Source organism: Pinus tabuliformis, chromosome 7, assembly GCF_031772625.1.
Source record: "Pinus tabuliformis cultivar Carrire ecotype Pingquan chromosome 7, CPIR1, whole genome shotgun sequence".
Taxonomy (NCBI): domain Eukaryota; kingdom Viridiplantae; phylum Streptophyta; class Pinopsida; order Pinales; family Pinaceae; genus Pinus; species Pinus tabuliformis.
This window is the reverse complement of record NC_142293.1, coordinates 140,215,073-140,359,251: the sequence shown is the minus strand read 5'-3', so window position 1 is coordinate 140,359,251 and position 144,179 is coordinate 140,215,073.

The following is a 144,179-nucleotide window of genomic DNA, read 5'->3' as shown; positions in this document are numbered from 1 at the left end:
TTCAAGTTCTCCAAAGGTTGAAGCGCAACCTTGGTTTCCTTTGCCAAAGAATTTTAGAGCTATCCCTGCAAAAATCATCAGAAGAAATCATTATTTCAACCAATTTATTTTAAAAAGTGAAACCAGAAATCAAAGCCTATTAATTCAAAAAGTGTCAACACCCAAACCTTACAAAGTGGGTTTTTGGTTCAATTTAATTCAAATGAGATATTTTGTTTTCTTATAAAAGGGAAAATCAAGTCTATCTGTTCACCAACAATCAAGGCAAGAGCATGTTCAAGCATTGGAAGGTGAAAGACCAAGTTTATATACCCGTGGACAGTCTTACAGGTGCGCGCTGCGTGTAGAAAGAGCACGCTGCGCGTTGGGTGGAGCGCTGTGCGTTGGGCAACTGGAGCCAGTGTAAATTTACACAGGCGCTGCGTGTTGGGAGGTGCGTTGCGCGTTGGGTGGCACACTGCGCGTTGAATCACAGTCACAGGAAAAGTGCCCAAATCGTGTCTAATTGCCTCCAAATTTGCAAGTAGGTGTTCTATCATCGATTCAATCAATTTCATATCATTTATGGTGTGTTTGAAGAGAGGTGTGATGTGTTGGATGTGAGAAACAAATGAAACCCTAGGTCATCAAATGAAACCCTAGGCCTCACCAAAATCTGCCTTAAGGGTGTTTATGGATGATTGATGAAGATTAGCTCCATGGTGAAACATAACTTCATGCCCATTTGAAAGCTTTGAGCCAGCAACACATCACATTTTGGTCCATTTGTCCAACTGCCCTTATGGTTGTTTTATGCTCAATACACTAAAACAGAATGTCTATTATTGCATAACTCTCATGATATTTCGATTGGTTTTTGAGCATGTATTGAAAAAGTAATTTCACTATACCTACAACCTACCATTGCAGACAACATACATTTTGCAGACATTGTATTTTCAGAGCTATGTCGGACACAAATTCATCTTATGAGCAGGGGTATGACAGTGATTCTACAACAGAGGGTAGTGTGCCACGAAGTTCTTACAAAGGTGGCAAAGGTGGTAAGCCTCGCAGGGAAGAGCCTACTTCTTTGGAGCAATTGCAGGCTTGCCCGCTTGCAATGGATTGTTTTCATCGACAGTCATGCTATCACTATTGTGAGCTAATTTCACAAATTCAGCATCATCGTGAATTAGCTTGCTTGTTCATTCTACATTTACATGATGGCCATGTAAATCTCGCCGGAGTGGATTTCATTTTGTCACCAGAGACTATTGCGGAGGCCACTGGGATACCAAATATTGGAGAGCAATGGAATAAACGTCAGCAGTTAGAGAAATCTTACTATCAACCATACATCAAACCTGGTTATATGAGGCACTTGAGCAGCATTTTTCCTTTTCAATACCTCAAAGATTAGTTTGCACCTTTGATGAAACTCATCATTCGGTATTTCAGTTGTGAGGGCAGATTCTCCCGTCTTTATGCGTACCATGTCCGTTTGTTGATGCATTTTACAAGGGTACGTATGATGAACATTCCATACTTCATGTTTCGCAACATAGAAAAGATGGTGCCTCTTGTACAAAGGAAGACCCCAGCACAACAGCATAATAGTATTTATCATTACGCGTTGATCAAGATTTTAGTGGTTCATCAGTTGGCACAGCAGGGCATCACTTGGGAGGATTTTATTTCTCGTGACCTTTTCACAGCGCCTCAGCCAGCTCCAAAGATAGTTCATGATGAGGCAGGGCCTTCACATCAGTTTGACATTCCTGAGACAGAGCATGTTAGTGCTCCAGCATGTGTAACATATCAGCGAGGACACAGGGCCTTATTTGCATCTGCACGACGAGTACTATCTTCACCCGGGGTGGAAGGGGTCTCATTGACTTTATCAGCACAGTGAGTGTTATCTCCACCTCGTGTGGAAGGGGCCTCGCTTTCGACAGCAACACCACAGGTACAGGATAAGGGCAAGAAGCCCAAGCATGAGGAGAGGCCTTCAGGTGAGCCATCGAGTTTTATTACTAGTCATGATGAGACAACTTCATATATCAGGTATCTAGAGCAACGCAATAAACAGTTAGAGGATGAGCACACACTTATAGAGCTGCAACGAATCCGTGAAGACTGTAGGTTGGCCCGTAAAAGACCGGGTGATTTGACACCTGTTGCGCGGAAATCTGTGCTTGAGAAGGTCAACCGACACTTGGAGGGGTTGCTGGCGAAGGCCAATAGAGACAAAGACTTGCTTCGTCACATGAAAAATCATTACTGGGCCTGCATGCATGTTTGCAAAGCGAAGATGAAGATCCTTAAGAGGCGATTGAGCAAGGCACTGAAACGGCAGAAAAAGCCCGACCCACTCCAAATTTTGGTCGAGGCTTCATTGGTGGGGCAACATACATGATAAAGGGTCATTACTCCAAATTTGGGCAAATTTGGAGAAATTTTTGTCATTTTTGAAAATTTTGTCCTAAAAACAGGTTTTTTGGTTCAACGCGCAGCGCGCTGCCCGTAAGATTGGGAGGTCCAAATCACAAACGGTTTGAATTTTTGGATTTGCCATGATGAAATATGCCTGCTCAGGTATTTCTGAAGCATTTCATCGAGATCTGGACGGTCAAAAGGCTCAAAAACACCATAAAAACCACCTTGCTGCCACCTTTTTCCACATCAGGAAGTACCTCTGGGAGAATGCATTTTTGAGGGGGAAAATGAGCTCCAAATTGAGAAATTCCACTTGGGTTGGAAAGTAGACATCCAGGGATTTCCAACGAGCTATCTTGAGCTCAATTTGGATGCCAAGGAGTGCCTCAAAATGAATCTGAAAGGTGCGCTGTGCGTTGAGATCAGAGCGCTGCGCGTTGAGGTTTTTGGTCCAATTTTCATCCTCCAGCTCAGGAAATCGGCCAGTTTTCACCAGTTTTTCTCCTTGATGTGATTTTTGACTCACCATGATGTAAATTGATATATTTAAGGTAACATAGCACTTTTATCACCTTCTAGATGGTTCATTCACAAAATTACCAAGAAATTAATGTAATGAAATAAGTTTCCTTCTTTTTAGAGGTAGGTTGTTTTGGTCAACTAGATTCCTGCTCCATGTTTAGAATTGGTTGAAACAACTCCTAGAAGGAGGAGCTCGACCCCTAGAGGGTAGGGAATGAGGTTAACTTGGTCTATATATGTAAATTTTCATTCAGTAGCAGACGTGGGACTCTTGGGGGATAAGCTTAGACTGTATTACACATTGTATCTCTGCAATTTTGGCAAAGGAAAGACCAGGGTTTTGCAGCACTATTTGGGATTCCTGTGGTTATTTGTGTTGATGGTGTGTTTCTCTCATGTACTTGTAAGTTTGTTATGTGTATCATTTTCCTACTATTCTCTTCTGCAAATTAAACAAATGAAGTGTTAAGGTAGAATTCATAATCTTGTATGCTCTGCCTTTAAGTTTGTTTAATATCTATGTTTTCATCTGTTTAAGGAGAACTCCTGAAAGTTTCTCGCTCTCCTTAGCTCCTCACTAGTCATTTCTATCCATTCAATTCCTTTAAATACATCAGGATGATTGCCTACCTTGCCCCAAAAAGACCTCTGCAAAAACTGTGTCACATCCCCGCACCCAAAATTGCCTTTCCCTGTTTTCCAACAAAACCCTAAAAATCTTAAATCAAACTATCTTATCAATTTACTAGCCTAAAATCAGTATTCATATCGGTCATCTCAGCCCCTTTGAAGACCTTTTGCCGAGATAGACCCGGAGAGAGCCCTCTCCTGTCCTCGTAGGGCTAGCTATGAGGCTGAGCTTGGTTTGATGTTGCCTTGAATTTCGCCTTCCTCAGCCTGAGGCAAATTCGAGCGCTAACAGTTTCCATGTAAAATCTTGTGTCCCCATGTGTTTATGTGAAAATGGCTTCTTGATGCATGGTTCCATTTAATGTTATGATGAAAATTGTTATGGTACACTATTGCATGGTTAGTTACTGATGAAATGTTTTTAAATGTTAATTTTTACACTACACGGATTCACCCCACCCCTCCCCCTCTCCACCCACCCCTCTTAGTGTGATATTTGGTCTAACAAGTGGTATCACAGTGGGTTCCTTCAAGAATAGTGAACTAGTGGAAGGTGGATCTGAGGAGTCTTGGCAACATGGATCCATATGAAAATGCAGTCATGATTTTGGAAATTGATTTGGAAGAGTTCAAAGGAGGTATGGAATCTTTTCAAAGAACCTAAGAGAAAATGAAAAGTGTCTAGAAGAAAAGTAAAAGTAGCTAAGAGAAATGGATGATGAAATTGTCCTACTAAAAAAGGAGATAGATGCAACAAGACAATCATCAAAGGAAAATCAAGAAGGAATCCAGACCAAAATAAGCAGTAAGGAACAACCATCTAAGTACCACACATCCTTTCATGGCCATTGTTACATATGCTATAGAAGCATGTTTGGTAAAATTGGAAGATACCCTTTTCAAAACAAAATCGAATGTTTTATATGTGACAAGTTTGGACACGAGGCCAAAGACTATAAGATTAATCAAAGAAATGAGAGGTTCCCCCCTTAAGATGTGGAAGAAGAAATATGAAAGGTATCATCTCGTGCTATATGCTCAAAAGAAGGAAAATAAATGGCATGTTGATAGCGGTTTCTCAAGGCACATGACAGGGGATCAAAACAAGTTTATCAACCTCAAGGAGATAGATGGGTGTAAGGTAATCATTGGAAATAATGCATTTGCAAGAATCACAAGAAAAGGAACTATCAACATTGATAATGGAAGGACCAAATCTCAAGAGGTCCTATCTATGGAAGGATCGAAACACAACATTTTAAGGATTAGTATGATGTATGGTCAAGGGTTTGATGTAAAATTAAACTCCAAACGAAGTGAGATTAGGAACTCAGTTATTGATAAATTTGTGGAAAAATATAACAAGACTAATGGAAATGTGTACATCCTTGACAAACCAAAGATTTAAAAATGTTGTATTAGAAAGAGATATGAAAGTTGGTTATGACAAAAAGGTTGGGACACATCATTTTTTACAACTTAGTAAAACTCAAAAGAACAAAAGCTGTCAGGGACATGCCGAAAATTTCAAAGTGTCGCAATGATTTTTCCAAATAATGTCAATTTGGGAAGAAAACAAGAGTCTTCTTCAAGAAAAAATAATATTCAACATCTCGAAAATTGGAAATTATTCACAAATATCTCTGTGGGCCAGCAAGGACAAATGATTTAAAACGAGAAAGATATTTCATGTTGTTTGTAGATGATTTCACAAGAATGACTTGGGTTAGTTTTCTCAATGAAAAATATGAAGCTTTTGAGAACTTGAATATTTTCAAGACCCTCATTGAAAATGAAATGGATTTAAAAATTAAATGTCTAAGGACTTATTGAGGAGGAGAATTCCCATGAATTCAGTTAATTCTATAAACATCATGGAATTAGGAAGAACTTCAATATTGAATGAAAATCTCAGTAAAATGGTGTGGCTAAGAGGAAGAGCACAATAGTTTAAGACATGGAAAGATCTCTTCATTTTGAATCTCAGCTACTGGGTTATTTTTTGGGAGAAGTAATAGATATAGATGTATACATATTAAATAGGGATCAAATTAGAAAACAAAGCACTAAAAATCCTTACAAGCTATGGAAAGAAATACCAACTGCAATTAAGCATTTCAAAGTTTTTGGAAGAGAATGTTACATCAAAGTGAATGAAGAAAAACTTGGGAAATTTGAAGTCAAAGCCGATGAAGAAATCTTCTTAGGATACTGGAATCCATTGAAAAAATTGATTAGTAGATGAAGTGTTGCATGATAATGAAGTTCTTCCTCAATCTCAACCTAATTTTGCTATCTTCCAAGAAACTGCATTAGAAGAACAAGAAGATGAATAATCTAAACAATATCAAAGAGAGCAAGATGAGAATTTGCACACAAAAATCCATATAGGTATGTACAAAAAAATCATACAGATAATCAAATACTAAGTAACAAAGATTCTGGAGTTCAGACCATAAGGAAGCTTGTAAATACATCATCTCATGAAAGCATATCCTTTTTGTCTCTTATGGAGCCCCAAAATTTTTCACATGTCAGCAAGGATGAGAATTGGGTTAAAGCCATGAACGAGGAGTTGGATCAGATTGAAAATAACTAGACTTGGGAATGTGTTCCAAGTCCCAAAGGTAAAAATGTAATTGGAACCAAATGGGTTTATAGAAACAAGCTCAATGAAGATGGACATGTTGTGAGGAATAAGGAAAGACTTGTATCCAAAGTGTATCTACATGTTGAAGGCATTGATTTTGATTAAAAATTTGCTCGAGTGGCTGAGCTGGAATCTATTAGAATGTTTATAGAATTTACATGTTTCAAAGGATTCAAGGTCTATCAAATGGACGTAAATTCAGCATTCCTAAATTGGGAACTCAAGGATGAATCCTATGTTGAGAAGCCAGATGGATTTCAATTAACAAAAGACAAATTTTATGTATGTAGACTAAAGCAAGCATTGTATGGTTTGAAGCAAGCTCCCAAGGCATGGTACTTTAGATTGGATGGTTATCTTGATTAACAAGGTTTCAAAAGAGGCACCACTGATAATAATCTTTATATCAAGATTAAAACGGGTAACATATTGATTATTATTGTCTATGTGGATGATATTATTTTGGTAGTGATGATGTTTCCATGAGAAGGATCTTTGTAGTTAGTAAGAAGAAATAATTTGAGATGTCCATGCTAGGATAATTATATTTCTTCCTAGGATTACAAGTTAATCAATCTAAAAAAAAACATTTTCCTATCTCAATCTAATTACCTGAAAGAAATTTTGAAAAACTCCAGAGTGGAAACTTGTGCCTTTAATAAGAACCCCCATGATTATAGGTTGTAAACACAAGAAATATGATGAGTCTCCTAGGGTAGACAAAACTATGTACAAGAAAATGATTGACAATTTTTTGTATTTAACAACATCAAGGCCAGATATCATGCAAGTCATGACATTGGTTGGAATGTTTCAATCATGTTCAAAAGAATTTAATTTGAATGTTGATAGAATAATATTCAGGTATTTGCAAGGCACCATGGATTATTAGTTATGGTATCCCATGGGACAAAACCTTAGTAATAAGGAGTATATAGATGCAAATTGGGTTGGAAGCATGGATGAAAAAAATAGCACTAGTGGAGGAGCATTATTTCTAGGAAAGCGCATGATTTCATGGTTCAACAAAAACCAAACTTTAATATTTCTATCCACCATTGAAGCATAGTATATTACGATAGTTTCTTTTTGCACTTAGGTGATATGGATGAAGAAAAATGTGAAAGACCTTCATGAAAGTAGTGATCAACCTATTTTTTTCATGTGTGACAACAACAACACAATTAATATCTCAAAAAATCTTGTCATGCACTTGAAAAAAAAGCATATTCCCATCAAGCATCACTTTCTATGAGAAGAAGTTGGTGATAAGTCATTCAAATTGGAATACATTCTAACCAAAGGATATATTTTTGATATATTTATCAAGCCATTGCCAAAGGAGAGCTTTGAATATATTAAACATTGGACAGGAGGGGTTTCTTCCGCATAAGAAGTGACTATCTCACTAAATTCATCCAATATTAAAAAATACCTATCCTCCAACCTTTAATAGGAGGAAGATGTATATTAGGAAGTCTTTGCATGAATATGGGAGCATATTGAAATGGGGAAATTTCTTTGATCAGGTCCATAGGATAGTCTAAGAATAGTTGGAGAGCATTGGACAGTTCTTATAGATGAAGAGCTTAAGCATAAATGAAGCATGGACTTAGGGGGAGACTCCATTTACAACAAGATTAGGTTCACACACAGTCATGGAAGAATTGGTAGGCAACCATGCCCCTTTTCCATGATGTCAAAGGGGGAGAGAATGCCAACATTGATAAGAAAGGAATTGGGCAGATAATGCGCACAATGAAAATGAATCCATTGAAGGAGAAAGAAGGAAGAATTTTCAAAATTGGTTAAGGGGAGTCCCCAGTAGCATGTATAGGAAATTTTGGTTCATTTCCATAAATGAACATCATTGTTTGGTTGTATTTCCATCAATGACAAAGGGGGATAGTGTTACACATAATGTTGTCATTGATGAAAATCAATATCATTGATGTAAAAGGGGATGACTAAGGAAGAAAAAAGTATCTCAAAGAAAGTGGCAAGATGGAATGATATTTTGCATGTCCTCTTCAAGTGAAGTCAAAGAGGCTTGAATTATATTGAGTTTTTTCAAAGTTATGATGTCCTAATGAGTCTATGGATGGTATGGTTAGGTATTCTTCTCTAATACCTTTCCAACAATATACCCCACTCTCAAAAACTCCTCTCGGATGGGAAGTCATGGCCATTTGAATATCAACATTAGAAAAGGGTTTAAACTATGTGGAAAAAACCCACAAAACTCAAATTTGTTAAACATTGCACATGTTTCATATTGGATCTGTGTTCTTGGATATATCAAGGAAGATAGCGACCCAACCTGCATAAACTTTAAAAAATCTAAAGTTCGAGTTGTTTTCTCAGATTTGATGGATCCAATGATCAGATGAAGAATTGAACAATAGACAGTGTGTCAACCTGTCTGAGGCTTAACTAGGGCCAACTCCCCATGCTAGCCCAAATCCTATAGTGACACATGGAAAATTTTGGTTGGTCAACAGAGACGACTTGGAAATTATGAGGTCCTCCTGCATAATCAGAGGTGACATGGTAGATCATACACATGGGAAATTTTTGTTAGTCAGAGGAGGTGACGCGGTAAATATTTGGCTTAACATGTCATTGTTGCACACTTTTATCTTCTACGAATATGTGATTGCAAGGAGGCTTCAAACCATGTAAATATCTTAGATGCTTCCTTAAAAGATGATATGAAACAAATAGAATAAATTCAAAGTTGGGGGCTTGTTATGAAGACTTCTCTTCCATGATTCAATAAACTCAAATTGATTTAGTAGTTACAAGTACCAATACTAGGACATGCCAAGTTTTTTATATTCCTAATATCATTAGAGAAATCTATTATTGTACGGAATATAGGAAAATATTCCATTAAATAATGAAACTTGTGAATGGATTGATGCAATCTTTGTACTCACAAGACTTGAGCAAGAAAACGATGTTTTAAAATGAAGACATTATAACATGTATAATGAAGCTATTATTGATGATCCATATTTTCTGAAGAAACAACAAATGGCCATAGTCACGAAGAAAACTTCTTTACAACCTCAACAAAACACTTCAGCTAAGATTCTCATGAACTTGCATCAACACCTATTGAAGTCAATGGAAAGGAAAAAGGACATATTGTTGTTGATGCCATCAAATTTAAGTTCGGGAAGTAGTTATACAATGAAACAAATGATGTTCAATGCTCATAAAATTGAGTGGACCCCCAAAAGGTGGTTTGTGGTTTCCTGTAACAACACGTCAATTTTGTTGACGAGTGGATGAAAAGTCTAGGCCTGCAACAACCTTTACATTGGGTTCATATATTCTTTTTTTATTCTAAAGTTAAAGACCAACATATTCGACATCCATTTATTTACATTCATTAAAAATCTCGTGAAATACTGAAAAAATATGATATATATATATATATATATATATATATATATATATATATATATATATATCATAATGTGCAAGTTTTAATTTTGCTTACAGTAAAAAATAAATATTATATATATATATGTGTGTGTGTGTGTGTGTGTGTTAAAAATCATATTTCTATTGTAAATATTTTTAAAAAGAAGAGAGTTTTATGACTGTTGAAGGGTCAGTTTCATAATTGATTCAATAGTTAGTATGGGAGCAAGAATAAAAGTCTAAAACAAAGATTTTGTAAGGGTCCAGAGTATGAGATTATGTAATGAATGAAATCTCTCATAAACTAAAAAATAAAAAGCCACTTTGATTCCAACACCTGCTACTTTGCAGTATTGTGTTTCTTTTAAGTTTGTTATCATTCAATGATTTTTTTATTCTAATAGTATGAGTGTAATATAGTGACATGGATTTTAAGTTTGATTATGATTTACTCATGTTTATGATTTAAATCTCTTAATGGTTGTTCCACCATGCTAAAAATTCCTTCATATTTCTAGTCATTTCACCATTCTTTTAGTAGAGTGTAGCTTCAGATTCTTAAATTCTTGAGCTATAAAACACTATCCATCTTCATATTTCTTCTAGTCATCTCTTTACTTTAAACATTAAAACTCTCATTTGTCTCGGCCAATCTAGTTTTAAAAGATAGGTTTTTGAACTAGATTATTCATTGCAGCTATGATGGTCTCTCCCTTCGGCCATATATTTAAAATTTTAAGCAATTTGGAGATGTCCTAGGCATTAGCACCCTTGCAACCAGGAAGTTTATCTAGGGAGAGAACATTAATTGGCGTCATTGTTGGGGAAGAAGTTGAAAATATTCCTTAGGAATTGGAAGATTCAAGAGAATAATTTTGAAGGTGCAAAAATCTGTGTCTGGCTATAAAACTTCACCAACTCTTTTTGTCTTTAGGAATTTGGTTTTCAAGGTTTTAAAATGTTAGTTCCTTCTTTCTTAGCCAACAATTTTTCCCTGCTATATTTTGTTGAGATACCTATTTATCCTCATTGTGTGCCTTCTTTCTATAAGTGGAATGTCTATTTTCCAAGGTTCAGTGGAAATGAAGATGAATGTCTAACCCAACACCTGAAAGACTTCCACAGTTGTATGAAGAAACAAGGGATCATTCATGAAAACACTCATGAATTTTTTTTCTATTCCTTAGAGCAAGATGCCTAGGATTGGTATAAAACCATGCCTTGTTCCAATATTTCTTCCTTGAATATTTTTCATGCTACTTTTATCTGTCATTGTAAAACAATGTATCCTTTTGAGTTTTTGTTTGAGGGTTGATGTGATCATGTTTAATTTACAAACTGTTTTGAAATTCAAGACAATTGTTCCTTCTAAAACTGATAAAATCATCAATGGAGTTGATGAGGGCATTGATGAAATTAAAGGAAATATTTCTCAAGAAACGAAACATAGAAATATATATATTGGTCTCCAATCAAATCCTGTTGAAAGTGAGGAGGATGGTCAAGAAAGTTGCAAAAATGATTTTCAAGAAGATATATGTGAATACCTTGGTACAACTCCACATAATTTATGTGATATTAAAAACCAATTCAACCATTCTTCCTCAAGATGAATTTTTGGAAATGAAAAGCAAAAACTTAATAATAATGGGGAATTTTCTAAACAAAAATATCTCCAATATTGTCTCGAAGATGATAGCAAAGTGTTCCTTGTGAAAAATTGGAAACCCGATTCCTATTGCAGCAACTGGAAATAATTCTCCTATTTGTTAAATTATTTTTTAACAATTTATTTATTGTTTGCTACAACAAATACTGAATCAATCACATTGCAACCTACACAAATAAATTGTGGAAGAAATAAACACTAGAAGAGACATAGTTATTTTGGACAACTGTCCCCGGAAAAAACCCAACTTGGGAAAATTGGTTCAACAGATGAGGGTTTTATTATTAATGTTCAGAAGCAATTCTGAGTACAATAGTTTAGATGCCTAGTTGGCAATCTAATCTGAAGAAAATAATGGAAAAAGTAATGTGAGAATTTTCTCTCATCCCATAGCTATTTTATGCCTCTGAAATACCTTCCCCAACCTCTGGTTGAGATGCCTGCGTCAGCCTCTACGCAGTCCCTATGCTGGTTTTATGAAGCTTTCTACCTTCCTTCATTCAACTCTTCTGGGAACTAAAAAATTTCACCCAGAATGTTATTTCTCTCCTCTTCCACCTATTACTCACCCTCTGATTCTACCTTCTCTGCTGCTACTGAGAAAATCAAAATTTTGAGCAACTGAGTATCTGCACTGGATGATCTCCATCACCACATAAAATTTCTTTAAACAATGACTAGGATCATTTCTGGGTCAATCCAAGTGAGTTTCTAAGTGGTTCATGCCTTATCTTAATTAATATTGATTAATTTATCATATTCCCTAAGTTTAGACTTAGGAAATATTTAAAAATTTGGTTAATAATCTAATTGAGACACTTCTAGGTGGAATTTCCAAAAACCATGTTTGGGTTTTGGAGATCTCATGCAGTCTAGCCTCTCTAAAAAATTTAGTGGCTAGAACACATCCAATGCTACAAAAACTAACACTCCCTCTTAGCGAGGAATGTGTTATGGCTTTGCTACCTCTTATAGCAACACTCTGTCTCTGCATCATACCCTGTTACACAGTTGATGTCTGGCTACTGCTGCCCACCAAATATTATGCAACTTTGATATATGTTGCATCTGTGTTGTTGCTAACCCTACCATACTACTGCCAACACTGCATCTGCATTGCAACTCCCTCTCATTTGTTGTTGCTGCAACATATAAAATTAATTGTCCCTACTACAGAAATGGTTTCTCCACCATACCAATTTGTTCTCTGAAATAGATGAACTTATCTCTCCCTAGAGCTTTCGTGAGTATATCTACAACCTACTCTTTTGTTGGAATATAATTTAGCTGGATTTCTCCTTTTTTTATTGGAGTCACTAATCTGGGCAATTCATTTTTCCTTCCTCCTTCCAATTGAAAAATCGAACAACTTCTCTAGAAACTCGAACTGCCTGTTCTGGCCTCTACAACCTCTCTGGGAATTTCAATCTGTTGCTCCCTCTGAACAACGAAATTCCTTTTCTTTGCTTCCAAGCTTCCCAGCTGATCAATTAAGCTATGATACCATGTGACAAATTGGAAACCCAATTCCTATTGCAACAACTAGAAATAATTCTTCTAATTGTTAAATTAATTTCTAACAATTTATTTACTATTTTCTACAACAAATAATGAATCAACAACACTACAACTTACACAAATAAATTTGCGGAAGAAATAAACATTAGAAGAAATACTAGCACACACACACATAAAATGACACAGTTATTTTAGGCAATTGTCCTTGGAAAAACCCAACTTGGGAAAACTGGTGCAATATATGAGGGATTTATTATTAATGTTCACCGGCAATTCTGAGTACAATAATTTCAATGCCTAGCTGGCAATCTAATTTGAAGAAAATACAAGAAAAAATATTGTGATAATTTTCTCTCACCTCACAACTATTTTGTGCCTCCAAAATAGGTTTCCCAACCTCTGCATTGAGGTGCCTGCATTAGCCTCTGTGCAATCCCTACACCGGCTTTCTGAAGATTTTGGCCTTCCTTCCTTTGAATTTCGAGAACTAAAAACTTTCTCCTGGAATGATGCTACTCTCCTCTTCCACCTGATACTCACCCTTTATCTTTATCTTCTCTGCTGAGCTGCTGCTACTTGTTGAGAATTCAATAGGGCAATGTATATGTTAATTATGTTAACTTGATAACTCTTTGTGTTACCTTTTTACTTATTATATTTGATCTTTCTTATTCCAATATGCAATACATCAAACAATTATTAAAACAGTAAGAACAATGATAGTATATAGGTTGTAAGCCAGGGAAAGACCCCTCCTCTTGAGGAGAAAACTCGTAAAATATCATCTTATCTCTAAGATATTTCAATTAATGAATACAATGACCTATACTTAGAAAAATACCCTATAAGATCAAGTCTTCCTTGGCCTCCTCCTAAAATATCTTCGACCTCCCAGTAGATCAAAAATTCTGCTCCCCAGCAACTACTGTAACTATTGTTGCTTCTCTAGGATACTTTGATCTCCCTCTAACTGCCTTCCCCTTGACTTCACTTGCCTTGACTTGCATTTTAGAGCTAGCTAGATGCCCTAAGAGACCTTCACTTTCCTTCCTTCTCTCTTTCTTCCAAAATCGAACCTTAGACTAGCCCAACATAGAAACCCTAACTTCGCACTTCTAGAAGAATGGAGAGACCCCCAAACACTTCGATGTTTTCATCCTTCTATTCTTTACACTTCCTTCTTCAACTTTCTTCTTCTGCCTTCTTTGCATAAGGGATGAGTGAATGAATGATCCAAGTGGAGGACGAGTCCCTCTTATATATAGGCTTCTTCAAGGGTGGATGTGGCTCTTCATGTAGGCTGACTTGACAGCACATTAGGCCGACTTGATCTTGGAGGTATTTTGACACTTTCAAGATGAAATAATTTTTCTTTTATAATTTATAATGTGCCCATAGGGTCTTCCATATATGACAATGACTCTTATACCTAAGACAAACTCTAGAAGCACTTAATGGGTGCTTGACCTATAAAATAAAATAACTTGAGCATGAAACCCATGCTCCAATAATAATAATAATAATTTATTTTTAATTCTATATATACAATAATACATTTCATACTAATGAAGATCAAACATAGTTACACATTTTTTAACACTCCCTCTTAACTAGGGAGGTGTTCGTAAGAGCTACATGGTCATTCCCAATATGAAGAGATCTTATAAGAATAGTTGGATTGGTAACCCTTCTATCTAGCATCATATTAACCAACATTCTCACATAGAAAGTCCTTGACTAACAACTCTATCTCTCCACAATATTAGAGAACAATGCTGGTACATACCCCACCTAGGTGTTCACTTAATATAACCTCCCATTAGACTACTTTTATCTTGGGTAGCTAATCCTCAATGAATATTGGTCCACGACTACTATTATCTTGAATTCCCTACCACATTCTCAGAGAGTATCGAATGCCATATGGTTACCCAATCCTCCATTATTTCTTCCAAAGTGAAGACAAGAATTTTGTGTCTATGTCTCCCTCTCAATTAGGGAGGAAAAATCCGCAGAAACAAGCTTGTCCCTTAAGTATACAAGCTTCTTGTTTGGAAGTGATTTCGTCAATATGTCAGCTACCTCCTCATCAATGGAGATATATTGTAGCTACACCACACCATTTTGTACTAGCTCTCGTATATAGTGATACTTGCTGTTGATATTATTTGTCTTCCCATGAAACAGTGGGTCCTTAGACGAATGAACACAACTGGTTGTATCACAATGTATCACTGTAGGGTTCATTGGTCCTTCAAACAAGTAAGATAGCAGCTTCCTTAAAAAAACTGCTTCCCTGCTAACTTTGCATGCTGCAACATATTCAACTTCAGCACTACCCAAAGCAATAGTGTTTTTCTTTCTACTCATCCATGAGACCATAGAGGATCCTAGACTAAAATATTGTCCCGTAGTGCTTCTTCCATCCTATTCAATGCCTCCCTAGTCAGAACATGTGTAACCAATCAATTGAACATCATTCCTTTTATCATATTTTGGGTAGTATTTGATGGTTCCTCGCAAATATATCAGAATATGTTTTGGTACTATCTAATGATCATGCTTCAATTCCACTTGGAATTCACTGAGTACATTTACTGCAAAACATATGTCTGATTGAGTATTCACCAAGTACATTAATGAGTCAATAAGTTTTCTATATCTGGAGGGATCCACATGGCTTTATTCATAACTCCCTAGTCTTTTCAAGTTTGTGATCATCAGAGTGGTCATAGTTTTACAGTCCATCATGTCAAACTTCTTCAGTATCTCGAGAACATATTTTCCTTGACCTAAATAGATTTCATTAGGTTCCTACCAGACTTCTAGTCCCATATAGTAGTGACCCAACCCTAGATCCTTCATGTCAAACTCTGTTTCCAATTGCTTATTACATTCCTCAATTAGACCTTCTACACCTGTCAAGATAAGATCACCTACATACAAAAGAATTATTACATGTGTTAGAAAATGATATACTATAGAGAAATGGAACACATAAAATATTGCAAAAGCACAAACACAGAAAATTCATAAAACAAGAGAGAAAAAGATATATGTGGTTCACCCAATTTGGGCTACCTCCATGGAGAAACAACCAGTCCTTCCTTTTATATTATCCAACAAAATGAAGAGATACAACCTACAACAGATCCATTGTAATTTCCTCTTCGCTCTCACACAATCTCCTCTCTCTTTCTCACTCAGAATACACATATACACAGCCGTAATAAAATTCCATCATATATAGCAAGGGGTTTCCTTCTAGGGAAAAACAAACTCTAAATTAAACATAACTTAACCCGTCAGGTCATCTTCCTAATGAACGACTCAAATTGACTACGAAATTACAACATTTTGTAAGGAAATCTTACATCTCTTTTTTTAGCTTCGAGGGTGTTTCCTCTAAACCCTTGTTGGGGGCCCACTGGCCCCCATACCCCTGTGACAGGGACAAACCCCCCCGCCCACTCACGTGGAGTGGTGTACAGGCTTCCTAGGGTATACATCCAGATGAAACAAAAACCTCTAAATAAAGAAGATAATCAAGCTCCAGACTCAACAATCTCCCATTTTGAGACTCATTATAGCAACTCCACCGCTGCTTTATTTGCTGAACAATGACTCCACTTTGGACCTAGTTGTTTCTCATATACATCATCATAATTGAAGACCAACTGAAACCAAGAAGAATCTTAGTTTCTCCCCAGTTACAACTTTTGTTAACATATATGTAGGATTCTTGCTAGTGTGTATCTTTTCCAGCTCCAATTGTCCATCTTCCAACACTATCCATATGAAGTGGTACCTAAGATGTCTATGTTTATTCTTGGAATGAAATTTTGAGTTCTTTTCAAGATGAATGGAACTCTAGTTGTCACTATATAACCTGCCCAAATCCTACTTCTTACCCAATTCATCCAAACACCTTTGTAACCAAATCATTTCTTCACTAGCCTTTGTAGCAGCAACATACTATGCTTTTGTCATTGAGAGTGCAAAAACACTGCAATTTTGAAACCCAACTGACAGCTATTCCACCTACATTAAACACATATCCTGTGCTGCTCCTCTTGTTATCTCTTTCACCTGCCACATCTACATCAACATATACTTGTAGATCAATGTTTGAACCACCAAATCATAATGCTTGATGTGTGGTACCTCACAAATACCTGGGAATCCACTTCACTACCATCTAATGTTCTTTTCCTAGATTTTTCATGTACCTGCTTACAACTCCCACTATAGGTGCAATATCAAGCCTTGTGCATATCATTGCATACATTAAGCTTCCAATTGTTGATGCATATGGAACTTTAGAGATATAATCCATCTCTTCCTGAGTCTTGGGACACATCTCCTTACCTAGTTTGAAATGGCTAGCCAAAAGAGTACTATCTAGTTTTGCATTCTACATATTAAATATTTTCAACACCTTTTGTATGTACTCACTTTGAAACAATGTTAATTTGCTATTTTTCCTGTCTCTACTTATTCTCATACCAAGGATTTGCTTTGCAACACCCAAATCCTTCATTGCAAATGCATTTGCCAATTTTCTTTTGAGCACATTTATTTCTTGCATGTTAGAAGCTGCAACAAGCATGTCATCTACATACAATAACAATATAATATAGTCATTGTTGTACCTTGGTAGACAATTCCTGGATGAGTAGAAATTAGTTCCCAAGACATTCATTAAAATTTATAGATATTTTATTTGTTTGTCTCATCATTTTTCAAACCCCGTAATATTAAATTTTAAACCCTCTAACCTTCAATACATGTAATACAACTTTGAATGGCCTTTAACTGTTGGATACAAATGGATTGAAATTTGTGAGAAGTGTTGGTGAAAGCTTCAGAATAAAATGTTGTCTCTATAGAATCTTTTATCATAAACTTAGAGGAAAGTGTGTTTGATAATAAATGAAACTTTGAACGAAGAACATTGTTTTTAAGGATTTTTAACCTCTAAATATACAAAGAATTATAGTCATTAACTGTAAATAAAGAACAGACTGAATCAATTATTTCAATGAAGAAATACATACATAATATGACACAAGGAGAACAAATCATACGAAACAATTTCTAGAATCACTAAAAGATTTCTTTATCATTAGAGTGAATATAAAAGCACAAAGTGGTCCTCTTTGAGGTGTTGCCAAAATCTGGAACCTCTTTTCATCTTACTGAAGTACATTTATACAAGCTTTTCAAAAAGAAAGTTATCAAAACTTTCAACCTCCTAACTACCTAACTATTTGAACATTACTTTGAAACATAAAAATTACATGGCTTGAAAATATAACAACTTCTAAAATTAAACATTTCATCTCAAATCAACCTGAGATTGTGGAGCAATAGAGGTTTCTACTTTTGTAGCAGCAGCCTGTGGTGACATCCATTCCCTAGTCTTCCTCCAAATCTTTGTACTTGTACTTGGGGAATTTATAAACTTAACATGTGCTATCCTGAAGTCTATGATTATGTTGTATGCAGGCTTCTCAATAAATATAGCCTTCATCATCGAGACAAGTAAAAAATATTTCTGAAGATAGTTGACGATTGTAGCTCCCTTTAAGACTATAGTGTTTTCATGTGTAGGTTTGATTTTACTTTTTCTTCCACCAGTAATGTTTCATACACTTCCCAGGATAACAAATTGTTTTTTTGATCTAAACAGGATGGCAAACCAGCCCTTGTTCTTTTATCAAAATTGATATCAAAACTCATCAATGATTCCTTGATCTCCATCAATTTCTTCTATGTTGCTTCCTTGTTGGAATTTTTCAATATCATTTTATTTATCTCCATCACATGCTTTGTCATGTCTTCTATTCCAAACTCTTTCATTTCTTGTGTAGACTTTGAGTTTAAGAAGTTAATTAAATTCTTAGCAAACTGGGCTTTATTATGCAATTTTCTATTTATTAGTGAGGATGAGTTCTACTAAGTCTCTAACAATAATCTCCTCCTCCTCAATAATAACTGGGAATTCCTAGACACTCTTTACAGTATTGATTATGTCATTCCACAAGATATCTCTTGCTTGTACTAGGGGCATATTTCCTTTCACATTTTCCTTCAATTCTTTAATTTCTTACTAAGAAAGCTGGAAATCCCTTCTATATTTTTCTGGAGTCTCCTTGGCAATACACAACTCTTGCTTAGTTGCTTTGATGATTTTCACAACATTGTCCATATCTGTCTGATTTTTCTTTAACTCACTTTCAGAAGTGTGTAGCTTAGTCCTAGCTTGAGTCAACTTCTTAGCAGGAGCATCTGAATCTGTTGCAACCACAATTGTGCATACATGTGAATAAATATTTTGTTGTAAAGAAAGATTCATTTCCTTCAAATTCATTATCTCCTCATCCCTTTGTAAAAGTTCTTGGACCAGTAATTCTTTTTCTTTCTCAACCCCTACTACCTCTGAATCCATGGGATGTTCTGCTAAGGGAAAATTCAACTTATTTTTCAGTGCTTGAATCTGAGCACTCTGTGGTAACTTCTGAACTGCAAACCTATCTTCTGAATCTACACCAATCTTAACAATTATCTTTTTTAGCTCTTCATTTTAGGTATTAAGAGCTCTGGAGTTTTCTTTCTCCAACTTCAGTTTGTTTACCACTTTCTCTAACTTATTTTCATCTTGGGAAGCATCTGAAGCATATTTATATAAATCATGAAAAATTAATTGCCCAATTTGTATATGTAGATTAATCTTATCAGGCAATGGAATCTTCTTTGCATCCACTATTAAATTAATAGTCTTGAACCCTGCTACAGATGTTAGTGACATTGCTGACTGATGAGATAGAACAAATTTTAGCTGATTCTTCTCTAAATCCATAGCTGATAGCAGCCTTGTTTGATATTCAGAAGATACCTAAGCTTCTGATTGGGATTCAATGTTTTCCTTAATTTTCTTGTTTCTTTCCTCCACCTTCAAAAACATTTGTTTAATCATGGAAACTAAATCTTGAGAAGACTCCCCTGAAACTAAAGAAGGAGTACAAAAAGTTTTCCGTAACTGTAATTTTATACTAGGAGTTGTTGATGCACCAAACTCTCTAGCCATCTTTTCCCTTTCTATTTCTCTATCTTCCTCTTCCTTTATATCAACGACCTCTGACTTGCCTCTCTTCAGGTTCTTTTTAGTAGCAAGAGGGGTCTCAATCTCTATATTTCCCAAGGGAGATGACTTCCCTCCATTTTCTAGTTTCTCAATTTCTAGTTTTGATTCATGCACAAAAGGGGCATATCATTTTTCTATTCTTTTGTTGGAAATTATATGATATGGATCATAATCCCATTTATCTTCTAATAATAAATTCATCCCTTCTGACAATTTTTGAACTTCATCTGTTGCTTGCCTAGTATTCACAATGAATAGACCAACAATCCTAGGCAACTTGAAAAGGAGTCCCTTCTTGGCAAGTACAAAATGTACCTGATCCAAATTTAGACTCTGCCTAATTAATTCAAGGGAAAACATGCTCTTGGGAACAAAAGTTGGCAATCTGTAGGGCTCAACCTCAACTCCATACAACCTTATTCAACATGATCCTAGAAAGAAAACCAATCTCAAACATTTACATATTCACTCACTTGAAGGAAAGATTGGGCTTTAGGGAGTAACGCTGTTGTAGGTGAACTATTGATGATTGAATATACAATAGAAAGCAAACAAGATGCAAAATGGGACAAACACTCATTTCTAGGATCAATTCTTACTATATCAGTCCAGAAGAACGTTGATTGCTTATGCTTGAGGGTGTCAATAATATTCAACCCTAGATGCATGAATTTCTCAACATTAGAATACAAGAATAAATATGTCACAAGTGAAGGAAACCTAAATCAACTTGTAAGAGTGAAATTCATGAACTGGACATTAACTTCTTTTTCCCAATAGGTTTTTATATCTAATACAACTATGGGCTTCATCATTACATCAAAATTCCTTAAACTGCTTTGTAAACCACTATAATTTCCTCTTTCCCTAAAGTTTTGGCTAACACCTGAAGAACTGGTCTTACATATTCAGAAAAAATATCCAAGGGAAAGTGAGTGGAATCTACAGGGAATATTTTCTATTAGTCATAAATACAAGCGAATTACAATAGATTCTGGTTCGGATAATTCTTCAAAATAATAAAGCAATGATTCTTCAGAGAAAGAGAAGTAAGACACATCGGAAGGATAGCACAATACTTATTGAATCAAAAGAGAGGACACTTGAAAAACACTTTCTCCCAACATATTTATCATAAAACACCTTTGAGGATACATTGTTAAAACTAGCCAATGAATAAATTCAGGAAACATGTATGTTTGAGGGAAAAAGGATGCCAACACAACAAATTTTACCATTGCAGCATAAATTGGGGAATTGGATTGGTTTAACTGGACATTCTCATAAAATTCATGATGGTTGACAGGGAAGGAGACATCAAAGACATCTCTTTCAGTATCCATGAGCGGAGTGTGTGAGGATGAATCGGCTAAAACAATTTTCTTGGCCATTTTTAAAAGATAAGCGGTTGATTATGGAAAAATATCTGGTACTAGTGACTAGGCTGACTCAGGCGTGAGCTGGACTTTGAATTTCTTGGAAGCGAACAACAAGAAAACGTATTGAGAAAAAGCCAAGAAAATATTTTCATAGCAAAATGAGAAATTATAAGAGGGAAAACAACATTAAATTCCATCGTGGGAAATGGACGAATTAAATGGAGGATTTGACAGTTTGGAGGACAACTGGACAAGAAATGTGACATGGAGAATGAAATTAGAATGAAATGGTTCACTTGTTACCATCATTGCAGGGGGACTACCTTGTAGGGGACCAATTTTCGGGTGTCTTCCCCGTAGTAAATCTACAATGTTCATTTAAAAGTCAACAGGCATGAAAAAAGTCTTTGTAGGGTCAATGCTTGTGTTAATCTTTGATTTAGTTGTGCTCTTAGGCTTTCTCCATCAGCCAGGTCCCATCCTCTCTGTCTTTCGCGCAACACCAACCTGTTCACACTTTAACAACTTTGACTACCGCTGTAGGCTCCCACTGCCTGTCTCAATTATTACAATAAATTGTATGGGTACAAGATATTAGTAATGAAAAAGACTTTGATAAACCAACATAGCTTAGTTTAATCAAATAACAAAAAGTCTTTCACTTTTTTATTTTCCTCTTTCAATATTTGATTTTAATTTTTTCCCTTTACACTTATGTTTAACATGTATATCACATATAATTATGAAATGCGTTACAACATCTGGCTCCACCTAGGGATAGTGTTTTTAAGAAGAAAGAACACTAAGAACCATAGATTAGTGCCTTCACCTCGGGCATGGAGCCAAATTGTAACATCACACATTACCATTAATAACTCACTGGCATTATTACAATGGACACTCTAATATATACAATGATTGGAAAAACATCAGTCAGCATTGGAAATAGTGTTTAAGGTACTGCCCCTTCATTGGCAATTGTAGCAGTTCACCATCTATATTCTCCAAAATGAAGGCGTTGTTTTACTTTGACTCTGCAATTCTAAAAGGAACAAACCACAAAGGATCAAACCTACCATGTTTTCCTTTATCTTCCCTTCTTGTATATGATTTGAGGACTAGATCACGAGGTTGAAAAATGTTGGGTTGTGTTATATTCTTTCCATGACTAGCCCACATAGTTAACTAGGGGGTTAGAGCGGGGGCGAAGCCCCCCCTTCGTTGTGCCGATTGTGCAGCGGGGGGGTAACAAGCGGTTTTAGGGGGGCGGGTAGCCCCCCTCTATAGGGTCTGGGGTAGTGCCTCAGGGAAATTTTTTTTTGGACCCTATATTAGGTTGGGCGGACCTATCTATGGTTTTGTGCATGGTTTTCGCACATGGTTTTGGACGCGATGGTTTTCGGTCCATGGTTTTGGATGCGATGGTTTTCGGTCCATGGTATTGGATACTTCGGCATGTATAAATATGTATTGTAATATTGAAAGGAACATAATGAAAAATCAAGCTAGTAGTCCCGATTTTGGGATCCAGGGGAAAATCTCTGTGTATATGTGTTTTTATGTGTTATTCTCTCACATTGTTTATTTTTTGTGTTTTAGAATTCGTATGCAAGTAATTTCTGTATGGGGTTAAAACCTACATTTGGTATCAGAGTTGTTTTGGCTTCAAGGGGACGTCATTATTGCTAAGGGGTTTCTCTTGGGCCTGTGGTAGACAATATTTAGTGAGAGATCTGTGGGATCGATTCTGGTGGTGAAACAAGATCGCAAGCAGTGGAAAGATAGAGATCAAGAAATTTAATGGTCAAATTTTTGAGTTGTGGAACCTCAATATGGAGGATCTCTTGGTGGACAAAGATCAGTGGATCACGGTAGATCTGGGTACTAAACGAACGGGAGTGTTCGATGAAGAATGGAAAATGTTGGATCAGAAGGCAAGGAGCACAATATGATTGTGTTTCTGAGATTCAGTATTGTTGAATGTATCAAGGGAAGCTACGACGAAGGCTTTGTGGGACAAGTTAGGGAATTTGTACTAATTTAAGTCTCTAGTGAATAAAATGTTCTTGCGGAAAAAGTTGTATAACCTAAGAATGAAATATGGAGACTCGATGATAAAGCATCTGAATGCATTTAATATTGTGGTAAGTCAATTATTGTCTATTGATATTAAAATTTCAGATGAATATAAGTGCATTAGTTTATTGTGTTCTCTACCAGATTCGTGGATAGTCTGGTTATTGCAATAGGTAACAATGCAACTTCCTTGTAGTTTGATGAAATAGTCTCATCCTTGCTGACGGAGGAGATGAGATGGAAAAATATGGAGCCAGAATGGTGATGCCTTGTCTATACGAGGGCGGTCCCAGAAAAGAAACAAAAATAAGTCATCCAGTGGGAGATCTAAATATCTAGGAAAACCTGTAAAGGTGGTTTACTAGAAATGTAGGAAGGAAGGGCACTACAAAAGGGATTGTAAATCTAAATCTCTTGACAAAGGAAAGGAATTTGATGATGCTCCTTTTGCAGAGGTGAAAACCACCTCATACGAAGGTGGGGATGTGTAATTGGCTTCTTCAAGTACACATGTACATCATGAGGCATGGTTGATTGACTCAAGTGCATCCTTTCACTTCACTCCCCATAGAGAGTGGTTCTGTGAGTATGAGAAATATGATGGTGGTGATGTCTTCTTAGGGCATGATAGGAAGGCTAGAATCATTGGTCGCAGAAAAGTAAAGTTGAAGTTGCAAGGTGGAAGGTTTAGAACACTTCTGGGTTTTTTGCATATTCTTGCATTGGTTAGGGTTATAGACATTTTTGGGCACTGCAACCCCAATCATAAATGTCCATAAACCAAGGGTTCTTAAGTCCCTAAAAGTGTTGTTCCAACCTCTAAAAGAACAAGGTCAACTGATTATATCTTCTCCCAGAAGTTCTCCATGAAATACTGCTCAGAACTGGTCAAAATTGGACCATCTCACCTGCTCCATGGTCAAAGTGCGCTGCATCCCACCTAAATACACACAAGAGGTGCAATGCATCTTGAAAATCCCTTCTATGGGGTGCGATGGGCGAGAGTGGACAAATGACAGGGTCAATCTACAAGGTGGAGGATTATGGAATCTTCTAGAAACTTCTCCTGTGACACTTGCCTCTCTGCATTCGCCCAGGGATGAGTAAGAGATCATCAATCTCGAAGTGGAATCAAGAACTATCAGAGAGAGTACACTAATCAACTCTCAAAAGCTAACTCGTCCCCCTTGCAAACATCTATATATGGATCCCTCATCCCAGAGATCCGGAGGCTGGATTTTGTATCTTGTAAGGAAGTGTTGCCAGTTTCTTGGTGCAATATCATAGTGTTGGGTGATCTAAGCTTTTCACGAGGTGAAGAAGGGCTTTCTTGTTGAGAGGATGATGCTGGGTCAGAACAATTGGTTGTAATCCTCTTTTCTCTTTCTTGATTATCAATAAAGCTATTCAAGTTTTCCTCCACATTCTTGTATGATTGATGTTATATGCATTTGTGTGGTCAATATATATCTGGTCCTATATTGTTTATGATAATAGATCTATGTTCTTGGATAGTGTTATGTTGCTTTGATTCTACAGGTGCTCTTTGAAGCTGGGTAGGCGAGGAAGCAAGTGGAAAAGATCTATCAGAAGGGAGAGGAATCGAGCAAGGAACCAAGCGCAAGATAGAGGTTGGTCTCCTTATTCCCCTCTTATCTATTTCTCATAAAGGAAAACGAAAGTAGTTTTAGTTTGTTTGTTTCTAAGGTAGCTACCAGCCTTAGTGGGACTAGCAGCTCTGCATAGACACTAGTTTTCCCGATAACAAAATGGCAACTTCGGTGGAGAGTGAATAGATTGTTTGTTTATCTACATTTGTTTGCTTTATAAACTTACAGACGGAGCCTGAAGTCAAGCTAGCTAGCCTTCGAACTGCATTTGCTATGCAAGTGCAAAGTAGATCAATGATGCTTCAGTCTATCTCCAGGTTTTGTTTATGAACTGAACAATTGATTTACAAGCTCTCTAATTGCCCTTGTGGTGGCTCTAGTAACCTCTTTAGATCTACCCCTATAATTGATTTACTGATTACCACTTGCTCGACCCAAATCCCTGAACTGAGCTGCGAACTGTGACCCAGAACCCAGTTAAAGTCTCGTCCCTAGTCTAGCACACTGTCTCTTCTATGAATTCTGGATGAATCACACTTCCCGAGTGTAGTAGGTGCATTGCATCTCCTTTTCACTGTGTTATAGATGCGCTGATCAGACAAGGCCTTTCCTGCTCCTAGATTTGGTTTCTGTGTTCACTCTTTTCAGCTCTATTCAAGAATTTTGCTACCTGTAGTCAGTACAACTCTATTGGAACCCCCTTCCTTGCCATTATTCCACCTCCATTGTGCAAAGGACTGTAAATGTTTTTATGTATTTTGAGCCATTTTCAGTTCTCTTTTACAAAGAAGTAGCGTAATTGTACTGTCGTTTCTTGATTTGAAAGTGTCGCAAGTGTCGTTTTTAGTCATAGAAGAGAATCTGATTGTTCTTGATAGTCGATTACACTGTTACTCTTGTATTTTATTTGAATTAGTAGTTTTTCAAGTGTCGAAAGCAAGTTTTCAATTCCAAATCGCAAAGTGTCGTCATTGTCCTCATTTTGTCTTGAAAAGAAACTTGCTAGTAATGTTGCTTTGAAAAATAATTCAGATTTGTGCTTAGCTTTCTTTTTACCATTCACACATTAAGAAGGTTGAAAACAAATACATGCACGTGCATTTGCATTTAGATTTTTTGTTGGTTTGATTTAGTACAGTGCATATAGTGTGTGCTCTCTGCTCTATGTTGAAAGAACGCCATCTCTCTTTCCTTAGTAGCTAGGATTTTCATTGAAAAAAGAAGATTAAACGACTGTTTATCATCTTAGATTGCATTTTAGGAATTGTACATCTACATCACACGATGAACCTGAAAGGAATATTTCTTAAGCACGATTAACTGTAAAATAAATTTAATGAATCTAAAAACACTTTGGAACCTAACGCACAACATCTAGAAGTCTAGGCTAGATACATATTCCGGCATCGTAAAGCCTGGTAATTGTTGTTTTCATTGTTCGTTGGGTGATTCCTCCACTTTGAGACGATAAGTGCCAGTACGGACTTGTGCTCCCATGTACCGTTGAGTATATATTTGGAGACCATAATAGGCTTTATCCTTTATCCATAGGAAGCCGTGTCTGCCTCCCTATCGATCGCAATGCACTGAACACAACATTCGGGAAGATTGACTGTCGTACCGTAAAAAGTATTCTGCAATTTTGTGATTGGTTTGGTAATCCCTCTGTCTAGATTTCCAGAGCAGTCTCTTTCATTCCTTTTCAGACTCCTTAAAGGAAAAGGTCCATCTGATCACTTGTCACTTCAGGCTCATTAAAAATCGAAGGCGACTAGAGTCATCTTTTGTTTTTTCTCGACTCTTAAAAATTGAAAAAGCAAGTTGTGTAAAAGCATCTAAAATTTATTTTAATCGGAATAAATATCACCTTTCCTACGTTGGTCTTAGGTTGAGAAAACTGGAGTCCACCAACCAAGGGATTCCCCTTAGGGGAAATCCTAGTCCTTTCTCCTCTTGGGGAGATGTTGGTGCGCCCCATATGGCCACATTGTCTCTTCCAGGATTGACAATCGGCTTGCCTGTATGGCTCTTCTCAACTTCTATCATTCAGAACACCATGATTCCTGAACAATCAAGTCAACAACTAAACGATACTAGAGTTACCCCCCAACCTTCTACTTCGTCCAATTCTTCCTCTCCTCCTTCCTGTTCGCTTGATGAAGCAGGTAAAGCCAAAAATCAAGTAACCGAGAAGAAGAAGGAGAAGAAGAAGGAGCCAAAGGCGAAAAGGGGTGACCAGGCATCGTCTAGCGAAAATCCACACACTGCACCATCTATGCCTAAATCGCCATGTGTCATTTGCAAAGGAGACCACTATCATCGAGATTTTCCTTGCATCCCTCGGATCTTAAGGGACTAGTCTCCTAGTTTGCACAATCCGGTGTCATCAACCTCTGATGGTCATGTTGAAAGTACACTATCAAATAGTGAAAGTGAAGCCCCTGGACAAAAAAGAAGATGTAAATTTCCTTGTAAATTGTGTGAAGGCGATCACGCCATCCACAGTTGTCCCTTCTTAGACGAGGCTAAAAGAGTTTTGGACGACCTTCCGGTTTCACCATTACGACTTCCTCTTGGATATAAGAAGCTCTTGTCGAGTCCGTCACTAGTTGAAAATCCGGCTGGCACGCCCTTGTGGTCGGCTGAAGCGTTTATCATTGAAGATAAACCATTTGAATCCACACCAAACGAAAGTCAAAAGGTCGAGCCGGCAGTTGACCGGGTCTTGCCTTAAGAGGATCCATCTTCAGATGATACGGTCACCAAAGAGAACAAGGATGACACCGTCCAAATTCTTTTCATAAGCACAGACTTCGATGAACATGGGGGCAGTCTACCCATTCCTTTACCGCAGGAAGGAAGTTCGTCAGAGTCGTATTTGACCGTCTATTCGGTCCCACCTCCAAGAAACCTAGTTGTTTCCTTCGAGTGGAATCTACTAGGCAGACCCCGCTTACCAGCTAGTGTACCATTTCGAATCATTGCTCAAATATATATAATGGTCATGGCTGGTACCATCATAGATGAAGGGGCTTCTGTGAGTATCCTTTCCTCAACTGCTTGGAAAGCGCTTGGTTCGCCATCGCTTTTGCCTGAGATGAGAAATCTAACAGGCTTTGACAAAGGAACCAGTCGACCATTAGGGATCCTTCCTAATGTGCCGATAAAGTTGAGAAGGAAATCCATTCACATGAACGTAATGGTAGTCCGAGGACCCCTGGATTATAATCTACTCCTTGGACGAGACTATATTTATTGCATGGGAGCCATTGTCTCCTCACTCTTTAGAGTAATGTGTTTTCCACATGAAGGAAGAGTGGTCAAGCTCGTAGACCAGCTTTCATTCCCCAGTTCACACATAGCAAATAGTCATATACCAACCCTGAATGGTCTTTTCACGCAAGGAATGTCTCATCAATCCCCAGTCCATCCTCCTGATGAGCACGAGTGATTCGGAGGATATGACTGAAACCCAGGGGGCATGCACCCTGGCCTGTTTCGACAGGAGAACCTTGGGTATAGGGTAGGTTTCCACAAAGGATATATGACTGGCTGACACACCCGTCCATTTTGGAAAATGGGATTAGACCGGAATAAGATACTTCTGTTAAGGTAGGCCTTTCCCGATAGAACAAATGTTTTGTCTGCAAATTGAGGGGTAACCTGGAAAAGGTAGGCCTTTCTCGATAAAACAAGTGTTTTGTCTGCAAATTGAGGGGTAACCTGGAAACTCTACTTTGCTATACCTGGGGGCATGCAAACCTTTTGGCATGCAAGCGAAGAGCGACCATTTATTTTTTTAAATTTATAGGTCCTCTAACCCTTTAAACTCGTGGGATTGGTCATTTCCTAACTTGCATAAAGAAAGGATGCGGGGCAAAGCTTTGAAAAGATGTCGTTTTTATATGAGACATCCTTATTATACGACTGGATCGAGTAGTTTTAACGCGGAATTCAAGCTCGTTAAAAAATAAACATAAGCAGAGCAAATGTTCCCCCAAAGTTTAAGCTCATTAAAAAATGAACCATTTTTCGGTAAACAACCATTGTGAATGTATTACCATCAGCCTTTGAAGCCTTGGTCGTGTTCTCATCATCATCTCCACTCTGTATTGGCTGATCATTCACCTCCATTTGATTGTTTACCATTTTTGAGGAATAGCTGCAAAGAGTGATCCTGTTAGCCATCCTTGTAACACTGCCATGATTGGAAAATTCCAAACCTTACCTGGAATCAGCTGCTACCCGAATTTATCATTCGTTCCTCAAAAAACAAGTCTCCTTTAAGCTCTTTTCAACTGACTCGTAAAATATGAAAAGATTGCCGAGCCATTGGCCTCTCCAGCTCGTTAAAGGGACTAGAAGTGCTATCCCTCCTTTAGATTTTAATCTTTTTGGACTTGAGGGATTATTACACAAAAAGATCGAGCGCTTGTCTTGTTTGGCTCGTTAAAAGTACCGAAAATTCATCCCTTTTGTATTGTTTTATACTTTTTCGGGCTCAAGGGATTATATGACGAAAAAGGATTATTGGAGTTTTCTTTATGTCCCTTTTTCAAACTCTCTAAAATTGAAAAGGATCGAGTTATCCTTGTCGTTAAACTCGTTAAAACCGAAATAGCGACAAACTTGTCCATACAGACAAGAACGAGTTTCACTATCGCTAGGCTCGTTAAAACATAGCGATGGGTTTGCCCGAAGGGAAAATTATAGAACAAGCATATGTTATCCTCCTCAAGCTTGACAAAAATAAAGAGGTACTGGTCAACAATGACTGGGGAAAAATTGGGAAGAAAACTTGAAGAAACTTTATCGGTAGCAAGTCACTCTTGAACATGACACTTTCACTCCGCATCCGAGTCGGGTTGGGTTGTTCCATTCACTAGTCACATCACCATGGTTCCATCACACCATCCATATTTGGGGTTAATGTTACCGATCCATCATGTCACTGTCGCCGATATGTTCAAGAGAAGTCGCTCAGAGAATTCGCCTGTGTCTCACCCACTGCAATACATTTATGCTTCATTCTTTCATGACTGCCACCCTAAACCTTATATGACCAAATCGTTTTCACCTCCATTAAAATAATTTGCTCCATTCTCTCTCATTGATGTGGGATTCACTAAGGCCCTCCTATGATGGAACACTTCTTGTCGACATCAGCTCATTATCCAAGAAGTTGATCTAGGAACACCCCTTTCGGTACTTTGAAGCTTGCATGCCTCAATGGCAAGTTTCTCACTTCCGGCGAGAGGTTTACATCAATGGCCTTTGACCGAGAGATTTTTCGTGGTGTTTGATGCCAAGTCCCTTATTCACACCACGTGAATTGTACTGTAGTACCTTGAGGGTCATCATCATTATCGGTGATTCCTCTCGCGCCTGTTAACAACTTACATCATTGGTTGGTAATCAGGCGATGTCTTTCCATGTTCGACTCTAGAACACATCTCACATGGATCGACTTGTACTTTGAGTGAAGATCGAACGAGATTGAAGACCCCGGATCTAATTTCATCCATCCGGGTTGCGATATATATTCAGGAAAATAAAGACATCAAATGTACATCATTACTACACAGATAATCATCCAACCTAAGGGATGATGGCTCTACCAGAATCATCAGTCTACACTCAGATGGTTGTCTGTCTTATGTACATGAAAATGAATTTATAAAGTTGAGCATGGGAATGCCCGCCTCAGCTATATCATGAAAATATTATGAAGATAATGTATTGTATTGTATCTTATTATATGTCACCTTCCAGCTTGAAAGAACTTCAGATCATCATGATAAAGCATTTCACCCAACATCAACAGATTAACGACCTCATGCTTTAGGGGGAAACTGTTATAGACATTTTTGGGCACTGCAACCCCAATCATAAATGTCCATAAACCAAGGGCTCTTAAGTCCCTAAAAGTGTTGTTCCAACCTCTAAAAGAACAAGGTCAACTGATTACATCTTATCCTAGAATTTCTCCATGAAATACTGCTCAAAACTGGTCAAAACTGGACCATCTCACCTGCTCCATGGTCAAAGTGTGCTGCATCCCACCTAAATACACACAGGAGGTGCGATGCATCTTGAAAAGCCCTTCTATTGGGTGCGATGGGCGAGAGTGGACAAATGGTAGGGTCAATCTGCAAGGTGGAGGATCATGGAATCTTCTAGAAACTTCTCCTATGACACTTGCCTCTCTGCATTCGCCCAAGGATGAGTAAGAGATCATCAATCTCCAAGTGGAATCAAGAACTATCAGAGAGATGACACTAATCAACTCTCAAAAGTTGACTCACCCCCCTTGCAAACATCTATATATGGATCCCTCATCCCAGAGATCCGGAGGCTGGATTTTTGTATCTTGTAAGGAAGTGCTGCTGGTTTCTTGGTGCAATCTCATAGTGTTGGGTGATCTAAGCTTTTCATGAGGTGAAGAAGGGCTTTCTTGCTGAGAGGATGATGTTGGGTCAGAACAATTGGTTGTAATCCTCTTTTCTCTTTCTTGATTATCAATAAAGCTATTCAAGTTTTCCTCCACATTCTTGTATGATTGATGTTATATGCATTTGTGTGGTCAATATATATCTGGTCCTATATTGTTTATGATAATAGATCTATGTTCTTGGATAGTGTTATGCTGCTTTGATTCTACAGGTGCTCTTTGAATCTGGGTAGGCGAGGAAGCAAGTGGCAAAGATCTATCAGAAGGGAGAGGAATCGAGCAAGGAACCAAGCGCAAGACAGAGGTTGGTCTCCTTATTCCCCTCTTATCTATTTCTCATAAAGGAAAACGAAAGTAGTTTTAGTTTGTTTGTTTCTTAGGTAGCTACCAGCCTTAGTGGGACTAGCAGCTCTGCATAGACACTAGTTTTCCCGAAAACAGTTAGAAATATGATTTCTATAAGCAAGTTGGATGATGTAGGTGTAAAAACAGTGTTCGAGAAGGATACCTACAAGATGGTTCGGGGAGCACTAGTTTTGATGTGGGGAGTTTGGATTGGAACTCGGTACAAGTTGCAAGGTAGCACTGTTGTTGAAGGGTGCAATAGTTATGTGGTTCCTGAAAGTGGAGCAAAAAATCTAGTGGTCTCTAGAGAAAAGACCATGCTATGGCATCAAAGGCTTGGACATACTGGAGAGAAGGGTCTTCGAATACTTCATGGTAAAGGTATGGTAAAAGTTATGAATAATAGCTCTCTGGATTTTGATTTATGTCAAAATTGTGTATATGGGAATCAGAATCGGGCGAGTTTCCCCTCTGGTGGTAAGAGGGCGAAACAGATATTAGAGCTTGTGCATAGTGATGTGTTTGGACCTGTGAAGGTTCCATCACTGTGTAAGTCTATGTACTATGTATCATTTATAGATGACTTCTCAAGGAATACATGGATGTATTTCCTTAAGAAGAAATCTGAAGTCTTTGACAGGTTGCTCTGGTGGAAAACCAGACAGAGAGGAAGATAAAGGTGTTGAGGATAGATAAAAGTGGAGAGTTTTGCAACAAGGAATTCAAAGAATTCTGTAAGAAGTGTGGTATAGGACGACAAAAGAATACTCCATAAACACCTGAGAAAAATGGAGTTGCAGAAAGAATGAAAAAGACATTAATGGAAAGGGAAATAAGCATGCTCAGTGGTGTCGAGTTAGGACATGAATTCTAGGCAGAGGCGATGGAGACATGTTACCTGGTCAACAGATTGCCTTCATCAGCGTTGGAGGATAAGACTCCACAAGAGGCATGGACTGGTAAGAAGCCCTCTCTTTCACATCTGAGGGTATTTGGTTGTGATGAATATGTACATGTTCCAAAGGAGAAAAGAACAAAGTTGAATAGTAAATATGAAAAGTGCATCTTTATTGGGTATAAGGATGGTTTAAAGGGTTATAAACTTTGGAACCTGGTAACAAGGAAGGTTGTGTACATCCGAGATTTGGTGTTCAGAGAGGTTAAAAATTTTATTAAACATGAAGTCCCATCAAAGGAACTTGAGAAGATAGAGTTTGAGCTAAAGGAGTAAGAATCAGACTCTACAGTAGAAGAGGAATCAGAAGAAGAAGAGCCACAAACTATGGTTGTTAGAAGATCAGTTCGAGAAAGAAGGCAGCTAGAAAGGTATAGTCCATCCTCTTTCTGTTCAAATTTTGCTTTATCTATTACTAATGATGATCCCAGAATTGTGAAGGAAGCAATAGATTCAAAGGATGGAAAACTCTGGAAAGAGACCATGGTTGATGAAATGACATCTTTGCACAAAAATGAGGCTTGGGATCTGGTGGAGTTGTTAGCTGGAAGGAAACCCATTTGCAGAAAATGGGTGTTCAAGAAGAAGACAAATGCATAAGGAAAGATGGAGAAATACAAAGCTCGATTGGTAGCAAAAGGTTATTCCCAGGTGCCAGGAATTGATTTTGGTGATATTTTTTCTCTTGTAGCCAAGGTAGATTCTATTAGATTACTTTTATTTGTTGCTGCTACCTTTTATTTTGAGGTAGAACAAATGGATGTGAAGACAACATTTCTTCACGGGGATTTGGAAGAGGAGATCTACATGAAGCAACCTAAAGGCTTTATGGTGAAGGGTAAGAAAGAATGGATAGGAAAGTTAAAGAAGTCTCTGTGTGGGTTAAAATAGTCACCAAAGATGTGGTGTCATAAATTTGATACATTTATATGGGGACTTAGCTTCACCAGAAGCAAGGAAGATCACTGTGTGTATTTTAAATTAATTGGTGACTGTGTTATTTATCTAGTCTTGTATGAGGATGATATATTGCTGGTTGGAAATGACAAAGAAATTATCCAGGATTTGAAGACCCAATTGTCCTCAAAATTCGACATGAAAGATATAGGTGCTGCAAACTATATTTTGGGCATGGAAATTAAAATAGATCGGGCAAAGAGGAAGCTATGGTTAAACCAGAGGAAGTATGTCTAGACAATACTTCAGAGGTTTAATATGCAATATTGTAAACCGGTGAAGGTTCCTATTCCTGTAGGTGTAACGTTATCTGCTGAATAGTGTCCCAAGACACAAGAAGAGGAAGAGGATATGTCCCATGTTCCATATGCAAGTGCAGTTGGTAGCTTGATGTATGCGATTGTCCATACTAGACTAGACATTGCACATGCAATGGGAGTATTGAGCAAGTTTATGTCAAAACTAGGGAAGGAGCATTGGACAATTATGAATGGGGTTTTCAGGTATTTGCGTGGCACTAGTGATTATGGTTTGTGTTACCAAGGAAGACCAAATTGGACAGAGTTTTGGATATACATGGCTTTGATGTAGACTAGGTTGGAGATCTGGATCAGAGAAGATCTATAAGTGGGTATGTGTTTAACCTATTTGGAGGTGCAGTCAGTTGGATGAGTAAGAAACAATTTGTAGTGGCACTATCAATTATAGAGGCAGAATACATGGTAGCCACTTATGCAAGCAAGGAAGCAGTTTGGTTGTAGAGATTGTGTTCAAGTATGGGGTTAGTACAGGGAGCTATAAGGATAGATTGTGACAGCCAAAGTGCAATTTTCTTGGCAAAGAACCCTGCTTACCATTCAAAGACAAAGCACATTGATGTTCAGTATCACTTTGTGAGGGATATGATAGAAGACAAAAAGATGTTGCTGGTAAAGGTGGTCACTTTGAAGAATACTATAGATGCATTGAAAAAATCTGTGAGCTCTGAGAAGTTATCTTGGTGTAGAGAAACAATGGGCATTGCAGGGATGGATAAATGACTAAGCTCTGTTGTACCCCCCTATGGAAAGAAAACAACAAGTGGGAAAATGTTGGGTTGTGTTATATTCTTTCCATGACCAGCCCATATAGTTAACCGGGGGTTAGAGGGGGGCCAGAGCCCCCCTTCATTGCGACGATTGTGCAGCAGGGGGGTCACGGGGGGGGTGGGGTAGCAGCCCCCCTATCGAGGGGGTTTGAGGGGAAATCATCTTGATTTTCTATTGATAACCAATCAAATTTTCCATGACCTTTTCCTTGTTTTCATTAAGTTCAATCAAGTGATTCATCCTTCTCACCAGAGGGCTCAATTCTTCTTGAATATCTTGGATCAAGAATGCAACATGCTTTATCAACTGACTAGGAGATAATGTAGTTGTTCCATAAACAAGTTTAAATGGTGATTTTCCAGTAGACTACTTAGGGTTACTCGGCTTTCCCATAGAAAAAATTTCAATTTAGTATCCCAATTATTTTGATTTTCTATAATGGTCTTCATAAGTATCCTCACCAGTGTTTTATTTGATGATTCCGCTAACCCATTTCCCTGAGAGTGATAAGTAGTAGAATGAGACAACATCACATTATATTTTTGAAAAAAATATTGTAATCTAGCAGACCTAAAAACTTGAGCATTATCTATCACCAATCTTATAGGACATCCAAATCTACTAAAAGCATTTTCCTCCAAAAATTTAATCACCACCAAATCATTTGCTTTCCTTGCGCTTCTACCCATTTAATAAAATAATTTGTACGTGTCAAAATCCATTTATATTGCCCACTTGATGCTGGATTGATTTCTCCTACAAAATCTAACCCCCACTATCTGAAAGGTTCTTCTATAAAAATAGGAATTAAAGGCAATGGTGCTAACTTCTTTTTCTCAGCAAACATTTGACACTTTTGACATCCCCTTACCAACTTGTAAACATCTGAAAAAAGTGAAGCCTAGAAAAAACTAGCTTTCAAGATCTTATGGGTTGTCACTTCCCACCCATAATGACCACCACAGAAATAACCATGATACTCATCACTATTTCAACAATTTCCCTTTCTGTCAGAAAAAGTATAAGAACACCACCAAGATCCCTCCAATACAATTTTCCATTTCACATATTTTTGAGTTTAACTTTCAAAGATCGGTACTTTGATCTATTCAAATTTGGAGGACAAAAAAGAAAACATAAATAATGTACAATGTCCTTATACCAATCAGAACACAAGTATTTATACTGAACTTTATCCTTAGAATTTACTTTCTTACTTTCGTTTACCTCTTCATCTCTTACTGCATTGGTACAGTCTTTCTCAACTTCAATTAGAAAATTGATTCCCATAGCTGCGCAATTTGCTTTTGTTAACATCTTTGCCAAGCCCTGACCCTTTACTAACTCAGTTGGCTTTATATCCAAATCATATTTTTTAATCTTTGCTATCCATGTCCCTATTCTTCCTTCTACATCACCCTGAATCAAAAAATATTTTATAACAATGTTTGGAGCATATGCAGTTACCTAAGATTGAAGGATATAAAACCTGGAATCCTTAAGTGCCTTGACCAAAGAATATTCCTGCTTTTCAAAAATATTATGCTTTATTTCTACATCTCTCAACAGTCTGCAAAAGAAAGCCACTAGTTGTTCCCTTCCTTCTTCATTTCTCTGTAAAGTACTATTGCAATAGTAGAAGTAGAAGCAAAGGAAAACAATTGAAAAGGCTTTTTATAGTCCGGGCTTACTAATACAGGGGCTTATTGAAGTGCCTCTTTAATTATAGAAAAATATTCCTTAGATATTTAATTCCATTTCACTTCAACGCTATCCTTTAGCATATTAGTAATTCCTTTTACAATCTCTGCATAATTGGGAACAAATATCCTAAGAAAATTTATCCTCCCTAAGAAACTCTGAATTTCCTTCTTATTTCTAGGGAGTGGTATTTTCTTGATTTCTTATACTCTACTTGGATTTACCTTAACTCCTTCTTTTGACACAATATGGCCTAAAATATTTACTTCTTTTAAAACAAAATGGGATTTCTTAGGCTTCAACGTTAGACCATACTTCTGCATTTTACAAAAACCTGTTGTAGATGCTCCAAATGTTCTTCATCTTACTTTGAGAAGACAGTAATATCATCCAAATAAATGCCAACAAACTTACCTTTTTCTCCCAAGAACTCTATGTCCATATCCCTGTGAAATGTAGCCCCTACATTCATCAATCCAAAAGGAATTTTAGAATACATAAAAATTCCCCAAGGAGTTGTGAATATTGTTTTCTTCTAGTCCTCTTTATACATGGAAATCTAATTATAACCAAAAAAACCATCAATCATTGATAACCTGTAAGAACCAGGCACCTTATGTAAGATATGCTCTATCATGGGAAGAGGATAGTTATCTTTCAAAGATGCTTTGTTCAAATTTTGAAAATCAACACATAATTTAATTTCTCCATTCTTCTTCCTTACAGGAACCAAATTTTCTACCCAGTCTAAATACCTTAAAGGAACAATTATTTTTCATCTAATAACTTCTTAACTTCTTTCTCAATTGATGGAAGAAACAAATGATTAATTTTTCTCAATTTCTGTCTAAAATATTTCACTCCTGGTTTTAAAGGAATCTTATGCTGAATAATCTTGGTATCATAAGTCTTTAAATCTTCATAAGACCATGAAAAACATCCACAAATTTATTAAAAAGAATCACATATTGTTGTTTAAAATGTTTTGGAACATATTTGGCTAGCCTTACCATTTTGGGTTGTTGATTTGTTCCCAGATTACATTCTTCAAGATTCTCTTCCAAATCTTCTTTCTTTGGATGCATTGTAACATCATTTTCAGAGAAATGAGATTTCTGGAACAGGATTCAAACAAGTTTTCCCACGCGGTCTCCCACGGCGGCCATGGCTGAGCTCTGGGAGCTGTTTGCTGTGGGCCCGAAGGCGATAGAGTTCTGGAAAGTCGTTTTTTCTGTCTGGATTAAATGGAGCCGGGTTTAGGTGAAGCGCGGGAGTGGTTTCTACAAAAGGAGTCGCTAGATATTGATCCAACTCCCGAAGACCTCCTCGCCTGCTGGGGGCTGGAAGAATCTGAAGAGAACCTGCATCGTTTCTTTCCGAAGCAGGCAGTGAAGCCAGTAAGCGCGGAAATGGCAGTGGACGCAGGAGTAAAAGTCAAAGGTGCTATCGACCGGAGTTCTGGGGAAAATACAATGCGGGAAGGGCTGTTAACAAGCTCTGCTTGGCCCTCGATTGTAGAAGAGATGGGAAGAGATTCAAAAGCTTCAGGAAAAGAGGGGCAAAATCAAAGTTATCTGTCAGGATCGGCGGGTGGGAGTCCCAGGATGGCTGAGGAGCCAAATGAAGGCATCTATCTGCAGTCTGATAAGAATTCTGAGTCATTTGAGGCTGTAGAAGGAGAAGATAAGATGGAGGTAGTGGGTGCTAAGAGGAAGAAACCCAAAATTTGCAGAAAAAAGGCGGTAAGACCCAGTTGTGTTTTTGGAGTGGATATCCACATAGACAGGGCGCTGGAAGCATCGGAAACCCTTCTAGTTGGCAAAGTCCGTGGAAGGAAGCTCTCGGTGGCCTCCATTAAGCAATGGGTTCTGGCTGAATGGGAAGAAGCTCCGGGACAACCAGAAGAGGTCAAGACGCTTGACAGAGGCTGGTTCTGTCTTCGGTTTGGGCAAAAGGAGCATGCTGAATGGGTGTTGTCAAAGCACTGGAGCCTAGGGAAGAGGCCTATCTTATTCAGGAAATGGACGCCTCTCTTTGATGCACAGAAAGAAAAAACAGAGGAGTTTCCAGTCTGGGTTAAACTAATGGGCCTCCCTATCCATTTCTGGACTGATTCGGCTTTCTCCTCAATCGGAAACACTCTGGGCAAGTTTCTAGACTCAGATAAATCCTATTTACACACACATGACTGGAGCGCAGCCCGCCTTATGGTAAGCTTAAACCCCAAAGAAGGTCTGGCGGATGATATGATTTTGAAGTATCGTGGGCAAGAGTTCATCCAGTCCCTGGACTACGAAAACCTTCCTTTCAGATGTCATCGGTGCAAAGAATATGGTCATCTGGCTCGGGATTGCCCTCGCGGTCATCGTCGACGTCGAAGGCAGAGGAAAAATGGGATTAAGGCAGAGGAAAAGGAAAAAATGAAGATCTCTGCTCAGAAGGAAGAGGTTCAGTCCAAGGGGGCTGAAGTCTTGGTAAGTGTCCAGGATTTAGGTCCGGAGCCTATGGAGGGCATTGGAATATTTCAGTCTGAGGTGACAACGAGTGTTGTTGTTTCAACTCAGCTCTCTACAGCAGGTCTCTCAGCAGTCATTGCAACGGAAGATTCGAATCAGGCTGGTCCCCTTCCCCCTCATTACTCCTCCCCTCTCTTATCAAGCGCATTGCAGGTGTCGTGTAGTGGTGAGTTAGACCGTTTATGTCATCTCACAAACGATTTGACAAACTCGATTAAGGGATTAATCACAACCGACAGTGTTCTAATGTCGGTTCCATCTCCTCCTTCTCTCGGCTCTTCACAATCTGGAGATGGAGGGCGTGAACCTCATTACAATCTAAGGCCTTTAGCCACCAGAAAAGGAAAAGGGCCGGTAGTAGGCGGTTTGGAAAAGGATGAGGTGTCCATAGGTCCGAAGAAGTTAAGAGGGAGGAAGTCGGATTTATCGAAAGCAAAGCAAAAGGCTATCATTGATATTGCTGGAGGGAAGCAGTTGTCACTGCCAGGGGTGCTTAGAGCAAAGCAATCACCCACTGAGGTTTTTAAATGATCATTTTATCTTATAACTGTAGGGGGCTTGCTAGTATCCCCAAAAAACTAGCTCTGAAGGATCTGGTCAGGGCTAACAAACCTGATATTCTCTTCCTTCAGGAAACGCTTGGGAAAGGAGATGAAATTATAGGCTGTCTTCATAAGCTTTTGCCGGGTTGGAGTTTTCATGCAATGGATGCAAATGGGCATTCTGGAGGTGTGGTTTTGGGGTTTAATGTGAAGGTAGCGCGTGAAATCTCATCCTGGGGAGCAGAAAATGTTTTGGCGGTGGAACTCTACTCCAACGAACTCTGTTTGCCTTTTCTTTTTCTGAATATATATGGTCCTAATTCGGAGCGGGAGAAGTTCTGGAATTCTTTCTTTGCGAAGTCTTTTTTGGCGCATCCTAACCTCATTATTGGTGGAGATTTCAATTTCTCATTGGGCCTGACTGAATCCTGGGGGGTTAATGCTAGAGCGGATCCCCTCTCTGCTTTTTTTCATCAGAAATTGGCCTCGTCGCCTCTTGTTGATGTTAACCCAATAAAAATGCGTCCTACTTGGAGGAACCGCAGAATTGGCGATGACTGGATTGGGAAGAAACTAGATCGTTTCTTAATAAGCGATCTGTTGGCTGAGAGACTACAGGCGTTCAGGCATTGGGTTGGAGATGGTGGCCTCTCAGATCACTTACCGGTACTCCTGGAGGTGAAAGGTGATCTAACTAAGCCAGGTATCCCTTTTAAGTTTAACTCTTCTTGGCTTTTGGATGCATCTTACATTAGTCTTTTTCATAAAACTTGGAGGAATGCCGTGGTAAATGATAATGAGAATCGTAGTCAGCTGTTTATGGAAAACTTATTAAGGATGAAGGCAGCTTCAAAACGCTGGGCTTTACAAAATAAGCTGAAGGAAGAAGAATTAATGCAAGCGGTGAACTCAGAACTTGCCCTACTCGAGGATCCAGATAGTCAGGGCTATGGCTCAGGTGCATCTCGATCGAGAATCCATGAATTGGAAATGGAAAGAAGGAGAATTCTGCAGCTCAGGGAGCAAAGTTGGCGCCTTAAAAGTAGAGCGATCTGGTTACAGGCAGGGGATGAAAATTCCAAGTTTTTCCAGAATTACGCCAAAGGGAGAAAAAACACAAACACAATATGGGAAATGAAGAAGGCAAATGGAGATTTAGCGCTCTCTTTCAAAGAGTTGGCTTCTGAGGGGGTAAATTATTTTAAACACCTCTTTAAAGCTCCAGGCGAAGCTTCTATTGCAGAAGTTATAAGGGTTGCCCAGATTTTCCCACGGTTCATAGAGGAGGAAGACAATGATTTTCTCATGGCACCTATTTCTAAAGAGGAGGTTGCAAGCGTCCTCAAATCGATGCAAAAGGAAAAAAGCCCCGGCCCGGATGGCTGGACAGTTGAATTCTTCCAGCATTTCTTTGAATTCATTGGTGATGAGTTAGTGGAGGTAGTGGAAGAATCCAGACTTTCAGGTTATATTTATCAACCCTTTAATGCTCCATTTTTAACTCTCATTCCCAAGTCTGATCTCCCAGGCTCATTTTCCGATTTCAGGCCCATTTCATTGTGTACCTATGTTTACAAACTTATTGCTAAAATCATCGCTATCAGGCTTAAACCCTTCCTTTCTAAAAATGTTTCTCCGGAGCAGTTTGGCTTTTTAGATGGTAGGCAAATTCATGAATCTGTGGGAGTTGCTCAAGAAACGCTCCACAATATCAAAGTTGGAAAGGAAAAAGGAGTCGTTGTGAAAATAGATTTATCGAAGGCTTACGATAGAATCAGTTGGCTATACTTGAGACTTTTGTTAACTCATCTGGGCTTCAGGTTTGATCTTGTAAGATGGATTATGAGTTGTGTCACGTCTTCTTCCATAGTTGTTCTGATCAATGGAGCAGCATCCAGTTTCTTCAGCCCTGAACGTGGCCTTCGCCAAGGCTGTCCCCTCTCCCCCCTCTTGTTTTTGCTGGCAGCAGATGGAATCAGTCGTTTGATCCATGAAGCAAAAAGTCAAGGTTTGTTGAAAGGAATCGAAGTTGCTCCAAATTTATGGGTCACTCACCTTCTCTTCGTGGATGATATCATTCTCTTCAGTAATGGCAGCCTCGAAGACTGCAGGATGCTTAAGAGGATCTTGGACCTCTTTTTGAAAGCGACTGGCCTCTGTATAAATGAGAGAAAATCTACTATCACTTGCTCTGGTATGGCTAGAGAGGAGGTGCGTAGAGTGTCCCTGGTTCTGAATTTTGAAGTTAAATCGCTCGAGGATTCTTTCAAATATCTGGGGTTCTATTTGAAACCAGATAATTATAGGATAAAATATTGGCAGTGGATCCTTGTAAAATTGGATTCGAAACTGAAACATTGGAGCCATAAGTGGCTCTCTCGAGCAGGTAGGCTGGTTTTAATAAAATCTGTTCTGATGGCAATTCCAGTCTATTGGGCGAGCCTAACTTGGGTGCCCAAAGGTATTCTAAACTCTATTGAGAAACTTTGCAGCAGCTTTCTGTGGGCGGGGTCCAAGTTAGAGAGAGTTACCCCATGGATCGCATGGGACAAAATAGCTCGCCCTAAAGAGTGGGGAGGCTGGGGTATGTTAGAGTCGGTCTAGTAGCCCTCCATCAGCGATCAAAGCTCTTTGCATTTGCATAAATAGGTGTCTCATCAGTGTCATTCTTTGCATTCCGTTAGGCATGCCATAACCATGATGGAGGAGCTGGTGTCTTTGTCCCCATCTTGGCACCGCTGGATCAAGTTGTTTCAGTCATTAAACTGTTCAAGGTTACTTGTCTTTCTCTTTAGGTCAAAATTTTTAGGTCTAGGGTTGAGGTCAAATTTGTCTTCAAGGTCATGTCTCTGAAGGTCAATAAGTGCCCAGCAAGCCAGAGGGATGATTTTCAAAGTGTTTCTTCGAAAAATTTCATCTTGTACAGTTGATTTTCACCTTGGATTTAAAAACCCTGTTTTTAAAGCCAAGGTCATTTCTCAAAATTTTGTAAAAATTGTAAAAATTCAAAATGATTCAAAGGACAGCATGTAACCCTGGCTCCCTTGTCAAGATCCCTTAGATGCTATCCCTGCAAAAATTATCAAAGAAAAGCATCAAATCAATCAATTTCAGGACAAAAGGAAACCAAAAAAGTCAAGTTTATAAAGTGTCATGAAAAAACATTATAAAGTGGGTTATGACATGAAATTAATTCAAACAAGGCTATAAAAGCCCTAATCTCCCTCCATCAAGCCTCATTGTGCATTCAAGTGATAGAGCAATTGTTTCCAAGAGAGTTTGAGCGAATTGTGTGAGTTGGGAAGGCGCGCGACCCGTTGAACCAGGCGCGCGACCCGTTGGAGGCACGCGACCCGTCAGGCGCCCTGTGCCAGTGTTAAGTTATAACGCGCGACACCCGTTGAAGGCGCGTGACCTATCAACACTCTCTCTGCCAAAACCGCCAGCAAACTTGCCAAGGAACCACAAATTGCCAAATTTTGCAAGGTAGGCCCTCCATCATAAAAAATTATTGCTTGCTACAGTTCAAGAAGGTCATGATTGTATTTGTAAAAGTCTCCATTTGCAAGTGAAAGTCTCCATTGTGCTTTTGGTTTGAAGTTGTCAAATTGCTAGGGTTTTATATGTTGTTTTGAGGTATCCCATTGTTCTCATTTTTTTTTTCCATCTCCCATTTCATATTCCTTATCATTCTATGTAAATTTCCCTTCCAAATATGTGAAGAGCCTTAAACCCTACCCCTCTTCCCAAGAAATCAAAAAATTACACCCTAACCCTACCTCTCATAATATCCTTGTAAATCAAATTGTATAATGATGTATATGCAATAATTCTTCCCCTAAACTCCTTGTTTTATTATTATTCCCATTTTCCCTTTAAAGTATCCCTCCCCTAACATTTCCCTCGTGCTCCTTGTCCCCTTGAAACAGCATTCTAATCAGCAGTTTACAAAGCAGAAACAACAGTATATTTCAGCCACTTTGCTCCTAAAACAATGTCAGAAACCGAAACCAATTATGCGCAAAGTGATGACCATGCGTCAGCTTCAGAGTTTGAGGTACAGAGGAGGCCTCACAAGGGTGGAAAGGGCGGTCATCATAGGAGAGAGGAGCCCACCTCTTTGACCGATTTGCAGGCTTGTCCATTGGCAGTATCATGCTTCCGTTATATGTCTTGCTATGAGTTTTGCGAGAGGATCTCTCGGATTCAGCATCACAGGGAGTTGGCTCGCTTATTTGTTTTGCATTTGCATGATGGACATGTCAACCTTGCCGGGGTGGATTTTACATTAACACCCGAGATGATTGCTCAAGCCACAGGGATACCTAATGTCGGAGAGGTGTGGAATAAGCGCAAGATGTTGGACAGTGTTCAGTATGAGCCTTTCATTAGACCTGCATTCATGAGACACTTGACGGGTGTATTTCCCTTCAGATTTATGAGGAGTGAGTATGCCCCCATGATGAGGCTTATCATGCTCTATTTCACCTGTGAGGGCAGATTTTCACAGGTATATTCGTACCATATTCGCCTGTTGATGCATTTCACACGGGTACGGATGATGAACATCCCTATTTTCTTGTGCCGGAACATTGAGAGGATGGTGCCCTTGATGCAGAGGAAGAGCCCAGCACAGCAGTATAGGAGCCTCTATCATTATGGTTTGATTCAGCTTGTGGTCATACATCAGTTGGCTCAGCAGGGCATCCCATGGGAGGAGTTTATCTCTCGTGAGCTTTTCACATCACCACCACCACCACATCCTGAGGTTGTTCACGAGGAGGGAGGACCATCACAGCAGCATGACACCCCCGTGACTAGATATGTCAGCTCTTCTCCATTGGTCACTTATCAAAGAGGCCAAAGGGCCTTATTTGCAGCAGCTCGGCGAGTATTTTCTCCACAGCAGGTGGAAGGGGTCTCGCCTTCTTCATCAGCTCAGCGAGTGCTATCTCCACATCAGGTGGAAGGGGCCTTGCCTTCTTCAGTAGCACAGGCATCACAGAGGGGCAAGCAGCCCATGATCGAGGAGGGAATGACCGGTGATCCCGACATTGATATCATTGATCTTGATACCCGCTCTCCTACCATGGAGCTTCATGAGGTCATTCAGCAAAAGGAGGCCGAGAACCGCTTATTGCAGTAGAAGTTAGAGATGGCACAATGGAGGATCACCTATTTAGAGCAGCGCAACAAGCAGTTGGAGGATGAGCAAACTCTTGATGAGTTGTGGAGGATTCGTAGTGATCGCAACTTGAATCAAAGAAGACCCGGTGATTTAGTACCCATTGAGCGAGAATCTATGCTTATCCGGCTCAATGCTCATTTGGAGAGGCTATTGGCCAAGGCCAACCAAGATAAGAAATTTCTTAGAAACATGAAGAATCATTATTGGGCATGGATGCACGTGTGCAAGGCGAAGATGAAAGTGCTCCAAAGGCGGTTGGCCAAAGCACAAAAACGAAGAAAAAGGTCTGACCCCCTCCACATCTTGGCCTAGGCTTCCTTGAAGGAGCATGGCACTAAATAGCTCAGCCCCAGCACAAATTCCAAGAAATTTTGAGCATTTTGGGTCATTTTTGGTTTTTTCAGGCAAAAAACAGGGTTTGTCCCCTCAACAGGTCTCACCCCCCGCGTGACCCTTTCATTTGGCTACTCCGTTCCAGGAAAACTCAGCATTTCTGGATTTTTCATGAAATTTTACACATGCTCACCCATTGCCAAGAGATTTTATGAAGTTTTGGGCCTCCAGAAAGTCAAAAAACAAGCAAAAAATGACTTTCTGCCACATTTTTGACACACAGGAAGCAGTCTTGGGAGATTGCAATTTTGGAGGGGAAAATGAACACCAAATTCAGAAATTCAACTTGGGTTGGAAATTAGACATCTAGACCTTTCCAACAAGCCTACTCTTGCCCCATTTGGACACCTGGAAGTGCCCCAAAAGTGTTCTCAAAGGCGCGCGACCCGTTCAGTAATGGCGCGCGACCCATCAGGCAAATTGCTCAGGATTTCAGCCTACAGCTCAGCAAAACACAGCTTTGACTACGTTTGAAGTTTTGGAGTTGATTTTTATCCTCCTTGTTGTAAATTATGTAATTTTATGACACTTTTACACTTATGTATCTCTTCTAGAAGATTCATTCATGAGATAGGTGAAAATTAAATGAATGAATTGGTTTCCTAGCTTATAGAGGCAAGTTGTTTTGACTGCCTAGTTTTCAGTGCTTAGTTTAGAATTGGTTGAAACAGCTCCTAGGATAGTGAGATCGACCCCTAGAGGCAGGGAAAGATGTTAGATGATCTATATTATGTACACTCTTTCTCATTTTCATGGTTGGACTCTTGAGGGAGAAGCTACTATTGTATTACTCATTGTATCTCTGCAATTTTGGCAAAGGAAGAAAGACCAGGGTTTTGCAATCCTTTTTGGGATTCCTGTGGTTACATGTATTGATGGTGTGTTTCTCTTTGTACTTGTAAGTTTTCTATGTGATTCATCTTCTCACTTTTCCTTCTGCAAATTAGGAAAATGAAGTGTTAAAGTAGAATTCATGATTGCCATGCTCTGCTTTTAAGTTTGCTTAATATTTATGTTTTCATCTGTCTAAAGAGAACTCTTGAAGGTTTCTTGCTCTCTTTAGCCCCTCACCGGTCATTCCTATCCATTCACTTAATTCAAAGGCATCAATACAGTCTCCTACCTTGCCCCAAAGAACTCCCTGCGAAAATTGTGTCCAATCCCCGCACCCGAAATTGCCATTCCCCAATTTTCCACCAAAACTTTAAAAATCCCAAATTTAAACCTCTTGATCAGTTTACTAGCCTAAAATCAGTGTTTTCCTATTGGTCATCTCGCCCATTGAAGATCTTTACTGAGATAGACCAGAGAGAGCCCTCTCCTGCCCCGTAGGGCTAGCTACGAGGCTAAGTGGTTTGATGTTGCCTTGAAGTATACCTTTCTCAGCCTGAGGTGAAATTTCAAGCGCTAACATATTGGTGACCATACTGGGGAGAACAACTTGTCTGTTGATTGATGTGTTTGCTCCATAAGTCTTAGACGGAGCCTGAAGTTACGCCAGGTAGCCTTCGAAACGCTTTTGCTTTGCATAAGCGGAAGTAGATAAACGCTGCTTCAGTCAATCTCCGTGAGCTTGTGAATACAGTACTTCAATTGCATTTTACCCCAGTATATTTGTAAACTCTGAACTTGGATGATTAGTTAAGAGTTTTCACAGGCTGATTGGTTATTTGTTCCTTGATTTCCAAACTGGCTTCCAGTTCTGGCCGTATATTCAAATCTCATTCATGTCCAGCTGTTTTTGAGTATCTTGAAGACATTGATTTTGACGAGAGTTTCGAGTTATCCTTGTTCAAAACTAAATCTGAAAGTGCACTTGATTCTTTAGTTCCTAACCCTGATTTCGCAGCTGCTCTTGAAATTGAAAGACACAATAAATTGGTTGACAATTTCATCTTAAGATCTCTTCAGTCAGATATTCACGCTACAAATCTTGTTGAGTTCGTTGAAACTATATCTGGTCATATTGGATCTACTATCACGGCGCATGAGCAGTCCAGTCCTCCTTTTATTTCTATTTCTCCTATAGTCACTTATCCGGAATCTACAGTTGGTTCACCCTCTACATCCCATACCACTTCTCCTCCTCATACTCCTCATACTACAGCTACACTCACTCTGCCCGCTACTCCTAGACCCAATCTACCTAAAGCAATGGCTGCCCGGTTTTCCCCACTTGCTCTTCCTCAAAATTTGCATGATATGCCAGCTGACTATCAAAGTAAAATCCCTATGTTTGATGGCACTCCACAAAGTATCTCTGCTCAGCAACATATTGACAAAATGACAACTTTCTTCGATCTATATGAGATAGATGAAGAAGATGTTACCATGCGATTGTTCGTGCAAACATTTGGAGGAAAAGTTAGAAAGTGGTTCAGAGGATTGACAGCTAGAAGCATTCCCACCTTGGAAGCACTTCAGAACCAGTTTCTAGATCAATGGGAAATCAGAAAGGATCCGCTTCAGATTAATGCCGAATACAACAACCTCAAGCGTAATCATGGTGAGTCGGTCCAAGACTACATTATCAGATTTAATACAGTTTACAATGCTATTCCAGATGATTTGAGGCCATCAAGAAAGTCAGCTCTTCTTAAATTCCCGGATGGTTTTGATCCGGAGATGGCTTAATCATTGAGAGATAGAGATCCTCCTACCTTGGAGGATATGCAGAAAATTGCTGTTAGTGTTGAAGCGAATCTGAATGATAAAAGAGCAAGGATGAAGGCGGAAAGGCGAGTCACAATCAAAGAGGAAGCATCCACATCAGATCAGCTTCTTCGTGAAGTTGAAAAGATTAAAAGGGCACTTGAAAATGTTCGTATTGATAAGCCGGAGCCTCAGATTCGTAATCCTAATTTCCGAGGTGCACAGCAGCCACAATATAGAATCAAGCAGCGTGAAACAAAGGCACAAGAGGCAGCAGTTCAGCAGCAAATTAAACCTCCTTTTCAGCAGAATTTTGTTAGCCAAGAATCAGAGGATGAAGGTGATACGGTGGGAGAGGAAAATCACTTCTTCACTCCTGATGATCTGCCCACCTATGTTACAGAAGAAGAAGAGTTGATAAGTCACTCCATCATCCCTCAGGATGAACATTATATCTTGTCAAATGATGCAGCACTTGAAGAAGAAACAGAAGAGTATCAAAGAGGGTACCTAAATGCTTTATCCGCTCAGCAGAGACAATTAAGAAACCGAGCTGTTCCCATAAATCCCATTCAGAAAAGGAAAGATACTTCAGCAAAGAATGATTCAGTTTCCCTACACACAAAAGGAAAAGACATAATTGATCCTTCAACAAGTCAATCATCATCAGCAAGCAAGATAGATCAGCCATCAAATACACCAAGAGATAAAGTTGAAAAAAGAGACAATCCGGTCAAAGAAATTGAGAAGGTTTCAGTTTTCAGTTTGGAGAATGAAATTTCGAAGTTGAAAGTGTCCATTCCTTTGACGGAAATCATGAAGAACAGCGCTTACCGAGGCCAAATTTCCAAGATGCTGAATTTTGATCCAATGCTAGACACGGTGAATGTAGAAGATGATCAGCCGGAATTGATTTTTGGGCCCGCTTTAAATGGTGAGTCTCCCGAAAGTGATGTTCCTCCATTCTATATCAGTTTGCGATTGCATGAGTATGTGTTGCACAATGCCATGTTTGACTCGGGAGCTTCACATAATTTGATGCCGAAAGCAATTATGGAAAATCTGGGACTAGACATCACAAGGAAATATCATGATTTGTATTCATTTGATTCCAGCCGGGTAAAATGTATTGGTTTGATCAAGGACTTGGTGGTGAGCCTAGATCAAATTCCAGCGAAGAATGTTTTGATGGATGTGGTGGTGGCGGATATTCCTCCGCGGTTCGGCATGTCGCTTTCGAGATCTTGGGGAGCCAAGCTCAAAGGTACACTTCAGCTTGATTTTTCTTATGCTACAATCCCGGTCTTTGGTCAGATGAGGAAATTATATAGGGAGCAAAAGATGAAATACATGATCACTAGTAAAGAAAAGCCAGTTAATCATCCTGTAAATTATGTACATACAGATTTAGAGTCATTTGTTTTGTTTGCGGGGGATTTTAATGAGATAGATAGCCAGTTAGTTCAAGCAGAAGATATACCAGACATTTCAAAAAATTTCAGAGAAATTTTGAAAGAGGAAAGTGAAGAAAGGTTCGTTGTCATGAAGCCAACAACTGAGATCAATGGGTAGCAAATAGAAAATGCAGAGACATCACATTTTCAGCATTTAGAAGATGATGAGGATGGTCTTTGGACCATGGATTTTGATGGTGTTGTGGGCAGCGATGTTGCTGGTATAGGTGTGTGGATTCGAAGTCCATTTTCTGTCCGAAACAAAGTCCCAAGCAAGGTACGAGTATGCTCTTACAAATTGGCATTTGATTGCTCAAACAATGAGGCGGAATATGAGGCTCTCATTGATGGTCTGAAAATCCTTCGGAAGTTGAAGGCAAAGAAGATAGAGGTATATGGCAACTCCGAGTTGGTTATAAAGCAAGTGAAAGGTGAATTTCAGGCCAAACATCCTCGTATGCGGGCATATCGAAATGTTGTCCTAGATATCTTGAAACTGTTTTCTGAACATACTTTGACATGTGTGCCCCAGATTCAAAATGGTGTTGCGGATGCATTGGCTAAAGCAGCAAGCAATCTAAAAATCCCCATGAATTACAGCAATAAGTTTTAGATTTATGTGAAGCATCGGCCTACAGTTCCAGATAATCAACGGTGTTGGCAAGTTTTCCAAGATGACGAAGAAATCAAGGATTTTCTGCAAGTTGAAGGTGATTTCAAAGACATCTCCATAGACACGGAAGCTGAAGGAGTAAATCAGATGGATGTGTTGCAGCTTAAGGACAATTTTATTCCTAAGGGCTTGATTCCTTTGGAAGAGTTGTTTGATCAAGATGACGTGGCCCGCAAACCCACCTTAAGGCCCACAGAAGGATGTGTTGAAGAGGTGAATCTCGGGACAGCTGAGAATCCAAAGATGGTGAAGATATCGAGAGCATTGTCACCTAAGGTAAAGAAAGAATATATCATATTGTTGTCTTTGTTTTCTAATGTTTTTGCATGGGACTATTCAGATTTGAAAACTTATGATACAAGTATCATTCAGCACACCATTCCCATAAAGCCAAATCAAAAGCCTTTCCGACAAAAGTTGAGAAGAATTAATCCTAAGTTGCTACCATTGATTGAGAAGGAAGTCAACAGGTTGTATAAGTCTGGAATCATAGTGCCAATCAGATTTTCCGACTGGATTTCCAACTTGGTGCCCGTGAGAAAGAAGACCGGCGAGATCCGCTTGTGTATAGACTTTAGAAATCTGAACAAGGTGTCGCTAAAGGACAATTATCCGCTGCCCAAGATGGATCATATATTGCAGCGGGTAGTTGGGGCATCGAGGATGTTGTTACTTGATGGTTATTCCGGGTATAATCAGATTTTGGTACATGAAGATGACCGTGACAAAACAGCATTCACAACTCCATGGGGGACATTTCATTATGCCAAGATTCCATTTGGATTGAAAAACGCAGGTGCTACCTTTCAGCGGGCGATGGACATGGCCTTTGCTAATGAGAAGGATGTCTTTTTGGTCGTTTATCTTGATGATTTAACTGTGTTTTCTAAATCTGATGAAGATCATTTGTATCATTTAACAATGGTGTTTCAAAAGTGCAGAAAATATGGTATCTCATTGAATCCGAAGAAGAGCCTTTTCGCCATGAGCGAAGGCAAGCTGTTGGGCCATATCATTTCTAAAGATGGCATTCGTATAGATCCTGCACGTGTGGAAGCAATTCAGCAATTAGAGCAGCCCCGAAACAAGAAGGAGATTCAGTCCTTTAATTGCAAGCTAAATTTTCTGCGCTACTTCATTCCGAATCTTGCTGAACATCTCAGAGAAATAACCAACATGCTTAAAAAGGACAGCCAGCTCAAATGGACCGAAGAGGCGGTAAAGTCTTTCAATTTGGTAAAGTTAATTTTATCTTCAGCCCCAACTCTAATCAGCCCGGATTATACACAAGATTTTATTTTATTTTCATTTGCTTCTGAGCATACATTGGCAGTTGTGCTGATGCAAAAGAGAGATGGAGTTGAGAAGCCCATAGCTTTTTTCAGTCGTATCATAAGGGATGGAGCGCTGAAGTATAATATCATTGAAAAACAAGCATTGGCGTTGGTAAAAGCTTTGAAAGATTTCCGTGTATACATATTAAATTCTCATATTTTGGCATATGTTCCTAATGCGGCTGTTAAAGATGTATTGGTACAAGCAGAACCGGAAGGAAGGAGGGGTAAGTGGATCGCTGCACTATTAGAGTATGATGTGGAAATTAAGCCTACCAAGTTGATCAAGGGTCAAGGTCTTGCTAAGATGATGGCTGAAACAAATCTCCATGTCCTAGACATCAATTTGATTGCTGCCTTATCCGATGAAGATGAAGAAAATTCAGCTCTACAGGTATCCGATATCTTTGTTTCTTCTCCTTGGTATGCTGATATTGTATATGTGCTTCAAAATTTGTCTGCACCCCCTGAGATGCCTCGAAACAAAGCTAGGACATTGAAATTAAAAGCTGCCAAATTTTGCATCATCAAATCTGCACTTTATTGGAAAGACCCCGGTGGTATATTGCTGAATTGTTTAGTCGAGGAAGAAGCTAAGAGAGCTGTTGAGGATTTTCACAAAGGTGACTGCGGGGGCCACTTGTTTTGGAAGACCACGGCTAATAAAATCCTAAGGGCAGGTTTCTATTGGCCTTCATTGTTTTCTGATGTCTATAAAGCAATTAAGAGTTGTCATGAATGTCAAATTTTTCAAGGAAAGCAGAAATTACAGCCGTTACCTCTCAAGCCCATTGAAATCAGTGCACCATTTCAGCAGTGGGGATTGGATTTTATTGGCGAAATCCACCCAGCATCTTCCGGGCAGCATCGATGGATATTGACCGCCATTGATTACTTCACGAAGTGGATTGAAGCCATTCCCACCCGGCAGGCCACGGACTCGGTAATTATTTCTTTCCTTGAGAATAACATATTGTCACGTTTCGGCTGTCCACATAAGTTGATTACAGATAATGCAGCAGCGTTTAAATCAAAGAAGATGGTTGATTTTTGTTACAAATATAACATCAGCTTGGGGCATTCGACCGCCTACCATCCGCAAGGAAATGGGCTGGCCGAATCTTCGAATAAATCTCTAGTAAACATCATAAAGAAATTGCTGGAAATCAATAAGAAGAGCTGGCACAAAAAGTTAGTAAATGCATTATGGGCTGATCGGGTAAGTCAAAAGAATTCAATTCGTATGTCACCCTTTGAACTGGTTTACGGGACAGATGCAGTGTTTCCTACTTCTCTTAGTATTCCGGTAGCAAAGTTGCTTCAAGAAGCTGATGGTGAGGAGGATCCTATGCAACGGCGGATTAGTCAAATGATTCATTTACAGCAAACATGAGAGGAAGTTCTTCAAAATTCCCTTAAGTTGCAAGAGCGCATAAAGAAAATCTATGACAAAAAAGCCAAACTGGATGATTTTCAGATAGATGATGTTGTTTTGAGATGGGATGCCCGAAATGAAGATAAAGGGAAACATGGAAAATTCGACAACTTGTGGAAAGGTCCCTACAAAATTGCAGCATACCGTGGTCCAAATGCCTTTCTTCTCAAAGAAATGAACGGTGATGAATGTCTCGGTGGGTCGGTGAATGGCCGGCTGCTCAAAAGGTATCATGCTTGAGCAATTTCTGCTCTAATCACTCTCATTGTAATTACCATTTTACTTTCATTCTGCAGCAAGTGTGAACTGATCTTCCATCTTTAGTCTGGGGCCCGCGGTGAAGGCTATAATTCTGAAGATGGAGATTAGTTGGTGTGAGTTTTTCAGCTTGTTTTAATCAGTCCATTTTCTGCACAAAGTGAGTCGGTTTGCGTCAAAGTTAGTTCAAATTTTAGTAAATTGTCAAAGTCAATAAAGTTGTCCAAATTTGGGTCACATGTGTAAATAATGACTCCATTGCCCAATGATGATAAAGCACTAGTCTTCTCTCCCAGAGGTCTAAGGTTCTTGGTACCTCCAAGGAGCTACCATCCCCATTGGAGCCAATGTTAGAGTCGGTCTAGTAGCCCTCCATCAGCGATCAAAGCTCTTTGCATTTGCATAAATAGGTGTCTCATCAGTGGCATTCTTTGCATTCCATTAGGCATGCCATAACCATGATGGAGGAGCTGGTGTCTTTGTCCCCCTCTTGGCACCGTTGGATCAAGTTGTTTCAGTCATTAAACTGTTCAAGATTACTTGTCTTTGTCTTTAGGTCAAAATTTTTAGGTCTAGGGTTGAGGTCAAATTTTTCTTCAAGGTCATGTCTCTGAAGGTCAATAAGTGCCCAGCAAGCCAGAGGGATGATTTTCAAAGTGTTTCTTCGAAAAATTTCATCTTGTACAGTTAATTTTCACCTTGGATTTAAAAACCCTGTTTTTAAAGCCAAGGTCATTTCTCAAAATTTTGTAAAAATTGTAAAAATTCAAAATGATTCAAAGGACAGCATGTAACCCTGGCTCCCTTGTCAAGATCCCTCAGATGCTATCCCTGCAAAAATTATCAAAGAAAAGCATCAAATCAATCAATTTCAGGACAAAAGGAAACCAAAAAAGTCAAGTTTATAAAGTGTCATGAAAAAACATTATAAAGTGGGTTATGACATGAAATTAATTCAAACAAGGCTATAAAATCCCTAATCTCCCTCCATCAAGCCTCATTGTGCATTCAAGTGATAGAGCAATTGTTTCCAAGAGAGTTTGAGCGAATTGTATGAGTTGGGAAGGCGTGCGACCCGTTGAACCAGGCGCACGATCCGTTGGAGGCACGCGACCCGTCAGGTGCCCTGTGCCAGTGTTAAGTTATAACGCGCGAGACCCGTTGAAGGCGCGCGACCCGTTGGGTGAGGCGCGTGACCCATCAGCACTCTCTCTGCCAAAACCGCCAACAAACTTGCCAAGGAACCACAAATTGCCAAATTTTGCAAGGTAGGCCCTCCATCATAAAAAATTATTGCTTGCTACAGTTCAAGAAGGTCATGATTGTATTTGTAAAAGTCTCCATTTGCAAGTGAAAGTCTCCATTGTGATTTTGGTTTGAAGTTGTCAAATTGCTAGGGTTTTATATGCTGTTTTGAGGTATCCCATTGTTCTCATTTTTTTTTTCCATCTCCCATTTCATATTCCTTATCATCCTATGTAAATTTCCCTTCCAAATATGTGAAGAGCCTTAAACCCTACCCCTCTTCCCAAGAAATCAAAAAATTATACCCTAACCCTACCTCTCATAATATCCTTGTAAATCAAATTGTATAATGATGTATATGCAATAATTCTTCCCCTAAACTCCCTGTTTTATTATTATTCCCGTTTTCCCTTTAAAGTATCCCTCCCCTAACATTTCCCTCGTGCTCCTTGTCCCCTTGAAACAGCATTCTAATCAACAGTTTACAAAGCAGAAACAACAGTATATTTCAGCCACTTTGCTCCTAAAACAATGTCAGAAACCGAAACCAATTATGCGCAAAGTGATGACCATGCGTCAGCTTCAGAGTTTGAGGTACAGAGGAGGCCTCACAAGGGTGGAAAGGGCGGTCATCATAGGAGAGAGGAGCCCACCTCTTTGACCGATTTGCAGGCTTGTCCAATGGCAGTATCATGCTTCCGTTATATGTCTTGCTATGAGTTTTGCGAGAGGATCTCTCGGATTCAGCATCACAGGGAGTTGGCTCGCTTATTTGTTTTGCATTTGCATGATGGACATGTGAACCTTGCCGGGGTGGATTTTACATTGACACCCGAGATGATTGCTCAAGCCACAGGGATACCTAATGTCGGAGAGGTGTGGAATAAGCGCAAGATGTTGGACAGTGTTCAGTATGAGCCTTTCATTAGACCTGCATTCATGAGACACTTGACGGGTGTATTTCCCTTCAGATTTCTGAGGAGTGAGTATGCCCCCATGATGAGGCTTATCATGCTCTATTTCACCTGTGAGGCAGATTTTCACAGGTATATTCGTATCATATTCGCCTGTTGATGCATTTCACACGGGTACGGATGATGAACATCCCTGTTTTCTTGTGTCGGAACATTGAGAGGATGGTGCCCTTGATGCAGAGGAAGAGCCCAGCACAGCAGTATAGGAGCCTCTATCATTATGGTTTGATTCAGCTTGTGGTCATACATCAGTTGGCTCAGCAGGGCATCCCATGGGAGGAGTTTATCTCTCGTGAGCTTTTCACAACACCACCACCACCACATCCTGAGGTTGTTCACGAGGAGGGAGGACCATCACAGTAGCATGACACCCCCGTGACTAGATATGTTAGCTCTTCTCCATTGGTCACTTATCAGAGAGGCCAAAGGGCCTTATTTGCAGCAGGTTGGTGAGTATTTTCTCCACAGCAGGTGGAAGGGGTCTCACCTTCTTCATCAGCTCAGCGAGTGCTATCTCCACATCAGGTGGAAGGGGCCTCGCCTTCTTCAGCAGCACAGAGGGGCAAGCAGCCCATGATCGAGGAGGGAATGACCGGTGATCCCGACATTGATATCATTGATCTTGATACCCGCTCTCCTACCACGGAGCTTCATGAGGTCATTCAGCAAAAGGAGGCCGAGAACCGCTTGTTGCAGCAGAAGTTAGAGATGGCACAGTGGAGGATCACCTATTTAGATCAGTGCAACAAGCAGTTGGAGGATGAGCAAACTCTTGATGAGTTGTGGAGGATTTGTAGTGACCGCAACTTGAATCGAAGAAGACCCGGTGATTTAGTACCCGTTGAGCGAGAGTCTATGCTTATCCAGCTCAATGCTCATTTGGAGAGGCTGTTGGCCAAGGCCAACCAAGATAAGAAATTGCTTAAAAACATGAAGAATCATTATTGGGCACGGATGCATGTGTGCAAGGCGAAGATGAAAGTGCTCCAAAGGCGGTTGGCCAAAGCACAAAAACGAAGAAAAAGGTCCGACCCCCTACACATCTTGGCCGAGGCTTCCTTGAAGGAGCATGGCACTAAATAGCTCAGCCCCAGCACAAATTCCAAGAAATTTTGAGCATTTTGGGTCATTTTTGGTTTTTTCAGGCAAAAAACAGGTTTTGTCCCCTCAACGGGTCTCACCCCCCGCGCGACCCTTTCATTTGGCTACTCTGTTCCAGGAAAACTCAGCATTTCTAGATTTTTCATGAAAAGTTACACATGCTCACCCATTGCCAAGAGATTTTATGAAGTTTTGGGCCTCCAGAAAGTCAAAAAACAAGCAAAAAATGACTTTCTGCCACATTTTTGACACACAGGAAGCAGTCTTGGGAGATTGCAATTTTGGAGGGAAAAATGACCACCAAATTCAGAAATTCCACTTGGGTTGGAAAGTAGACATCCAGAACTTTCCAACAAGCCTACTCTTGCCCCATTTTGACACCTGGAAGTCCCCCAAAAGTGTTCTCAAAGGCGCGCGACCCATCAGGCAAATTGCTCAGGATTTCAGCCTACAGCTCAACAAAACGCAGTTTTGACTATGTTTGACTTTTTGGAGTTGATTTTTATCCTCCTTGTTGTAAATGATGCAATTTTATGACACTTTTACACTTATGTATCTCTTCTAGAAGATTCATTCATGAGATAGGTGAAAATTAAATGAATGAATTGGTTTCCTAGCTTATAGAGGCAAGTTGTTTTGACTGCCTAGTTTTCAGTGCTTAGTTTAGAATTGGTTGAAACAGCTCCTAGGATAGTGAGCTTGACCCCTAGAGGTAGGGAAAGATGTTAGATGATCTATATTATGTACACTCTTTCTCATTTTCATGGTTGGACTCTTGAGGGAGAAGCTACTATTGTATTACTCATTGTATCTCTACAATTTTGGCAAAGGAAGAAAGACCAGGGTTTTGCAGTCCTTTTTGGGATTCCTGTGGTTACATGTATTGATGGTGTGTTTCTCTTTGTACTTGTAAGTTTGTTATGTGATTCATATTCTCACTTTTCCTTCTGCAAATTAGGCAAATGAAGTGTTAAAATAGAATTCATGATTTCCATGCTCTGCTTTTAAGTTTGCTTAATATTTATGTTTTCATCTGTCTAAAGAGAACTCTTGAAGGTTTCTTGCTCTCTTTAGCCCCTCACCGGTCATTCCTATCCATTCACTTAATTCAAAGGCATCAATACAGTCTCCTACCTTGCCCCAAAGAACTCCCTGCAAAAACTGTGTCCAATCCCCGCACCCGAAATTGCCATTCCCCAATTTTCCACCAAAACTTTAAAAATCCCAAATTTAAACCTCTTGATCAGTTTACTAGCCTAAAATCAGTGTTTTCCTATTGGTCATCTAGCCCATTGAAGATTTTTACTGAGATAGACTGGAGAGAGCCCTCTCCTGCCCCGTAGGGCTAGCTATGAGGCTAAGTGATTTGATGTTGCCTTGAAGTTTACCTTTCTCAGCCTGAGGTGAACTTTCAAGCGATAACAGGGTATAAAAAACCTTGCTAGTTTCTCCCAATCCCTTGCAGCAAAGTTGGCTTGGAGGATCATTTCAACGGAAAATCTATGGACTGTTGTGACTAAAAGGAAATATATAGATCCATTATCAATGCTAGATTGGATCAGACTGCCGCAAAAGTCGTCCAAAAATTCCTCGGTGGTCTGGAAAGCAGTGGTTGCATCTGTTCACATCATTGAGAAGGGGTTGGCATGGTATGTGGGAGATGGAACTCAGATCCGCTTGGGGCGAGATCCTTGGATTGGTTGCTCTGAGGGGTTTACTCTATCTCAAGGTTTGGTTGAGGCTTTAAAAGACAGAGGTCTATATACTCTCAACCAGGTAGCTGATCCCCAGGCCTCTTCCATTTGGAACCAAGGGTGGCTTCAAGGACGAGACTTAGATCTGGCCGACGATAGGTTGGAGGAATGGGACAGGTACACAAGGGATCTCCTCAATTCCTCAGTGCGGTTATCTGACTCTCTGGACGAGCTAAAATGGGTTTTTGCTCAGAATGGCCTTTATTCCCCAAAGGCAGGTTACAAATGGATGATGTCACAATTTGGTTGGGAGAATCCAGACTGGTGGACTAAACCGTTATGGAAGTTAAAAGGACCAGCTAAAACAAAATTGTTCTTTTGGTGCGTCCTTTTCCAGAAAGTTCCTACGTGGGATTTCCTTCAAAGAAGAGGCAGAATTGGTCCTGGTAGATGTCCATTGTGTAAAGACAGTGCTGAAACAGTTCAGCATTTATTTCTCTTTTTCCCTTTCAATTCTAGCCTTTGGGCAGCAATGCTAAGCTTAATAAATGTTCCCCATAGATGGGAAGGGCAGGGGATCCTAGAGGCCTGGCAGAGTTGGTGGAACGTTTCTCTAAACGAAAGGGAACGAACCATTCCGTTACTCATTACTTGGGGGACTTGGCTTGCCAGAAATCAAGCTATTTTCAAGGACTCTGCATTTCCTATTGGAAGACTTGCCGCTGAAGGAGCTACCATCTACGAAAGAATTCCAATCCCTCAAGCTCTTAATTCCTCCAGAGCTGTTAGTCAAGAAGTCATTATACACTCTATGCCGTGGGCTTATTTTGACGGGCCTTCGGATATAAATGGTCGATGTGGGGCTGGCTTGATCATTCATTTTTCAGAAGAGAAGATTGTTAAAACCTCAATAGGCCTGGGACAGGGCACAAATAATTTTGCCGAATTGAAAGCCCTTCATCTCCTTCTCAGCTGGCTTATTCTTCGAAATGTGAGAGAAGCTCAGCTTTTCGGGGATTCCATGAATGTGGTGAAATGGTTCAACAAGGCAAATCACTATAGCAATCTTAGTCTGCTTCCTCTGTTTAGAGAATTTTCTCGGCTTTGAAAAGCTTCATGGAGATCTCTCTCTGTCATATCTTCCGGGAAAGGAATTCCGAAGCGGACCGTCTTTCTAAAGAAGGAGTTGATCTTGAGATGGGGTCGTGTGCTGTCTCGGAGGTTGATAATGGGGTTGCTCGACTTGTTGAACAACCCATCTTTTCTTAATTTTTCCGCTCGTTTCCTCTGTTCCTGTAAATAACTATGTGGTGTTTCTGTCTCTTTTTTCATGTTTTTCCTTCTCTCTGTTTTTTCCTCTGCCATTTTTCTTGGGTTGTTCTCCCTATTTTTGGATGCCCAGGCAGTGGTTCTGTCTCTTCTCTGTAGCAGCTTCAGAATCCTCAAGCTAATTGCGGATCTCTGAGACCACTTTCCTGATCGCGCACTCTCCAGCGTGGTCTTGATTTCATCGATTCGGTTGATTTGGAGGATCCGTTCCTCTTGCGGTGGCTTGCCTTTTATAGCTGCGGGCTTTTGGACTATGTTTCACTGATCTGTGATTTTTGGGAGGATTTTCTCCTTCCTGCGATGGCCTGTAATCTTAGCGAGCTGGTTTGGTAGCTGAGGCTCTCCCCGCTTGCTGGAGGTTACAGCCTTGGCGTTTTGCTTACATACTCTATGTAACCCCCTTTTTTTTCAAATAAAAAATGGACTTTTTCTGTGGAAAAAAAAATTGTAACATCATTTTCATTGAATAAATTTCCAGGGGTACCAAGCCTTTAGGTATTACATTATATTCAAGTTGAAGAATCTTGTGATTCCCAACTGAATCTTAAAAAATTTCATGTTTGAATGTTATTCTTCAACTTCTTCTTCTTGGTCAACCTCTAGACCTAAAAACTCTCCAATCAACTCAAGAAAGTGTTTAATCTGTTCCTCATCCTAAAACACTTTCCATTGTTTGACATTATCTGGGATTGATTTTCTATGCCTCATTTCAATTTCATACCTCAGTCTAGGATTTAAAGGTGGTTTAAAACTACTAGTTGCAACTGCTAAATAATCAACCATTATGTTTTATTCTCTAGGCACAAACTATATATTGAAAGAAACAAAGAAATTATCTACCAAATCCCATATTTCATTTATATATGTTCTTAACCTTGGATGTTTTGTTTGACATTGATTCTTTATTTGCTTTACTACCAAATCAGAATATCCAAAAATAGAAATGCATTAGACCCCTAAACCTTTAGCAGCTTGTAATCCCAGAACTAATGCTTCACATCCAGTGATATTATTTGTGGAGTCAAATTCAAAATTGTAAGAAAAATGAAATAAATGGCCTTTTGGAGAAATAAAAAATATACCTGCTCCACTTCCATCTCTTGAATAAGCACCATCAAAGTAAAGCTTCCACACTCCACTGACTACCAGCTCCTAATTTTTAATTGTTGAAGGGAGTTGCACTTTATTGTCTTCAACAATATCCTTTGCTTCTTGGAACATAAAATAAGAAAAATCACCCTTTTCCTTATTGTACATAAGAGAATTACTAGAACCCTCCTTTGCAATGGTTTTGATAAAACTGGTTTCTCTGTATAACCTCCCCTCTTCACCTCCAAAAATAGAGGTTATTGCATATGTAAAATTCAATTTTAGTACACCACCCAATTTTTCTCCCCATGACCTTGAAAGGAGCATTCCAAAACATGAAGGAATTTCTTCCACCACCACATCCATCACCAGACTTATAGCTGGAATCTAGGTCAGAGGAACAACTAAATCTTTGATCACTCCTATAAATTTAACCTTTTTGGAATCAAATGAATAAAGATCCCTATAAGATTTAGTGATCTAGAGTTTCAATTGTTTCATGACCGACAATGGAATCAAATTATGTGAATCTCCTGAATCCAACACACAATTATGCAACATAAAAGAATGAATCAAAAAAGATATGTAAAAAGGTGGAGTGGAAGAATCCACTTCTTCTACATGGGGTCCAAACATTACTACTGGTCTCTACTCCTTTAAGTTTACTGTATCTACCACACTATCATCTTGAGAGAGATTTATAAAAACAGAAATTTGTTTTTTGTACACAGGAGTTTTAGTCAATTCTAATAAAGGAACTAAATCTTAATCTTCTCTAATTCCTTAGTTAGGCTAAAAAAATTATTTTTCTTCCCAATATTTTCTTGTTTTTCATCATTCATCTTTGCTTTGAAACATCATTTGGATCATCTATCGATTCATGAATAGGTCTTTTTAGGATCCCCATACCTGATTTTTGCTTAGAACTTTCTCCTTGCTGAAAAGAATTTTTTGTGCTTGAATCAACCTGTTTCTTCCCCTTATCCTACTAATTTTGATTTTGTTGTGGAGTCGCCATATGTTGAGACACTGGATCCTGTTTTTCATCATTAACCTCCTGCATCCTTTACCTTTTTCTTGATCAAAAATCATATTTCCTGTACAATTCAACCTACATAAAATCAGTAAACTTTTTGCAATAATCATCAATTTCATTATCATCTAGAGAAAACTGAAATTCAGAATTCAAATCCTCTCTTCTAATCACATCTTCCTCCTCCCCATAAAATGATGATATTTGATTTTCATGCTCCTTAGAAGTTCCTTCTACTACATCCTCTTATTTATCCTCAATGTATAAGGGGGGTTGTAACTCATCTTGATCTTTCCTATCCCTCTGCAAAACCGCAATGGTGGCTTTCTAAATTAAGGGTTGAAATTTCTATTTTGCCTCTGCTAAAACTTTCTAGGTGTATTCTTATTTTCTAGCTCCAACTTCATTAGTTTATTGGACAAAATTTTAATAATCTTAGTCATTTCTTCTCATGTTTTCTCAATATAATTAGGTGTTTGACTAACAACTTTCATTTCTTCTTATTTTTTGTTCCCCTTATTTTGTTCAGTTTCTTTTGCTTTAAGCTTTCCTGCTGCAGACAAATTGGCTTCAGTTTCAAGAGCATCAGTTTGTATTTGGCCCAATGAAGGGGACCTCCTCCCCCTCAGAGTGAAACCAAAATCAGAATCAAATGCTCTTGCAAATACTACTTTTTCTCCTACAAGAGGAGGCTTAATTTCTCCATGCATTCTATTGTATAATTTATTGAACCTTTTTATGAATTCACCTACTTGCTCTTCAGGATTCCTTTTAATGGAATTAAATTCTGTTAGAAAATAGTCGTGATCTTTCTTTTCTCCCCACCTCTGTGTAAACACATTTTCCAATTCTTCCCATGTATTAATTGAATTTGTAGGAAGGGTTTTGAACCACTTCCTGGCCTCTCCATCTAATGACTGAACAAACAATCTCATCACCACATCTAAAAATTTGATGTTCAAATTTTTCAGCAAATGCACAAAATGTGTCATTATGATTCTCTGCAGTTACCTCATCTTCCCCTATGAAACGAGGTAACAATTTAAGGTAATCTCGAGGCATTGGATTCATAGGTTGAGGGAGATTCAAGGGAGCATATCTATTCAATAGAAAAGCAAGAATAGCCATATTTAAATTCAAATTAATTGTAGAAGGGTTACCTGCTTGAAGGACAAATGATTGTGGAGGAAAGTATGATATGGGAACTTCTTGATTCACAATAGAAATAGATGAACTTGTAGACAAAGGGTCAACTGCTTTGATTTCTTGAAACTCGGGGAAAGAAAATGAAACTGACTCGAAAGATTTTTCCTCCAAAGTTGGTTCAAAAAAATATGTCTGAGAAGGGGAAAGGGCTTCTTCAAAAAAATCAAAATTCCTTATTACTTCCTTTGAGTGAAAGACAGAAAACGGTTGTGTGGAACTAGTACCAGGAACAAATAAAGTGGGATCTATGGTTATTAGTGATTTTGGTTTCCAAACTCTCCTGCAAACCAACTTTTCTGGATTAGAAAGAGAAGGAGTTCTTTGTTGTGAGGTATCTGACCTCGTGTGTGGTCCTTTTGCAGCTAGGTTTGAAATTTTTTTATGAGAATCTCAGCCTAACCACTTTCCTCACTCATAAACTGAAGAAATGATCTTGTAGAACCCAGGGAAAAATAAATTTAGATTTAAATTCCCCAACAACGGCACCAAAAAATGTTATACCTTGGGAGACAAATCCTTGCTGAGTAGAAATTAGTGCCCAAGACATTCATTAAAATTTACAGATTTATTATTTGTTTGTCTCATCATTTTGCAAACCCCAAAATATTAAATTTTAAACCCTTTAACCTTCAATACATGGAATACAACTTTGAATGGCCTTTAACTATTGGATACAAATGGATTGAAATTTGTGAGAAGTGTTGGTGAAAGCTTCAAAATAAAAGGTTGTCTCTACAAAATCTTTTATCATAAACTTAGAGGAAAGTGTGTTTGATGAGAAATGAAAATTTGAAAGAAGAGCATTGTTTTTAAGGATTTTTAACCTCTAAATTTACAGAGAATTATAACCATTAACTATAAATAAAGAACATACTGCTTCAATTCTTTCAATGAAGAAATACATACATAATATGACACAGGGAAAACAAATCATACCCAACAATTTCTGGAATCACTGAAAGATTTATTTATCATTAAAGTGAAGATCAAAGTACAAAGTGGTCCTATCTGAGGTGTTTCCAAAATCTGGAACCTCTTTTCATCTTATTGAAGTACATTTATATAGACTTTTCAAAAAGACAATTATTAGAACTGTCAACCTCCTAACTATCTAACTATTCGAAAATTACATTGAAACATAAAAATTACATGGCTTGAAAATAAAACAACTTCTAAAAGTAAAAATTTCATCTCAAATCAATATGAGATTGTGGAGCAGTAGAGGGTTCTTCTTTTGTAGCAGCAGCTTGTGGTGACAGCTGTTCCCTGGTCTTCCCCCAGATATTTGTACTTGTACTTGAGGAATTTATAATTTAACTTAACATGTGCTATCCTGAAGTCTGTGATTTTGTTGTATGTAGGCTTCTCAATAAACAGAGTTTTCATCATCCAGAAAAATTGGAAATCTTTGTGAACGTTGACAATTGTGGATCCCTTTAAGACTGCAGTCTTTTCATGTGTAGAGTTTATTTTACTTTTTGCTTCCACTCTTAATGTTTCATATAGTTCCCAGGATAAAAAAAAAAATTGTTGATCCCAACAGGATGGCAAACCAACCCTTGTTCTTTTATCAAAATTGATATCAAAACTCAGCACTACTTCCTTAATCTCCATCAATTTATTCTTTGTTGCTTTCATGTTGCATTTTTCAATATCATTTTATTTATCTCCATTACATGCTTTTTCCTTTCCTATATTTCAAACTCTTTCATTTCCTTTGTATACTTTGAGTTTAATAAGTCAATTAACTTCTTAGAAAACTGGGAGTTATTATGCAAATTCTATTTATTACAGAGGATGACTTCTTCTAAGTCTCTAACAATAATCTTCTCCTGTTCAATAATAACTAGGAATTGTTAGACACTCTTTACAATATTTATTATTTAATTCCATAAGATTTCTCTTTCTTGTACCAGAGACATATTTCCTTTCAATTTTTCCTTCAATTCTTTAATTTATTGCTGAGCACCCTGGCAATCCCTTATGTATTTTTCTGCAGTCTCCTTGGTCATAAACAACTCTTGCTTAGTTGCTTTGATGATTTTCACATCATTGTCCAAATTTGTTTACTTTTTATTTAACTCGTTTTTAGAAATGTGTAACTCAGTCCTAACCTGAGTCAGCTTCTCAGCAGGATCATTTGAATATGTTGCAACCACAATTGTGCATACACGTGAATCAATCTTTTGTTGTAAAGAAATATTCATTTCCTTCAACTTCATTATCTCATCATCCCTTTGTAAAAGTTCCCGGACTAGTAGTTATTTTTCTTTCTCAACCCCTGCTACCTATGAAGCCATGGGATGTTCTGCTAAGGGAAACTTCAACTTATTTTTAGTGCTTGAATCTCTATATGAGCACTCTGTAGTAACTTCTGAATTACAGACCTTGTTGGGTTGTGTTATATTCTTTCCATGACTAGCCCACGTAATTAACCAGGGGGTTAGAAGTGAGGCGGAGCCCCCCCTTTGTTGCGCTAATTGCGTAGTGGGGGAAGTCACAGGGGGTTTGAGGGGTGTAGGTAACCCCACTCTATGGGGTCCAGGGCAACGCCTTGGAAAGTTTTGGTTTTGGACCGTATATTAGGTTGGGTGGACCTACCTATGGTTTTGTGCATGTTTTTTGCACATGGTTTTGAACGCGATGGTTTTCAATCCATGGTTTTGGACGTGGTGGTTTTCGGTCCATGGTATTGGATGCTTCATCATGTATAAATATGTATTGTAACATTGAAAGGAACATAATGGAAAATCAAGCTAATAGTCCAGGTTTTGGGATCCATGGGAAAATATCTGTGTATATGTGTTTTATGTGTTATGCTCTCACATTGTTTATTTTCTTTGTTTTAGAATTTGTATGCAGGTAATTTATGTATGGGGTTAAAACCTACATTTGGTATTTGAGTTGTTTTGGCTTCAAGGGGACGCCTTTGTTGCTGAGGGGTTTCGCTCGGGCCTATGGTAGACCCTGTTCAGTGGGAGATCTATGGGATCGATTATGGTAGTGAAAGAATATGATGAGCAGTGGAAAGATACATATCAAGAAATTTAATGGTAAGAGTTTTGAGTTGTGGAAACTCAAGATGGAGGATCTGTTGGTGGATAAAGATCAGCGGATCATGCTAGATCCGGGTACTAAACCAATGGGAGTGTCTGATGAAGAATGGAAGAAGTTGGATTGGAAGGCAAAGAGCACAATCCGATTGTGTGTCTCAGATTTAGTATTGTTGAATGTATCAGGGGAAGCTACGGTGAAGGCTTTGTGGGAAAAGTTAGGGACTTTGTACCAATCTAATTCTCTAGCGAATAAACTATTCCTACGAGAAAAGCTGTATAACCTGAGGATGAAAGATGGAGCCTCGCTGACAGAGCATATGAATGTGTTTAATACTGTGGTAAGTTAGTTATCGTCTGTTGATATCAAAATTTAAGATGAAGATAAGTGCATTAGTTTGTTGTGTTCTCTACTAGATTCGTGGGATAGTCTGGTTATTGCAATAGGTATCAATGCAACTGCCTTTTAATTTGATGAAATAGTCTCATCCTTACTGACGAAGGAGATGAAACAGAAAAATATGGAGAGCTAGAATGGTGATGCCTTGTCTGTACAAGGATGGTCCCAGAATAGAAACAAAAATAAGGCATCGAGTGGGAGATCTAAATCTAGAGGGAGATCTAAATCTCTTGGAAAACCTGTAAAGGTGGTGTGCTGGAAATGCAGAAAGGAAGGGCACTACAAAAGGGATTGTAAATCTAAAGCTCTTGACAAAAAAAGATCTGATGATGCTCCTATAGAGGCGAAAACCACCTCAGAAGAAGGTGGGGATGTGTACTTGGATTCTTCAAGTACACATGTAGATCACGAGGCATGGTTAATTGACTTAGGTGCATCCTTTTACTTCACTCCCCATAGAGAGTGGTTCTGCGAGTATGAGAAATATGATGGTGGTGATGTATTCTTAGGGGATGATATGAAGGCTAGAATTGTTTGTCGCAGAAAAGTAAAGTTGAAGTTGCAAGGTGGAAGGGTTATAACACTTACGGGTGTTCTACATATTCCTGCATTGGCTAGAAATATGATTTCTATAAGCAAGATGGATGATGCAGGTGTAAAAACAGTGTTCGAGAAGGATACCTACAAGATGGTTCAGGGAGCACTAGTATTCATGCAGGGAGTTCAGATTAGAACTTTGTACAAGCTACAAGGTAGCACTGTTGTTTATGGGTGCAACAGTTCTATGGTTCCTGAAAGTGGAGAAGAAAATCTAGTGGTCTCTGGAGAGAAGACCATGTTGTGGCATCAAAGGCTTGGAAATATTGGAGAGAAGGGCCTTCGAATACTTCATGTTAAAGGTATGGTAGAAGGTATGAGTAATAGCTCTCTGGATTTTGATTTCTGTGAAAATTGTGTATATGGGAAGCATAATCGGGTGAGTTTCCCCTCTGGTGGTAAGAGGGCAAAACAAATATTAGAGCTTGTGCACAGTGTTGTGTTTGGACCTGTGAAGGTTCCATCATTGGGTAAGTCTGTGTACTATGTATCATTTATAGATGACTTCTCAAGGAATACATGGATATATTTCCTTAAGAAGAAATATGAAGTCTTTGACAGGTTTAAAGAATTTAAGGCTCTGGTGGAAAACCAAACAAAGAAGAAGACAAAGGTGTTGACGATAGATAACGGTGGAGAGTTTTGCAGTAAGGAATGATCCAAATGGATCCTAGAATACTCTCTAAGTCTTCAAAATCTCTTAAAAATTCTTAAAAGATCAAAACCATCGCATAAGGGGAACCCTCCAAAAGGTGGAAAAACACTATCAGGAAGTGAAAACATAGAGAAAACAGTGAAAAATAAAGCAACGGAGGCTTGAAAAATGAATTCACAGTAGCCGTCAAATCTGGCCGATCAACAGTCCAGATCTGATCGACAAATCACAATCAGCACAGGCAGACGGAGGATATCATCGCATATCATATATGAGTTGCGATGGCGATCGGCAGAGTAAACAAGGACAGTCGATTAAGCACGCATATCGATGGCCCACATTGCATCACAACATCACAATCAGCAACCACAATAGAGCACTTACAATAGACTGGGTTATTGCAATATACGATTGTGATCAATCGCATCATGATATCACAATTATAGCTACACAGAGGAGTGGGACTTATACATATATATGTATGCGATGCGATCAGCCAGACCCGATGGATATATAAACATTATTGCATGAGATTTGAGATCTGCCGAAAGGCATTTTCAATGTATTTTTGCATATTTTGTTATTTGAAAAAATACAAAGAAACAACGTCGATGCGATGGAACCCGGGCCCGAAGGGGTTTGGGAATGAAAATTTATATCATTTCAAATCTGCCCAAAGCCATTTTTGCATTATTTTCACAGTTTTAACGTATTTTTAAAATACAAAGGAACAAGGCTGAAGTGATTTGCGATAATGATTGAGGACAGACCCAATAGGAAAACAAACTAGATTTAAGGACTTTTGAAATCTGAAAGATTGTGTTTTGGCGGATTTTCTCAGTTTTGAATGCATTTCTCTGTGTTAAGAGAAAGTGGTCGTTTCAGGGATTTCACAGGCCCAATGCACTCATCCATTGCGGAACAGGTGGCCACCTCCCCTAAAGGCATTATGCCATGCTTGCTAATGCTTAGCAGAGGGATTTGAGAAGACAGAGGCGAGGAGACAGAAAGCCGAGAAGCGGAAATGAACAGTCAGCGTAGATTGGCTTTAAAGCCACGGAAGATAGAAATAAAGACAGGTAGTACTGAAGGCAGTGCTCGAGACAGAGCCAAGACAAAGACAGAAAGTGATTGAGAGAGTCTGTGTACTCAGAGAGGCTTGAGAGGTTCAAGCAAACTCTTGTTGTTGTATCTGTTGCGTGTTGAGTCTCAAATGGAGCTCACACTGTTGTAAAACTCTGCTTGAAGGCATAATAGAGAGGCCACCACTGAAGGCTGGACTAGGAGATGTAGCCCAGGAGTATTGGGTGAACTCCTTGTTAAATTTTATGTGTTTATGTGTGTTGTCTATTATCCTTCTTTACTGCTTCATTTTCTGTGTATCTCGCAATCTTATCGATCCATTGCATAAAATAACATAGGCAAATCTATGCACATGAATCTACAATACCTTATTAATTGTTAAGATCTCATTTTCAGATCTCTAAGAAGTGTGGTATATCATGGTAGAAGGCTACTCCATACACACCTGAGAAAAATGGAGTTGCAAAAAGAATGAACAAGACATTGATGGAAAGGGTAAGAAGCATGCTCAGTGGTGCCGGGTTAGGATAGGAATTCTGGGTAGAGGCAGTGGAGACAGCATGTTACCTAGTCAACAGATCACCTTCATTAGCATTGGAGGATAAGACTCCACAAGAGGTATGGACTTGTAAGAAACCCTCTCTTTCACATCTGAGGGTATTTGGATATAATGCATATGTACATGTTCCAAAGGAGAAACGAACCAAGTTGGATAGTAAAACTGAAAAGTGCATCTTTATTGGGTATAAGGATGGTTTAAAGGGTTATAAGCTTTGGAACCCAGTAACAAGGAAGGTTGTGTACAACTGAGATGTGGTGTTCAGAGAGGTGAAAGATGTTATTAAACATGAATTCCAACCAAAGGAACCTAAGAAGATATAGTTTGAGCTAAAGGAGGAAGAATCAGACTCTACAACAGAGATGGAATCAGAAAATTAAGAGCCACAAACTCTGGGTGTGAGAAGATCAATTCGAGAAAGAAGGCAACCAGAAAGGTATAGTCCATCTACTTTCTGTTCAAATTTTGCTTTATCTATTACTGATGATGGTCCTAGAACTGTGAAGGAAGCAGTAGATTCAGATGATGGAAAACTCTGGAAAGAGGCCATGGTTGATGAAATGGCATCTTTGCACAAAAATGAGGCTTGGGATTTGGTGGAGTTGTCGGCTGGAAGGAAACCCATTGGCAGCAAATGGGTGTTCAAGAAGAAGACAAATGTAGAAGGAAAGGTGGAGAAATGCAAAGCTCGGTTGGTAGCAAAAGGTTATTCCCAGGTTCCGAGAATTGATCTTGGTGATATTTTTTCTCCTGTTACCAAGGTAACTTCTATTAGATTACTTTTATCTGTTGCTGCTGCTTTTGATCTTGAGGTAGAACAGATGGATGTGAAGACAAAATTTATTCACAGGGATCTGGAAGAGGAAATCTACATGAAACAACCTGAAGGCTTTGCAGTGAAGGGTAAGAAAGAACTGGTATGCAAGTTAAAGAAGTCTCTGTATGGGTTAAAATAGTCACCAAGGATGTGGTATCAGAAATTTGATACATTTATACAGGGACTTGGCTTCACCATAAGAAAAGCATATCACTGTGTGTATTTGAAATTAATTGGTGACCGTGTTATTTATATGGTCTTGTATGTGGATGATATGTTGCTGGTTGGAAATGACAAAGAAATTATCCAGGATTTGAAGACCCAATTGTCCTCCAAATTCAACATGAAATATCTTGGTGCTGCAAATTATATTTTGGGCATGGAAATTAAAGGAGATCGGGCAAAGAGGAAGCTTTGGTTAAACCAGAGGAAGTATGTTGAGACAATACAAATATGCAAGATAGTAAATCGGTGAAGGTTCCTATTCCTGTAGGTGTGAGATTATCTGTTGAATAGTGTCCCAAGACATAAGAAGTGGAAGAGGACATGTCCCATGTTCCATATGAAAGTGCAGTCAGTAGCTTGATGTATGCAATGGTCTATACTAGACCAGACATTGCACATGCAGTGGGAGTACTGAGTAGGTTTATGTCAAAACCAGGGAAGGAGCACTGGACAATAGTGAAGTAGGTTTTCAGGTATTTGTGTGGCACTAGTGATTATGGTTTGTGCTACAAAGGAAGACCAGAATTGGACAGAGTTTTGGATATCCATGGCTTTGTTGATGCAGACTAGGCTGGAGATCTAGATCAGAGAAGATCTATAAGTGGGTATGTGTTTAACCTATTTGGAGGTGTAGTCAGTTGGATGAGTAAGAAACAATTTGTAGTGGCACTATCAACTACAGAGGCAGAATACATAGCAGCCACTCATGCAAGCAAGGAAACAGTTTGGTTGGAGAGATTGTGTTCAAGTATGGGGTTAGTACAAGGAGCTATAAGGATAGACTGTGACAACCAAAGTACAATTTTCTTGGCAAAGAACCCTACATATCATTCAAAGACAAGCACATTGATGTTTAATATCACTTTGTGAGGGATATGATAGAAGACAAAAAGGTGTTGCTGGTAAAGGTGGACACTTTGAAGAATATTGCAGATGCATTGACAAAATCTGTGAGCTCTGAGAAGTTTTCTTGGTGTAGAGAAACAATGGGCATTGTAGGGCTGAATAAATGACTAAGCTCTGTTGTGGCCCCCTGTGGAAAGAAAACAACAAGTGGGAGAATGTTTGGTTGTGTTATATTGTTTCCATGACTATCCCACATAATTAACCGGGGGGTTAGAAGGGGGGTGGAGCACCCCCTTCGTTGCACCGATTGCATAGCAGGGGGAGTCACAGGGATTTTGAGGGGTGTAGGTAACCCCACTCTATGGGGTCTAGGGCAACACCCTTGAAAATTTTGGTTTTGGACCCTATATTAGGTTGGGCGGACCTACCTATGGTTTTGTGCATGTTTTTCGCACATGGTTTTGGACACGATGGTTTTTGGTCCATGGTTTTGGACGCGATGTTTTTCAGTCCATAGTATTGGATGCTTCGGCATGTATAAATATGTATTATAACATTGAAAGGAACATAATGGAAAATCAAGCTGGTAGTCCCGGCTTTGGGATCCAGGGGAAAATCTATGTGTATATGTGTTTTATGTGTTATGCTCTCGCATTGTTTATTTTCTGTGTTTTAGAATTCGTATGCAGGTAATTTCTGTACGGGGTTAAAACCTACAGAACTGTCTTCTAGCTTTACACCAATATTAACAATTATCTTTTTCAGTTCTTCATTTTTGTGTTAAGAGATCTAGAGTTTTCTTTCTCCAACTTTAGCTCGTTTACCAATTTCTCTAACATATTTTCAACTTTGGAAGTAGCTGAAGCATATTTATTTAAATCATGAAAATTTAATTGCTAAGTTTGCATATGCAAATTAATCTTATCAGGAAATGGAATCTTATTTGGATCCACGATTAAATTAATAGTCTTGAACCCTACTGAAGATGTTACTGACATTGCTGATGGATGAGATAGAGAAACTTTTAGCCGGGTCTTCTCTAAATCCATAGATGATAGCAGCATTGTTTGATATTCAGAAGATACCTGAGCTTCTGATTGGGGTTCCACGTTTTCTCTAATTTTCTTGTTTCTTGTCTCCACCTGCAAAAACATTTGTTTAATCATGGAAATTGAATCTTGAGAAGACTCCCCTGAAACTGGAGAAGAAGGAGTACAAAAATTCCCCCCCCAACTGCAATTGTATACTGGGAGTTGTCGGAACCAACCTCTTCAGACATCTTTTCCCTTTTTGTTTCTCTATCTTCCTCTTCCTCTAGATCAACTACCTTTGACCTGCCTCTCTTCAGGTTCTTTTCAGAAGTAAGAGGTGTCTCAATCTCTATATTTCCCAACGGAGGTGACTACTCTCCATTTTCCATTTTCTCAATTTCTGGTTTTGATTCATGCACAAGAGCATATCCATTTTCTATTCTTCTGTTGGAAATTATATGATATGGATCATAAGTCCATTTCTCTTCTAATAATAAATTCATTCCTTCCAACAATTTTTGAACTTCATCTATTGCTTGCCTAGTGTTCACAATGAATGGTCCCGCAGTCCTAGGCAACCTCAAAAGGAGTCCCTTCTTGGTAGGTAAAGAATTTACCTGATCCACATTTAGAATTTGTCTAATGAATTCAAGGGAAAACATACAAATGGGAACAGAATTTGGTAATATGTAGGGCTCAACATCAGCTCCATACAACCTTATTTCAACATGATCCTGGAAATAAAACCAATTTCCAACCTTTCCATCTTTACTCACTTGAAAGAAAGATCGAGCTTTAGGGAGTAAAGTTGGTGCAAGTAAACTATTGATGATTGAATATACAACATAAAGGAAAGAAGATGCAAATTAGGACAAACCCTCATTTCTAGGATCAATTCTTACTATATCAATTTAGAAGAACATTGATTGTTTATCCTTGAGGGTGTCCATAATATTCAACCCTAGAAGCATGACTTTCTCAACATTGGAATACAAGAATAAATATGTTACAAGTGAAGGAAACCTAAAACAACCTGTAAGAATGAAATTCATGAACTGGACATTAATTTCTTTTTCCAAATAGGTTGGTATATCTAATACAACTCCAGGTTTCATCATTACAACAAACATTCCTAAAACTGCTTTGTCAACCGCTGTAATGTCCTCTTTCCCTAAAATTCTAGCCAACACCTATAGAACTTCCCTTACATCTTCAACAAAAATATCCAAGGGAAAATGAGTGGAATCTAAAGGGAATTTTTTTCCATTAGTCATCAAATAAAAGTGAATTACAACGGATTTTAGTTCATATAATTCTTCAAAAAACACAGTCAATTATTCTTCAGAGAAAGAGAAGTAAGACTTTGTAGAAGGATAACACAATGTTTATTGAATAAAAAGAGAGGAGAATTGAAAAGTAATTTCTCCCAACCTATTTATCACAAAACGCCTTTGGGATACATTTTTGAATTAGCCAATGAATAAATTTAGGAAACATGTATGTTTGAGGGACAAACACTACCAACACACTAGATTTTACCATTGCAGCATAAATTGGGGTATTGGGCTAGTTTAACTAGACATGTTGGTATAATTCATGATGGTTGACAAGGAAGGAAACATCAAATCCATCTATTTCAATATCCATGAGTGGAATGTGAGAGGATGAAGTGGATAAAATCATTTTCTTAGCCATTTTTAAAAGATAAATGGTAGATTATGGAAAAATACATGGTACTGGTGAGGAGGCTGACTCAAACGTGAGCTAGATTTTGAATTTCTTGGCAGAAAACAACAAGACAATGTACTGACCAAAAGAAAGAAAATGTTTTTATAGCGGAATGAAAAATTATAAGAGGGAAAACGACATTAAATTCCATTGTGGGAAATGACCGAATTAAATGGAGGATTTGACAGTTTGAAGGACAGTTGGACAAAGGAATGTGACATGGAGAATGAAATTAGAATGAGCTAGCTTTCTTGCTTTCGTCACTATGGGGGGACTACTTTGTACGGAACCAATTTTCGGGTGGTGCCCTTGTAGTAAATCTACACCATTCATTTAAAATTCAATAGGCCCGACAAAAGTATTTGTGTGGGCACTACTTGTGTTAATCTTCAATTTAGTTGCACTATTGGGTTTTCTCCATCGGGCGAGTCCCATCCTCTTTACCATTTGTGCAACACCAACTTGTTCAAACTTTAACACCTCCGACTACTGCCATAGGGTCCCACTATCTGTCTCAATTTATTACAATAAACTTTATAGGTACAAGATATTAGTAATGCAAAAGACTTTGATAAACCAACATAACTTAGTTTAATCAAATAACAAAAAGTCTTTCACATTTTTCTTTTCCTCTTTCAATATTTTATTTTTTCTTTTTCTTTTTACACTTATGTTTAACATGTACATCACATATAATTTAAAATAGGTTACAACATCTGGCTCCACCTGGGGATAGTGTTTTTAAGAAGAAAGAACACTAAGAACCACAGATTAGTGCCTTCACCTCGGGCATGGAGTCAAACTGTAACATCACACATTACCATGAATAACTCACTGGAATTCTTACAATAGACACTTCGATATATACAATGATTGGAAAAACATTAGTTAGTGCTGGAAATAGTGTTTAAGGTGTCGCCATTCACTGGTAACTCTAGAATTTCACCATCTAAATTCTCTTAAATGAAGGTGTTGTTTTCCTTTGACTATACAATTCTAAAAGGACCAAACCACAAAGGATCAAACTTTCCAGGTTTTCCTTTGTCTTCCCTTCTTCTATCCCATCTGCAGACTAGATCACCAGGCTGAAAAATAATATCTTTAGCTTTTGTGTCAAAAATCATCTTCATTTTCTGTTGATAACCAACCAAAATTTCCATGACTTTTTCCCTGTTTTCATTAAGTTCAATCAACTGATTCATCCTTATCACCAGATGGCTCAATTCTTCTTGAATATATTGGACCAATAATGCAACAGGCTTTATCAAATGACTATGAAATAATGTAGTTGTTCAATAAACAAGTTCAAATAGTGATTTTCTAGTAGACCTTCTTGGGGTTACTCGGCTTGTCCATAGATAAAATTTCAATTTATTATCCCAATTCTTTTGATTTTCTGCAATGGTCTTCTTAAGTATCCTCCCCAGTGTTTTATTTGATGATTTTGCTAACCCATTTCCTTGAGGGTGATAAGTAGTAGAATGAGACAATATAACATTATATTTTTGGCAAATATATTACAATATAGTAGACCTAAAAACTTGAGAATTATCCACTACAAATCTTTTAGGACATCCAAATCTGCTAACAATATTTTCCTCCAAAAATTTAATCATCACCAAATCATTTTATTTCCTTATTAGAACTATTTATACCCATTTAGTAAAATAATCAGTACCTGTTAAAATCGATTTATACTACCCAATTGATGCTGGATTGATTTCTCCTACGAAATCTAACCCCCAATGTCTAGAAGGTTCTTCTATAAAAATAGGAATTAAATGAAATGGTGCTATATTCTTTTTCTCAGCAAACATTTGACACTTTTGACATACCCTTACCAACTTGTAAACATCTGAAGATAAAGAAGGCTAAAAAAAGCCAACTTTCAAGATCTTATGGGTTGTCACTTTCCACCCATAATGACCACCACAGAAACAACCATGATACTCATTCACTATTTCAATAATTTCCCCTTATGTCATACAAAGTAGAAGAACACCACCAAGATCCCTAAAATGTAATTCTCCATTAACTAACACATATTTATGAGTTTTAACTTTCAAAGCTCAGTATTTTGATCAATTCAAACTAGTAGGACAACAAAGAAAACATAAATAATGGACAATGTCCTTATACCAATTAGCACACAGGTATTTATACTGAAATTTACCCTTAGAATTTTCTTTCCTACCTTCATTTACCTTTTGATTTCTTTCTACATTGGTACTTCCCGTATCAACTTCAGTCAGCAAATTGATTACCATAGCTTGGCAATTTGTTTATGTTAAGATCTTTACTAAACCCTGCCCCTTTACCAACTTAGTTGGCTTTATATCCAAATCATATTTTTGTATCTTTGATGTCCATGTCCCTCTTCTTCCTTCTACATCACCCTGAATCAAAACATCTTTTATAGTAGCATTTGGAACATATGTAGTTACCTGAGATTGAAGGATATAAACCCTTAAAGCCTTAAGTGTGTTGACCAAAGCATAAGCCCGCTTTTCCAAAATATTATACTTTACTTTTGCATCTCTCAACACTCTGCTAAAGAAAGTCATTGGTTGTTCCCTTCCTTCTTCATTTCTCTGTAAAAACACCACTGCGATAATAGAAGTAGAAGCAAAGGAAAACAATTGAAAAGGCTTTTTATAGTCTGGGCTTATTAATACAGGGGCTTCTTGAAATGCCTCTTTAATTCTAGAAAAAGGTTTCTTAGACATTGAATTCCATTTCACTTCAACACCATCATTTAACATATCAGCAATGCCTTTTACAATCTCTGCATAATTGGGAACAAATCTCCTAAGAAAATTTATCCTCCCTAAGAAAATCTGAATTTCCTTTTTTTTTCCTAGTGAGTGGTATTTTCTTGATTGCTTCTACTCTACTTGGATCTATATTAACTCCTTATTTTGACACAATATGGCCTAAAAACGCTCCTTCTTTTAAAGAAAAATGGGATTTCTTAGGATTCAACGATAGACTATACCTTTTTCATTTTTCAAAAACATGTTTTACATGCTCCAAATGTTCTTCATCTAACTTTGAGAAAACAATAATATCATCCAAATAAATGACAAAAAACTTATATTTTTCTCCCACGAAAGCTATGTCCATAGCTCTCTGAAATGTATCCCTTGCATTCACCAATACAAAAGGCATTTTAGAATAAATAAAAGTTCCCCAAGGAGTTGTGAATGATGTTTTCTTCTAGTCCCCTTTATCCACTGAAATCTAATTATAACCAGAAAAAACATCAATCATTGATAACCTATAAGAACCAGTCACCTTCTGTACAATATGATCCATCTTGGGAAGAGGATAGTTATCTTTCAAAGATGCTCTATTCAAATTTCGAAAATCAACACATAATCTAATTTCTCCATTCTTCTTTCTTACGGGAACCAAATTTTCTACCGAGTCTGAGTACCTTAAAGGAACAATTATTTTTGCATCTAATAACTTCTTAACTTCTTTATCAATTGAAGGAAGCAACAAAGGATTAATTTGTCTCAACTTATGTCTAAAATATTTAACTCTTGGTTTTAATGGAATCTTAGTCCCCTTTATCCACTGAAATCTAATTATAACTAGAAAACACATCAATCATTGATAACCTGTAAGAACCAGTCACCTTCTGTACAATATGATCCATCTTGGGAAGAGGATAGTTATCTTTCAAAGATGCTCTATTCAAATTTCAAAAATCAACACATAATCTAATTTCTCCATTCTTCTTTCTTACGGGAACCAAATTTTCTACCGCGTCTGAGTACCTTAAAGGAAAAATTACTTTTGCATCTAATAACTTCTTAACTTCTTTATCAATTGAAGGAAGCAACAAAGGATTAATTTGTCTCAAATTATGTCTAAAATATTTAACTCTTGGTTTTAATGGAATCTTATGCTGAATAATCTTGGTATCATAAGTCTTTAAATATTCATAATACCATGCAAAAACATCCACAAATTTCTTAAAAAGACTCACATACCATTGTTTAAAATGTTTTGGAACATCTTTGGCCAACCTTACCATTTTGGGTTGCTGATTTGTTCCCAGATTACATTCTTCAAGATGCTCTTCCAAATCTACTTTCTTTGGATTCATTGCAACATCATTTGCATTGAACAACTTTCCTAGGGGTACTAAGCCTTTAGGTATTACATTATAATTAGGTTGAAGAATCTTGTGACTCCCAACTGAATCTTTAAAAAATGTCTTGGTTGAATGTTCTTCTTCAACTTCTTCTTGATCAACCTCTAGACCTACAAACTCTCCAATCAACTCAAGAAAGTCTTTAATATGTTCCTCTTCCTCAAACACTTTCCAATGTTTGACATTATCTGGTATTGATGGTCTATTCCTGATTTCAATTTCATTCCTTAATCTAGGATTAAAGGTGGTTTAAAAGTACTATCTACAACTGTTAAAGAATCAGTCATTCTTTTTTCTTCTCAAGGCACAAACTGTATATTGAAAGCAAAAAAGAAATTATCTACCAAATCCCATATTTCATTTCTATATGTTCTTAACCTTAGATGTTTTGTTTGACATTGATTCTTTATTCAATTGTGTTGTTGGTTTTTCTCCATCGGGAGGGTCCCATCCTCTCTGCCATTAGAGCACGACCAACATTTTTACACTTTAACACCTCTGACTGCCGCCGCAGGGTCCCACCGTCTGTCTCAATTTATTACAATAAGCTTTATAGGTACAAGATATTAGTAATGAAAAAGACTTTGATAAATCAAAATAACTTAGTTTAATCAAATAACAAAAAGTATTTCACATGCTTCTTTTCCTCTTTAAATATTTGTTTTTTCCTTTTTCTTTTTACACTTTTGTTTAACATGTATATCACATATAATTTAAAACAAGTTACAATAGTTTCCATCATTTTTCCTTTTGAGATAAACATAATGATCAAAGTTACATCTAGTATAACCATGTTTAGACATAAACTTGTCAAATTTTAGATACCACTACCCTGGAGCCTGTTTTAAGACATACAAACTCTTCTTGAACCTACATACTAGTTTTTCCTTCCCTTTGATCTCATATCCTTGTGGTTATTGCATATATATCCCTTCCTCCAAATCTAATGAGCCTCATCATTGGGTAACTATATGGTCCTTAATACTCCTCCAAGCTTATTTAAATCAACTCTTCTCATAATTTCTTACATATTTTTCTTATATTTTGCTTAATGAGATGAGTAAAAGTGAGATGTTATGCCTAGTGGACTAATGTGCATTGATTGTAGGATTTTGAGAGAAAATCATGCAATTTTGGCTAATTAAGGGGAGAAAATCGAATGAGACAAGGAGGAGAGATTGTAGGAGATAGATACTCCTCATTTACTCGGAGTTGCGAGCAGTCGAGTCATGAAGATCAAAAGGCAACCGAGCCAGTGACAGTTAAAGAACCAGTTCATCTTGAGTTTGGGAGCCAAGGCTCCCTAGATTTAAGGAAGTCATTGGAGACTTCAATTGTATAAATAAGGAGGACTAGAGCCTCATTAGGATTCAAATTTTTCATGTAAAATCACTAAGCATTTTTTGAGTTCAAGACTTGTGGAAGACATTGTTATGTAATTTTCTGATATGATAATGAGAATGAGCATTTCCTTTATTGAACACTGAGTTGACTCATAGGTTTGAAGCTCTTGGGTTAGGGCCCAACCCTAGTAGCAAAGGCTCCTCTTCTTGTATTTGTATGCTTAGTTGATTTCATAGATTAATGGTTGAATTGTCTTTAGCATTATTTCATTTCAAGTAGCTGTGGATTTGATTAGTTTTCTTCCATTTGTGCATTGCTTTAGTAGTAGATTAGAAAGATAAAGGAATATAAAAAAGTTGTTAGTAGGTTGATTTTGCCTCACACCACCCTTCAAGGACCATGGTTTGAGGAAAAAACTCCTATGTAGCCCCAAAAAGACAAAATTTTGATTTCTCATGGAATTTAGGGTTTTCTGTTACTTAGGCTAGCATTTTACTAGTTTTGAAGAATAGGATTTAATTGTAATTTCTGATGTCTTTAGCCTTGCATTAGATCTCACAAAGGTTTCACATTATTCTACAAGTTTTCCCATGCATGAAATAGGCATCTGTTTTCTATTTTCTTTAGTTAATTGAAAATATGTCTTGTTTAACTTGATTCATGGATAAATGTCAGTGATTGATGTAGTGCAGGAGTTTCAGCAGTGTAAAGGGATTTCATGACCAACAACCCCATCCTAGCCTCATCCATCCATGATTATCAGTTTTTCCGCTAAGTCCTTCACCAAATTCATCATTCCATATGAATACTTCTCCAAGTTTGTTGAGCAAATCCAACCATCTCACAAACTCTATTTTGAGCTTTGAAGGAGTCCTAGCTATTCCCTTGCCTCACTTCTCCCACCATTCACCTTCCCTAATCCTTACACTACCTTCCAAATCTCTCCTCTAGCTCTCGGCCTGATCCTGTAGGAATACAAGGGATCTTGTAGGAGCATTAGGACATCATGTAGGAGGCATTAGGACATCCTGTAGGTCAACCTATAGTGGCCTATTTTGAGGTCGAATAGTGGAAACAACACCTAGGAAGATAGGAGAAGACCCCTACTTGCCTCCCAAGCCATCTAACTATTCACCATCGTCTCTAATCCACCTGCCATGTCACCAAGAGAAGTTAGCATCCACATTTTCACACAAAAAAAGAGAAAAAGGAAAAAAGAGTTATTGAGCTCATTTACATACACAACAGTAGAATGTTTGGATGTTTCAAATTGCATGCCTAGGATAGTAGGATCACACACATGTTAACTTCACATTATTTTGAAGCAAAGCCTCTTAGAAGTTAGTTAGATTAACGATGTGTTTAAGCATTTGATTTCAGTATTTTCCTTACTACATTAGATAATATTTCATTTAATGTAAATTTCCCTTCTTTTCTCATTATTAGTCGAACTTCTTCTGAATTAATAGAAAGATGGTTTTAGAAACCATAAATGGTCTATTGCCAGCTTAGCAGTGGCAAAGAGTGAACCCATTGTATCTACTTGTGTATACAACACTATCACCTCCAAGTTTGTATGAACCCCAAGTTTATAAAGTAAATTTGGTAGCCCTAGGACTTGCAACATTATTGCTACAATACTGTTGCTCATCACTTTTTTGGCACCATTTCTGGGAGATGTCTGAGTAAGATGTGATTTCAGCTTTCTTTCTTCCATTTCTTATCTCTGACATTTTTCTATTAGCTTCATTTCTGCAAAATTAATTGTAAGTTAGTTTTCTTTCTTTTCCATTCTACAAGTGAGATTTCATTCAAGCAGTTAGTTTTCATTTAGTTTGTGATTTCAATTTTGCAACTAGTCTCAAATATTGAAAAAAAAACACAAAACAAAACAAAAACACTTCTTTCATGCCACGTAGGAATAGGGATAACTTAGGGAAATTTCTACGAAATACCCACACCACTTCAAACAGCCAACCTTTCCTCTTTTTCGGTGGCTGTGAATTGGAGGACCCCCTAGGTGAACAACTAGAGATATTTGAAGAGCCTACAAGGGGAGAAGAAGAAGGAGAACCCATTCCAATTGACCTAATGGGTGAAAATAGAAATGACAGAGGATAGAGAAAGAATTGAGGGTGCCTTTCCCATAAAAGAAACTAATTAGGATACCAAGATGAAAAACATAAGCCCCTCTGCTCTCCCTCATTTCCATGGCCTGACCTCAGAAGATATAGACACTTTCTTGTTTGAGTTCGTTGTCATATGCAGAACTTATGATTACACCACTGATGAGCAGAAGTTGAAACTATTCCCATCCACTCTCAAGGATGAAGCTATGGGTTGGTTCATGGGTTTACCTAGGGGTAGCATCACAATCTGGGCTCATATGCAGCAAGCATTCAACAACAAGTATCGAGACTACTACAGGTCCAAATACACTAAAGAGGAATTTTTTAGGATGACCTTAGGGCATGATGAATCCCTAGAGGATTATGAAGAAAGATTCCAGCTTAGCTACAAAAGGGCTAGGTTCACACTTGATCCTAAGTCACTAAAGCTAGTCTTGATCCGAAGGGTAAGGGAAGATCTTCTGGATACCCTAAACATGCTAGTAGGAGGGTACATCTACCAGCTACCCTATGAAGATATTAAGACTATCTTTAGGAATCATTCTAGGGAAACTAGGAAAAAGGGTAAGGGTAGTCAACCAATGGCTAACCCATCCTCTTCCAATACATCCATCAAAGGTGAAATTCAAAATATGTTGGAAGATTTCAAGAGTGAAATGCTGCAAACCCTTGCCCTATAGATGGACACAATTCAAATCAAGAGAAAGAAGGAGGAATAAGAGAGATCATTAGCCATTTTCTGCCCTAGATGCACAAGGATGCACCCTAGGAATGAATGTCCATTAAATCTGATTGAAATATGCTCATTGTGTGAAGAAAACCACTCCATAAACAAGTGCCCTTCTCTACTTGGACTAAAATCTATGTATCAGGGAACTGAAGGGGTGACTGAATAGATTTGTTACATAAATCAAAGGAGACCTCATGGGCCTTGGCCATACCAGCAGGGAATGTAAGGGTCATCCTATGCATATTACAACCCTAACCAAAACACATCCATTCCCTCTTAGGGGGGCCCTACTCATCCCTCCTAGTCTACACCTGCTCCTTGGTCTTTTGCACCTCAATATCGTTCCCAGCCAACTAGCTAATCATTTTAGCCATATACTTTGTCATAGCCTCAGTGGAATGCACCACCCCAGGGGTGAAGCCCCCCATACAACAATGCTCCAACTTTATTTCCTTCACCTCCTACTCAACCATAACTTTTACACCCTTCTCCACCTAAACAACCTCATATTCTTGCCCAACCAAATCCAAACCCGAACAATAGATAGGCAGAACAAGTATACACCGGAGAGACATCCTCCCCTGCTTATGCTGTGGAGACTCAGGAAATCAACTTGAGATATGGGAGAGTACTCTTGGACAACCAACCTCTACCTCCACCTAAGGAGAGTGGGGAGGAAGGAGAGGAAAGCATGTTTAGAGTGAATCCACCACCCTTTCCAGATAGATAAACTCATCTAGTCTAGCTTACCCAAGAAGACAACGAACTTCTGGGTGAATTGAGAAATCTATGTCTCAAAATTCCACTTCTCCAAACCATCAAGGATGTACCTATTTACAACAAGTTGATTAAATAGAAGTGTTCCAAACATCCAGGGAGGTGAAAAAGAGACACCCCTACCATTAATGTTATTGGACAACTATCCAACTTAATGCTAGAGCAGGTAATTTGCCCAAAGTATTTGGACCCTGGAAACCCTATAGTAGATGTGCAAATCAATGGCACCATTTTCGCACACACTTTTATTGATCTTAGGGTTGCCATTAATGTAATTACTAAGGAAACCATGCTCAAAATCAATCTCTAGGGTTCATTAAGAAAGACTACAACAATCTTACAACTTACAGACCATTCCACAGTGACCCTTAATGGGATTGTTAAGGATGTGATGGTCTCCATTGACTCTTGGGAGTACCCTGCAAACTTCCTAGTTCTCCAGCCTAAGGCCAAGCTTATTGGTTATCCTCTCATACTCGGGAGGCCTTTGTTGGCCACTACCAATGCCAACATCAACTGCAGGGCTGGAAATATGACTATAAAAAATGGGCAACTGTCCAAGTATTTAGTATTGTACCCTCCCACTCAGCCATCCCTAGAACATGACTTACCTTTATGGCTAGACGAGGAGGAAGAAGATGAAGTCTACTCAACCCAACTCTATACCTTAGAAACAACCATGGGAGGAGGAAAATTGGATGAAGATGATTTGATTGAAAACATACTCCAAAGTCCAACTCCCAGCACCTTGTCCTTAGAGGAAGTAGTAAAGGAAACCAAGAGAAAAAATTAGATTGATCTATGCTTAGCCAGTTTAAACCCTACCCATGTCAAAACCATAGAATTCAGCCCTAAAAGAACTTTGAAAATCAACCCCTCTCTTTCTGTACACCAAGAAGAAAAATTGCACAACATGCTAAGGGAACATTTCGATGCCTTTTCTCGGAGTTACAAGTAAATGAAGGGAGTACACCCCTTGATGTGTACTCACCACATTTATATCAAAGAACGTTGAAAACCACTCTGACAGCCCAAAGGAGAATGATTCCAGCTCTCAAGGATATAGTCAAGAAGAACTGCAAAAGTTGTTGGATGTAGGATTCATTTACCCTATCTCGGATAGTGAGTGGGTTTCTCCTTTGGTGTTGGTTCCAAAGAAAAATGGGAAGTGGAGGATTTGTGTCAATTACAGAGAATTAAACAAAGAAACAAAGAAGGACCATTTCCCTCTACCTTTCATTGACCAAGTGTTAGATGGCTTGGCAGGGAAAACGTTTTTCTCTTTCCTAGATGGGTTCAGCGGGTACAATCAAATCCAGATTAGCCCAGAAGACTAGGATAAAACCACCTTCACCTATCCTTGGGGTACTTTTGCTTATAGGGTCCTTTCTTTTGGCCTATGCAATGCCCCTGCCACTTTCCAGAGGGCAGTCCTGAGCATCTTTGCCGAGCTAGTCCATGATGCAGTGGAAATTTATATGGATGATTTTATACCCTATGGGTGTGATTTCCAAGAGGCTCTATAAAACTTGTGTAAGGTGATGAACAAATGCATTGAAATGAACTTCTCCCTTAGTCCCAAAAAATGTGAGTTCTTGATGACTGTAGGGATTGTTCTAGGTCATTCAATATCCTAGAAAGGACTGCAGGTGGACCCAAATAAGATAGCCATCATCCAAAGGGTTCCACCTCCACAAAAAAAGAGGGATGTCAGAAGTTTTCTAGGTTTAGATGGATACTATCAGATATTTATAAAAGACTTCAGCGAGTTAGCTTCTCCTCTATTTTGGTTATTGGCCAAAGACTCTAAGTTTTTATGGTAAAAAATTTGTTAAGAGGCCCTAGACACCCTGAAGGACAAGTTGACCACTACACCTATTCTCTAAAGCCCAAATTGGGACCTTCCTTTCCATATACATGGTAATTCCTCTCACAAAGCCATAGGAGCAGCTCTAGGTTAGATAGATGATAGGTTACCTTATGCCATTTACTTCATCAGTAAGAATTTGTCAAAGGCCAAACTGAACTACACAGTGACTGAAAAGGATCTCCTAGATATTGTGCATTCAGGGAACAAATTTAGGCATTACATTACAGGTTAAAAAACATTTGTACATACTGACCATGCTGCAATTAAATACTTGATGAATAAACCTGATGTGAATGCTTAGATTATTAGATGGTTACTTTTATTACAACAATTTGATCTAACTATTATTGATAAGACTGACAAGGAGAATTTTTTTGCATATTTTTTATCCAGATTAACTTTGCCCACACGGGAGGAAGGAATGGTTGCTGATCAGTTACTGGATGAACACTTATTCGCCATTTCAGTTCTCTCTCCATGGTTTGCTGACATAGAAAACTACTTGGTGTCTGCACAGTTTCCACCAAACTTGTCCTCCAAAGAAAAAGCAATATTGTGAGGAAGAGTGCCCCATTCAATTGGATTGGGGGTAACCTCTTCAAACTAGGCTCGGATCAAACTCTGATAACATGTGTCATGGAGGAGGAAGTCTTTGACATCCTTTTGACCTATCATGATGGGCATTGTGGAGGTCACTTTGCAACCAAGAGGACAACATTCAAGGTGATACAAGATGGTTATTACTGGCCAACTCTTCACTAGGATGTGAGGAGGTATACTAGTTAGTGTGATCAGTGCCAATGGATAGCAAAGCCTACCCCAAGGGATGAAATGCCTCTGCAACCTCAAGTGACTTTTGAGCCATTGACAACTGGGACATGGACTTCATTGGACACATTGACCCTCCATCCATGTAAAAGAAGTACCTCATTGTGTGAATTGACTATTTAACCAAGTGGGCTGAAACCAAAGCTATCAAAGCAACAAAAAAGGAGAAAGTGGTTGAGTTCTTAAGGGAAAATGTATTTTATAAGTTTGGGTACCTTAGAAAACTAGTCATTGATCAAGGCAGCCAGTTTACATTTCACATGATTGAAACTTTGGTAAGCCAACACAAGATCAAGCATAAGACATCCACTCCTTACCACCCACAAGATAGTGGGCAAGTAGAGGTGACCAACAGAGCACTGGAGGGCATTTTGAACAAAGTGATTAGCAGCAACAGAAAGGACTGGGTGGATAGATTAGTAAAGGCCACTTGGGCATACAATACCACTTGGAATACCACCACTGGATTCACTCCTTATGAGTTGGTCTATGGGAAGAAGGCCATGTTTTCCATTGAATTTGAATTCAGCACCTTAATAATGGCAGCACAACTAGATCTAGATCTCACCAGGGCACAACAAGAGAGATTGCTCCAGCTAAATGGGTTAGATGAGTTTAGAATGTAGGCCCTCCTGCACACAGAGGTGACTCAAGTTCAAAGGAAGATCTGACATGACAAGAACATAAAGGAAAAACAATTTCAAGAATATGTCTGGGATTTGTTGTATGATTCTAGATACAATGATTTTAAAGGCAAGTTAAGGACTAGATGGTTAGGGCCTTATTTCATAGAGAAATGTCATGATAATGGTTCAATATAGATGAGAACCATTGATGTAGATACTATTCTTTTACTTGTCAATGAGCACATATTGAAGGTCTACAAGAATCCCTTGTCAAAGAAAGAATTCATTAATGGCATTAGCAAGACAGTGATGGTAGTGGAGAAAGTCTCAGCTTCGACCCCATCAAGTCAATGAAAAAAGAAAAAAGAAAAGAGAGGAGACTCAAGTGAAAACCTCCATGAGGCACTTAGTTCCACTATTGGGTTGAAAACCTCTTGAGGTGGCCCAATGGTGTAAAGAAAAAAAGAGATAAAAGATCTTTGGGTGAAAACCTCTTTTGAGGCGCCCAAGGCAAGTAGCTAGGATGAAAACCTCTTGGAGGCAGACTAGTTGTTTTCAAAAAAAAGAAAAAAAGAAAAGAGATGTAAAAAAGAGAGAAAAGAAAAACTTTGAAAATGTTGTTTGTAGGTCAGCAAGAGGAGGATCATAGCAATAAGAGAGGAGCAAAAGGACCTATACATTTCATGCTTTCATTCCTCCATTTTATATTCTTCATCATCCTATCATTTCCTCCATTTGTGAACTCATCTAGCTCAGTTTGCACAGGTTCTATGTTTTCTATAGGATTCCCTATAAACCTACAAGATTCCCTGAAAACCTATAGGATGATCCATTAGGAATTACAGTGGATTTGGAATCCCAAGGAAAGCGACCGTAGAGCAAGGGGATGACCTGCTTATGTCAAAAAAAGAAAATTTTTACTTCACCACCTCATCACCATGCCTCTCTCCTCCATGATTACCCTTGCGTTCATCCAATAAGTTAGTTTCAAGAAAAGATTACAGTTTTCAAAAAAAAAAAAGAGGGCAAGAACAGAGGACAAGGGAACAATACCTTAAGGCTATATCTCTCACCTACCAATCATTAGACCCCTTCTCTACCCATGACAACAATCCTCATGCTCCAGAAGTGAAGGAATGAATAAAAATTTAGGGGAGAGGCAACTACAGGACATCCTGTAGGAAATCTTGTAGCAGCCTATCCCACAAAACAAAATTTCACAGGTTGCAATCAGCTTCAGCATGGAGATCCCAATGTCAAGGAAGATGCTCCAGGGCTTAACAGCAATAACATGATCATAAACATCACCCTCTATTACCTGCACAACAAACAAAAAAACATCAAAGGAGGGAAAAAAAAAAAAAAAACAAAACAAAACAAAAAACAAAAAAAACAAAAACAAAAACAAAAAACAAAAAACAAAACAAAACAAAACACAAAAAATGAAAAATAAAAAACATATGCAGCAAATACACAGCAAGGACATCATTCTCCAACAAGCAGCACCATCAAGGCATCGTACCACAGGTATGTCATCTCGCTTAATCTCTCTCGTTAGCATAACGTGATAAAAAATGTAGTATTTTGTAAGAGTTGGTTTTATAAGCAAAGGTGGACAGTTGACTTGGCCACCTTCAACCAGTCAAAGAGGAGAATATAGTTAGTTCACTACACACATGGTAGTAGTCAAGTCAGGAGAAAGAGGAGATAAGGCCAAAAATGGTTAACTTATGAATGCCCGAAGTGGGAGATGATTATGAGGTAAGGAGGAATGATGAAGTGGTATAGGGATCAACGGTCCAAAAGTGGGTGCTCGTACTTCGGTTGCGAGCACACCATCCCACACAATCACCCATGTGAGGAAATAAAACACTGATTCCCATGCATAGGAGTCATTCACAATATCAAGGATACATTGAAAAAAGGTTGCTCTCGGCTCTTGAAGCAGTGACTACAGGAAAGACAGTAAGCAGTTTTTTAGCACAGAAGCACCTGCAGGATCCTACAGGAAAACCTATAGGATCCTATAGGAGAACCTACAGGATATAGAGCAGTCATCTATAGGATTGGTAGTGAGGCATTTGGAGAGGAAAAATCAAAGGTTGGCTTCATCAGGAAGTAACCAGGAGGTAGGAGCTATATCTTTCCACACTTTCCAAGTTAAAGATATATAGAAAAACATTCTATTTTGTTAAGGGGATTTCAATGTAGGGGAATTGTATACATAATTTTCGTTTAAAATTTCTCACCCATTAGAATTTTGAATTAGACCCCTACAAGCTTCCACAATCACCAAAGAAAAAATGACAGGGGGATTTAACAAGAGGGAAACCACAAACACAGTGAGAATTCATCAGCACCCTCCTGTAGTAGAGATCTTCATAAGGCACAATTAGATGGATTTCTTTGAAAAAATGCGGGGATATGATGATGAGGTGACCAGATACTTTACTCTCCCACTCATACCACTAACTAGGACCCATGCCACTGCTGTGGTGAAAGGCCTCTCAGTAGAAATCACCCCTGAAGTCATAGGCAAAATCACCACACTTGCTTTAGGGTTGCATTAGAGAAAGGAAGATAAGGGTAACAACCAAATTTCAAAGAAGTAATTCTTTTTGGAAGGAGAGGAGGCAATTGAAGACAAAAATAGGGTCAGAAGAGAAAGCCTGCCATACCCTTGGAAAGAAATTAGTTACCACCTCATTAAATATATATCATGTGAGGGGAGATACAATGTGATATATAGATACAATTTTAGGATTCTCCAAGAACTGAGGTTTAGAGCAGACACACCTCCTCAAAATAGACTAAGCATACCCTACTTTCTTCTTCAATTAGTGATAGATATGAGCATCAAGGTGCAGGAAGGAAAACATTAATAAATAGCCCATCATGGGTTAATAGAACGTATCCTATAAGATTCCCTCCAAAACCTAAGACTCCCTATCACATGGAAAAATTTCAGAGACATGCAGATAGAGGGAGAAATAAAAGCTCTTGAATATGAAAAAATCCCCACTACTAGTGAGAGGGATGAAGAGGAAACAGAGGAGGAAGAAGAGGAAGAAAAGGAGGAGGAAAGTGATGAAGAGATAGAAGAAGATGCAAAAGAAGAAACTGATGAACAGAGTGAGGAAATGGAGGGAGAAGAAGAAGAGAAAGACAAGGATGAGAAGGAAAATGGAAAAGAGGGAACAAAAGGCAAGAAAGAATAGAGGTCTGCAGCTCGAGGAAAAGAAGGGGAGTAATCACCAAGGGTATCTCCAGAATCAACTGAGAAAGAGGCAACAGCTGCCCTCAATGCCCTAAGTACACCTATCAAGCAAAAAGGGAAGAGATAGAGACAAACCCATTGTACTTTAGGACAAGAAAAAGTACAAGGATCAGGAAAGGAAAACCTCAAACACCCACCAAAGTTCCTATTGTCATTGAAGACTCACCAAAGTAGAAATAAAAGATAGATCCTCTTGTGAAAAATCAAGGAGAAGGATCATTAGGACAAGCCTCTCCCAAATCTCCAATCACTTATGTTACGATTCTTATCACCATATCTGCCTCATCCAAAGGAAAAGGTCTCCTATAGGAGACACAAAAGGACCTATAGGAAGCAGAGGCCATCCTACAAGAAACTCTGCTAAACCTACAGGAAACTCATAAAATGGACCAAGAAGGGATCATTCAACAAGAAACAAAGAAGGAAGATCTAGAACTGAGGGAACCTAGTCCTCAACCCAACCTTAACTCTTACTATTGAGGCACAAAGTCCCCTAGGGTCTTGGCTCAATACCTTAGTAGAGCGGGGGTTATCTACAATGAAAAACAAACATTCCACACATCCATGATACTAATATAAGCAAACTACGTGAAGAGAGGTGCACTTGGGGGTCCTTCGTTCGGGTAGATCCAGCCAGGGTCCAAACCCTCTTGGAGTTCCTTTCAATCCTTTAACCTGCAAAACAACTAATTCGAAGAAGCATAGAAGTATATGGACCAAGCATCATAAAGAAATCAACTTCACAACATACTGAAAGGTAGTTAACTATACAATTGAAACAAATATTCATATGCAAATCATAGCATGAACATCATAAGCATGAAGAAGATTAATTTCAGGAATGGGACAAGTGTTTCTTTATTGCAGATAACTAAAATACAATAAGGAATGATTTCACCTGAGTCTTCCTCTTGCTGGCTCCAAGCGGAATTGTCCTCTGGGTCCGTCCAATCTCAAGCCTTCAACAAACTCCTTCCATGACTCACCAAGGTATCTCAACTAGTGAAATAACATCAAAGCTCAAGGAAACAAGAGTTTCCTATAATGGGGGTAAGTGCTAGAAGCACAAGGATCTTCAGACTTGGTCAGGGATAATCTTAGCAAAGTGATTTTTCTCTCTATTTTCTCCCCCTTTTAGGCCTTCCCATTGAAGCCTTTTTATACTTCTCTAAAAGTAGTTTTTTAGTTGGGAATTCATTGGGAACAATTGGGCCACGGGCACTAACAAGTAATCAACAGGAAAAACCCATGATCTCCACCCGAAATTAAGGAGATTTAATTTTTTTAAGTGTTTTAAGACATATATGCAGGTTGGGTATACACAAACCCACGTACACATGCGTTTAGCTCAGGGCAATGTCGCGTATAGGGAGTAAAACACAGTTTTTTAAGTATTTGAACCAGGTCTAGAAGGAGGGGTTGCCCTAGGCCATGAGTGCAACATCACAAACATCAAGAATGAGATTTGGAGCTATAACATATGCTCCCTAATATATGAGGTCAGAAGGGGTACATGATGGCCGAAATGTATTAAGTAAGTGCATGGAAAGGAAACCTGTCAAAAACGAAGAAAGACTTCACTAGATTTCAGCCTGCCAAGCCACAAAAGGAGATCAAAAGGAAACACTATCTGAGGTTGGCCTACCCATGCTCAGAGAAAGTAAAGCATGTCCGCATATCAAGTACAAGTGGATCCACTAAGTATACAAGTATAGAAGACTAGAAAATACATAATGGATCATCTGATCATGATCGAACAAGTACATGTCTAAATATCACATATAAGAATGTCAATGATGCTGAAAGATGAAGTTAATCACTGATATCAAAGACTGATCCCAAAAGTACCAAATGAATATGATGGAGTAAGGTGGTACTACACTGCAAACTCAGGTGCCAGCATATAAAATGTCGCCATGAATGACTGCAACATATGAGGTGGAGTGGTATCAACTAGCAGCAATAGGAGCAACTGTCAAGTGAACCAATGAAATGTTGATGCAACCCGAGGTCTTCACCGACCGCCGTGGTACATTTCTACACCATGGGAATAAATGATCTGAAGTTGACCATGTGAGAAATCGTTTGATTGCTGGTCATTGATGTATACCATTAACAAACACGAGACCACTCATTGATAATGATAATGAGCGTCAAGGTACCCAGTACAATCTAACAAGTGTGAATAGATGAGTTGGAGTCGAACACCTATAAGAATCTATCAATCAGGATACAATGATGGTTTCCCACTGTCAATAGCGAAGGATTTGCCACTAATGACTACAAACCCCAAGGTACTACCAAATGGACTCTAGATCTTTGCCCTAGAGCAATGATTCATAGTCAATAGGGAAAGATCCGCTAGAAGGAAAGCATTAAGGCATCCTTCATCAATCTAGTGCGAGTGTAACCCATAGGCTGATAATGTGGAAGGAATCGAACGAAAAAGATGTAGTAACCCATCCAAAGCACGTTTCTGGTGTACACAAGATGTGGCTAGCGCACGATAGAAACCCTTTGAACCAACCAATAATGAGAGTTGACACAGAGGGGAGGTATCCACCAATAGGGTCAAATGGAAACCAAGGTACTACATGAATCCTAATGTGTGATAGTGTAAACTGATGTCGAACACAAGGGAAACCACTCAGTCAAAGACCCATGATACTGATCGATGTTGAGCATAAGGTGACCAATCAATAATGAAAATAGGGCCAGGGTGTGGCTCTAGGCCTATCCTCAGAGCAAGATGTCGTTGTCGATAAGGACAAGACCTACTAGCAAGAAGTCAATGGGGACCTTCTCAAACTGGCATGAGTAAAAGGACCAATATAGTTATGTGATGATAGACAAGACTCTGACAACCAGGGATGGCCAACTGAAAAATGAGCCAAGAGACACCGCAGAGAGGCCGAATCAGGCTAACTTCCCTTGAACAAAAGCACGAATCAATGATGACTATGTGGCAACATATGATGACTGTATAAGCTCATCGTGTAGGAGGCACGAACGAACCCTCCATATGATTGGAAGAGATAACCAATCGAGGGAGAACTTACTCAATAATAAGGTTAAGGCGTACCAAAGTCAAACTAAATCCCGCCCAAATGGAGGAGACTTTATTTTGAGTTCTTTGTTCAAGGGCGACATGACTGACTCTAGCTACCAACAATAAGTGGAAATATTGTCCCATTCCCACTCTTTTTGGAATATATAATTTTTTTGTCTTTTTCTTTAAGCTGGAAAAAGAATAAAAGAATGCTATAGTACAATGGAAAGAATGAGTGTCGGTGAAACAGATGATCTGGTTCTTGGGATGGGAACAATCTTATGCTCAATGCAGGGAGGTGAAAACTGGTCAAAGGCACTCAAAGGTATGTTCCTTCCATGGGTCAGGGTGTGCCAAGATGCAGAATTCAAGGGTATGCAAGTTTGATTTTGCAGATGTCATGGTCAAAAGTTGGCTTAAACACGAGTCCAAGTGAAGCCGACTCAAGGCCAAAAGGTGCAAATCGTAAAAATGCAATGCAGTAGTACAACTCAACACAAAGGAGCCTCTAGGGTATAAGGTTAGAATGAAGTGAAGAAGCAAAGAGGAATGGGTCTTCAGTGCATAAGTCATGGTGGGACTAAAGAGGACTCCCGAGCCTAGGAACAAAAAATTAGCATGGGTTCCAAGTGACAACAAGGTACTAACTAGGGTGCCCATGATAAGGTAGGCTCTACCACACAAGTCATGATACTTCTAAGCAATGAGAAGGTTCTGCACCATAACTTGGTGGGGTCGATCCTAAGGCCAAAATGGGAAAGGAAATTGATAAGTGCACAATGCAAGCGGAAAAACCTAACCTATATGCCAGTTTCAAGAACCAATACCTATTAGAATGGACCAACCATAAAAATTCCAAAAGATAAATCTTCCAAGTTCTGTATACATAAATAGGAACACTAGACAAGAAGTTAATACATCCCATATATAAACTTCATATAAAATATTGTGTTATAGAATACAAAACTTTAAAATGCGTACCTTATATATACAATATGGTACAGGGAACCACGCAACCTTGTGGCTTACGCATAATAGTTCTTCTCGACAAAACACTTGTAGGGATCAGGCCAAGGACTCCTTTGGTAGTCAAAACTCATGGCTTCAAGGAGTTCCTCCTGTGAAGGAAAATCAAGTTCTGAGAAATCATGAGAACTACAAGAATCAAAAGATGGAATCAAAGGGTCCCATGTCCCTATAGGAATAATCTCTCAGTCAACTGTCGGGACCAAGTCCCAAGAAGGAGAATAATAAGTCAAAGGATCCTTCTCAGAAGCAATTGAACTTTCAATGCCACATAATTCACCCGTGGCAGGGTAGAGTCTACTTGAACACTTGGAACAAACCAAGGGGTATTTTGTAGTAAATTCAAATTAGGGTGGTAATTATCAGATGCAAGTTGATCAATAGTGATAATATTCCCTTTATGAGGAAAGCACATCACTCGAAAGACTGAAGACACCACATCATTCATAACATAGACATAATCATGCCCAAGTAGCATATTAAAGTCTAAAGGGCTATCAACCACCATCATATTGATTAAGACGGTCTTCCCACCTAAAGTAATAGGCAATTGAGGAAGAACACCCATAGATTCACCAGGTCTTCTATTATGGCTAACAACTGACTCTGAGCTATCAACAACTTTGGGGAACCCAAAGCTTTCCAAGTCAAAGAGGATATAATACTTGCATAGGATCCTTAATCCACCATACATCGATAAATGTTTGTGGAATTAACTCTGACCTTTATTTGGAAAGGTGCAGTAGAAGGAAGACGAGGCTCGACAAGATTATCCCAATCAAAGGAAACACTCCTAGAACATGGAGGGGGAACATTTGAAGCAACCAGAATGCCCCCTATACCAGAAGACTTTGTACTAGAAATCAAACAGACTCTTTTGTTAGGGCTTCACCCCCCAAAAGAGGAGCGTAATAAGCCAGAGATTGCACTGGCTCTACTACATTATCAACCAATGGTTGACGGGATTGATGAGAAACCACATTAGATCTAGGAGTAGAAGAACTTTCAGAGTCGGACCATATCCTTTGAACCTTTGGAATACCAAGGCATAAATGAGTAAGATAGTCTCCCTTGCATATCTTACAAGGGAACTTAGGTTTAAAACTTCTACATCCAAGTTTCTTATCAACCTCCAATCCGCCGACATGACTAGCAATGGTTTGCGGAGAGTCCTAAACATGACTTGCAGAGGTCGGTGACTCTTTGCTAGTATGTCTTGCAGTGACTAGACTCGTGCCCGCAGCATGACTAGTAGCAGCTAAAGGCTCATCTTCAACATGACTAGCAGAGGTTGATGATGAATTGCTAGTATGACTCACAGTGACTAGACTTGTGCCCCCAGCATGACGTGCAACGGCTGAAGGCTCATATTCAACATGACTAGCAGAGGTTGATGATGAATTGCTAGTATGACTTGTAGTGACTAGACTTGTGCCCCCAACATGACTTGCAGTGGCTAAAGGCTCATCTCCAACATGACTAGCAGAGTTTGAAGACGAATGGATAGAATTATTCTTCTTCTTCATCTTCCTCTTTCTCCTCTTTTTAGATTTCTTATTACAAGAAGGAGGAGAAAAAGGAATCCCATATTTCTCTTTGAAAGAATATGAACAATTAGCACCCATGTGATGCCCCTGAAATAAAGCATTCAACTGATAAGCTTCAAGAGCATTAGGAATATTTGGAGTGGACCACAGCCAAACTGGTAGTCCAACATTCAATCCAAGAATATTCAAAGTGGCCATCAATGTTATAGACATTTTTGTGCCTTACAGCTATAAGCATGAAATGTCCATAATTCAAGGGATCCAAAGTCCCTAAAGATATTGTTACAGCTCCTAAAGGAACAAGGTCAACCAATGACAGCTTCTCCCAGAAGTTCTCCACCAAAAACCACTCAGAAATAGTCAATTCAGGATCAATTCAGAGGCTCCACTAGCTGCCTGCATTGAAATGCAGAGTCTACACTGGCTAGGTGCACTGCAACGCAGGGGGAAGCACTACCAGGGTGAGTTGAGTGGGAAATGACAAATGGCAAGCTCATTCTACGAGGTGGAAAGACCATGGAAGCTTCCAGAATCTTCTCCAATGACACTTGCCTCAATGAATTCGACTAGTGATGAGTAAGAGGTTCTCAACCTCCAAGTGGAAGCAAGAACTGACAGAGAGAAGCCACAAGTCAAAACATAAGCTGACTCATCCTCTCTGCTTACATCTATATATGGATCTCTCACCCAGAGGTTCAAGGGTTGGAATTTTGTACTTTGCAGAGAATTGTTGTTGGTTTGAGATTGAGATTAGTACATTGGGTGATTTATGCTTTGTTGGAGGAGAGGAAGGGATTCCTTTGCTGGGAGGTAGATGCTAGATCGAAACTCACTTGGTTGTATCTCCTCTCGGACTTTATTATCATATCAATAAACTATTTGAGTTTCTCCTACATGCTGTGTACCAATGATGTTTTGTTATGCTTACATGTTTAGCTTAATCTGATCTTGAGCTTTTTATGAATGTATATCTGTATCTTCGTGTAGTTTCTCGCTCTTGTGATCTTGTAGGAATTCGGTGAAGCTGGGCTGGTGAAGGAGCAGGAGGCTGGGAGCTACTGAAGAGAGGAGTGATTTGGATCGAAAAACTAGCGGAAGACACAGGTTAGTTAGATCCTTCTTCCTCATTTACATTTCATAAAGAAGAATACTCAATTAGTTTACCTCGTTTGTTGCTAAGGCACTATCACACCTTAGAGTGGGATAGGGGCATTCCGAATTGGATACTTTTCCCAACAACAAATTGGCGACCCCACTGGGGAGAGTATCTTGTTAGTTTATTTGTGTTTCTATTGTTGTTCTTCTCATAAACTCAGGAGTGCCGAATCGAAATGCATTTGCCATTTTCAAATGCAAAGTAGAGATCTGCCACTCTAGTCCACTCACTGGGCCTGTTTTTATGATCTGAACAAACTGATCCACAAGTGCTCTAACAGCCCTTTGTGATAGATCTTAGTCCTCCTTTAAATCATCCTCCTAATTGTACCTAATTGATAGCTTTTATCCGGCCAAAAACTGTAGATTTAACTGCAAACCATGACCCAGAACCCAGAAACAACTCTCGTTTCTGCTTCAACGCAGACTCTGTGAAGAAGTTCTACATTTCAATGCAGGTCCCGTGAAGGATACCTGTGCTGAAGTTCAGTTTCTCTGTGCTGAGGGTGCGCTGATCAGCCTTTGCCTTGTGCAGTTGTCGTTCCCTTCTTCCTTTTGCTCAGTTTTATCTCTGTCTTTTGCAGCCTGTTATCAGTCAGTGTACCTATCTAAAACCCCTTTTCTTTGCCTCAATTCCGCCTCAGTTGTATAAAGAAACTGTATTTGTTCTTTGTGTATTTGTTACATCATTTTCAGTTTCCCATTACAAAAGTAAACTAGTCATACTGTCGCCCTTAGATCTAGACCTGTCGTAAGTGTCGTTTTGATCTTAGGAGTGAGTTTGTTTGCTGTTCACAGTTGATTGAGCTTTTACTTTTGTCGTTTGGTTTGAATTTATGCATTTCTAGTGTCAAAACAAGTAAATCATAAAGTGTCGTAATTGTCTTTTTGATTTCGAAAAAGGAACTTGTTTATGTTTTCACTTGAAATCGAATTCAAATTTGTACAACAGCTTTCTTTTTAGGCATCAATATTAAGAAAGCAAAAACAAATACATGCATTTGTGCATTTGAATTTTGATAGTTTGCATGCTTTGATTTAGGAAAAGTGCATTTACAGTGTGCTCTGTGCTCTTTGAGAAAAGATTGTGTCTTTCTTTTCCCCTTGTAGCTAGGATTTTCATTGTTGAAAAGATATAAAAGCTTGCTTATCATCTTTAGACTGCATTTAGGAATTGTATCATACATCTCGTGGTGATCCAAAAAGGAAAAATTCTAAGAAAGATCAACCTAAAATAAATTGAATGAACTTAACAATGCTTTGTAACTTAACGCACAACATAGAGGTCTAGGATAGAGACGTGTTCCGGCGTCGTAAAACCTGGTGGCTGTCGATCTCGCTGATGGTTGGGTGATTCCTCCTTAGAGACGATAGTGCCAGTATGGATTGTGCTCCCACGTACCATTGAGTATATATTGGGAGACCCCTATAGGCATAAAACCTTTATCCTTAGGAAGCCATGTCGGCCGCCCTACTGATCGCAATGCACTGAACACATCATTCGGGAAGATTGACCGCCCGTACCTTAAAAAATATTCTGCGGTTTTGCGAAAAGTTTGGCACACCCTCTACCTAGAACTCCAGAGCAGTTCCTTTTGGCCTTTTTCAGACTCTATAACGGAAAAAGTCCATCCGAGCATTTTTCACTTCGGGCTCGTTAAAACATCGAAGGAGACTAGAGTCATCTTTAGCTTTTTCTCGACTCTTTAAAACTGAAAAAGCAAGTTGTGTCTAAAGCGTCTAAAATTCATTTAATTCGGAAACACACTTTCACTTTTTTGTATTTTGGTTGATCGAGTAATCCACAATCGTGGAAGAAAGTCAATTGAAACCCCGTCGTTCGTGGAGGCTTACGAGTCAACCGTCTTTGTCTCCGGAATCGAAAACAGTACGGACAAAGCGAACTCGTTTAACCGGTTCGAAATCTCCTATCAAAGTTAGAACAAGTGTTCCAACAACATCCGAGATTCCGGTTACTCCAAACATTTCTGGAAACTCTGCCTCTACAGAAGAAGTTCAATAGCCACAGAGGGACAGTGATACTGATCCTAGTCTGAGAGCAAACACTTGTGTTACTGAACCAGTTCCATCTGTAACCGGTTCAGAGAGTCTTGTTCCTCAAACATCTGTCGCTGTTGATTCAACCCCTTCTTCGGCACCAGAAATATTTTACGGACCTGACGGTCTTCCCCTTCCACCTGGTTTGATTGCGATAGAGGAAATTGTAGAAGATCCTTACGCAAGTACTCCAACACATTTTGGAGTCGGGGTCACTCTATTTCCTTCGACATCAGAAGTTAGTCTACCACCAGTAGAAGTTCCTGTAGAATCACTAGGTAATCTTTTGGATAGACTCAAAATGTCTGAAAAACCGTCAACATCTAGGACTGTGTCGAATGACACAGCGACAAAAGAACTCCCTGTCGTCACTCCGACAATGTTTGTCGGCATACCATCTATCCCGACTAGCTCACAACCGCTAGAAGGAGTCCACCCAGGGACTATTTCGACAGTATGGTCCATTCCTTGTTTGTTCCTCCGGAATAATATCTGGCAACTCTTATGTTGAGACTCGCCAAATTGATCCATTTGGAGGTCAATTTGGGCAATCCAGTCCCCAAGGACAGACAATCCCCTTGAGTTCCGGATTGACACCGTATGGGGGGCAGTATGCCCTTTCATTACCCCCTCCGGGAGAATATCCATACGAGAGTTCACAACAGTATTCAGGTTATACTGGAGTTACATCAAGTGGTTGGGTACCTATACTACCCCAACAACCAAGGGTTGTGTATTCTATGCAACAATGTGTACCTATGTCGAACATCCCCAGCTATTGTGACCGTGTCGCAAGTTCAAACTTTGCCTGTTGTATGTCAACCTCAGATCTCTCGGGTTGTAATGCAACATCCCCTTGACCCTGTGACTCAACCACAATCGCTGACTGATGGGGCAACACAGGTCCAAACAGGTACAATTACCCCACACCTTGGTCCAACGGTTAGTATAGCGCAACAGAACATGGCTTCGCAACCATGGCTGGTGCAATATCAACAACCACAATTCCAACAAGTATACCAAGGTTCTGAGCAGCAGATGTTTGCGAACAGTGGACAACCGTACATTCAAAACGGTCAAAATCAACCACTTTACGGTGGTCATGTCCACCAACCGTATCAGTCATACCAGCATCAATTACATTATGCTGGTATGCAAAGGCCAACTGCTCAGGCAATTCCATCATATCCTGGGTATGCTTCACCTAACCTAAATCAACAGTTACCATTCGTGGCAACTTTAGAGTTACCCGATTTACACCGGTTAACAAACGATCCAATTGCTTACGCCCCTTGGTGGCCAGTGATTCCTCACAAACTTCCTTCAGATATTCCTAAATTCAATGGAAATCCAGGAGAAGACCCATCGAATCACGTGATGACATTTCATCTATGGTGTTCATCAAACACCCTAAACGATGATTCGATAAGGCTTCGCATTTTTCAGAGGACGTTAACGGGTACAGTGGCAAAATGGTATATTGAATTGCCTAGAGCTTCGTTCGACAATTTTAGCACCTTAGCCACGACTTTCTTAACCCATTTTCAATTACCGATAAGGTATGAGACAGGAACGGAAATCTTAACCAACTTCAAACAGACAACGGCCACTCACATATCTGATCATATACATGAGTGGCGACGTCGTCGTAGGATGGTAAAAACGTACGTTCCCGACCAGCTATTAGCTGAATGGTTTATCAAGTCGTTACTTCCTGCTATAACGGAGGATGTGGCAAAGGGGGGAGTCGCAATGGAAGAGAAATTTATCGCTCGTGCGCAATATCTAGACTTGGTCTATACTCAGTCTGGCATGCTCTATGACAAAATACCTGACACCCCTAGACCGAAATTTTCAATTCCTCCTCCTCCTAAATCAAACAATGACTCTCATGCCGGTGATGGTGTGATTGGCACGACAAACGCGAAATCAACAAAGGCCAACTCCAAGAAGGCCCGTAAGATTTCAGATCGAAATGCAAAAGATGAAATTCTTTCTTCGGAAGTAAATGTCGTATCAGCAGATAAAGGCAAAGAAACCAAACAACCAGGAAGCAAGAAGAAACAAAACAAAGGGAAGAAGAAGAAACAAGGAGAGTCATCTCCTGAAAAAACTTCTTCAAACCCTCCTGGAGATAGGAAACCACCCCCCTTCGAGTGTCAGATATGTGATGAGAATCACTGGACGAAAGAATGTCCATACAAAGCTGAGCTTAAAAGATTCTTTAAGAGTTCGCAAACCTCAGCTGTGTTAACTGAACCGTTTCCAAATCCAGGCACAAATCTGGTTGATAGTGGAAATGCTTCCCCGTCGCAAGTGCTAATGTTGTCGATTTCAAAGCATCAAAATGATGCTTTGATTTCGACAAGGAACAAAGATTACGGGAATCTGCAGCTGTCGAACGGCAAGGAAAAAGATCAACCAAGCAGTTCGACAGAAGTTGTACCACCCATCATTCCTGAATTAACAATAAAACTGCCAAAGGGAGTAGTACACAAGTCGACATTTAATCCTCGTGCCAGAGCAGCGCAGCATTATAACATAGTGGAAGATTTGGCCCAATCGCCATCCGCTATGTCGACTCTTGAAGTACTACAAAATTTCCCATCCCAAAGGCAGGCTTTGTTATCAGCCATTGGTGGGGTTGATCCTAAGGATTCCAATCTTGTATCCTTTGACCACAAAGGATACGATCCTCAGTTACCAGCTCAACTAGCTTTCCTTATTCAAGTGAAAGCCCTCAACAAAACTGTTCATCGAACAATTATTGATGAGGGAGCATCTACATGTATTATGTCGATGAGTTGCTGGAAAACTTTAGGATCTCCAACCTTGTCGCGATCCTCGACAACATTAAAAGCATTCGACGGAAGGACATATACCCCATATGGTATCCTAAATAACTTGAAGGTTGAACTAGGGGGAAAAACAGTAGAAATAGATGTTTAAGTCATCGATGGGAATCTTGATTACAACATCCTACTAGGAAGACCATGGATATATGCCATGGCAGCTGTTGTGTCGACCTATTTTAGAAAGATTTCATTCCCCTTTCAAGGGGGGATTACGATCGTCGACCAACAAAACTTCCTCCCTAATGGTTCACAAGTTACAGGAAGCATTCCCATGATCCATGGAAGCCCCCATTCGCTTCAGAATATCGGAGTAGGCCTACTAAAAGATCCTATACTAATGGGGATTTTCGCTCTTCCACCTCCAATCGACTTGGCGGAAGTAGCGTCGATAGGTACCTTCAATATGATATCTTCCGCGAAGATCTCAGAAGACGATATCAACATGGATCATGCCATGGTTTTTCCCCCAAGCCCAATAGAAATATTGTAGCAATCAATGTTTCTGGCATGGGAGGCGAACCCAAATCAACGCTCATCAAGCGTTTGGGTAGATAGGTCTAGAGAATATGGTACCCCTTTAGATCCTTGGTCGCGAGTGCATGGAACCGACGAAAGAATTCTACAACCAATGTTGATTGAAGGGGCACCATGGAATGATTGCCACCATCGTTCCCTTCTTCCAGAATATGAAGAAGATACTCAAGATGACCTTTATCATCCTTCAGTTTTTGAGTTCCTTTCAAATACTGTAAATACAGTGGATTTCGAGCGAAACTTATCCAATATTGAAGAGACTATAGCCATAAATATCTCGACTAAAACAAATGTTGTAGAGAATATTTATGTCGGCAAAGGTTGTTCTCCTTCAGAACTGGAAATATATAACGCTCTTTTTCGCGAGTTCAGAGATGTCTTTGCTTGGTCATATGATGAAATGCCAGGCATTGACTCGAGTATCGTTGAACACGAAATTAAGATGTATCCAGATGTCAAACCGGTAAGACAACGGCTCAGGCAGGTGCACCCCAAGAAAGTCGCTGCCATTAAGGCAGAAGTTGAAAAACTTCTCCATGCTGGTTTCATCTACCCGGTCCCTCTAACCGATTGGGTATCGAATATTGTCCCTGTTATGAAGAAACAAAGGACAATTAGAGTGTGTGTCGATTATAGGGATGTAAACCAAGCTTGTCCAAAAGAAAACTACCCTACACCCTTCATCGACCAGATAATTTATGAATGCGCCGGATGTGAAATCTTTTCATTCATGGATGGATTTTTCGGGTATAATCAAATAAATATCCACCCACATGACCAATCAAAGACTGCATTCATTTGTCCGTGGGGCACATTCGCATATCGAAAATTACCCTTTGGTTTAAAGAACGCAGGGGCGACGTTTCAGAGGGCAATGAATTATGCCTTCCATGACATCAAGAACATCGTCCAACCATACCTCGACGACCTTCCAGCTCATTCGCGAAAGCGGACTGATCATCCGCAGCATTTAAGAGCGATATTTCTACGTTGCCGACACTACAAGATACGACTCAATCCGCACAAATGTGTATTTTGCGTCAGTTCTGGTCGTTTACTTGGCTTTGTAGTCTCAAAGGATGGGATTCGTCTCGACCCTTGCAAGGTCCAGGCAATCATAAATTTGCCTCCACCTTCAAATTTTCTTCAGATTCAGAAACTCCAAGGGAAAGAAAACTTTCTGAGGAGGTTCATTCGAAATTACGCCGAACTTGCTAAAGGTTATACACGTCTTTTGAAAAAGGAGGTACCCTTCGTCTGGGATCAGGTTGCGCAAGCTTCCTTTGATGCTTTAAAGGATTCCTTAATAAAAGCATCATTAATGTACGCACCCGATTATCAAAGAGACTTTAACCTGTATCTGGCTGCAGCAGATACGACCATCGCAATGGTTTTAGTTCAAGAAGTCGATGGAATTGAACACCCTATATATTATTTAAGTAAAAACTTAAATGATACAGAAAGTAAATATTCTTATGTTGAAAAACTAGCGCTTGCAGCTGTTCAAGCGATACAAAGGTTTCGACACTATGTCCTCTTTCGGAAAACTACCATTCTGTCAGATTGCAACCCCATGACTTATATATTGTCGCGACAGTTGCTGGGGGGCAAATATTCAAAATGGATAGCAATCCTTCAAGAGTTTGATCTGGAATTCGTAAAATCCAAATCAAAGAAAGCTCTAGTTTTCGCAGAATTATTGTGCGATCTCCCATCGTCGTCCAACGATGAAACATCCGAAGAATCAATCGTGGACGAGAATTTGTTTCTGATATCTACAAGAAATGAGTGGTATGGAGATATAATAATTTATCTCCAAACCCAAAAGTTCAGGCCTAACACCTCTCACTCAGAACAGAAACGTATACGATACCAAGCAAAAGACTACATGATCGTCGGTGATACGCTTTACCGTCGTGGTATCGATACAGTTCTGAGAAGGTGCCTCACCCATGAGGAGGCCGAAAAAGCCCTGAATGAGTGTCATCCAGGCGCGTGTGGGGGGCATCAATCTGGATATGCTACAGCACAGAAAATCTTACGAGCAGGATACTTCTGGCCAACCATGTTCAAAGATTGCATAACCGCAGTCCGAAGTTGCCATGCTTGTCAAATTTTTGATAGCAAAACCAGAAGACCACCCGCACCTTTACAGCCAATAGTTGATGTTGGGCCTTTCGCCAAATGGAGCATCGATTTCATGACATGTAACCCCACCTCGACCGGGGGGCATGGGTATATTATAGTCGCTGTTGACTATTTTACCAAATGGGCCGAGGCGATTCCTACATTAGATAACACTAGTGAAACAACTGCCCTTTTCTTTTTCAATCATGTAGTCGCCAGATTCGGCGTACCACAGGCTATAGTTACGGATCATGGATCGCATTTTCGCAATCACATGATGGTTGAATTAGCGGCCAAGATAGGGCTATCTCATGACAGCTCTACCCCGTATTATCCGCAAGCCAACGGACAAGTTGAAGCGATCAACAAGGTCCTGAAGCGTATGTTGCAAAGGATGATCGGAGTTCACAAAAGAAGGTGGCACCTAATCCTGTACTCAGCCTTGTGGGCTTACCGAACATCAGTAAGGAATGCGACCGGGTTCACACCTTTCCAACTGGTGTATGGCCTAGAAGCAGTCTTACCAGTCCAGTGCGAAATCTCGTCTCTTAAGCTCGCAATCGATCTCCTCCCCGGAACTTCTGAAGAAGAGGCCAATTTCTTGGAATTAATCCAATTGGATGAAACCCATCGTGATGCCACTTTGGCTAACGAAGCCCATAAGAAACGAGTCAAGGCGCAGTTCGACAAAAATGTCAAACCCCGTGTCTTCTCAGAAGGTGACTTGGTCTTGCTTTACGACCAAGAATCCGATAAATTGGGAGCAGGTAAATTTAATTCTTTATGGATGGGCCCCTATATTGTTAAACGAGTGTTAGCAAAAGGAGCCTACGAGTTAATGGATTATGACGGAATTCCACTGGCGCAACCCCGTAATGGGTTGTACCTCAAGCGTTACTATGCTTAAATAGTAACCAATATGCTTTTGTTGTATTTTGTTTTCGCTAAAGTGTTCGTTTTGGTTGAGTAATCCACCTTTTTACATTTATTGTAGATGTCAAACCTTTTGGAGACATGTGTTGGATATGCCGACGGAGCGAGTCGTCGTTCGCGGAACCTGTCCTCCGCAGCCTGGGTCATTTTTGATCCAAGCGGCGAGTTAGTAAGTTTCAGAGATGTATGTATTGGGAAATCAACGAATAACATCGTTGAGTATAGCGCGTTGATAGAACTTCTCTCTGATGCCATCACCCATGGTATACGCCGACTAATTGTCAGGCTAGACTCACAACTCGTAATACTACAACTCAATGGTATATATTCCATCCGAAATCCAGCCATTTATCGCATGTTCCTAAGGGTTAGGATTTTGGAAAGACAATTTGATTTAATTCAATACCAACATATTTCCAGAAACTTAAACACATTAACCGACTCATTAGCGAACTATGTGTTAGATAGACATTTGCGACATTTATAAAAAGAAACACATCATCAATGTTGTACATGTGGATCACATAACCCAACTAGAATAAAACCCCGAAAATCAAAATATATATATATAAGCTGTTTATGGTTTACATATAATGTTCTGTAACCAAGACAAAATCGGTCACATGACCCAAAAACTCAAAATGCTAGGGGGCACCCTAGTCTAGCGATGCTCATGATAACACGTCACGGCCTGTGCGATCATGCGTAAGAGACAAGTCCATCGTCTAGGCACACCAGTAGTATGACGCTGCAACTGTAAAGGTAACTCGTCAATCCTCACGTCTGGAATGCCGAGAGTAAGGCTCTCAACCTGCTCCTGCATAGCTGTAAGGGTCTCGGCCACATCAAGGTCACGAAGGATAACCCTCCCGGCGGCCTCTCCTGCTGGGGCAGCGGCTGGCACTCTCAGGCGAACTACTGGACGAACAGGACCAACATCTGCATGCACACATGAGTTTGATTAAAGTCTTGATAGCATAAAGCACAAGGACATTATGAATAAAAATAGTAAACAGTGATATGGTCGAAGATTTTACCAATAGCGCCCCACTGCTCGCCGTCCGGCAGTACTAAATCCGGATCGCCCCAGAAATCCATACCAACATATGGATACTCGGAATAGACCATCTCCTGATGCTCAAACCACCTGAAGAAGGTATCAGAAAAAGAAATCTGAGATTGACCAGCATGCCTAGACATATGGTCAACCCATCTCTGCATGCGTGGTTCAGTAGGAGAAGGCAAGTCGAGTGCAATGTGCTGTGGCTGCATCAGTGGTATCTTCTCCAAAGCAAAGGCGGTCAAAATAGAACCGAACCCAAAGTTCTTCAGCCTCCCGTCCTTTACTTTGGTCAACTGACTCTTCATCTGAAGAAGTACTGCATCACACCAGTTGAATATTTTCGGTTGGAGGCACTCCAAGGCATGCTGCATATAGGATCTGTTGGCTACATGAAGAGACGCACTACCGGCCATCCTACCAATGGTGTACAGGATAGACCTAAGGGACCTGTCAGCAACCTCATGGATAACGATATTGCCATCTTTACTCGGCTGAGATCCTTCCCTGCAATATTGGTGGACATAATCTCTCACAGAGTCACTCCCTCGGGCCGAACCTGACAAAGAGATGGGGGCACCCCGCCTCGACAAGCCAGTCAAGAAGTAAATGTCTACTGCGGTCAAGGGGATAGATTTTCCCCTAATCTGGAAAACTTGGTTGATAGGATCCCAAGCATCAAGAAAATACTGCAGTAGGTTGATCTGTTGTCTCATGCTAGAGATGCGGAAGAACTTCAGCAGACCACAGTTCCGCAGCGCGTTCACCGTAACCGGATCATGTAGGGCAATCATGTCCTCTTCTTCATGTTCTCGTTCTCACCATGTAAGGGTCATTTTGCTCCAATATATCTGAAAAACAAACATGAGATGAGTTAGATCCTGGTTTTGATGAGAAACAAGCAAAAAATTTCATCAAAAACTGTGCAACAAAATCCTTTTCTGCGCCAAACGCACCTGCACAGTGTTCCACCTGTGTTGAAGGTCAAACTGCCTTCATACTGCTTGACATTCAGCGCAGGTTTCGAGTGCCCAAGGTGCGCTGATGGCAGAGCGACCCCATCAAACCCCAGGGGCTCAGAAAAACAGGAAATCAAGCATAGAATGCAGAAAGGAAACCATGAAATGAAAGAGCTCAGGTTTAGCTCCTACCTGGTCCAGACGGCACCGAGAATCGTCCAGAGAATCTCCCGAAATCAGCTGATGAAAATCAAGGGGGGAGAGGCACCTCCAAAGCTCCAACAAACCAAGTTCAAATGAAATGGTAAAATGAGAGGTAAAAACACTTTTTAATAGCTTTTTACATAGTTCAAAGTGAAATATTAGTGTTTAATCTCATTTTCAAGCAAATGTTATTCATTTCTAACTAGTTTGATGCAGAAATTGAGGGTACAGTACTATCTTTGAAAAAGCAAAGCTATTTATGGTAAAAAATCAAAACTAGACCTTGAATTATCAAGCAGTTTTAGCACATAGTTCATGCTCGTTAAAAAATAAACATAAGATCAAGCAGTTTTAGCACATAGTTCATGCTCGTTAAAAAATAAACATAAGACCGAGCAGTGTTTTTTCGCGTTTAAGCTCGTTAAAAAATGAACTACCCTCCGGTAAATAACCACCGTGAATGTGACACTATCAGCCACTAAAGCCTTGGTCGTGTTTGCACCGTCACCTCCACTTTTCCATTGGCCGATCATTCACCTCCATATTGATTGTTTACCCATTTTGAGGAACAGCTGCGAAAAGTGATTTCACTAGCCATCCTTGTGACACTGCCGTGATTGGAAAATTCCAAACCCTTACCTGGAATCAGCTGCTAACCCGTTTTATCACTCATTCCTCAAAAGACGAGTCTTCTTTAAGCTCTTTTCATCAAGTTGAAGTTGAAATGAATGGTCCACCTTTGCATTCTGAACGTTACTGACGTTCGAGCTGATATGAGAGATCAATAAATCCATTTGTTCATTGACCAACAAGTTACTATAACTAACTCGAGGGTCGTACATTCACGACGGAATCGGGATCAATGACTCGTAAAATATGAAAAGATTGCCGAGTTTTGGCATTCCAGCTCGTTAAAGCAACCGGAAGTGCTATCCCTCCTCTAGATTTTAATATTTTTGGACCTGAGGGATTATTGCACAAAAAGATCGAGCGCTTGTTTTGTTCGGCTCGTTAAAACTATCGAAAATTCATCCCTTCTGTATTGTTTTATACTTTTTCGGACTTAAGGGATTAGATGACGAAAAAGGACTTTCGAAGTTGACTTTACGTACCTTTTCAGACTCTCTAAAAATGAAAAGGACCGAGTTATCTTTGTCGTTAGACTCGTTAAAAACATTAAATAGCGACAAACTTGTCTTTAGACGAGAACGAGTTTCACTATCGCTAGGCTCGTTAAAACATAGCGATGGGTTTGCCCGAAGGGAAAATTATAGAACAAGCATATGTTATCCTCCTCAAGCTTGAAAAAAATAAAGAGGTACTGGTCAGCAATGATTGGGGAAAAATTGGGAAGAAACTCAAAGAACTTTATTGGTAGCAAGTCGCTCTTGAACATGACACTTCCACTCCATGCCTGAGTTGGGTTGGGTTGTTTCATTCACCGGTCACATCGCCATGGTCTCGCCATACCATCCACCTTTTGGGTAAATGCTACCAATCCATCACATAAGTGTCGCCGATATGTTCAAGAGAAGTCATCCAGAGAAGTCAACCGTGTCCCATCCACTACCATACATTATCCTTCATTCTTTCATGACCGCCACCCTGAACCATATATCATCAGATCATTTTCACCTCCATCAAAATCATTTGCTCCGTTCCATGTCACTGATGTGGGATACATCAAGGCCCTCCTTTGACGGATCACTTCTTGTCGACATCAGCGCATTATCCAAGAAGTTGATCTAGGAACAACCCCTTCAGTACTTTGAAGCTTGCATGCCTCAATGGCAAGTTTCTCACTTCCGGCGACAGGTATACATCAATGACCTTCGACCGAAATATTTTGTGTGGTGTTCGACGCCAAGTCCTTTATTCACACCACGTGAATTGTATTGCAGTACCTTGAGGGTCATTATCATTATCGGTGATTCCTCTCGTGCTTGTTAACGGTTTACATCATTGATCGGTAATCAAGCGATGTCCTTCCATGTTCGACTTCAGAACATTTCTCACATGGATCGACTTGTACTTAGAGTGAAGATCGGACGAGATTGAAGACCTCGGATCTAGTTTTATCCATCCGGGCTGCGATATATATTCAGGAAAAATAAAGACATTGACATGTACAGCATTGCAGCACAGACAATCATCCTACCAAAGGATGATGATTTCAGCAGGATCATCAGTCTATCATCAGACAATTGTCTGTCCTATGTACATAAAAATGAATTTATAAAGATGAGCATGGGAATGCCTGGCTCAGCTAGATCATGAAAACAGTATGAAAAATAATGTATTGTATTCTATCTTATTACAGGTCTCCTCCCAGCATTGAATGAACTTCGGATCCTCCTAATAAAGCATTTCACCCGATAAACGGCCTCATACTTTAGGGGGCAACTGTTATAGACATTTTTGTGCCTTACAGCTATAAGCATGAAATGTCCATAATTCAAGGGATCCAAAGTCCCTAAAGATGTTGTTACAGCTCCTAAAGGAACAAGGTCAACCAATGACAGCTTCTCCCAGAAGTTCTCCACCAAAAACCACTCAGAAATAGTCAATTCAGGATCAATTCAGAGGCTCCACTAGATGCCTACGTTGAAATGCAGAGTCTACACTGGCTAGGTGCACTGCAATGCAGGTGGAAGCACTACCAGGGTGCGCTGAGCAGGAAATGACAAATGGCAAGCTCATTCAACGAGGTGGAAAGACCATGGAAGCTTCCAGAATCTTCTCCAATGACACTTGCCTCAATGAATTCAACTAGTGATGAGTAAGAGGTTCTCAACCTCCAAGTGGAAGCAAGAACTGACAGAGAGAAGCCACAAGTCAAAACATAAGCTGACTCATCCTCTCTGCTTACATCTATATATGGATCTCTCACCCAGAGGTTCAAGGGGCTGGAATTTTGTACTTTGCAGAGAATTGCTGTTGGTTTGAGATTGAGATTAGTACATTGGGTGATTTATGCTTTTTTGGAGGAGAGGAATGGATTCCTTTGCTGGGAGGTAGATGCTGGATCGGAACTCACTTGGTTGTATCTCCTCTTGGAATTTATTATCATATCAATAAACTATTTGAGTTTCTCCTACATGTTGTGTACCAATGATGTTTTGTTATGCTTACATGTTTAGCTTAATCTGATCTTGAGCTTTTTATGAATGTATATCTGTATCTTCGTGTAGTTTCTCGCTCTTGTGATCTTGCAGGAATTCGGTGAAGCTGGGCCGGTGAAGGAGCAGGAAGCTGGGAGCTACTGAAGAGAGGAGTGATTTGGATCGACAAACTAGCGGAAGACACAGGTTAGTTAGATCCTTCTTCCTCATTTACATTTCATAAAGAAGAATACTCAATTAGTTTACCTCGTTTGTTGCTAAGGCACTATCACACCTTAGAGTGGGATAGGGGCATTCCGAATTGGATACTTTTCCCAACAACAATCAACGGAGTACCAACGTTTCCAAAGAAAGGAAAAGCGCAAGGTTCCCCTTTTGGGAGGGTACCTTGGTTGGTTTCCACAGGAATATTGGCCATATCTAACTGACTCACAGACCCTTCCCTTACAAGAATGTACAAATTGCTTTTCAAGGAAGATAGACACACAATCAAAACCTTTTCCCTTGAGGAGGCAACTCCACAACTTTTGAAAGAACGATCAAAATCCTTTCAAGATCGGTGGAGTGGTAAGTCAGTCACTCAGAATACAAAGTCCAAAAGTGACTAGACAAAAATACCTAAAGCCAACTATATACAAGGAGCAAAGAGCACTCAACTATAAAGTCCCTAAAGATACAACCAATCAAGCAACTTCCAAGTATTTCCGCTCCAGGTGATTAGGACCGGACACCAAAATACAAGAAAGTGAAGTAGGGGCCTTCCGAAGATAGTCTGGGATAATGACGGCCCAGGCCTACCAACGAAGGTATTAGAGGAAGTTACGCTGACCTCCAAACAACATCCTGTGCCAGTGCAAGCCCCCGAGGTTTGTAAGGGTGCCCTCCAAAAGTACTATTGAGAGTGATACAACGTTGACCTTAGGTGCCACGAGATTCCCCTCCGCAGCCACCTATGTAGATCCCTAGGAGAAGCGACTAAGGTTATCAACTCGTGTCAAAAGCTAGGCAGAACAATCTTGAGGTAAGTTCTGACAAGTAGGAGAGGGGGTATCTCTCTTCCTTATCTTCAAAAACCCTTGTGCTTAACTCCCAGATCCGGAGCTTTCCTGGTCTCCCTAACGCTATTGGATTTTCACTCTCTATTCAGACTTCTACGTTTGATAGTTTAGAGTGACCTTGGAGAGTTAACTTTCCTCTCGCCTAATCCAAGGCCCTAAATATCCTAAAACTTGTTGGTGTGTCTAAATCGACAATATAAAAAAAGTTCTAGTATATTTTAATTAGCGCTTGATTTTAAAGGTTGTTCCTTTAAGTCAAGGGTATGTGAGTGAAACTGATGATGTGTATATGACTCAACCAAAATCAAAGAAAAAGTAACTACATGAATGCAATCATTTTTCTTTCGATGAAAAGCAACTTCTACTCAGGTTCTAAGAAACACCTAGAAAGAAAAAAACTTTTTCTTTTTCTTTTCTTTTACTCCAGCTTCACACTCAAAAAAATTAACAAAACTATGGGTGCCCTAAAAGATGCACAAGTTTATCCTAATGCAATGAGAATATGCTAATAGAAAACTTAAGACTACTCTAAATCAAAGAATGAAAGTAACTTTCTTATCAATTATAATTAGCCACTTAAAATGTTTAGATGGATTATAAGTGGCTAATGCTCATTTTCTTCCAAACACTAAAAGCAAATCACAAGACAAACAAAAATGAACTTTCACTCACAAAAAAGAAACTAAATCAAAACAAGGCCAAAGAAAGCAAAAACCAAGTTTTCAAGAAGTTTTCTTCAAAAGAAAAAACAAAAATGACTTTTCAAAAGTGCTCCAAATACTATTGAAAACTTTGAGACCAAAGAATAAGCAACCAAAACACTTTGCAATTTATCAACTCAGGATGGGCGAAAACTCAACAAAATAGGTGTTTCAAGATGCTCTCAACAACCAAAAAGCAGCAAAAAGAGCTTGGTGACAATCATCAAAATATCAAGAAAGACAACTCTCAAAATCGTAACTCAACAACTTTATAAAAGCAAGAAAAGTAAACGGTCACCAGATGCAGTTTTGACATGAAGCATGAAGGTCACAAAGATAAAGTTCGCCACAAAGATTGAAACCAATCTTCTTTCTCTGAAAGACCAAAACAACCAAGATTCTCAGAGAGAAATCTTGTGTGCTTGAACACAAATGATGAGACTTGCCACAAAACAAAACAAGACCAAAACTTTCCACAAATGGAGAGAATTCGAAACCGGAAACTTGCTGTAAAAACAGAGGCTAACAACCAAACTTGAATGCTCAGGAAATCCTCAGACCAGCAAAAATATTTAATGAACAAGAAATATTTGCAAAAATCTTGGAAAATTAGGGTATACACGAGTGTGTCAATTCACACCTGCGTGTATACGTGATTCAGCCCAAAGAAACCTGTGTATACGCAGGTTCATATGGGGAGACTTGCGTACATACACTTTTGTAACCTGGCAAAACTGCGTATATAATAGCTCACAAGAAAAATAAAAAAAAAGGGTTTGAAGAAACTGCTCAGATTTAAAGTCTGAGTTCCTATAGAAACATACAACTCAGTTATAGCAAGAAAATCAAAGGCTGAGCCCTGATTGGCTTAAGTTAACCCAAACTAGGAACAACAATAGTGTTGTCCCCAACGAAGTCACCAATTTTTTTGAGGGACAAAGTCCCCTAGGGTCTTGGGTCAATACCCTAGTAGAGCAGGGGTTATCTACAATGAAAAAAAAACATTCCACACAGCAATGATACCAATATAAACAAACTACACGAAGAGAGGTGCACCTGGGGGTCCTTCATTCGGGTAGATCTAGCCAGGGTCCAAACCCTCTTGGAGTTACTTTCAATCCTTTAACCTGCAAAACAAACAATTCAAAGAAGCATAGCAGTATATGGACCAAGAATCATAAAGAAATCAACTTTACAACATATTGAAAGGTAGTTAGTTATACAATTGAAACAACTATTCACATGCAAATCATAACATGAACATCATAAGCATGAAGAAGATTAATTTCAGGAATGGGGCAAGTGTTTCTTTATTGTAGATAACTAAAATACAGTAAGGAATGATTTCACCTGAGTCTTCCTCTCGTTGGCTCCAAGCAAAACCTTCCTCTGGGTCCGTCCAATCTCAAGCCTTCAACAAACTCCTTCCATGACTGACCAAGGTATCTCAACTAGTTAAATAACATCAAAGCTCAAGGGAACAAGAGTTTCCTATAATAGGGGGAAGTGCTGGAAGCACAAGGATCTTTAGACCTGGTCAGGGACAATATTAGTAGAGTGATTTTTCTATCTATTATCTCCCCCTTTTAGGCCTTCCCATTGAAGCCTTTTTATACTTCTCCCAAAGTAGTTTTTTAGTTAGGAATTATTTGGGAACAGTTAGGCCACGAGCACTAATAGGTAATCAATAGGTAAAACCCATGATCTCTGCCACAAATTAAGGAGAATTAATTTTTCAAGTGTCTTAAGACATATACGTAGGTTGGGTATACACAGACCCATGTACACACGCATTTAGCTCAGGGCAACGTCACGTATAGGGAGTAAAACACTGTTTTTTAAGTATTTGGACAAGGTCTGGAAGGAGGGTTTTCCCTAGGCCATGAGTGCAGCATCACAAACATCAAGAGTGAGATTTGGAGCTATAAAACTTACTACAAGTTCATTGAAGGGGGTAGGGTCATTCCACAAAAATTTTCCATCCCCTTATTCTTTGAGCTTGAAAAAGAAAGGGCAAGAACACATAGGTGGATGCAAATTTCCAAATCTAAAGGAGTGGAGGATATAGGCCACATGGAGGAGAACGTAAAGGAGATGGGTAGAGAACTTAGAAGCATAAGGTACAAATAGGAAATGATGAAATATCAGTTGGAAGCAGAGAATTCATTGCTAAGGGGACAGTTACAAGAGAGAGAAAGTCAATTGGAATCCATGGCTAGTTTATCCTTAGAGGCAATCCAGTGCAGGATGCCAGCAAATGCTTATACATTATGTCTTAAGGAATAGTGGCTACAGTTCCAAATTAATACTTTAGCATAGAGAGGCACTATGCCCTTCTAAGATTATAGACAATTCATTGATCTCTGTGATCAAAGCACCTTGGAGGATAGAGCTAAAATGTTTGAGTTTTACCTACACAACTTGGCCTTGATAGATCTGAATGTGTGGGACCCTAATTCGAAACTAGGGGACTTGAAATTGATGGCTTTCAAGCCGCTGAAAGGCAAGCCCGGTAAGCGCGATTGTCTTACTGATTCTCTTTCCCCAACTAATAGTCTATGAGAAGATGCTAAGATATTGCTAAGATTGTTTGTGTTGAGCAATTATGCGCTTTGATGTCCCTAGTCGGGACTGGTCTGTACTGGTAGGTTGGTGACCCTGCTTGACTCAACAGAGATATGCAGGGTGGGTGGGGGGCTACTGATCGGGGACCTGACCTGCTTGGCGAAGATCCATGTCTGGTGGGTGGGTAGTCCATTTTGGTTTTGTATAGCTAAGGACAGACAGGTGGATGCTATGGCATCATGGATGAATCATGAGGAGGCAAGCGCTGCAAAGATGAAGAAAGTAATGGCAAGAGAAGAAACATAACCCCCCATGATAAGAGTTGAGCAATCAAATCCAATGGCTGTCATCAGCACACACAACCGGATTGCAAATGACCCTAAACTTTCACCTAGGTACCTTGCTTCCCAAGAGCAAGTAGTCACACACTTTGAGGACATGTTTAGTACTGAGTTGACTTAGAGGGCTGAAGCTCTTGGGTTAGGGCCCAACCCTAGCAGCAAAGGCTCCTCTTCTTGTATTTTTATGCTTAGTTGATTTCATAGATTAATGGTTGAATTGTCTTTAGCATTATTTCATTGCAAGTAGTTGTGGTTTTGATTAGTTTGCTTCCATTTGTGCATTGCTTTAGCAGTATATTAGAAAGATAAAGGAATATCAAAAAGTTGTTAGTAGGTGGATTTGGCCTCACTCCTCTCTTCAGGGACCATGGTTTGAGGAAAAACTCCTACGCAACCCCAAAAGACAGAATTCTGATTTCTCATGGAATTTAGGGTTTTCTGTTACTTAGGCCAGTATTTTACTAGTTTTCAAGAATAGCATTTAATTTCCATTTTGATGCCTTCAGCCTTGCATTAGATCTCACAAAGGTTTCACATTAGTCTACAAGTTTTCCCATCCGTGAAATAGGCAGCTAGCTGATGAAATTTTGTTTTCTTTAGTTAATTAAAAATCTTTCTTGTTTAACATGATTCATGGATAAATGTCAGTTATTGATGCAGTGCAGGAGTTTTGGTAGTGCGGAGGGATTTCATAACTAGTAACCCCATCCTAGCCTCATACATCCATGATTATCACTTTTTCCACTAAGTCCTTCACCAAATTCATCATTCCATAAGAATACTTATCCAAGCTTGTTTGAGCTCTGAAGGAGTCCTAGCTACTCCCTTGCCTCACTTATCCCACCATTCACCTTCCCTTAGCCTTACACCACCTTCCAAATCCATCCTCTTGCTCTCAACCGGATCCTGTAGGAGCATTAGAACATCCTGTAGGAGGTATTAGGGCATCCTGTAGGTCAACCTGTAGTGGCCTATTTTGAGGTCGAATGGTGGAAACAACAACTAGGAAGATAGGAGAAGACCCCTAATTACCTCCCAAGCCATCTAACCATTCACCATCATCCCTAATCCACCTGCCACATCACCAAGAGAACTTAGCATCCACATTTTAACACAAAAAAGACAAAAGGGAAAAAGAGTTATTGAGTTCATTTACATGCACAATAGTAGAATGTTTGGATCTTTCAAATTGCATGCCTAGGACAATAGGATCACACACATGTTAAATTTGAATTATTTTGAAGTAAAGCCTCTTATAAGTTAGTTAGATGAATGGTGTGTTTAAACATTTGATTTCAATATTTTCCTTACTAGAGTAGACAATTTTTCATTTAGTGTAAGTTTTCCTTTTTTTCTCGTTGGTAATCAAGCTTCTTCTGAATCAATAGAAGGCTGGTTTGAGAAACCATAAGTGGTCTATCGCAAGCTTAGTAGTGACAAAGAGTGGACCCATTACATATACTTGTGTATACAACACTGTCACCTCCAACTTTGTATGAACCCTGGGTTGAAAAAGTAAAGTTGGTAGCCCCAATAGTTGCAACATTCTTGCTGCAATACTGGTGCTCATCAAATTCCCCATGGAGAAAGGTTGCATTTACATCTAACTTCTCAAGATGAAAATATTTTGCTACTACTAGACTAAAAATAGTTCTTATTGAAGTCATTTTAACAACAGGATAAAATATCTCATCAAAGTCTATACCTTTTTTCTGTGCAAACCCCTTCACCACAAGTCTAGATTTATAACTTTTTCTACCTCCATCTTCTTCCTTCAATTTGTAAACCTATTTATTCTGAAATGTTGTTTTTCCTGTAGGAAACCTGACTAAGTCCCAAGTCTAGTTATGTACCAAGGAGTCCATCTCTTCGTTCATGGCAATATCCCACTTCTTCCTGGTTTCTACCTGCACCGCTTCTTCATAAACATTTGTTTCACTACAGTCAGTCAACAATACATAATAATGAAGGTGAGTATGGTTCAGGGGGTATACTTACCTTAGTAGATTTTCTAACACCACTTTCAGGTGTTTGAGGTTCCTATTTCTATTGTGGTTGTTTTTGTTGTTCTGACTATTGATCATTATGATTTTTAGGCACCTTTACGTTTTTTGTGACCTCATCAAGTGTTGTGTATTCTCTGTTTCCTTTTTCCTATTTATTTTCCTGCATCTGATGCTTATACAAAACCTTTTCGTTGAGTATGACATCTCTTCTCCTAATGATTTTGTAATTTTCAAAATCATATAAGCAGTAACCAAAATCATTAACACCATATCCAATAAAGGTACATTTCTTTGATTTTGCCTCAAGATTTGTTCTATCTTCTTTATTAATGTGGATAAAGGCTTCACAACAAAAAGTCATTAAAATGAGTAGTTTGCCCTTTTATCTATCCATGCATCCTCTCGAATACCTCCATCCAAGGAACTTGAAGGCCCTCTGTTTATTAGATAAACAAGAGTATCTATATCATCTTCCCAGAATTGTAAAGGCGATCCTTCATGCAATCTCATGCACCTTGCACGCTCCATGATTTTCGTGTTCATCCTTTCTAACACACCATTTTATTGTGATGTTCATGGACCTATCTTCTCTCTGCGAATTCCATGCTCTAAATGGTACTTATCAAACTCTTTGCTGCAATATTCACCTCCATTATCTGATCTGAGACACTTCAACCTTTTTCCTGACTCATTTTCAACCAAAGCTTTCCATTTCCTGAAAGAATAAAATACATCAGATTTATTTCGAATGCAATAAATCCATGTTTTAATGGTTGTATCATCAATAAAAGTAACATAATAAGGAGAGACACTGAGAGATGATACCTGATCATGTCCCCATACATTTGTATGCACAAGCTCTAATTTTTTGCTCTTATTTTCTTTCCCAACTCTTAGGAAATTGACTCTCTTCTTGATGCAGGAGCATGTGATTTAGAGGGAAAAATCTTCAAAAATATTCCAAAAATACAAAAAAAATCTACAGGCAAGGGAGTGGGGTCTTTTAGCCAACAATTTTCATGCTTTTTTAGTTTAGGATAAGAATAGAATTAAGAATAAATCATGCTAAAATCATTAATAATGGATAACTGTAACAAAGATTTACGCTTTAAATGACTCTATGTAAAAGCATGCTTTTGTAAAGGATAATGGCCAAGAAGGATTTATCTATTGATTATAAATAAAAAGACGGGAGGCTAATAGTAGGAGCAGTGCCCAGAAGTATTATCCTTTGAAGAAACCTTTCTTTGAGTATCTGCACCTGATTTTGTGTTGAATGTTAATTATATGCGTGTATCAGTTTTAATGTATTTTGCTGAGCTTGAATATTGATGAATTAGTTTTATTCCCAATTAATATCTTGGTTGAAGCCTTAGATTGTGTTTTCCATTCATATTGTCGAGCACAAGCCTCTTTAATTGCCTTATAGAATTCCATTAGCCAAAGTTCTGTTTACATAGAGGAATCATGAACTACTTAGTCTGGAATGAGTTTCTGGATCTGAAATATTATTAAGTCTAGTTTATATCTTCATAAGGTCCAAACCCTTTATCGCATCGCATAATCAAAAGAGGAGCGGAAAGGGTTGTGGAACTGCCGAAGTCCGAAACCCCGATAAGCTCAAACCTGAAACATTATAGAGAAGATCGGAAAGGGCTGTCGGCTCCGCACGGATGATCGCATCACAAACCCGGAGCAGAAGGAAATAAGTATAGGTGCATTGAAGGATGCAATAGCGATTTCTGAGAGCACGTGTTTTCGCATCAGAGGAAGGAGAGTTTGAAAGCCGATTATAAACCCTCGATAGTGTTATTTGCGGTTAACACAAAGTCTTTGGAAAAGAGCACCAATAGTGTAATCCCTTTGAAAATTACACCAAGACTATTTGAGAGCCATGACAGTGTTAAAGAGCTGACAGTCTTTTTGGGTAATTCCTTCAGAATTACAGTTCCGATAGGAACGGAGGTTCTGTTTATCAATTTACAAGGGTTGGGGTGATTGGAAAAAAACCCATGAGGCTGTCAATTTAACATTAGATGACTGATACGTCAATTGAAGGAGAAAGAGAAATTTGGCTTCATATTGAAGAAATTTCAGACAAAGTTGCGAGATTGTCCATATCACCTGCACCCAGGCCACCATTAGTGGTATCAGAGCATCCAGCGGACATTGGAGTGAATCTCGGAAGCAGGAGAAGGAAAGTTACTATGGCTTTTAGATTTGGAAGAGGATGAGGATGTGGTGGAAGAGGATGGCCTATTGCAAATGCTGAAGTAATGGAAGTTGTGCAACAGATGCAAGCTAGATTGGATGCATTAACAACAGGCAGGAACATAGATGATGGAGATGTTAGTGAACCTGAGGTTGAAGCTATAGAGGAAGAAGTTGTAGTAGTTACTCCTAAGATGAGGTTCTTTCAGTCAGTGTTAAGATCCACGGCCTGGCCAAAGACTGAGGTATCAATATATGAAGGAGGACTTGTTGTGGTCACCAACAACCCCCCTCTTTGTTTGGTATTGGCAATAACATCAAGCAAAGGCGGACCCTTAACAAAAAATCCCAAATATATTTTTATCAAAATTTTTGTATTTAACTCCCTAAAAGCTATATCGCATCGCAAAGAGAGAGTGAAGCATTTTCCTATGCCCATAAATAAGCTGCAAAGAAGCGATGTGACATTCATCGCATCGCACATGTTGGAAGTGCTCTTAATAGAAAACATAAGGAATCGCCGATGGCCGATATGTGACGTCACATATCGCAACGTCGCATAAGCAGAGCACGGTGATCAAATGAAAAATGTGATATTGCGATCTGCGATATTACGACCTGTGATCTTGCGATTTGCGATCTGCGATGAATGAGACTATTAATTGCTGCGATGCGAATCGCAGAAACCACTCATCGCAAAGTTTCTTCGGCATGAACTATAAACCCAAAATTGAGCTCGCACCTTAAGGGAAATTAATGATTGCACGCTTGAGTATCCAAGGATGATCGTGTTGCGTTTTTCGAAGAGTCAAGTCATTATGAGTGTCATGATTATGCATTCATTAGAACTTAAAGCTTTCATGTCAATCTTTTCGTCATTTCTCTTTTCCTTTGCGTAAACTGCAAGGCAGCAACTAATATAAATCTATATGCAGGAAACATCTAAGGAAAAGGGGAAAGCGCCAATACTAGAAGAACAGAGAGGAGATGCCTTCGCAGATGGATGCCGCATGCAGCAGGGCCGCGGATTCTAGAGTATCACTCAACAGACACTGATGAAAATAGACTATCCAAGACTCAGAGTCAAAGGCGCACAAAAGCAGCATGTTTGCAAAAGATCCCGAAGCTTAGAATGGGTAAAGCAAAAAGAAAAACGCTAAAGAGGGAGGACGCTCCAGAAAAGCCTGGAACAAAGAACGGAAGATTGTTCAGGCAACGAAATCCCTAACTCATTGAGTCATTCACATGGCCAGAAACCGAAATAGCAACAGCACAATCAGTTTGAAAGAAATCTGGGTTATACTAAGTATACACACAGCAAATACACCCAGCCAGAGGAAGATTTTCAAAAATAGCTTCTAGTTTGTCAGAAAGAGGTGCCAGCTTTTGTTATTTCTACTTTTATCGCTCGAGCAAAAGAAAAAGACAACCAGCCGACTCTTTCCAGACGAACCTTGCATTGCTTACAGCACTAAGGAGCAGATACATAAACGGTTAGAAATTAGATTCAATTTTTAGAAATAAATTTGTTTTAGTAAAAGGGCGGTCATTTGAAGCCGTTTCCTAAATTTGTGTAATTAAGATTAGTTAGTTAGTAGTATTTAACCCTTCTCATGGCATTTGGAGAAGGGTCCGGAAATTTGTCAAAAAACTTGTCCTCAGAACATGCACTTTTGCACCCTCGGAGGGGGTTTTTGATGAATGGATGGATCGAGATTTATTTATGTTTGCATTTTAATGTCTACTACTGATGTTGCACTTCTGTACTCTTAGTATATGTTAGAAGTAAGTAGAGATAAATCGTTATTGCTTGAAGTTTGTGAGTGAAATCAGTCATAAATGGTACTTTTATCTCTTGATTAATTTCTGCTCATATTCTTAGAGTGATATACAGTTGAGTTGTTTATATGTTAATGTATGAATATGTGGGTTACCATTTGGCACTTTTGTATGGTGGAGTCATTTGTTTGTGCTTGACATATGAATAAACTGTTATGCGATATGTTTTTCACAACTGTTTTGCCTAACTTCTTATGCAGAATGGTTTATCTTAATTGATTTATGTTCTTATGATAGCTGAATGATCTTTATTACCAGTTATTGTATGAAATCTTTTTAGATCACATAATGAAAGAATTCTACCCCGGGTTAGTATAGATTAGATGTGCTGTTTTTGTTAGATTACAGTAGTATAGAGTCAGTTTAGAGTTTAAAATTAAATTAGCTTAAAAATTACCTCTAAATTAGCATCATCAAAATCTACACACACACATCCTTTAGATTGGGAAGCTGGTCCCATTATCCCCAGTCGGACCCGCTACACCAAACGGGCAAGGAGCCGCCAACCAGGTTCCGGACCGGGTGGGTATCCCCCTTGTTGTTGACCCGATTTCGGGGCCCTCAACATATTTGGCACTAGAAGGAGGGCACGAACTATGAATGGCAACTAAGTCAAAATCTAAATGCCATTCTGAGAGTAAATCACCCTCATCAACTCCCCCGACTTCTCCAGTACGGTTAAACCCGGAGTTAGAAGTCGCTCGAGTATCCACCGCTGCTACCTACCCTAATATATCAGACCAACTTATCATTGAACCCCCGGAAATTCAAACTTTGATTCGTAAACTCCAAGGATTCTCTATTTTTTCTCAGAAGTCTGATAAATCTCACAACAGCATGACTTCGCAGTACAATCCTGCACATCCCCTGACCAGATTGAAGAGTGAGAAATTTGGTATTCAACCAAGTCAACTCCCTCTCCCTACTAGGAAAAGAGCAAGGAAAACACCACCAGAGTCTGACTGTGAGACTCTTTCATCTACTTCGTCCATTTCAACACCCTCACCGCGAAGTCAACCACCCACATCCTCATCCCAAATCACTCATCCATCTTCCACAACACTTCCTCTTCAATCATCAAAGATCATAATACCTTCATCTTCTCAGCATCAGGGACCGTCTTCTGCACTCTCATTAACTAGCGGCTCAACTATGGCCCAGTCTCCATGGAACAATCCTGGGGCGGTTTTAATGCCTCCACCCCTGAGCCCAATACCGGCCCATCCTGAGAAATGGCTACCTAAGTTCAATCCAGAAACAGGAATGCTAGCTGAAGAGCATATCAATAATTTCATGCTTTCTGTTAATCTCAACGGAGTTACCAACGAGGATGCTGTCATCCGGCTTTTTCCTTATACAATGCAAGGAACAGCCGGGTCATGGTACTTTTCGTTACCTTCCGGGTCCATCACAAGTTGGGACACTTTTCAAAGTCAATTCCTCACCAAGTTTGGCGATGACAGATCAACAGCGACATTGATCAATGACCTATCTAATCTTAAAGCTGAGGCTAGAGAACCCATTAAAGATTTCAATTTACGGTTCAATAAGATCCTCAACAAAATTCCCGCTGCTTCTCAACCCAGCGAGGAAGTAAGATGTGAATGGTACATCACGGCCTTACCATCAAACTTGGCTATCTTCGTAGATAGGGCAAACAAGACGACCTTAGTTGAAAACTTAACTGAGGCGTTAGCAGTAGAAAAACGCGTAGTTGCCCTAGAAAAGAGATCTGCAATAGAAGAACGCAAATCTAAGAAAATCTCTTTCAAAGAAGACACCAAGAAGAAGCAAACGAAAGATCCTTTCGATATGGAAGGATTACAAAAGGTGTTAAAGGCCATGTCCAATGACATGATTGACATAAGAAAACAAGTAGCAGAAACTTCTTCAAAAAATCCCTACAGATCTTTTAAAAGAAATCCTCCCATGGAGGTGAAACCACCCAATGTTGTCTCAAACGTCGAATCTGAAGAAGAAGAAGAAGAAGAGAATACCACTGAAGGGCAGACCGATGATGAAGAAGTTGTGGAACTACAAGGAATGTGGGATTTCATCCTCCCACAAGAAGAGGATCAAGAAGCATTTCCAGTTAGCACACGAAGCAAAAATCAACTTGATCCTCCCCAAACTACCCCTAAACAGAAGGGCGCAAGCCCTGCAACAAAAGATAAGGTCGCATCAAAGAAAACAACTGCTAGAGTGACCCAATTTAGCCCAGTCCGATCAGATCAAGCACCTCCATCAAGAACACTGATAGTGTCGGATGAAATGGAGTATAACATTATCGATGACATGAAAAAGACTAGGGCTAATATCACTCTTTACGAATTGAGCAAATTGAAACATCAACAGAAAATAATGATGAAAGAATTACATGCCGTGCCTACTACATCTTTACCTATAGTTGTAGCTTCCCACAACATGGGAAGACCTCCAACCAACATGATCAATAAGATTGATCCGAATGACATTGCCTTGATTGGAGGAAGGTCAAGATCCCATACTCCTCCTTTTCTTCTCACTTATGAAATTTTCAATAAAAACGTGCACAATTGCTTGGTTGATTCTGGTGCTTCAACAAATATTCTACCCAGATCAATATGTGCTAAATTGAATGTTCAGCCACAAAAATCCGCAGTGCGCATAGTTCAACTTGATCGATCTCAAGTCGAAGTGATTGGTGAACTTAACCAGGTGACCATAAGATTGTCGTCTAACCCGAAAGTATGCCAGGTTATCGACATTCTAGTAGCTGATATCCCTGAATTTTATGGTTTAATTCTTAGCAAGGATTGGTCCGAAAAACTCCACGGATATTTCTCAACCGACTGGTCGCACATGTGGTTACCCTACAACGGTAAACCGAATCAAATAAAGGTTGAACGAGAGTTGCACCAAAAGTACATAGTGACAGAATTGGAAGGAGAGAACGAAGCAATAGCATACAACAGCAGTATCATAGGCAATTACTCGGTAGATTCTTTCCTCGGCAATTTCAATGCTCACACCTCACCTTACTTAGAAAATTCAGTTTTGTCCCAAGTGGAAAAATTTTCCCAAACTGATGATTCAAAGTGTTTTAATTTTTTAGATAACTCTGTAAATACGTCTTTATTTTGGAAATTATATTTTGATGGCTCTAAGTCTAATGAGGGAGCAGGATCAGGATGCATTCTGATTAGCCCAGACGGAAACAATATCATGCTTACATGCAGACTTGAGTTCGATTGCACAAACAATACAGCGGAGTACGAAGCCTTGGTGCAAGGCCTATACAAAGCAATCGGGTTGAATGTTAAGTATCTTCAAGTCTTTGGAGATTCTAAAATTGTCGTCAAGCAGGTACGTAACATCATACATTGCCTGTCAAGTCATTTAAAGCACTATCAATCTTTAGTTCAAGATCTGACTTTACATTTCATAGCATCCAATATTTCGTCAATCCCAAGACTCCAAAATGCGAGCGCGGACCTGTTAGCTAACGTAGCCTCTAGACTTATTCCCTCCGAAGATTTCAGTCCAAATAGGTTTTCAATAGAATTAATCTTTAGACCATCCATCCCTGACAACATCACCAACTGGAGAGTATTCAACGACGATCCAGACATTGAAAATTTCCTCACTTCTGAAGGCTCCTACTCAAATCAAATAATTGACGAAGACCATCATGATCACCAAATTCAGCAAAATAGCACTGATACTGCTATACCTAAATCGGTGGTTAAGTTAGAAGATTTATATGATTTGAAAAATCAGTTTAAAAGGTCTGCCAATTCTAAACTCTACAGTTCAACTCTGAACTATGAATTAGTGAACCTAGGAACCGATCAGAAGCCGCAAAACGTTAATCTAGGCCACGGCCTAGCCCCTGAAGAAAAATCAGCATATATCCGTCTTCTGAGACAATACAAAAACGTTTTTGCATGGAATTACGATGAGATGAAGACATACAACACTTCTATCATTCAACACACTATCCCTATGATTGACGATGAAAAACCTGTCCAGCAGAAGCTCAGAAAAATCCACCCCAACTTAGAAAATCAGATAAAGACTGAGCTAAATAAATTGTTGAGAGCCAGAATAATTTTCCCCGTCAGACACTCCAAATGGGTATCCAATATGGTGCCTGTTAGAAAGAAAAACGGAGATATCAGGATCTGTATTGATTTCCGGAATCTCAACAAATCCTGTCAGAAAGATAATTTTCCCCTCCCACCTATAGAGAAAATATTACAGGCAGTAGCGGGCTCAGAATTAATGTCTTTCCTGGATGGATTTTCAGGATACAATCAAGTGCTGGTACATCCCGATGATCAGTTGAAAACCACATTCCGAACCAAATGGGGCACATACGCATATCGGAAGATGCCATTTGGTCTGATCAATGCCGGCGCTACCTTTCAGAGAGCCATGGACATCGCGTTTAAAGGTTTAGTCAATAAATCGGTAGTGATTTACCTAGATGATATAACAGTGTACTCCAAGAAGCGAAGCGACCATCTCAAAGATTTGAAACAAATCTTTCAAAGATGCTTAAGGTATGGGATTTCACTTAACCCAAAGAAATCTTTTTTCGCATTAAGTGAAGGGAAATTGCTTGGATTCATAGTGTCGAAATCTGGTATTCACATTGAACCTGACAGAATCAAAGAAATTTCTGAAATATCCATGCCCCATAACAAAAAGGCCATGCAATCTTTCCTTGGACAAATCAATTTTGTAAAAAGGTTTGTCCTGGATTTTTCACGTATTATTTCTCCTTTACAAAATATGATAAAAAAGAATTCAAATTTTAAATGGGGTCAAGATGAGCACGAAGCATTCAACTTGATCAAACAAGCTATCATCAACGCTCCATCTTTAGCTACCCCAAATTTTTCAGAATCTTTTATCTTATACACTTTTGCCTCAGAGAAATCTTATGCCGCGATTTAACTCAAACAAATCAAGAGAAGGCGGAAGCTCCAATCGCATTCTTTAGCTCGAACTTACAAGGTACTGAACTCAATTATTGAGACGTGGAGAAACAGGCATATGCTGTTTTCAAAGCGATCAAATATTTCAGACCTTTCTTACTTAAGGCCCACACCAAAGTCGTAGTACCGTTTCCAACGGTAAGAAACCTGTTAGTACAGAAGGATGTGGGCGAAAAGAGAGCAAATTGGATTACCTCTTTACAAGAATACGATCTTGAGATTAAGCCAGAAAACATCGTAAGAGGTCAAGGCTTCTGCAAGATGTTAGCTGGAGAATCGCAAATTCCTGAGAACTCATCTGAAGAGGTACATACATATGAGGTAAGCCTAAACGACGCAGAATCATTATATGCGGACACCATTTATTATCTTAAGAACAGGTATGCTCCATCACATCTGGATCACACCAAGAAAAGAGCTCTGAGATTGAAAGCTAAACAATACCAGCTAATAAACGATGTTTTGTTTAAAAGGAATTACGATTCTGTACTTCTTAGGTGTCTTGAGAAAACTGAAGCTGAAAAGGTTTTGCAGGAACTCCACGATGGACCAACAGGTGGACACTATGCTGGAGAAGCTACTGCGCATAAGATATTACGTGCAGGATACTATTGGCCCACGCTGTTCAAAGACTCATACAATTACGTAAGGAAATGCCAAATCTGCCAGACTGCTGCAGGGAAACAAAGGAAATCGTCCATGCCACTACAGTCGGTTAACATCGAGCAACCATTCAGCCAATGGGGCTTGGACATAATAGGTGAGATCGTTCCTCACTCTTCTAAGCAGCATAGGTATATCCTCACGGCAACAGATTATTTTACTAAATGGGTAGAAGCAGTTCCTCTAAAGACAGTTAATTCTGAAAACATTATTGAATTCATAGATCAATTTATCATCACTAGGTTTGGATTTCCAACGGCCTTAATGTTTGATAATGCATCATACTTTTTCCGGAAATGCAATGACTGAGTTTGCACTTAAAAGAGGATTCAAACTGAAATATTATGCCAATTACTATCTGCAAGGTAATGGGTTGGCTGAATCAACAAACAAAAACCTAATCAGGATTATTAAAAGAACAGTCGACCAAAACTAAAAGAATTGGCACAAAGTGCTGGTAAATGCTTTATGGGCAGATAGAATTACGAAGAAAGCTTCAATCAGCACTTCTCCCTTTAATTTAGTTTATGGGAAAGAAGTGGTTCTTCCAACTCACTTAGTCATTCCCTCTTTGTCTTTAATACAACACATCGATGAAGTATCTACTTCCTCCTTACAATTGAGACAAATGGAGATAATCAAACTAGAAGAACGACGAGAACAAGCTAAGAAAACCCATGCTCATCACCAAGCGCTAATAAAATCCTCTTTTGACTCAAACATCATAACCAGAAAGAACTTTCAGATGGGAGATTTAGTTTTGAAATGGGATAAGGCTCATGAAGAAAAGGGCAAACATACGAAATTTCAGAAGTTGTGGCTTGGTCCTTTTCAGATTGTAGAAGTCATAGGCCCATCGACGTTTGTGTTGCAGGATTTGGCAGGTAGAAGAGATTCTTTGCCTGTGAATGGACAGATTCTTAAAATGTATTTTCCATAGAAGATCATTCTTCTATTTTTGTAGGATAGTTTTAGTTTCTTTTATTTTGTTTTTCTCTTTCTTATAAATAAAACCGTTGTAAATGATCATTGAAAAGGATTCATGAAAGAGCACACCAACTCTCTATCAGATTTTGATTTCACTTGTACAAATAGCAAAACTTTTCGAAAAATCTGATTTTTATTATTGACAAATAGAGTTAACTTTAACCTGAATATGATATTATTTTCAACCTCTCAAAAAACTTTGATGAAAACAACCTTTGGTAAAAAATTGTCTTATGTCAGCATAATGAAAGGTATCATCAATAATAAAATAAATATTCTCTGTAAAGTTGTTGTTTTCAAACTCTATTATTGTCATCCAGAGATTTCTTAAGGAAAAACAATGACTTCCTCCCTGCTAAAGGAAACCGCAGCATTCAGAGGAACAATCTGAGAAAACACTATATCTCAAAGAGGTCTCATCACGAGTCGGCTTATCATGATCACAGATATTATAACTTGCTGACTTTGCCAATACTGTCTATCAAAACAGGGCAACGACTCAAAGATTGTTGCAATCAAAAGACAAGGGGTCTCATCACGAGCCAGCTTGTTCAGTAAAAGTGTAAATCAAGTGAATGACTGTGTCATAATTTGGCCACCAAACCAAGACATTGTTCTTTAGAGAATAAAAAAGGAAAAAGTGTCAAAAAGGATTTTTCTCTGAAATGTTGTAAATAACCTCAAGCAGGAAAAAGGATCATTGCTAGATAATATGGTAACCTTGTCGAGGCTATGGACGCTTGCGGGCAGCAGAGGCTCTACCTACGACAAATGAGCATATTTTAAAGCCAGTACGGAGAGAAGACTTTATTTTATCTTTAAAAAGGACTGAGTAATGTCTGGTATGAATGCAAGAACTAAGCCTAAGGAAGCAGACAATTGGAATAAAAGAAAGGTTGAGACAAAGTATCATTGACAGGATAAGGGGTAATCTACTCTATCTGTCCATAACAAAATTTAGACATATGAAAATTTTCTTGTTTCGGAAGTGGAAATGTCAATAGAAAAGCAGAGATAACTGGTTCTTCACAGTGAATCTCCATTGTTGTGGTCACCAACAACCCCCCTCTTTGTTTGGTATTAGCAATAACATCAAGCAAAGGGGGACCCTTAACAAAAAATCCCAAAAATATTTTTATCAAAATTTTTGTATTTAACTCCCTAAAAGCTATATCGCATCGCAAAGAGAGAGTGAAGCATTTTCCTATGCCCATAAATAAGCTGCAAAGAAGCGATGCGACATTCATCGCATCGCACATGTTGGAAGTGCTCTTAAATAGAAAACATAAGGAATCGCCGATGGCCGATATGCGACGTCGCATATCGCAACGTCGCATAAGCAGCGCACAGTGATCAAATGAAAAATGTGATATTGCGATCTGCGATATTACAACCTGCGATCTTGCGATTTGCGATCTGCGATGAATGAGACTATTAATTGCTGCGATGCGAATCACAGAAACCACTCATCGCAAAGTTTCTTCGGCATGATCTGTAAACCCAAAATTGAGCGCGCACCTTAAGGGAAATTAATGATTGCACGCCTGAGTATCCAAGGATGATCGTGTTGCGTTTTTCGAAGAGTCAAGTCATTATGAGTGTCATGATTATGCATTCATTAGAACTTAAAGCTTTCATGTCAATCTTTTCGTCATTTCTCTTTTCCTTTGTGTAAACTGCAAGGCAGCAACTAATATAAATCTATATGCAGGAAACATCTAAGGAAAAGGGGAAAGCACCAATACTAGAAGAACAGAGAGGAGATGCCTTCGCAGATGGATGCCGCATGCAGTAGGGTCGCGGATTCCAGAGTATCACTCAACAGACACTGATGAAAATAGACTATCCAAGACTCAGAGTCAAAGGCGCACAAAATCAGCATGTTTGCAAAAGATCCTGAAGGTCAGACTAGGTAAAGCAAAAAGAAAAATGCTAAAGAGGGAGGACGCTCTAGAAAAGCCTGGAACAAAGAACGGAAGATTGTTCAGGCAACGAAATCCCTAACTCATTGAGTGATTCACACGGCCGGAAACCGAAATAGCAACAGCACAATCAGTTTGAAAGAAATCTGGGTTATACTAAGTATACACACAGCAAATACACCCAGCCAGAGGAAGATTTTCAAAAATATCTTCTAGTTTGTCAGAAAGAGGTGCCAGCTTTTGTTATTTCTACTTTTATCGCTCGAGCAAAAGAAAAAGACAACCAGCCGACTCTTTCCAGGCGAACCTTGCATTGCTTACAGCACTAAGGAGCAGATACATAAACGGTTAGAAATTAGATTCAATTTTTAGAAATAAATTTGTTTTAGTAAAAGGGCGGTCATTTGAAGTCGTTTCCTAAATTTGTGTAATTAAGATTAGTTAGTTAGTAGTATTTAACCCTTCTCATGGCATTTGGAGAAGGGTCCGGAAATTTGTCAAAAAACTTGTCCTCAGAACATGCACTTTTGCACCCTCGGAGGGGGTTTTTGATGAATGGATGGATCGAGATTTATTTATGTTTGCATTTTAATGTCTACTACTGATGTTGCACTTCTGTACTCTTAGTAGATGTTAGAAGTAAGTAGAGATAAATCGTTATTGCTTGAAGTTTGTGAGTGAAATCAGTCATAAATGGTACTTTTATCTCTTGATTAATTTCTTCTCATATTCTTAGAGTGATATACAGCTGATTTGTTTATATGTTAATGTATGAATATGTGGGTTACCATTTGGCACTTTTGTACGGTGGAGTCATTTGTTTGTGCTTGACATATGAATAAACTATTATGCGATATGTTGTTCACAACTGTTTTGCCTAACTTCTTATGCAGAATGGTTTATCTTAATTGATTTATATTCTTATGATAGTTGAATGATCTTTATTACCAGTTATTGTATGAAATCTTTTTAGATCGCATAATGAAAGAATTCTACCCCGGGTTAGTATAGATTAGATGTGTTGTTTTTGTTAGATTACAGTAGTATAGAGTCAGTTTAGAGTTTAAAATTAAATTAGCTTAAAAATTACCTCTAAATTAGCATCATCAAAATCTACACACACACACACATCCTTTAGATTGGGAAGCTGGTCCCATTATCCCCAGTCAGACCCGCTACACCAAACGGGCAAGGAGCCGCCAACCAGGTTCCGGACCGGGTGGGTATCTCCCTTGTTGTTGACCCGATTTCGGGGCCCTCAACAGGACTGAATCCAGAAGAATTGATAGACTGGATTAATGGCATGGAGAAATTCTTCGACTATGAAGAAACAGAAGATGAGAAGAAAGTGAAGTTTGCTATCACCAAGCTAAAAGGGCATGCAGCTTTGGTGGCATGGTGTGCAGGCAGAAAGGAAGAGACTTGGCAAGCAACCAATCAAGAATTGGAGCAGGATGGTAGCAAAGATAAGAGATAAGTTTTTGCCGAGTAATTATCAGGAAACCTTGTTCAGACAGATGAATAATCTTAGACAGAGGTCTATCACAGTGAAATAATACGCCGAGGAGTTCTACAAGGTAAGCATAAGAGATGGAGAAACCCATGATACAGATGAGAAGGTGGCTAGATATGTGAATGGCCTCAGGATGGACATTCAAGATGAAATAAGTCTACTATCTCCTAAAATAGTAGAGGAAGCTTATCAGATAGCACTGAAAGCTGAAGAAAAACTCATGAGGAAGCAGTCTGCCAGAGGGAGAGGTAATTTCCGAGGAAGGGGAAGTCAAGGTGGTAGAGGAAGATATATAACAACTAAAGATGAAGCTAGCAGCAGCTCAACCAAGCATGCACCCATAAGAGGTGATGCAAGAGGTAGAGGGAGTTTTTCTAGAGGAAGAGGAGGCAGAGGAAGAGGTAGAGAAAGAAGATGTTATAGATGTAACAAGTTGGGACATAGAGCATTTGAATGCCCAGAGAATGCAGAAACAAATCAGAGGAATGCAATTGTTGCTCAAGTTGAGGGAGAAGCACTAGCAACAACAGTGATAGAAGAAGAAAACATACCAGAGAGAGGAGAATCTTTGGTAATTAATAAAGTTTTTCTCAAGCCAGCAAAGGAGGTGGTTGAACCATCACAAAGAAAGACTCTATTCAGGATAGTGTGTAATGTCCAAGGGAAATGTTGCCAGATGATCATTGATAGTGGCAGCACTGATAATTTGGTCTCTACAGAAGTGGTGGAGAAATTGAAGTTGAAGACAATGGAACATCCAACACCTTACAAGGTGTCATGGTTTCAAAGGTGACATCAACTGTTAGTAAATGAATAGTGTGAAGTGGAATTTCAAGTGGGCAAATATAAAGATAAAATTGCATGTGATGTGATGCCAATGGATGTGTGTCACATATTACTTGGAAGACCTTGGAAATATGACAGAGGATCCATGCATGATGGGAAAAGAAACACCTATAAGTTTGGAAAGGATGGCGTCAATCATATGTCGCTGCCTCTGTAAGAAGAAGATGTACCAAGAAAGAAGATTGATCCAGAAACTCTGTTACTTGGAGGAAAGGAATACTTGAAGAAGATTGAAGAAAATGAGGTAAATTTGGTTGTAATTTTCAAGCCCAAGGTAATAATGACTTTTACTAAAGTTTCTGATTTACCCATTGAAATTCAAGAAATGTTGGAGAAATATTGTGATATTATTGTTGATGATTTGCCTAATGAATTACCACCCATTAGAAGAATTAGCCATCATATAGATTTGATTCTTGGAGCAAGTCTACCTAATAAAGCATCTTACAGAATGACTCCAACAGAAAATGAAGAAGTTAGGAAGTAGGTGCAAGAATTTCTTGACAAAGGGCTGATCAAAGAAAGCTTGAGTCCTTGCGCAGTACCAACAATGCTGAGCCCAAAGAAAGATGGAGGCTGGAGAATGTGTACAGATTCAAGAGCCATCAATAAAATCACAATCAGATACAGATTTCCATTACCTAGAATTGAAGATATAATGGATTGCTTGAGTGGAACAAAGTATTTTTCAAAACTAGATCTTAAAAGTGGGTATCATCAGATAAGGATAAGAGAAGGGGATGAGTGGAAAACTGCTTTTAAGACAAATGAGGGACTGTATGAGTGGAGAGTAATTCCTTTTGGGTTGTCAAATGCACCAAGTACATTTATGAGACTCATGAATGAAGTTCTTAAAGAGTTCATTGGTAAGTTTGTAATAGAATATCTGGACGATATATTAATTTACAACAGGTCTAAGGAAGAGCATATGAGGCGTTTAAATTATGTTTTACAAAGGTTGCAGCAACAAAAATTATTGTTGAATTTGAAGAAGTGTTCATTCATTAAAGAAGAGCTAGTGTACTTGGGATTTGTTATTTCTGTTGAAGGGCTGAAGATGGATCCAGAGAAGATCAAGGCAATTATGGAGTGGCCTTCACCCAAGAGAATTTTTGAGGTAAGGAGTTTTCATTGTCTTACTAGCTTTTATAGAAAATTCATCAAGAATTTTAGTAAGATAAATGCACCTATTATTGAGACCATAAAGAAGGACAAATAACCATTTAAATGGACTGTTGAAGCAGAGAAAAATTTTCAGTTGTTAAAGAAAAAAGTCACTAAAAATCCTATTTTGGTTCTACTTGATTTTAACAAACCTTTTCAAGTGAAGTGTGATGCTAGCAGAGAAGCAATTGGAGGTGTTTTAAGCCAGGAAGACTGTTTAGTCAATTTAGTGTTATCTAAATTGCTAGTATTTATTGTCAACCCGGGGCTCGTAAGCTGATGAAGTGAAGGTGTACTATATGTACTTAAGTATCCTCTTAGAGTTTTTCTTATCGTTGGGGGGTGTTGTTGCGGTTTAATTATGTTCCTAGATGGAATGAGAATTTATACACAAGTGAGTGATGGTGTGTGTGTAGAGTGAATTCTAAATGAGTGGAAGTGTGTGTTGAGTGATTTCTAACTATTTGCTTGAAAGGAAATGCTTGGAATGAATTAATGAAATTGAAATGACTTGAAATAAACTTGAAAGCAAATGACCACTACCAATGGCACTAGACACCGTTCAAGTTGCTGCTAATAAAAGGAAAAAGAGAGTCACTTTTAAAACCCAAGAATGAAGATTATCTCTCCCTAACTCAATGCCTCAAAGCACATGTACTGTGTAAAGCACGGAAAGAAAGTAGCTTAAGTGGAATTATAAAAGTGAGAAAAATATGCTTGAAAGACTAATGATAATAATTTGCTATTCCTAATACTCTACTTCAGCCATATGTACTATGGGAAACATGATTAGAAAGTAGTGAGGAAATAGTCTAGGAAACACTTTAAAATCAAAACTTTTACTTTAAAGACTAGTGGTAATGATTTACTCTTTCTAACTCAATACTTCAAAGCACATGTACTGTGTAAAGTAAGGAAAGAAAGTAGCTTAAGAACAGTCCAAAAAGCACCCAAACAAGCTGCAAGTTAGTGATATTTTGATCTTAAAAGATAGTAGTTTATAATGAAGATCATTCATGTATGTTAACAGCTCTTTGAGAAATAAGATTAAAAACTAACTATAAAGACAAAGGCAGCACTTGAATTGTCAACTTCAAATACCATTAGCTGTAAAGCAAACACAACACATATGAAAATAAATCCCGGGCTAAAAGAAACCTGCAAAGAAATAACACTGATCAGCTGAAAATAAAGGAAAACAAGTAAATAAAACTATACATGCTTAAGGAAACAAATGAGAAAATAATGAAATGCTGCACATGAAATACTTTACAAAGGCTGAGATGAGCAGGGGCCCTCTGTTCATTCAGCCACAAGAGAACTCAAAGATCTGGAAACTTCAAAACAGTGCTATATTGATTTCTCCATTTGCAAAAAGTTTACAAACAGAGTGCTGGAATAGCACTAGAAAACAGAGTTCACAAACGCTTCTAAATTCAACACGAGTGCCGCAAAATACAACTAATCAAAAGTTCTTTGAGCGTACGCAGACGCATCAATTTATAGGAGCTTCTAAGTTATCCTACGCGTACAACTATTTAACAGAAAAACAATAAAACAGTATGCGTATTAATGGTCCTTGGACACATCACGGTTGCGTGGACGAGTTTGGTGGTTCCTGTCATCATAGATAATAAATCCCTGTTGGATTGCGTCCCCTGCCGTCTTTAGAACCTGGACAAATCACCATTGGAGATGACGTGACCAAATAGCTTTCAAACACCGTTAAACCACTTTGAGTTGACCGTGGTTAAACCAGCTTTGACCATGGATGAAAGTGACGTGGAAGGTTGGAACAATAGGATAGGAACCTCGACCACACTGATACCTGAGTGCCCATGTGGCCCATCTAGCAAACCGACACGTGGATCATAGTATTTAACAAAAAGGCTGCAGGATCTTCAGATAGCTGCGGGATCATCAGATAGCTGCGGGATTCCTGCAAGTAAGTCAAAAACTAAACAAATAGTCATCCATTAGCAAAACTTGCTTGATCATGCTTATTGACACTGAATGTAATGATCTGAGAGGTTTTATGGTGGAAATGAGGCAAAAGTGAAGGAAAGATAAGGAAAAGTGGAGGAAAATGGTAGACAAATGGGTGTAAAATAGAGGTTCTACATACCCCCACTCCGAGGGTATTGCATGTCCTCATGCAATGAAAACACAATTCAGTCCATCTGCTGGGATGCCTCAGCTAGGACATCCAACCTCCTTCTCTTCCTTTGTGTAGAAACATTAACCTTTGGCCTCTTGAACATGCATCTGAATTTCAAATTAATTAAGGCTCTGTTCAGCCTTCTGCATCTCTTCTTGAGTCTGTTATGTTTCTTCTGCCACATGCTCATGTGAAGATAGGTATTATCTTGGATTGCCTTGGCAATATCAGCTTGCTGCTTCATTTCTTCATTTCTCTGTTTAATGTGACGGTTCAGCACTTCCAGTTCATAGATTTCTTGTCTAAGTAAATCTATTTGCTGTTCATGAGGTATGACATTACTTGGGCCAGCAGTGTTTTGCTCCAATGTCTCATAATAGTTGTACACCTCTTGTTGAACTGGGTCAACAATTGGTGACCTCCTTGGACTATATTCATGCTCAATTTCAGTTGTAAACTCCGGCTGAAACGGACTGTCTTCTCTTGGAGGAGTAGCTGCCTCACGTGATGATGGACTATCCTCAAGGTCTGCTTGTGTAGCACCCTTCTCAGGTGTGCTAAGATCAACGAAGAGTGTCCTCGTGGTTTTCCTTTTATTCTGCAATCTACTACTCCTTCTTACAGTGGTAGCACTATGTGTTTCTTATTGTGCCTTTTCCTTTGGTTTTTGAGCTTTTACTTTCTCAGAGAGGGCAATTTTCTCATGGAGTTTAGTTATCCTCTGTGCTAAAGGCTGGTTATCTCTTTCTTCACCACTAGAATGCTCTGGGGTCTGGTCAGTTTCTCGGACTATGGATTTCCCCTTATCTTGTTTTTGTTTCTTTTTGTCCTCTCTTTTCTTTTTGGCAGCTTCCTTAGCAAGTTCAGCGAGGGTTTCCGAGATGACCTCTTGAGCACTGTCTTCAGTGGGTTCAATCTCAGGTTCAGGATGATGGACTTCTATTTCTTCTACAGTTTGTCCTTCGAAGACATCAGTCTCAGAGATACTTTCCCTTCTCTTCTTTCTGCTCTTTCTAGGTATAGAAGACTCTCCAGGCTCTGCAAAATGATTCCTTACAAGGAATTTTTCCCATGTGTCTCGTTTTTCTTTTAACTGTTCTTCTATCAATAACTTTACAAGACCATGGTGACAGAGGTAAGCTTCTACATTTCGTGGATTTCGTTGAGCCATGGAACACATTTTCCTAAGGCTTTGAAATAGGAAATAAGGAAGGTTTATATCATGCTCTCCTTGGAACTGCAGCATAATTTTACCATGATAGACATACAACACTCCAAATCTCCCTTCACAGGTGAAAAACTTTTGTACTAATAACAATAGAATTTTCCATTCTTCTTTAACATGGGAAATTGGAATGCCTTTGGTAAAAACACTTGTGTCCATACCTGGGTTTTTAAAAATCCGCTTCCATTGTTGATCCTGGACTGCCCGGTTTTTGAACCAACGTTCACCGGTTTGTGGAAGAGAGGTAGCCCTTGCTATGCTTCCTTCGCTGACTGTAACTGTTAAATCTCCCACCTTTGCCTGGCTGTCCTTATCCATAAACGATCTTGCAAAGGCTTTGGTTACTTCCTTATGGTAGCCCTTAAACTTTCTGATACATTGTAACCAATTGGCTCTTTGTAGTGCCTCCTCAACCTGTGGATATGCCTCCAAGAATTTCGAACCTTCCGGTTCAGCCCTCAGAAGCTTTCCCATCGACTCTTCAGCTTTGTTTAAACACAAATTTGATGGTGACCTTACACAGTAACTCCGTAACTTCACACAGTAACTTCTCGGTCTCTGTTCAGACTCTGTGGAACAGAGGGTATACGGTGCATAAACAGTCTCAGACACCGGGAATTCACGGCTTGAATTTAGAGTTAAGCGGTGGAATTAGCGTGGACACGGTAAAAAACAGTGGCTAACAGTCGTAATACGACTGTATTACAGGTTTACGGCTATACGGCAGAGGGAAAACAGAGGATGGTTTATGGAGGTAATCGTAGTGAGTGAAAACGGAACAAGGGAGATAATGGCGAGGAATAGGGTGTTATGAACATAGAGGGTTTTGAAATGACGAACGGAACGGCTACATTCTCCAATTTCGGATGTGGAGTGACACATGGCTGCGGAACGAGAGCTGAGAGACGTAATGCGGTAGGTTACGTCATTAGGGTATAAGACCTTAATGACCGAAACAGCCACATGTAATTTCAAAAATCGTGGTTATTATGAGCTGGTAGACGTGGAGGATTCGGAGATTTGTAGTCGCATGGGAAAAAGACAATGGGTAATCATTACGTTTAGTGGCCAACAAAACATAACCCAGAAAGTTCGCATAATGAAACAACCATAGGTTTAGAGTTTTGAACATACCTCGGATCACATTCGATTTGGCTTCTGATGATTTACTAACCTTTTGTTAACTTTATTGCTAGCACATGATCTTTTCTCCTTGTCTTTGATGATTTTGAACTGTAAATATTTTCTTCAGACAAACTGTGTTTCTTGTGCAGATACAGAAGGCTGCAGGAAAGCTAATCGGCTGCAGGATTGTCAAATGGCTGCAGAAACTGTAATGAAGTCTTCTAGCTGCATAAAATACTTTAGTTGCCTAAAAAAACTTTATTAATGAAGTGAAATGGAATGAATGAATGAATGAATGAATGAGTGAAAAGCAGTGAGGTGAAGTGAAGATGGTAAGATGAAAGAAAATGGTGAGATGAAATAAATGAAATGGAAATGAAAGAGAGAGAATTTTTTTTTGGAAAACATGAGGTGTCAGGTGATCCTGATTTTCACCTTATGTTTTCTGCATGAGACTGCCAATCAGAGATTGGTTTTCAGGTTCATACATTTATTCATTTTTTTTTTTTCTCTTTTTTTTTTTTTTTTTTTTTTTTTTTTTTTTTTTTTGGAATTGAAATTGAAACAGAGATTAGGCTGATGGAGGAGAAGAATTCTTCTCCACCAGCCTCATTTCAGAATCGCCTTGGAATAACTTAACAAACTCCTCTCTTGAGAGTGGCTTGTGGTAGACTTTTAACCGGTGGCCATTCACAATAAAGGGAGTTTGAAGTTCATCAATAGTCTTCACTCTAACTGCTCCATTGCTAAAGACTTCATCAATCTCATATGGCCCAAGCCAATGAGTTTGAAATTTTCCTTTGAAGTCTTTAAATTTTGAATCAAACAATAGTGCCCAATCACCCTTTTGAAACTTCTTTTCTTTGATATGTCGATCATGCCATTTGCTTCTTTGGTGCTGAACTAGATCGGTTCTTAGAATTGCATCTTGTCTCATTTCATCTAGTTCATTTAACTGGTCCATTCTGTGCTTCTGGGCTTCTGTTAAGCTCATCCCCAATTGAACTGCTATCTTGAAGGTCTTGATTTGGAACTCAATGGGGAACAGGACTTCCTTCCCATAAACAAGTTCATAGGGAGAATGTCCTGTAGTGTTCCTCCATGTAGTTCTATAGGCCCATAAGGCTTCAGGAAGCCTTTCTGCCCAATCTCTTCTATGAAGATGAACAGTCTTTGTGATGATGCTTTCAAGAACTTTATTTGTAGATTCTACTTGACCATTCGCTTGCGGATGGTATGGAGTAGATGTTCTATGCTTAATCTTATATTCCTCCATCAGCTTTTCCACCATCCTTGATGTAAACTGGCTTCCCTGATCTGTTACAATCTCTCTTGGGACACCAAAACGAGTGAAAATATCCTTGAAAAGAAATTGAACAACTGAATTTTCAGTAGCAGAAGTTAATGCTATAGCTTCTACCCACTTGGTAACATAATCAGTACAAACCAGTATATATCTATTTTGCTTGGATGGCGGATTAATTGGTCCAACAAAATCTAGAGCCCATTTCTCGAAAGGTTCGATGCATACCTGTGGCTGTAGTGGCATTTCATTTGAAAGAGTTGGTCTCCCAGTTCTCTGACAACTGTCACACCTTTTAACATATTGCTTTGCATCCTTAAAGAGAGAAGGCCAATAATATCCTGATGAAAGGATTTTATAGGCAGTCCTCTTATCAGAAAAATGTCCGCCACAAGGTTCGTCATGACATGCTTTAAGGATGTCAGGCATCTCATCCTCTCGTACACATCTTCTGATCATCAAATCTGGCCCTGTTCTGAACAATTCATTAGAGATCCAAGAATAAAGTGAACTATCCTGAATGATTTTCCTTTTCTCATTAGGAAATAAATGTAAAGGTAATTTTCCAGTAACTAAATAATTAGCAATATCAGCATACCAAGGGGTTTTGGTAGTTACTGCAAACAAATACTCATCTGGAAATTTGTCCTCTACCGGAGAGTCCTCATTAGTGTTTTGGATTCTAGACAAGAAGTCAGCTACTGTGTTCTGCTTACCTGGTCGATCTAACACAGTTATGTTGAATTCTTGTAAAAGCAAAAGCCATCTTGTAACTCTACCATTAGTGACTGGTTTGTTCATGAGGTATCTAATGGCAGAGTGATCAGTGTGGACAAAGGTTTCATAGCCGGTTATATAGTGTCTAAACTTGTTTATAGCATGAACAACGGCTAGAAACTCCTTTTCAGTAACAGTATAATTTAACTCAGTAGGAGTCAAATTCTTACTCGTGTAATAAATGGCATAAGGGATCAAATCCTTTTGTCCCAAAACAGCTCCTAAAGCTGTATCTGAAGCATCAGTAGAAATGTGGAAAGGGAGTTTCCAATTTGGACCCCTTAAAATGGGTGCTTCAGATATTCTAAATTTTAAAGCTTCAAAGGCAGATTGACATTCAGGATCCCACTTAAATTCACAATCTTTGGTAAGTAATTTGAAAAGAGGGGATGCTATCTTCGTGAAGTTTTCAATAAATCTTCTGTAGTAACCAGTAAACCCAAGAAAACTTCTAACATCTCTTTGGCAATTTGGAACAGGTAACTTAGAGATGACTTCTACTTTAGATCTATCAACTTTGATTCCATCTCCTGAAATATGATGTCCTAAAACAATCCCTTCAGTAAACATCATAAAACACTTTTCATGACTTAAAGAAAGATTTGTTTCCTTACATCTTACCAGTACTTTTTCCAAATTTGCCAAAGCTTCTTCAAATGTATTACCATAGACTGTGAAATCGTCCATGTAAACCTCTACACAATCATGAATCAGATCTGAGAAAATTCCTAGTACAGCCCTTTGAAATGTGGCTGGTGCATTGCATAAACCAAAAGGGAGTACTCGATAGGCAAAAGTCCCCCAAGGACAAGTAAAGGTGGTTTTGTCTTGATCTTCAGGTGCTACCTGAATCTGATTGTAACCACTAAAACCATCCAAGAATGAGAAATACTTTTTACCTGCTAAAGTGTCTAATACCTGATCAATAAAAGGTAGAGGAAAATGATCCTTTAAGGTTGCCTTGTTCAATTCTCGATAGTCAATGCAAACTCTCCATTTACCATTCTTTTTGGGTACTATAACCAAGGGAGAAACCCATTGGCTATCTGAAATGGGGTAAATGAAGTTTACCTTGAGCAATTTCTGAAGTTCTTCTTTCACAATTTCCCTAAGATTTGGATTCATCCGTCTTTGTGGCTGCCTAATAGGTCTGCTGTTTTCTTCAATGTAAATATGATGAATACAAGTCTTAGGGTCGATTCCTTTCATGTCGGTATATTCCCATGCAAAGGCAGTGGAATGTTTTTGCAACAGTTTAGTTAATTCTTCTTGTTGTAGTCTTTCCAAGTTTTTGTTAATGTTTAATGTTTTTCCTGGAAAGATTTCAACTGAAGAACTACCAAACTCTTCCATTGAGAAGAGAGACATTTGTCTAGAGGAGAGATATTCAATATCTGCATCTAACTGGAATTGTGAAGAGTCATATTCTAAAGGTGCCTCAAAATTTTCTAATGTATTTAGAATTTGACTGTCCTCACTGATTTCAGAGATGGTTAGAACAGGTTGAAGAGTTTCCTCATCATTAATCCACTCATCTTCTCCTATTTCTGTTATTGCCTTTGCGGGAGGATACAAGTTGAATTTCTTGGTAGAATTACCATCTGATATATACATGTCTCCCGACCTACAACTTATGAAAGCATCAGCTGTGGCCAGCCAAGGTCTTCCTAAAATAAGAGGATGTCCTCCTAGATTGTTCTTGGGAGTTAAAATCATAAAATCAACTGGATACTCCCAAGAGTCTAGTGAGACTGGAATGTCTTCCAATACACCATCAGGTTTAATGATTGATCTGTCTGCAAGTTGCAGCAAAGTAGGTGTAAAGAGAAGATTAGGAAGTTTTAACTGATCCATGGTCTGTCTACTCATAATGTTGATAGCGGCTCCTAAGTCAATCAAAGTATTTGGGATTTCAACCCCATTAATATGAGTTTTAACAATAGGGCTACCGGGATCTACATATTTTTGCATGGTAATTTTACCCATCATAATGTCTGCAATTTTTCCAACTAGATGTATCCTTTTTGTGTCTCTGGTTCTTTTTATTGTTTTTTTCAAACTCATCTCCTTTATTGTCTTTGCTAGAATGGGAATCTCCTTAATGGCTGTTAACAAGGGGATCTTGATACAGACATTTTTTAATTCATCTAGAAAGCTATAGTCAGGCAACCAAATCTGCTTCTCCACTCCTTTATCAATTTGCAATCTTTCAGGAAAAGGAGGAATAGTTGAAGATGTAGGTTGCTCTACTAAGGGAATTGATTCTTTTTCTTTTTCTTTAATGCTTGGGTTTTGAAGGGATACTTCAGAACCTTTATTGGCTTTGAGAGATTCTTCCTCAGAAATGCTTGGTTGTTGAGTACTTGTAGAAGGTTGGTCTAAGATTCTACCTGATCTGAGTTGGACCTCATTGAGAGGGACAACCATATAGGTAGGGAATGGTTGACCTTCCATAAGTGGTTGACCTTCCATCACATAAGCATTTTGAGGATTCCTATTATTGGGGTTTGGTTGAGGTTGAGAGGGAAGTTGATTTGGCCTCTGCTGAGATTGTAACAAGAGTTGAGAATTTTGATTTTGTGGAGGAGATTGTTGTTGAGGGAATGGTAATGACAATTGTTGACCTTGATTTGGAAGTTGGGGAGCTTGCTGATTCTGAAAGGATTGAGGATATTGATAGAATTGGGCAAATCTCCCATAAGGATTTTGCATTTGCATGCTTTGCAACCATGCTTGGAAAGGATTTTGTGGTTGTGACCAAGGTTGTTGCCAAGGATTCCAATTTGGTGGGGGCTGGAAATTCATAGAGTTGTTAGACCCTTGATTTTGCTGCCCCTGCCAAGGTTTCCTTGCAACAAAACAAAGAGATTCAAGCGTACTTGGATCTTCTTGAAAGACTGCTTTGAGGCCAGGGATTGAAGGACATTCCTTGGTCTCATGGGTTTCTGAGCAAATTACACAGGTTTCCACAACTTGTGCTTCCAAGGGACATTCCCTTAAAGCATGCTTCTTTCTACACTTCGGGCAAAAAATGGTCATAGCCTCGGCTTCTGCCTTTTGTTTATTCTGAATCTTAAGGGTATCAATTTGTTCACTAAGACTCCCTAAGATGTCAGTTTTAAATTCATCTAGCATATTACCGATTTCAGCCCTACTCACTGATCCTGTTGCAGATTTATTTGCCCTAAGGAGAGAAGGATCTCTAGGCCCTTTTTGAGTTTTTGATTTGCCTCTTGAGAGATGGGTACATAGTTCTGCTATCTCACTGAGAGGAAGTTGAGAAATATCCCCTTTCCCCATCATGTTTAAGATATCTATCCACTCATCCCTAATGGCTTTTAATAAGAGGGCTTTTAAGGTCTCTTCATCCAAGGTGCTCATTTTTGCTCTTTTTAGATTATATTGAAATCTCTCAAGTAAATCTTCTAAGCTCTCATCTTCTTTTTGCATCATTTTAAAAACTTCACCCTTATGATCAGTAGGCATACAATAGTCCAAATACCTATCCAAAAAGGTTTGTTTCATTTCATCCCAGGTCCTAATGGACTGAGTAACTAATCCCATGAACCATTTCAAAGCTTGATCTTTTAATGTTGATGGGAACAGTTTGAGTTTCTGAGTATCATCCAGATAGTCATAAGTTCGACACACAACTTCAAATTCAAACAAGAATGTTTCAGGGTCCTCAGTTCTTAATCCATGAAAATTTGGGAGGACGGATGGTGATATGTTTTTCATGGTGGCTCGGGAGTCCTCATCAACAATGGGAAACCCAAATGTGTTATCCCCATCTCTATTTCCTCCAATGGGACCTCTACCTCCTCCATTGTTATTGTTATTTCCTCCTCCTCCTCTACCTCTACCTCTACCGCCTCCTTCTTCCTCTGCCATGATGATTCTCCTAGGGATTTCAAAATCTTCTGGTTCTTCTACAAAGGGTGAATGAGAAGAGATTTCTCCTTCCTCTTCAGGTGAGTCTATTTCCTCAATTACAATTGGTTGTCTGGTAGGGGAAAGAGAAGAGTCTCTTCCTAGTTCAAACTCAATAGAAGGTATAGGAGAGTCAACTCTTGGTTCTTGAATTTCAGGACTAGGAGTTTCGGTTGGAGATAAGGGAGGTATCTCTTGTCTATCTCTTGAAGCAGATGGACTTGTAAAAATTGAACTTCGAGCTCTAGCTAAAAACCTTCCCCTAGAATCTCTAGCTCTATGCATGTCATTTTTATTTTATCCTCAAGTCAAGTTAAATAGTTCCTTTTCTGATCTTCCAGTTCACTCTAGGTGCAAGAAGAGAGCATACTTAAGAAACTATTAGATTAATAACTTTCTCCTTTCTGATCCTCCAGATCACTTCAAAGTGCAAGAGGAGAGCATACTTAGATAGGTTATTAACTTCTTTCCTTGAAGTTGTTGTTTTTTTTTTTATATTTTTTTCTTCTAATAATATGGCTACTTAATTTCACTTCCCCGGCAACGGCGCCAAAATGTTTAGTCAATTTAGTGTTATCTAAATTGCTAGTATTTATTGTCAACCCGGGGCTCGTAAGCTGATGAAGTGAAGGTGTACTATATGTACTTAAGTATCCTCTTAGAGTTTTTCTTATCGTTGGGGGGTGTTGTTGCGGTTTAATTATGTTCCTAGATGGAATGAGAATTTATACACAAGTGAGTGATGGTGTGTGTGTAGAGTGAATTCTAAATGAGTGGAAGTGTGTGTTGAGTGATTTCTAACTATTTGCTTGAAAGGAAATGCTTGGAATGAA